A 138598-nucleotide genomic window follows, 5' to 3' on the forward strand; every position below is an offset into this window, starting at 1 on the left:
TCAATAACCACTAGCTTGATTAACACATATGTATTGCAGCCACAGTATTTCCCAGTTACAAATGGGAATAAAAACAACATCCGCGAGGGATTGAACCAACGACATTTAACTGATGTTGCCAATGGAGCGCGTTACAGAGAGCGCGAGGTCCCGCCTTTACAGTCACACGCTGATGATAATACAGATGTTTAAATAAACAGGCATATCTGTGGACTTGTGGTCTTTCTACATTGGGACTCATAGTCTAGTCCTAGGCTATTGTAGGCACTGGCGTATCTTTTAGTGGAATGAGAGGCATTCTGTAGTCGCGTGAAAGGACCTTTCAAGTCAATCTGATCTGTATTGTCCTGTGAAAAAAAGCGTTCTTAGACACAGTGAGGAGTTTTTGGGGATAATGGGAAAATCATTTCCAACTAAATGACAGGAATTTCTTAGTCCAATCATGAGGTGTGCTATGCTTTTTTATACTGTGGCGGAAAGAGAGAGAGTATAACAGTCATTATAAATAAAGGGCCAAGGAAGTGACAGTTTATGGAAGGAACAATTTGCACATAGTTTTAGAATGTGGTCAGGAGGAGGACAATGTGCTTACACATATGAAACATTAGAAGGTAGACATTATGGAAGCACATATATTTCTTTATTTTTATTGTATTTGGGGAGAGGGGGTTAATATAGCACGTCCAATGTGGAAAAGTGCTTTCCATAGCACTTTGCAGGTGGGCGACATCTAGAGCTGTGCAGTAGCCACCCATGCCCCAGACGTCAAAGAGAACAAGAAGTTACACATGTTGGAAGTGAGGGTGAGACATTGAGGAGATATGATCCCCCTATGAAGCAGAGAAAAGGAGGAGGCGTGAACGTGCATCCATGTATGCAGGTGAGAAGGGAAGGAACATTGGTCATGCATCCCTGCATGAGGGTGAGACAGGGAGGAGATATGATCCCCGTATGAAGCCGAGAGAAGGAGGAGGCGTGAACGTGCATCCATGTATGCGGGCGAGACAGGAAGGAGCATTGGTCATGCATCCCTGCATGAGGGTGAGACAGGGAGGAGATATGATCCCCGTATGAAGCCGAGAGAAGGAGGAGGCGTGAACGTGCATCCATGTATGCGGGCGAGACAGGAAGGAGCATTGGTCATGCATCCCTGCATGAGGGTGAGACAGGGAGGAGATATGATCCCCGTATGAAGCCGAGAGAAGGAGGAGGCGTGAACGTGCATCCATGTATGCGGGCGAGACGGGAAGGAGCATTGGTCATGCATCCCTTCCCGAGGGTGAGACAGGGAGGAGATAAAATCCCCGTATGAAGCCGAGAGAACGAGGAGACATGAACGTGCATCCATGTATGCGGGCGAGAAGGGAAGGAGCATTGGTCATGCATCCCTGCATGATTGTGAGACAGGGAAGAGATAAAATCCCTGTATGAAGCCAAGAGAACGAGGCGGCATGAACATGCATCCTTGTATGCAGGTGTGACATGTAGTCATCATGAACATGCATCCCTTTATAAGGACATAACATGGAGGACGCATGAACATGAATGCCTGAATTTTATGGTGGTGGCCTTCGGGTGATTTGGCGCGTGCAATTGGTGAAGAGCACTTCTCCTGCGCAAAAAAATAAATTTACTATTAGCACCCCGGAGGGAGCCTCTGCACTTCTTATAGGGAGAAAACTCTGCAATGGAAGGGGACAGGGTCAATAACAGCTGTAAACTCTCACAAGACCATCACTGCTCTCACACTTTCCTGCTCTCAGGCTGGCGGGCCATTTTCGGCCCTGGCTGCCGCACCATTGCCAGGTTTGTGTAACTATATTATTTCTAATTGGCTCCACTTTGATGACTTTCATTTGGATTCTGACTTGATTATTGAGATCTTAAATAAGTGACTGGGGATCAGGTGTCCACTTATTCTCCTGGATAACATCACAACCAACCTTTAATTCAAACATGAGTCATGACATCACAGATGGAGTACAGCTTATGATAGAGGTGGAACAACACATTGTAACAGCCCAAGTAGCTCGCCGTGATCGTATAGTGGTTAGTACTCTGCGTTGTGGCCACAGCAACCTTGGTTGGAATCCGAGTCACGGCATTGCGGTGAGGCAATGTCACCGCAGTTGGGCAGATATTTTACAATTTCCATTAATACATTGGCAATCTCTGTGGAGGACTGAAACAATTCGATATGTCCTGTTACTGTTATGAACCTTTTGTTTCTTTAATGCTCTTTGCACACTTTTTCATCGGGTGACTGTAATGTATTTCAACCAAATCTAATTAAGAGCGCATTATGTGGTGACATTTGCAGTACATGAAACATTATAACACTGCCATTTACGTCAATAACCACTAGCTTGATTAAGACATATGTATTGCAGCGACAGTATTTCCCAGTTACAAATGGGAATAAAAACAACATCCGCGAGGGATTGAACCAACGACATTTAACTGATGTTGCCAATGGAGCGCGTTACAGAGAGCGCAAAGTCCCGCCTTTACAGTCACACGCTGATGATAATACAGATGTTTAAATAAACAGGCATATCTGTGGACTTGTGGTATTTCTACATTGGGACTCATAGTCTAGTCCTAGGCTATTGTAGGCACTGGCGTATCTTCTAGTGGAATGAGAGGCATTCTGTAGTCGCGTGAAAGGACCTTTCAAGTCAATCTGATCTGTATTGTCCTGTGAAAAAAAATGTTCTTAGTCACAGTGAGGAGTTTTTGGGGATAATGGGAAAATCATTTCCAACTAAATGACAGGAATTTCTTAGTCCAATCATGAGGTGTGCTAGGCATTTTTATACTGTGGCGGAAAGAGAGAGAGTATAACAGTCATTATAAATAAAGGGCCAAGGAAGTGACAGTTTATGGAAGGAACAATTTGCACATAGTTTTAGAATTTGGTCAGGAGGAGGACAATGTGCTTACACATATGAAACATTAGAAGGTAGACATTATGGAAGCACATATATTTCTTTATTTTTATTGTATTTGGGGAGAGGGGGTTAATATAGCACGTCCAATGTGGAAAAGTGCTTTCCATAGCACCTTGCAGGTGGGCGACATCTAGAGCTGTGCAGTAGCCACCCATGGCCCAGACGTCAAAGAGAACAAGAAGTTACACATGTTGGAAGTGAGGGTGAGGCATTGAGGAGATATGATCCCGGTATGAAGCCGAGAAAAGGAGGAGGCGTGAACGTGCATCCATGTATGCAGGCGAGAAGGGAAGGAGCATTGGTCATGCATCCCTGCATGAGGGTGAGACAGGGAGGAGATATGATCCCCGTATGAAGCCGAGAGAAGGAGGAGGCGTGAACGTGCATCCATGTATGCGGGCGAGACAGGAAGGAGCATTGGTCATGCATCCCTGCATGAGGGTGAGACAGGGAGGAGATATGATCCCCGTATGAAGCCGAGAGAAGGAGGAGGTGTGAACGTGCATCCATGTATGCAGGCGAGAAGGGAAGGAGCATTGGTCATGCATCCCCTCATGAGGGTGAGACAGGGAGGAGATATGATCCCCGTATGAAGCCGAGAGAAGGAGGAGGCGTGAACGTGCATCCATGTATGCGGGCGAGACGGGAAGGAGCATTGGTCATGCATCCCTTCCCGAGGGTGAGACAGGGAGGAGATAAAATCCCCGTATGAAGCCGAGAGAACGAGGAGACATGAACGTGCATCCATGTATGCGGGCGAGAAGGGAAGGAGCATTGGTCATGCATCCCTGCATGAGGGTGAGACAGGGAGGAGATAAAATCCCTGTATGAAGCCAAGAGAACGAGGCGGCATGAACATGCATCCTTGTATGCAGGTGTGACATGGAGTCATCATGAACATGCATCCCTTTATAAGGACATAACATGGAGGACGCATGAACATGAATGCCTGAATTTTATGGTGGTGGCCTTCGGGTGATTTGGCACGTGCAATTGGTGAAGAGCACTTCTCCTGCGCAAAAAAATAAATTTACTATTAGCACCCCGGAGGGAGCCTCTGCACTTCTTATAGGGAGAAAACTCTGCAATGGAAGGGGACAGGTTCAATAACAGCTGTAAACTCTCACAAGACCATCACTGCTCTCACACTTTCCTGCTCTCAGGCTGGCGGGCCATTATCAGCCCTGGCTGCCGCACCATTGCCAGGTTTGTGTAACTATATTATTTCTATTTGGCTCCACTTTGATGACTTTCATTTGGATTCTGACTTGATTATTGAGATCTTAAATAAGTGACTGGGGATCAGGTGTCCACTTATTCTCATGGATAACATCACAACCAACCTTTAATTCAAACATGAGTCATGACATCACAGATGGAGTACAGCTTATGATAGAGGTGGAACGTCACATTGTAGCAGCCCAAGTAGCTCGCCGTGATCGTATAGTGGTTAGTACTCTGCGTTGTGGCCGCAGCAACCTCGGTTCGAATCCGAGTCACGGCATTGCGGTGAGGCAATGTCACGGCAGTTGGGCAGATATTTTAGAATTTCCATTAATACATTGGCAATCTCTGTGGAGGACTGAAACAATTCGATATGTCCTGTTACTGTTATGAACCTTTTGTTTCTTTAATGCTCTTTGCACACTTTTTCATCGGGTGACTGTAATGTATTTCAACCAAATCTAATTAAGAGCGCATTATGTGGTGACATTTGCAGTACATGAAACATTATAACACTGCCATTTACGTCAATAACCACTAGCTTGATTAAGACATATGTATTGCAGCGACAGTATTTCCCAGTTACAAATGGGAATAAAAACAACATCCGCGAGGGATTGAACCAACGACATTTAACTGATGTTGCCAATGGAGCGCGTTACAGAGAGCGCAAAGTCCCGCCTTTACAGTCACACGCTGATGATAATACAGATGTTTAAATAAACAGGCATATCTGTGGACTTGTGGTCTTTCTACATTGGGACTCATAGTCTAGTCCTAGGCTATTGTAGGCACTGGCGTATCTTCTAGTGGAATGAGAGGCATTCTGTAGTCGCGTGAAAGGACCTTTCAAGTCAATCTGATCTGTATTGTCCTGTGAAAAAAAATGTTCTTAGACACAGTGAGGAGTTTTTGGGGATAATGGGAAAATCATTTCGAACTAAATGACAGGAATTTCTTAGTCCAATCATGAGGTGTGCTAGGCATTTTTATACTGTGGCGGAAAGAGAGAGAGTATAACAGTCATTATAAATAAAGGGCCAAGGAAGTGACAGTTTATGGAAGGAACAATTTGCACATAGTTTTAGAATTTGGTCAGGAGGAGGACAATGTGCTTACACATATGAAACATTAGAAGGTAGACATTATGGAAACACATATATTTCTTTATTTTTATTGTATTTGGGGAGAGGGGGTTAATATAGCACGTCCAATGTGGAAAAGTGCTTTCCATAGCACCTTGCAGGTGGGCGACATCTAGAGCTGTGCAGTAGCCACCCATGCCCCAGACGTCAAAGAGAACAAGAAGTTACACATGTTGGAAGTGAGGGTGAGACATTGAGGAGATATGATCCCCGTATGAAGCCGAGAAAAGGAGGAGGCGTGAACGTGCATCCATGTATGCAGGCGAGAAGGGAAGGAGCATTGGTCATGCATCCCTGCATGAGGGTGAGACAGGGAGGAGATATGATCCCCGTATGAAGCCGAGAGAAGGAGGAGGTGTGAACGAACGTGCATCCATGTATGCGGGCGAGACAGGAAGGAGCATTGGTCATGCATCCCTGCATGAGGGTGAGACAGGGAGGAGATATGATCCCCGTATGAAGCCGAGAGAAGGAGGAGGCGTGAACGTGCATCCATGTATGCAGGCGAGAAGGGAAGGAGCATTGGTCATGCATCCCCTCATGAGGGTGAGACAGGGAGGAGATATGATCCCCGTATGAAGCCGAGAGAAGGAGGAGGCGTGAACGTGCATCCATGTATGCGGGCGAGACGGGAAGGAGCATTGGTCATGCATCCCTTCCCGAGGGTGAGACAGGGAGGAGATAAAATCCCCGTATGAAGCCGAGAGAACGAGGAGACATGAACGTGCATCCATGTATGCGGGCGAGAAGGGAAGGAGCATTGGTCATGCATCCCTGCATGAGGGTGAGACAGGGAGAAGATAAAATCCCTGTATGAAGCCAAGAGAACGAGGCGGCATGAACATGCATCCTTGTATGCAGGTGTGACATGGAGTCATCATGAACATGCATCCCTTTATAAGGACATAACATGGAGGACGCATGAACATGAATGCCTGAATTTTATGGTGGTGGCCTTCAGGTGATTTGGCACGTGCAATTGGTGAAGAGCACTTCTCCTGCGCAAAAAAATAAATTTACTATTAGCACCCCGGAGGGAGCCTCTGCACTTCTTATAGGGAGAAAACTCTGCAATGGAAGGGGACAGGGTCAATAACAGCTGTAAACTCTCACAAGACCATCACTGCTCTCACACTTTCCTGCTCTCAGGCTGGCGGGCCATTATCGGCCCTGGCTGCCGCACCATTGCCAGGTTTGTGTAACTATATTATTTCTAATTGGCTCCACTTTGATGACTTTCATTTGGATTCTGACTTGATTATTGAGATCTTAAATAAGTGACTGGGGATCAGGTGCCCACTTATTCTCATGGATAACATCACAACCAACCTTTAATTCAAACATGAGTCATGACATCACAGATGGAGTACAGCTTATGATAGAGGTGGAACGTCACATTGTAGCAGCCCAAGTAGCTCGCCGTGATCGTATAGTGGTTAGTACTCTGCGTTGTGGCCGCAGCAAACTCGGTTCGAATCCGAGTCACGGCATTGCGGTGAGGCAATGTCACGGCAGTTGGGCAGATATTTTAGAATTTCCATTAATACATTGGCAATCTCTGTGGAGGACTGAAACAATTCGATATGTCCTGTTACTGTTATGAACCTTTTGTTTCTTTAATGCTCTTTGCACACTTTTTCATCGGGTGACTGTAATGTATTTCAACCAAATCTAATTAAGAGCGCATTATGTGGTGACATTTGCAGTACATGAAACATTATAACACTGCCATTTACGTCAATAACCACTAGCTTGATTAAGACATATGTATTGCAGCGACAGTATTTCCCAGTTACAAATGGGAATAAAAACAACATCCGCGAGGGATTGAACCAACGACATTTAACTGATGTTGCCAATGGAGCGCGTTACAGAGAGCGCGAGGTCCCGCCTTTACAGTCACACGCTGATGATAATACAGATGTTTAAATAAACAGGCATATCTGTGGACTTGTGGTCTTTCTACATTGGGACTCATAGTCTAGTCCTAGGCTATTGTAGGCACTGGCGTATCTTTTAGTGGAATGAGAGGCATTCTGTAGTCGCGTGAAAGGACCTTTCAAGTCAATCTGATCTGTATTGTCCTGTGAAAAAAAGCGTTCTTAGACACAGTGAGGAGTTTTTGGGGATAATGGGAAAATCATTTCCAACTAAATGACAGGAATTTCTTAGTCCAATCATGAGGTGTGCTAGGCTTTTTTATACTGTGGCGGAAAGAGAGAGAGTATAACAGTCATTATAAATAAAGGGCGAAGGAAGTGACAGTTTATGGAAGGAACAATTTGCACATAGTTTTAGAATGTGGTCAGGAGGAGGACAATGTGCTTACACATATGAAACATTAGAAGGTAGACATTATGGAAGCACATATATTTCTTTATTTTTATTGTATTTGGGGAGAGGGGGTTAATATAGCACGTCCAATGTGGAAAAGTGCTTTCCATAGCACCTTGCAGGTGGGCGACATCTAGATCTGTGCAGTAGCCACCCATGCCCCAGACGTCAAAGAGAACAAGAAGTTACACATGTTGGAAGTGAGGGTGAGACATTGAGGAGATATGATCCCCGTATGAAGCCGAGAGAAGGAGGAGGCGTGAACGTGCATCCATGTATGCAGGCGAGAAGGGAAGGAGCATTGGTCATGCATCCCTGCATGAGGGTGAGACAGGGAGGAGATATGATCCCCGTATGAAGCCGAGAGAAGGAGGAGGCGTGAACGTGCATCCATGTATGCGGGCGAGACAGGAAGGAGCATTGGTCATGCATCCCTGCATGAGGGTGAGACAGGGAGGAGATATGATCCCCGTATGAAGCCGAGAGAAGGAGGAGGCGTGAACGTGCATCCATGTATGCATGCGAGAAGGGAAGGAGCATTGGTCATGCATCCCTGCATGAGGGTGAGACAGGGAGGAGATATGATCCCCGTATGAAGCCGAGAGAAGGAGGAGGCGTGAACGTGCATCCATGTATGCGGGCGAGACAGGAAGGAGCATTGGTCATGCATCCCTGCATGAGGGTGAGACAGGGAGGAGATATGATCCCCGTATGAAGCCGAGAGAAGGAGGAGGCGTGAACGTGCATCCATGTATGCGGGCGAGACGGGAAGGAGCATTGGTCATGCATCCCTTCCTGAGGGTGAGACAGGGAGGAGATAAAATCCCCGTATGAAGCCGAGAGAACGAGGAGACATGAACGTGCATCCATGTATGCGGGCGAGAAGGGAAGGAGCATTGGTCATGCATCCCTGCATGAGGGTGAGACAGGGAGGAGATAAAATCCCTGTATGAAGCCAAGAGAACGAGGCGGCATGAACATGCATCCTTGTATGCAGGTGTGACATGGAGTCATCATGAACATGCATCCCTTTATAAGGACATAACATGGAGGACGCATGAACATGAATGCCTGAATTTTATGGTGGTGGCCTTCGGGTGATTTGGCACGTGCAATTGGTGAAGAGCACTTCTCCTGCGCAAAAAAATAAATGTACTATTAGCACCCCGGAGGGAGCCTCTGCACTTCTTATAGGGAGAAAACTCTGCAATGGAAGGGGACAGGGTCAATAACAGCTGTAAACTCTCACAAGACCATCACTGCTCTCACACTTTCCTGCTTTCAGGCTGGCGGGCCATTATCGGCCCTGGCTGCCGCACCATTGCCAGGTTTGTGTAACTGTATTATTTCTAATTGGCTCCACTTTGATGACTTTCATTTGGATTCTGACTTGATTATTGAGATCTTAAATAAGTGACTGGGGATCAGGTGTCCACTTATTCTCATGGATAACATCACAACCAACCTTTAATTCAAACATGAGTCATGACATCACAGATGGAGTACAGCTTATGATAGAGGTGGAACGTCACATTGTAGCAGCCCAAGTAGCTCGCTGTGATCGTATAGTGGTTAGTACTCTGCGTTGTGGCCGCAGCAACCTCTGTTCGAATCCGAGTCACAGCATTGCGGTGAGGCAATGTCACGGCAGTTGGGCAGATATTTTACAATTTCCATTAATACATTGGCAATCTCTGTGGAGGACTAAAACAATTCGATATGTCCTGTTACTGTTATGAACCTTTTGTTTCTTTAATGCTCTTTGCACACTTTTTCATCGGGTGACTGTAATGTATTTCAACCAAATCTAATTAAGAGCGCATTATGTGGTGACATTTGCAGTACATGAAACATTATAACACTGCCATTTACGTCAATAACCACTAGCTTGATTAAGACATATGTATTGCAGCAACAGTATTTCCCAGTTACAAATGGGAATAAAAACAACATAACCGAGGGATTGAACCAACGACATTTAACTGATGTTGCCAATAGAGCGCGTTACAGAGAGCGCGAGGTCCCGCCTTTACAGTCACAAGCTCATGATAATACAGATGTTTAAATAAACAGGCATATCTGTGGACTTGTTGTCTTTCTACATTGGGACTCATAGTCTAGTCCTAGGCTATTGTAGGCACTGGCGTATCTTTTAGTGGAATGAGAGGCATTCTGTAGTCGCGTGAAAGGACCTTTCAAGTCAATCTGATCTGTATTGTCCTGTGAAAAAAAGCGTTCTTAGACACAGTGAGGAGTTTTTGGGGATAATGGGAAAATAATTTCCAACTAAATGACAGGAATTTCTTAGTCCAATCATGAGGTGTGCTAGGCGTTTTTATACTGTGGCGGAAAGAGAGAGAGTATAACAGTCATTATAAATAAAGGGCCAAGGAAGTGACAGCTTATGGAAGGAACAATTTGCACATAGTTTTAGAATGTGGTCAGGAGGAGGACAATGTGCTTACACATATGAAACATTAGAAGGTAGACATTATGGAAGCACATATATTTCTTTATTTTTATTGTATTTGGGGAGAGGGGGTTAATATAGCACGTCCAATGTGGAAAAGTGCTTTCCATAGCACCTTGCAGGTGGGCGACATCTAGAGCTGTGCAGTAGCCACCCATGCCCCAGACGTCAAAGAGAACAAGAAGTTACACATGTTGGAAGTGAGGGTGAGACATTGAGGAGATATGATCCCCGTATGAAGCCGAGAGAAGGAGGAGGCGTGAACGTGCATCCATGTATGCAGGCGAGAAGGGAAGGAGCATTGGTCATGCATCCCTGCATGAGGGTGAGACAGGGAGGAGATATGATCCCCGTATGAAGCCGAGAGAAGGAGGAGGCGTGAACGTGCATCCATGTATGCGGGCGAGACAGGAAGGAGCCTTGGTCATGCATCCCTGCATGAGGGTGAGACAGGGAGGAGATATGATCCCCGTATGAAGCCGAGAGAAGGAGGAGGCGTGAACGTGCATCCATGTATGCGGGCGAGACGGGAAGGAGCATTGGTCATGCATCCCTTCCTGAGGGTGAGACAGGGAGGAGATAAAATCCCCGTATGAAGCCGAGAGAACGAGGAGACATGAACGTGCATCCATGTATGCGGGCGAGAAGGGAAGGAGCATTGGTCATGCATCCCTGCATGAGGGTGAGACAGGGGAGGAGATAAAATCCCTGTATGAAGCCAAGAGAACGAGGCGGCATGAACATGCATCCTTGTATGCAGGTGCGACATGGAGTCATCATGAACATGCATCCCTTTATAAGGACATAACATGGAGGACGCATGAACATGAATGCCTGAATTTTATGGTGGTGGCCTTCGGGTGATTTGGCACGTGCAATTGGTGAAGAGCACTTCTCCTGCGCAAAAAAATAAATGTACTATTAGCACCCCGGAGGGAGCCTCTGCACTTCTTATAGGGAGAAAACTCTGCAATGGAAGGGGACAGGGTCAATAACAGCTGTAAACTCTCACAAGACCATCACTGCTCTCACACTTTCCTGCTCTCAGGCTGGCGGGCCATTATCGGCCCTGGCTGCCGCACGATTGCCAGGTTTGTGTAACTATATTATTTCTAATTGGCTCCACTTTGATGACTTTCATTTGGATTCTGACTTGATTATTGAGATCTTAAATAAGTGACTGGGGATCAGGTGTCCACTTATTCTCATGGATAACATCACAACCAACCTTTAATTCAAACATGAGTCATGACATCACAGATGGAGTACAGCTTATGATAGAGGTGGACGTCACATTGTAGCAGCCCAAGTAGTTCGTTGTGATCGTATAGTGGTTAGTACTCTGCGTTGTGGCCGCAGCAACCTCGGTTCGAATCCGAGTCACGGCATTGCGGTGAGGCAATGTCACCGCAGTTGGGCAGATATTTTACAATTTCCATTAATACATTGGCAATCTCTGTGGAGGACTGAAACAATTCGATATGTCCTGTTACTGTTATGAACCTTTTGTTTCTTTAATGCTCTTTGCACACTTTTTCATCGGGTGACTGTAATGTATTTCAACCAAATCTAATTAAGAGCGCATTATGTGGTGACATTTGCAGTACATGAAACATTATAACACTGCCATTTACGTCAATAACCACTAGCTTGATTAAGACATATGTATTGCAGCGACAGTATTTCCCAGTTACAAATGGGAATAAAAACAACATCCGCGAGGGATTGAACCAACGACATTTAACTGATGTTGCCAATGGAGCGCGTTACAGAGAGCGCAAGGTCCCGCCTTTACAGTCACACGCTGATGATAATACAGATGTTTAAATAAACAGGCATATCTGTGGACTTGTGGTCTTTCTACATTGGGACTCATAGTCTAGTCCTAGGCTATTGTAGGCACTGGCGTATCTTTTAGTGGAATGAGAGGCATTCTGTAGTCGCGTGAAAGGACCTTTCAAGTCAATCTGATCTGTATTGTCCTGTGAAAAAAAGCGTTCTTAGACACAGTGAGGAGTTTTTGGGGATAATGGGAAAATCATTTACAACTAAATGACAGGAATTTCTTAGTCCAATCATGAGGTGTGCTAGGCATTTTTATACTGTGGCGGAAAGAGAGAGAGTATAACAGTCATTATAAATAAAGGGCCAAGGAAGTGACAGTTTATGGAAGGAACAATTTGCACATAGTTTTAGAATGTGGTCAGGAGGAGGACAATGTGCTTACACATATGAAACATTAGAAGGTAGACATTATGGAAGCACATATATTTCTTTATTTTTATTGTATTTGGGGAGAGGGGGTTAATATAGCACGTCCAATGTGGAAAAGTGCTTTTCATAGCACCTTGCAGGAGGGCGACATCTAGAGCTGTGCAGTAGCCACCCATGCCCCAGACGTCAAAGAGAACAAGAAGTTACACATGTTGGAAGTGAGGGCGAGACATTGAGGAGATATGATCCCCGTATGAAGCCGAGAGAAGGAGGAGGCGTGAACGTGCATCCATGTATGCAGGCGAGAAGGGAAGGAGCATTGGTCATGCATCCCTGCATGACGGTGAGACAGGGAGGAGATATGATCCCCGTATGAAGCCGAGAGAAGGAGGAGGCGTGAACGTGCATCCCTGTATGCGGGCGAGACAGGAAGGAGCATTGGTCATGCATCCCTGCATGAGGGTGAGACAGGGAGGAGATATGATCCCCGTATGAAGCCGAGAGAAGGAGGAGGCGTGAACGTGCATCCATGTATGCAGGCGAGAAGGGAAGGCGCATTGGTCATGCATCACTGCATGAGGGTGAGACAGGGAGGAGATATGATCCCCGTATGAAGCCGAGAGAAGGAGGAGGCGTGAACGTGCATCCATGTATGCGGGCGAGACGGGAAGGAGCATTGATCATGCATCCCTTCCTGAGGGTGAGACAGGGAGGAGATAAAATCCCTGTATGAAGCCGAGAGAACGAGGAGACATGAACGTGCATCCATATATGCGGGCGAGAAGTGAAGGAGCATTGGTCATGCATCCCTGCATGAGGGTGAGACAGGGAGGAGATAAAATCCCTGTATGAAGCCAAGAGAATGAGGCGGCATGAACATGCATCCTTGTATGCAGGTGTGACATGGAGTCATCATGAACATGCATCCCTTTATAAGGACATAACATGGAGGACCATGAACATGAATGCCTGAATTTTATGGTGGTGGCCTTCGGGTGATTTGGCACGTGCAATTGGTGAAGAGCACTTCTCCTGCGCAAAAAAATAAATTTACTATTAGCACCCCGGAGGGAGCCTCTGCACTTCTTATAGGGAGAAAACTCTGCAATGGAAGGGGACAGGGTCAATAACAGCTGTAAACTCTCACAAGACCATCACTGCTCTCACACTTTCCTGCTCTCAGGCTGGCGGGCCATTATCGGCCCTGGCTGCCGCACGATTGCCAGGTTTGTGTAACTATATTATTTCTAATTGGCTCCACTTTGATGACTTTCATTTGGATTCTGACTTGATTATTGAGATCTTAAATAAGTGACTGGGGATCAGGTGTCCACTTATTCTCCTGGATAACATCACAACCAACCTTTAATTCAAACATGAGTCATGACATCACAGATGGAGTACAGCTTATGATAGAGGTGGAACGACACATTGTAGCAGCCCAAGTAGCTCGCCGTGATCGTATAGTGGTTAGTACTCTGCGTTGTGGCCGCAGCAACCTCGGTTCGAATCCGAGTCACGGCATTGCGGTGAGGCAATGTCACGGCAGTTGGGCAGATATTTTAGAATTTCCATTAATACATTGGCAATCTCTGTGGAGGACTGAAACAATTCGATATGTCCTGTTACTGTTATGAACCTTTTGTTTCTTTAATGCTCTTTGCACACTTTTTCATCGGGTGACTGTAATGTATTTCAACCAAATCTAATTAAGAGCGCATTATGTGGTGACATTTGCAGTACATGAAACATTATAACACTGCCATTTACGTCAATAACCACTAGCTTGATTAAGACATATGTATTGCAGCGACAGTATTTCCCAGTTACAAATGGGAATAAAAACAACATCCGCGAGGGATTGAACCAACGACATTTAACTGATGTTGCCAATGGAGCGCGTTACAGAGAGCGCGAGGTCCCGCCTTTACAGTCACACGCTGATGATAATACAGATGTGTAAATAAACAGGCATATCTGTGGACTTGTGGTCTTTCTACATTGGGACTCATAGTCTAGTCCTAGGCTATTGTAGGCACTGGCGTATCTTTTAGTGGAATGAGAGGCATTCTGTAGTCGCGTGAAAGGACCTTTCAAGTCAATCTGATCTGTATTGTCCTGTGAAAAAAAGCGTTCTTAGACACAGTGAGGAGTTTTTGGGGATAATGGGAAAATCATTTCCAACTAAATGACAGGAATTTCTTAGTCCAATCATGAGGTGTGCTAGGCTTTTTTATACTGTGGCGGAAAGAGAGAGAGTATAACAGTCATTATAAATAAAGGGCCAAGGAAGTGACAGTTTATGGAAGGAACAATTTGCACATAGTTTTAGAATGTGGTCAGGAGGAGGACAATGTGCTTACACATATGAAACATTAGAAGGTAGACATTATGGAAGCACATATATTTCTTTATTTTTATTGTATTTGGGGAGAGGGGGTTAATATAGCACGTCCAATGTGGAAAAGTGCTTTCCATAGCACCTTGCAGGTGGGCGACATCTAGAGCTGTGCAGTAGCCACCCATGCCCCAGACGTCAAAGAGAACAAGAAGTTACACATGTTGGAAGTGAGGGTGAGACATTGAGGAGATATGATCCCCGTATGAAGCCGAGAAAAGGAGGAGGCGTGAACGTGCATCCATGTATGCAGGCGAGAAGGGAAGGAGCATTGGTCATGCATCCCTGCATGAGGGTGAGACAGGGAGGAGATATGATCCCCATATGAAGCCGAGAGAAGGAGGAGGCGTGAACGTGCATCCATGTATGCAGGCGAGAAGGGAAGGAGCATTGGTCATGCATCCCTGCATGAGGGTGAGACAGGGAGGAGATATGATCCCCGTATGAAGCCGAGAGAAGGAGGAGGCGTGAACGTGCATCCATGTATGCGGGCGAGACGGGAAGGAGCATTGATCATGCATCCCTTCCTGAGGGTGAGACAGGGAGGAGATAAAATCCCTGTATGAAGCCGAGAGAACGAGGAGACATGAACGTGCATCCATGTATGCGGGCGAGAAGGGAAGGAGCATTGGTCATGCATCCCTGCATGAGGGTGAGACAGGGAGGAGATAAAATCCCTGTATGAAGCCAAGAGAATGAGGCGGCATGAACATGCATCCTTGTATGCAGGTGTGACATGGAGTCATCATGAACATGCATCCCTTTATAAGGACATAACATGGAGGACGCATGAACATGAATGCCTGAATTTTATGGTGGTGGCCTTCGGGTGATTTGGCACGTGCAATTGGTGAAGAGCACTTCTCCTGCGCAAAAAAATAAATTTACTATTAGCACCCCGGAGGGAGCCTCTGCACTTCTTATAGGGAGAAAACTCTGCAATGGAAGGGGACAGGGTCAATAACAGCTGTAAACTCTCACAAGACCATCACTGCTCTCACACTTTCCTGCTCTCAGGCTGGCGGGCCATTATCGGCCCTGGCTGCCGCACCATTGCCAGGTTTGTGTAACTATATTATTTCTAATTGGCTCCACTTTGATGACTTTCATTTGGATTCTGACTTGATTATTGAGATCTTAAATAAGTGACTGGGGATCAGGTGTCCACTTATTCTCCTGGATAACATCACAACCAACCTTTAATTCAAACATGAGTCATGACATCACAGATGGAGTACAGCTTATGATAGAGGTGGAACGACACATTGCAGCAGCCCAAGTAGCTCGCCGTGATCGTATAGTGGTTAGTACTCTGCGTTGTGGCCGCAGCAACCTCGGTTCGAATCCGAGTCACGGCATTGCGGTGAGGCAATGTCACGGCAGTTGGGCAGATATTTTAGAATTTCCATTAATACATTGGCAATCTCTGTGGAGGACTGAAAATATTCGATATGTCCTGTTACTGTTATGAACCTTTTGTTTCTTTAATGCTCTTTGCACACTTTTTCATCGGGTGACTGTAATGTATTTCAACCAAATCTAATTAAGAGCGCATTATGTGGTGACATTTGCAGTACATGAAACATTATAACACTGCCATTTACGTCAATAACCACTAGCTTGATTAAGACATATGTATTGCAGCGACAGTATTTCCCAGTTACAAATGGGAATAAAAACAACATCCGCGAGGGATTGAACCAACGACATTTAACTGATGTTGCCAATGGAGCGCGTTACAGAGAGCGCGAGGTCCCGCCTTTACAGTCACACGCTGATGATAATACAGATGTTTAAATAAACAGGCATATCTGTGGACTTGTGGTCTTTCTACATTGGGACTCATAGTCTAGTCCTAGGCTATTGTAGGCACTGGCGTATCTTTTAGTGGAATGATAGGCATTCTGTAGTCGCGTGAAAGGACCTTTCAAGTCAATCTGATCTGTATTGTCCTGTGAAAAAAAGCGTTCTTAGACACAGTGAGGAGTTTTTGGGGATAATGGGAAAATCATTTCCAACTAAATGACAGGAATTTCTTAGTCCAATCATGAGGTGTGCTAGGCTTTTTTATACTGTGGCGGAAAGAGAGAGAGTATAACAGTCATTATAAATAAAGGGCCAAGGAAGTGACAGTTTATGGAAGGAACAATTTGCACATAGTTTTAGAATGTGGTCAGGAGGAGGACAATGTGCTTACACATATGAAACATTAGAAGGTAGACATTATGGAAGCACATATATTTCTTTATTTTTATTGTATTTGGGGAGAGGGGGTTAATATAGCACGTCCAATGTGGAAAAGTGCTTTTCATAGCACCTTGCAGGTGGGCGACATCTAGAGCTGTGCAGTAGCCACCCATGCTCCAGACGTCAAAGAGAACAAGAAGTTACACATGTTGGAAGTGAGGGTGAGACATTGAGGAGATATGATCCCCGTATGAAGCCGAGAGAAGGAGGAGGCGTGAACGTGCATCCATGTATGCAGGCGAGAAGGGAAGGAGCATTGGTCATGCATCCCTGCATGAGGGTGAGACAGGGAGGAGATATGATCCCCGTATGAAGCCGAGAGAAGGAGGAGGCGTGAACGTGCATCCATGTATGCGGGCGAGACAGGAAGGAGCATTGGTCATGCATCCCTGCATGAGGGTGAGACAGGGAGGAGATATGATCCCCGTATGAAGCCGAGAGAAGGAGGAGGCGTGAACGTGCATCCATGTATGCAGGCGAGAAGTGAAGGAGCATTGGTCATGCATCCCTGCATGAGGGTGAGACAGGGAGGAGATATGATCCCCGTATGAAGCCGAGAGAAGGAGGAGGCGTGAACGTGCATCCATGTATGCGGGCGAGACGGGAAGGAGCATTGATCATGCATCCCTTCCTGAGGGTGAGACAGGGAGGAGATAAAATCCCTGTATGAAGCCGAGAGAACGAGGAGACTGAACGTGCATCCATGTATGCGGGCGAGAAGGGAAGGAGCATTGGTCATGCATCCCTGCATGAGGGTGAGACAGGGAGGAGATAAAATCCCTGTATGAAGCCAAGAGAACGAGGCGGCATGAACATGCATCCTTGTATGCAGGTGTGACATGGAGTCATCATGAACATGCATCCCTTTATAAGGACATAACATGGAGGACGCATGAACATGAATGCCTGAATTTTATGGTGGTGGCCTTCGGGTGATTTGGCACGTGCAATTGGTGAAGAGCACTTCTCCTGCGCAAAAAAATAAATTTACTATTAGCACCCCGGAGGGAGCCTCTGCACTTCTTATAGGGAGAAAACTCTGCAATGGAAGGGGACAGGGTCAATAACAGCTGTAAACTCTCACAAGACCATCACTGCTCTCACACTTTCCTGCTCTCAGGCTGGCGGGCCATTATCGGCCCTGGCTGCCGCACCATTGCCAGGTTTGTGTAACTATATTATTTCTAATTTGCTCCACTTTGATGACTTTCATTTGGATTCTGACTTGATTATTGAGATCTTAAATAAGTGACTGGGGATCAGGTGTCCACTTATTCTCATGGATAACATCACAACCAACCTTTAATTCAAACATGAGTCATGACATCACAGATGGAGTACAGCTTATGATAGAGGTGGAACGACACATTGTAGCAGCCCAAGTAGCTCGCCGTGATCGTATAGTGGTTAGTACTCTGCGTTGTGGCCGCAGCAACCTCGGTTCGAATCCGAGTCACGGCATTGCGGTGAGGCAATGTCACGGCAGTTGGGCAGATATTTTAGAATTTCCATTAATACATTGGCAATCTCTGTGGAGGACTGAAACAATTCGATATGTCCTGTTACTGTTATGAACCTTTTGTTTCTTTAATGCTCTTTGCACACTTTTTCATCGGGTGACTGTAATGTATTTCAACCAAATCTAATTAAGAGCGCATTATGTGGTGACATTTGCAGTACATGAAACATTATAACACTGCCATTTACGTCAATAACCACTAGCTTGATTAAGACATATATATTGCAGCGACAGTATTTCCCAGTTACAAATGGGAATAAAAACAACATCCGCGAGGGATTGAACCAACGACATTTAACTGATGTTGCCAATGGAGCGCGTTACAGAGAGCGCGAGGTCCCGCCTTTACAGTCACACGCTGATGATAATACAGATGTTTAAATAAACAGGCATATCTGTGGACTTGTGGTCTTTCTACATTGGGACTCATAGTCTAGTCCTAGGCTATTGTAGGCACTGGCGTATCTTTTTGTGGAATGATAGGCATTCTGTAGTCGCGTGAAAGGACCTTTCAAGTCAATCTGATCTGTATTGTCCTGTGAAAAAAAGCGTTCTTAGACACAGTGAGGAGTTTTTGGGGATAATGGGAAAATCATTTCCAACTAAATGACAGGAATTTCTTAGTCCAATCATGAGGTGTGCTAGGCTTTTTTATACTGTGGCGGAAAGAGAGAGAGTATAACAGTCATTATAAATAAAGGGCCAAGGAAGTGACAGTTTATGGAAGGAACAATTTGCACATAGTTTTAGAATGTGGTCAGGAGGAGGACAATGTGCTTACACATATGAAACATTAGAAGGTAGACATTATGGAAGCACATATATTTCTTTATTTTTATTGTATTTGGGGAGAGGGGGTTAATATAGCACGTCCAATGTGGAAAAGTGCTTTCCATAGCACCTTGCAGGTGGGCGACATCTAGAGCTGTGCAGTAGCCACCCATGCCCCAGACGTCAAAGAGAACAAGAAGTTACACATGTTGGAAGTGAGGGTGAGACATTGAGGAGATATGATCCCCGTATGAACCCGAGAGAAGGAGGAGGCGTGAACGTGCATCCATGTATGCAGGCGAGAAGGGAAGGAGCATTGGTCATGCATCCCTGCATGAGGGTGAGACAATGAGGAGATATGATCCCCGTATGAAGCCGAGAGAAGGAGGAGGCGTGAACGTGCATCCATGTATGCGGGCGAGACAGGAAGGAGCATTGGTCATGCATCCCTGCATGAGGGTGAGACAGGGAGGAGATATGATCCCCGTATGAATCCGAGAGAAGGAGGAGGCGTGAACGTGCATCCATGTATGCAGGCGAGAAGGGAAGGAGCATTGGTCATGCATCCCTGCATGAGGGTGAGACAGGGAGGAGATATGATCCCCGTATGAAGCCGAGAGAAGGAGGAGGCGTGAACGTGCATCCATGTATGCGGGCGAGACAGGAAGGAGCATTGGTCATGCATCCCTGCATGAGGGTGAGACAGGGAGGAGATATGATCCCCGTATGAAGCCGAGAGAAGGAGGAGGCGTGAACGTGCATCCATGTATGCGGGCGAGACGGGAAGGAGCATTGGTCATGCATCCCTTCCTGAGGGTGAGACAGGGAGGAGATAAAATCCCTGTATGAAGCCGAGAGAACGAGGCGGCATGAACATGCATCCTTGTATGCAGGTGTGACATGGAGTCATCATGAACATGCATCCCTTTATAAGGACATAACATGGAGGACACATGAACATGAATGCCTGAATTTTATGGTGGTGGCCTTTGGGTGATTTGGCACGTGCAATTGGTGAAGAGCACTTCTCCTGCGCAAAAAAATAAATGTAGTATTAGCACCCCGGAGGGAGCCTCTGCACTTCTTATAGGGAGAAAACTCTGCAATGGAAGGGGACAGGGTCAATAACAGCTGTAAACGCTCACAAGACCATCACTGCTCTCACACTTTCCTGCTCTCAGGCTGGCGGGCCATTATCGGCCCTGGCTGCCGCACCATTGTCAGGTTTGTGTAACTATATTATTTCTAATTGGCTCCACTTTGATGACTTTCATTTGGATTCTGACTTGATTATTGAGATCTTAAATAAGTGACTGGGGATCAGGTGTCCACTTATTCCCATGGATAACATCACAACCAACCTTTAATTCAAACATGAGTCATGACATCACAGATGGAGTACAGCTTATGATAGAGGTGGAACGTCACATTGTAGCAGCCCAAGTAGCTCACCGTGATCGTATAGTGGTTAGTACTCTGCCGAGTCACGGCATTGCGGTGAGGCAATGTCACGGAAGTTGGGCAGATATTTTAGAATTTCCATTAATACATTGGCAATCTCTGTGGAGGACTGAAACAATTCGATATGTCCTGTTACTGTTATGAACCTTTTGTTTCTTTAATGCTCTTTGCACACTTTTTTATCGGGTGAATGTAATGTATTTCAACCAAATCTAATTAAGAGCGCATTATGTGGTGACATTTGCAGTACATGAAACATTATAACACTGCCATTTACGTCAATAACCACTAGCTTGATTAAGACATATGTATTGCAGCGACAGTATTTCCCAGTTACAAATGGGAATAAAAACAACATCCGCGAGGGATTGAACCAGCGACATTTAACTGATGTTGCCAATGGAGCGCGTTACAGAGAGCGCGAGGTCCCGCCTTTACAGTCACACGCTGATGATAATACAGATGTTTAAATAAACAGGCATATCTGTGGACTTGTGGTCTTTCTACATTGGGACTCACAGTCTAGTCCTAGGCAATTGTAGGCACTGGCGTATCTTTTAGTGGAATGAGAGGCATTCTGTAGTCGCGTGAAAGGACCTTTCAAGTCAATCTGATCTGTATTGTCCTGTGAAAAAAAGCGTTCTTAGACACAGTGAGGAGTTTTTGGGGATAATGGGAAAATAATTTCCAACTAAATGACAGGAATTTCTTAGTCCAATCATGAGGTGTGCTAGGCTTTTTTATACTGTGGCGGAAAGAGAGAGAGTATAACAGTCATTATAAATAAAGGGCCAAGGAAGTGACAGTTTATGGAAGGAACAATTTGCACATAGTTTTAGAATGTGGTCAGGAGGAGGACAATGTGCTTACACATATGAAACATTAGAAGGTAGACATTATGGAAGCACATATATTTCTTTATTTTTATTGTATTTGGGGAGAGGGGGTTAATATAGCACGTCCAATGTGGAAAAGTGCTTTCCATAGCACCTTGCAGGTGGGCGACATCTAGAGCTGTGCAGTAGCCACCCATGCCCCAGACGTCAAAGAGAACAAGAAGTTACACATGTTGGAAGTGAGGGTGAGACATTGAGGAGATATGATCCCCGTATGAAGCCGAGAAAAGGAGGAGGCGTGAACGTGCATCCATGTATGCAGGCGAGAAGGGAAGGAGCATTGGTCATGCATCCCTGCATGAGGGTGAGACAGGGAGGAGATATGATCCCCGTATGAAGCCGAGAGAAGGAGGAGGCGTGAACGTGCATTCATGTATGCAGGCGAGAAGGGAAGGAGCATTGGTCATGCATCCCTGCATGAGGGTGAGACAGGGAGGAGATATGATCCCCGTATGAAGCCGAGAGAAGGAGGAGGCGTGAACGTGCATCCATGTATGCGGGCGAGACGGGAAGGAGCATTGATCATGCATCCCTTCCTGAGGGTGAGACAGGGAGGAGATAAAATCCCTGTATGAAGCCGAGAGAACGAGGAGACATGAACGTGCATCCATGTATGCGGGCGAGAAGGGAAGGAGCATTGGTCATGCATCCCTGCATGAGGGTGAGACAGGGAGGAGATAAAATCCCTGTATGAAGCCAAGAGAATGAGGCGGCATGAACATGCATCCTTGTATGCAGGTGTGACATGGAGTCATCATGAACATGCATCCCTTTATAAGGACATAACATGGAGGACGCATGAACATGAATGCCTGAATTTTATGGTGGTGGCCTTCGGGTGATTTGGCACGTGCAATTGGTGAAGAGCACTTCTCCTGCGCAAAAAAATAAATTTACTATTAGCACCCCGGAGGGAGCCTCTGCACTTCTTATAGGGAGAAAACTCTGCAATGGAAGGGGACAGGGTCAATAACAGCTGTAAACTCTCACAAGACCATCACTGCTCTCACACTTTCCTGCTCTCAGGCTGGCGGGCCATTATCGGCCCTGGCTGCCGCACGATTGCCAGGTTTGTGTAACTATATTATTTCTAATTGGCTCCACTTTGATGACTTTCATTTGGATTCTGACTTGATTATTGAGATCTTAAATAAGTGACTGGGGATCAGGTGTCCACTTATTCTCCTGGATAACATCACAACCAACCTTTAATTCAAACATGAGTCATGACATCACAGATGGAGTACAGCTTATGATAGAGGTGGAACGACACATTGTAGCAGCCCAAGTAGCTCGCCGTGATCGTATAGTGGTTAGTACTCTGCGTTGTGGCCGCAGCAACCTCGGTTCGAATCCGAGTCACCGCATTGCGGTGAGGCAATGTCACGGCAGTTGGGCAGATATTTTAGAATTTCCATTAATACATTGGCAATCTCTGTGGAGGACTGAAACAATTCGATATGTCCTGTTACTGTTATGAACCTTTTGTTTCTTTAATGCTCTTTGCACACTTTTTCATCGGGTGACTGTAATGTATTTCAACCAAATCTAATTAAGAGCGCATTATGTGGTGACATTTGCAGTACATGAAACAATATAACACTGCCATTTACGTCAATAACCACTAGCTTGATTAAGACATATGTATTGCAGCGACAGTATTTCCCAGTTACAAATGGGAATAAAAACAACATCCGCGAGGGATTGAACCAACGACATTTAACTGATGTTGCCAATGGAGCGCGTTACAGAGAGCGCGAGGTCCCGCCTTTACAGTCACACGCTGATGATAATACAGATGTTTAAATAAACAGGCATATCTGTGGACTTGTGGTCTTTCTACATTGGGACTCATAGTCTAGTCCTAGGCTATTGTAGGCACTGGCGTATCTTTTAGTGGAATGAGAGGCATTCTGTAGTCGCGTGAAAGGACCTTTCAAGTCAATCTGATCTGTATTGTCCTGTGAAAAAGAGCGTTCTTAGACACAGTGAGGAGTTTTTGGGGATAATGGGAAAATCATTTCCAACTAAATGACAGGAATTTCTTAGTCCAATCATGAGGTGTGCTAGGCTTTTTTATACTGTGGCGGAAAGAGAGAGAGTATAACAGTCATTATAAATAAAGGGCCAAGGAAGTGACAGTTTATGGAAGGAACAATTTGCACATAGTTTTAGAATGTGGTCAGGAGGAGGACAATGTGCTTACACATATGAAACATTAGAAGGTAGACATTATGGAAGCACATATATTTCTTTATTTTTATTGTATTTGGGGAGAGGGGGTTAATATAGCACGTCCAATGTGGAAAAGTGCTTTCCATAGCACCTTGCAGGTGGGCGACATCTAGAGCTGTGCAGTAGCCACCCATGCCCCAGACGTCAAAGAGAACAAGAAGTTACACATGTTGGAAGTGAGGGTGAGACATTGAGGAGATATGATCCCCGTATGAAGCCGAGAAAAGGAGGAGGCGTGAACGTGCATCCATGTATGCAGGCGAGAAGGGAAGGAGCATTGGTCATGCATCCCTGCATGAGGGTGAGACAGGTAGGAGATATGATCCCCGTATGAAGCCGAGAGAAGGAGGAGGCGTGAACGTGCATCCATGTATGCAGGCGAGAAGGGAAGGAGCATTGGTCATGCATCCCTGCATGAGGGTGAGACAGGGAGGAGATATGATCCCCGTATGAAGCCGAGAGAAGGAGGAGGCGTGAACGTGCATCCATGTATGCGGGCGAGACGGGAAGGAGCATTGATCATGCATCCCTTCCTGAGGGTGAGACAGGGAGGAGATAAAATCCCCGTATGAAGCCGAGAGAAGGAGGAGGCGTGAACGTGCATCCATGTATGCGGGCGAGACGGGAAGGAGCATTGATCATGCATCCCTTCCTGAGGGTGAGACAGGGAGGAGATAAAATCCCTGTATGAAGCCGAGAGAACGAGGAGACTGAACGTGCATCCATGTATGCGGGCGAGAAGGGAAGGAGCATTGGTCATGCATCCCTGCATGAGGGTGAGACAGGGAGGAGATAAAATCCCTGTATGAAGCCAAGAGAACGAGGCGGCATGAACATGCATCCTTGTATGCAGGTGTGACATGGAGTCATCATGAACATGCATCCCTTTATAAGGACATAACATGGAGGACGCATGAACATGAATGCCTGAATTTTATGGTGGTGGCCTTCGGGTGATTTGGCACGTGCAATTGGTGAAGAGCACTTCTCCTGCGCAAAAAAATAAATTTACTATTAGCACCCCGGAGGGAGCCTCTGCACTTCTTATAGGGAGAAAACTCTGCAATGGAAGGGGACAGGGTCAATAACAGCTGTAAACTCTCACAAGACCATCACTGCTCTCACACTTTCCTGCTCTCAGGCTGGCGGGCCATTATCGGCCCTGGCTGCCGCACCATTGCCAGGTTTGTGTAACTATATTATTTCTAATTTGCTCCACTTTGATGACTTTCATTTGGATTCTGACTTGATTATTGAGATCTTAAATAAGTGACTGGGGATCAGGTGTCCACTTATTCTCATGGATAACATCACAACCAACCTTTAATTCAAACATGAGTCATGACATCACAGATGGAGTACAGCTTATGATAGAGGTGGAACGACACATTGTAGCAGCCCAAGTAGCTCGCCGTGATCGTATAGTGGTTAGTACTCTGCGTTGTGGCCGCAGCAACCTCGGTTCGAATCCGAGTCACGGCATTGCGGTGAGGCAATGTCACGGCAGTTGGGCAGATATTTTAGAATTTCCATTAATACATTGGCAATCTCTGTGGAGGACTGAAACAATTCGATATGTCCTGTTACTGTTATGAACCTTTTGTTTCTTTAATGCTCTTTGCACACTTTTTCATCGGGTGACTGTAATGTATTTCAACCAAATCTAATTAAGAGCGCATTATGTGGTGACATTTGCAGTACATGAAACATTATAACACTGCCATTTACGTCAATAACCACTAGCTTGATTAAGACATATATATTGCAGCGACAGTATTTCCCAGTTACAAATGGGAATAAAAACAACATCCGCGAGGGATTGAACCAACGACATTTAACTGATGTTGCCAATGGAGCGCGTTACAGAGAGCGCGAGGTCCCGCCTTTACAGTCACACGCTGATGATAATACAGATGTTTAAATAAACAGGCATATCTGTGGACTTGTGGTCTTTCTACATTGGGACTCATAGTCTAGTCCTAGGCTATTGTAGGCACTGGCGTATCTTTTTGTGGAATGATAGGCATTCTGTAGTCGCGTGAAAGGACCTTTCAAGTCAATCTGATCTGTATTGTCCTGTGAAAAAAAGCGTTCTTAGACACAGTGAGGAGTTTTTGGGGATAATGGGAAAATCATTTCCAACTAAATGACAGGAATTTCTTAGTCCAATCATGAGGTGTGCTAGGCTTTTTTATACTGTGGCGGAAAGAGAGAGAGTATAACAGTCATTATAAATAAAGGGCCAAGGAAGTGACAGTTTATGGAAGGAACAATTTGCACATAGTTTTAGAATGTGGTCAGGAGGAGGACAATGTGCTTACACATATGAAACATTAGAAGGTAGACATTATGGAAGCACATATATTTCTTTATTTTTATTGTATTTGGGGAGAGGGGGTTAATATAGCACGTCCAATGTGGAAAAGTGCTTTCCATAGCACCTTGCAGGTGGGCGACATCTAGAGCTGTGCAGTAGCCACCCATGCCCCAGACGTCAAAGAGAACAAGAAGTTACACATGTTGGAAGTGAGGGTGAGACATTGAGGAGATATGATCCCCGTATGAACCCGAGAGAAGGAGGAGGCGTGAACGTGCATCCATGTATGCAGGCGAGAAGGGAAGGAGCATTGGTCATGCATCCCTGCATGAGGGTGAGACAATGAGGAGATATGATCCCCGTATGAAGCCGAGAGAAGGAGGAGGCGTGAACGTGCATCCATGTATGCGGGCGAGACAGGAAGGAGCATTGGTCATGCATCCCTGCATGAGGGTGAGACAGGGAGGAGATATGATCCCCGTATGAATCCGAGAGAAGGAGGAGGCGTGAACGTGCATCCATGTATGCAGGCGAGAAGGGAAGGAGCATTGGTCATGCATCCCTGCATGAGGGTGAGACAGGGAGGAGATATGATCCCCGTATGAAGCCGAGAGAAGGAGGAGGCGTGAACGTGCATCCATGTATGCGGGCGAGACAGGAAGGAGCATTGGTCATGCATCCCTGCATGAGGGTGAGACAGGGAGGAGATATGATCCCCGTATGAAGCCGAGAGAAGGAGGAGGCGTGAACGTGCATCCATGTATGCGGGCGAGACGGGAAGGAGCATTGGTCATGCATCCCTTCCTGAGGGTGAGACAGGGAGGAGATAAAATCCCTGTATGAAGCCGAGAGAACGAGGCGGCATGAACATGCATCCTTGTATGCAGGTGTGACATGGAGTCATCATGAACATGCATCCCTTTATAAGGACATAACATGGAGGACACATGAACATGAATGCCTGAATTTTATGGTGGTGGCCTTTGGGTGATTTGGCACGTGCAATTGGTGAAGAGCACTTCTCCTGCGCAAAAAAATAAATGTAGTATTAGCACCCCGGAGGGAGCCTCTGCACTTCTTATAGGGAGAAAACTCTGCAATGGAAGGGGACAGGGTCAATAACAGCTGTAAACGCTCACAAGACCATCACTGCTCTCACACTTTCCTGCTCTCAGGCTGGCGGGCCATTATCGGCCCTGGCTGCCGCACCATTGTCAGGTTTGTGTAACTATATTATTTCTAATTGGCTCCACTTTGATGACTTTCATTTGGATTCTGACTTGATTATTGAGATCTTAAATAAGTGACTGGGGATCAGGTGTCCACTTATTCCCATGGATAACATCACAACCAACCTTTAATTCAAACATGAGTCATGACATCACAGATGGAGTACAGCTTATGATAGAGGTGGAACGTCACATTGTAGCAGCCCAAGTAGCTCACCGTGATCGTATAGTGGTTAGTACTCTGCCGAGTCACGGCATTGCGGTGAGGCAATGTCACGGAAGTTGGGCAGATATTTTAGAATTTCCATTAATACATTGGCAATCTCTGTGGAGGACTGAAACAATTCGATATGTCCTGTTACTGTTATGAACCTTTTGTTTCTTTAATGCTCTTTGCACACTTTTTTATCGGGTGAATGTAATGTATTTCAACCAAATCTAATTAAGAGCGCATTATGTGGTGACATTTGCAGTACATGAAACATTATAACACTGCCATTTACGTCAATAACCACTAGCTTGATTAAGACATATGTATTGCAGCGACAGTATTTCCCAGTTACAAATGGGAATAAAAACAACATCCGCGAGGGATTGAACCAGCGACATTTAACTGATGTTGCCAATGGAGCGCGTTACAGAGAGCGCGAGGTCCCGCCTTTACAGTCACACGCTGATGATAATACAGATGTTTAAATAAACAGGCATATCTGTGGACTTGTGGTCTTTCTACATTGGGACTCACAGTCTAGTCCTAGGCAATTGTAGGCACTGGCGTATCTTTTAGTGGAATGAGAGGCATTCTGTAGTCGCGTGAAAGGACCTTTCAAGTCAATCTGATCTGTATTGTCCTGTGAAAAAAAGCGTTCTTAGACACAGTGAGGAGTTTTTGGGGATAATGGGAAAATAATTTCCAACTAAATGACAGGAATTTCTTAGTCCAATCATGAGGTGTGCTAGGCTTTTTTATACTGTGGCGGAAAGAGAGAGAGTATAACAGTCATTATAAATAAAGGGCCAAGGAAGTGACAGTTTATGGAAGGAACAATTTGCACATAGTTTTAGAATGTGGTCAGGAGGAGGACAATGTGCTTACACATATGAAACATTAGAAGGTAGACATTATGGAAGCACATATATTTCTTTATTTTTATTGTATTTGGGGAGAGGGGGTTAATATAGCACGTCCAATGTGGAAAAGTGCTTTCCATAGCACCTTGCAGGTGGGCGACATCTAGAGCTGTGCAGTAGCCACCCATGCCCCAGACGTCAAAGAGAACAAGAAGTTACACATGTTGGAAGTGAGGGTGAGACATTGAGGAGATATGATCCCCGTATGAAGCCGAGAAAAGGAGGAGGCGTGAACGTGCATCCATGTATGCAGGCGAGAAGGGAAGGAGCATTGGTCATGCATCCCTGCATGAGGGTGAGACAGGGAGGAGATATGATCCCCGTATGAAGCCGAGAGAAGGAGGAGGCGTGAACGTGCATTCATGTATGCAGGCGAGAAGGGAAGGAGCATTGGTCATGCATCCCTGCATGAGGGTGAGACAGGGAGGAGATATGATCCCCGTATGAAGCCGAGAGAAGGAGGAGGCGTGAACGTGCATCCATGTATGCGGGCGAGACGGGAAGGAGCATTGATCATGCATCCCTTCCTGAGGGTGAGACAGGGAGGAGATAAAATCCCTGTATGAAGCCGAGAGAACGAGGAGACATGAACGTGCATCCATGTATGCGGGCGAGAAGGGAAGGAGCATTGGTCATGCATCCCTGCATGAGGGTGAGACAGGGAGGAGATAAAATCCCTGTATGAAGCCAAGAGAATGAGGCGGCATGAACATGCATCCTTGTATGCAGGTGTGACATGGAGTCATCATGAACATGCATCCCTTTATAAGGACATAACATGGAGGACGCATGAACATGAATGCCTGAATTTTATGGTGGTGGCCTTCGGGTGATTTGGCACGTGCAATTGGTGAAGAGCACTTCTCCTGCGCAAAAAAATAAATTTACTATTAGCACCCCGGAGGGAGCCTCTGCACTTCTTATAGGGAGAAAACTCTGCAATGGAAGGGGACAGGGTCAATAACAGCTGTAAACTCTCACAAGACCATCACTGCTCTCACACTTTCCTGCTCTCAGGCTGGCGGGCCATTATCGGCCCTGGCTGCCGCACGATTGCCAGGTTTGTGTAACTATATTATTTCTAATTGGCTCCACTTTGATGACTTTCATTTGGATTCTGACTTGATTATTGAGATCTTAAATAAGTGACTGGGGATCAGGTGTCCACTTATTCTCCTGGATAACATCACAACCAACCTTTAATTCAAACATGAGTCATGACATCACAGATGGAGTACAGCTTATGATAGAGGTGGAACGACACATTGTAGCAGCCCAAGTAGCTCGCCGTGATCGTATAGTGGTTAGTACTCTGCGTTGTGGCCGCAGCAACCTCGGTTCGAATCCGAGTCACCGCATTGCGGTGAGGCAATGTCACGGCAGTTGGGCAGATATTTTAGAATTTCCATTAATACATTGGCAATCTCTGTGGAGGACTGAAACAATTCGATATGTCCTGTTACTGTTATGAACCTTTTGTTTCTTTAATGCTCTTTGCACACTTTTTCATCGGGTGACTGTAATGTATTTCAACCAAATCTAATTAAGAGCGCATTATGTGGTGACATTTGCAGTACATGAAACAATATAACACTGCCATTTACGTCAATAACCACTAGCTTGATTAAGACATATGTATTGCAGCGACAGTATTTCCCAGTTACAAATGGGAATAAAAACAACATCCGCGAGGGATTGAACCAACGACATTTAACTGATGTTGCCAATGGAGCGCGTTACAGAGAGCGCGAGGTCCCGCCTTTACAGTCACACGCTGATGATAATACAGATGTTTAAATAAACAGGCATATCTGTGGACTTGTGGTCTTTCTACATTGGGACTCATAGTCTAGTCCTAGGCTATTGTAGGCACTGGCGTATCTTTTAGTGGAATGAGAGGCATTCTGTAGTCGCGTGAAAGGACCTTTCAAGTCAATCTGATCTGTATTGTCCTGTGAAAAAGAGCGTTCTTAGACACAGTGAGGAGTTTTTGGGGATAATGGGAAAATCATTTCCAACTAAATGACAGGAATTTCTTAGTCCAATCATGAGGTGTGCTAGGCTTTTTTATACTGTGGCGGAAAGAGAGAGAGTATAACAGTCATTATAAATAAAGGGCCAAGGAAGTGACAGTTTATGGAAGGAACAATTTGCACATAGTTTTAGAATGTGGTCAGGAGGAGGACAATGTGCTTACACATATGAAACATTAGAAGGTAGACATTATGGAAGCACATATATTTCTTTATTTTTATTGTATTTGGGGAGAGGGGGTTAATATAGCACGTCCAATGTGGAAAAGTGCTTTCCATAGCACCTTGCAGGTGGGCGACATCTAGAGCTGTGCAGTAGCCACCCATGCCCCAGACGTCAAAGAGAACAAGAAGTTACACATGTTGGAAGTGAGGGTGAGACATTGAGGAGATATGATCCCCGTATGAAGCCGAGAAAAGGAGGAGGCGTGAACGTGCATCCATGTATGCAGGCGAGAAGGGAAGGAGCATTGGTCATGCATCCCTGCATGAGGGTGAGACAGGGAGGAGATATGATCCCCGTATGAAGCCGAGAGAAGGAGGAGGCGTGAACGTGCATCCATGTATGCAGGCGAGAAGGGAAGGAGCATTGGTCATGCATCCCTGCATGAGGGTGAGACAGGGAGGAGATATGATCCCCGTATGAAGCCGAGAGAAGGAGGAGGCGTGAACGTGCATCCATGTATGCGGGCGAGACGGGAAGGAGCATTGATCATGCATCCCTTCCTGAGGGTGAGACAGGGAGGAGATAAAATCCCTGTATGAAGCCGAGAGAACGAGGAGACATGAACGTGCATCCATGTATGCGGGCGAGAAGGGAAGGAGCATTGGTCATGCATCCCTGCATGAGGGTGAGACAGGGAGGAGATAAAATCCCTGTATGAAGCCAAGAGAATGAGGCGGCATGAACATGCATCCTTGTATGCAGGTGTGACATGGAGTCATCATGAACATGCATCCCTTTATAAGGACATAACATGGAGGACGCATGAACATGAATGCCTGAATTTTATGGTGGTGGCCTTCGGGTGATTTGGCACGTGCAATTGGTGAAGAGCACTTCTCCTGCGCAAAAAAAATAAATTTACTATTAGCACCCCGGAGGGAGCCTCTGCACTTCTTATAGGGAGAAAACTCTGCAATGGAAGGGGACAGGGTCAATAACAGCTGTAAACTCTCACAAGACCATCACTGCTCTCACACTTTCCTGCTCTCAGGCTGGCGGGCCATTATCGGCCCTGGCTGCCGCACGATTGCCAGGTTTGTGTAACTATATTATTTCTAATCGGCTCCACTTTGATGACTTTCATTTGGATTCTGACTTGATTATTGAGATCTTAAATAAGTGACTGGGGATCAGGTGTCCACTTATTCTCCTGGATAACATCACAACCAACCTTTAATTCAAACATGAGTCATGACATCACAGATGGAGTACAGCTTATGATAGAGGTGGAACGACACATTGTAGCAGCCCAAGTAGCTCGCCGTGATCGTATAGTGGTTAGTACTCTGCGTTGTGGCCGCAGCAACCTCGGTTCGAATCCGAGTCACGGCATTGCGGTGAGGCAATGTCACGGCAGTTGGGCAGATATTTTAGAATTTCCATTAATACATTGGCAATCTCTGTGGAGGACTGAAACAATTCGATATGTCCTGTTACTGTTATGAACCTTTTGTTTCTTTAATGCTCTTTGCACACTTTTTCATCGGGTGAATGTAATGTATTTCAACCAAATCTAATTAAGAGCGCATTATGTGGTGACATTTGCAGTACATGAAACATTATAACACTGCCATTTACGTCAATAACCACTAGCTTGATTAAGACATATGTATTGCAGCGACAGTATTTCCCAGTTACAAATGGGAATAAAAACAACATCCGCGAGGGATTGAACCAACGACATTTAACTGATGTTGCCAATGGAGCGCGTTACAGAGAGCGCAAGGTCCCGCCTTTACAGTCACACGCTGATGATAATACTGATGTTTAAATAAACAGGCATATCTGTGGACTTGTGGTCTTTCTACATTGGGACTCATAGTCTAGTCCTAGGCTATTGTAGGCACTGGCGTATCTTTTAGTGGAATGAGAGGCATTCTGTAGTCGCGTGAAAGGACCTTTCAAGTCAATCTGATCTGTATTGTCCTGTGAAAAAAAGCGTTCTTAGACACAGTGAGGAGTTTTTGGGGATAATGGGAAAATCATTTCCAACTAAATGACAGGAATTTCTTAGTCCAATCATGAGGTGTGCTAGGCTTTTTTATACTGTGGCGGAAAGAGAGAGAGTATAACAGTCATTATAAATAAAGGGCCAAGGAAGTGACAGTTTATGGAAGGAACAATTTGCACATAGTTTTAGAATGTGGTCAGGAGGAGGACAATGTGCTTACACATATGAAACATTAGAAGGTAGACATTATGGAAGCACATATATTTCTTTATTTTTATTGTATTTGGGGAGAGGGGGTTAATATAGCACGTCCAATGTGGAAAAGTGCTTTCCATAGCACCTTGCAGGTGGGCGACATCTAGAGCTGTGCAGTAGCCACCCATGCCCCAGACGTCAAAGAGAACAAGAAGTTACACATGTTGGAAGTGAGGGTGAGACATTGAGGAGATATGATCCCCGTATGAAGCCGAGAGAAGGAGGAGGCGTGAACGTGCATCCATGTATGCAGGCGAGAAGGGAAGGAGCATTGGTCATGCATCCCTGCATGAGGGTGAGACAGGGAGGAGATATGATCCCCGTATGAAGCCGAGAGAAGGAGGAGGCGTGAACGTGCATCCATGTATGCGGGCGAGACAGGAAGGAGCATTGGTCATGCATCCCTGCATGAGGGTGAGACAGGGAGGAGATATGATCCCCGTATGAAGCCGAGAGAAGGAGGAGGCGTGAACGTGCATCCATGTATGCAGGCGAGAAGGGAAGGAGCATTGGTCATGCATCCCTGCATGAGGGTGAGACAGGGAGGAGATATGATCCCCGTATGAAGCCGAGAGAAGGAGGAGGCGTGAACGTGCATCCATGTATGCGGGCGAGACAGGAAGGAGCCTTGGTCATGCATCCCTGCATGAGGGTGAGACAGGGAGGAGATATGATCCCCGTATGAAGCCGAGAGAAGGAGGAGGCGTGAACGTGCATCCATGTATGCGGGCGAGACGGGAAGGAGCATTGGTCATGCATCCCTTCCTGAGGGTGAGACAGGGAGGAGATAAAATCCCCGTATGAAGCCGAGAGAACGAGGAGACATGAACGTGCATCCATGTATGCGGGCGAGAAGGGAAGGAGCATTGGTCATGCATCCCTGCATGAGGGTGAGACAGGGGAGGAGATAAAATCCCTGTATGAAGCCAAGAGAACGAGGCGGCATGAACATGCATCCTTGTATGCAGGTGCGACATGGAGTCATCATGAACATGCATCCCTTTATAAGGACATAACATGGAGGACGCATGAACATGAATGCCTGAATTTTATGGTGGTGGCCTTCGGGTGATTTGGCACGTGCAATTGGTGAAGAGCACTTCTCCTGCGCAAAAAAATAAATTTACTATTAGCACCCCGGAGGGAGCCTCTGCACTTCTTATAGGGAGAAAACTCTGCAATGGAAGGGGACAGGGTCAATAACAGCTGTAAACTCTCACAAGACCATCACTGCTCTCACACTTTCCTGCTCTCAGGCTGGCGGGCCATTATCGGCCCTGGCTGCCGCACCATTGCCAGGTTTGTGTAACTGTAATATTTCTAATTGGCTCCACTTTGATGACTTTCATTTGGATTCCGACTTGATTATTGAGATCTTAAATAAGTGACTGGGGATCAGGTGTCCACTTATTCTCATGGATAACATCACAACCAACCTTTAATTCAAACATGAGTCATGACATCACAGATGGAGTACAGCTTATGATAGAGGTGGAACGTCACATTGTAGCAGCCCAAGTAGCTCGCCGTGATCGTATAGTGGTTAGTACTCTGCGTTGTGGCCGCAGCAACCTCGGTTCGAATCCGAGTCACGGCATTGCGGTGAGGCAATGTCACGGCAGTTGGGCAGATATTTTAGAATTTCCATTAATACATTGGCAATCTCTGTGGAGGACTGAAACAATTCGATATGTCCTGTTACTGTTATGAACCTTTTGTTTCTTTAATGCTCTTTGCACACTTTTTCATCGGGTGACTGTAATGTATTTCAACCAAATCTAATTAAGAGCGCATTATGTGGTGACATTTGCAGTACATGAAACATTATAACACTGCCATTTACGTCAATAACCACTAGCTTGATTAAGACATATGTATTGCAGCGACAGTATTTCCCAGTTACAAATGGGAATAAAAACAACATCCGCGAGGGATTGAACCAACGACATTTAACTGATGTTGCCAATGGAGCGCGTTACAGAGAGCGCGAGGTCCCGCCTTTACAGTCACACGCTGATGATAATACAGATGTTTAAATAAACAGGCATATCTGTGGACTTGTGGTCTTTCTACATTGGGACTCATAGTCTAGTCCTAGGCTATTGTAGGCACTGGCGTATCTTTTAGTGGAATGAGAGGCATTCTGTAGTCGCGTGAAAGGACCTTTCAAGTCAATCTGATCTGTATTGTCCTGTGAAAAAAAGCGTTCTTAGACACAGTGAGGAGTTTTTGGGGATAATGGGAAAATCATTTCCAACTAAATGACAGGAATTTCTTAGTCCAATCATGAGGTGTGCTAGGCTTTTTTATACTGTGGCGGAAAGAGAGAGAGTATAATAGTCATTATAAATAAAGGGCGAAGGAAGTGACAGTTTATGGAAGGAACAATTTGCACATAGTTTTAGAATGTGGTCAGGAGGAGGACAATGTGCTTACACATATGAAACATTAGAAGGTAGACATTATGGAAGCACATATATTTCTTTATTTTTATTGTATTTGGGGAGAGGGGGTTAATATAGCACGTCCAATGTGGAAAAGTGCTTTCCATAGCACCTTGCAGGTGGGCGACATCTAGATCTGTGCAGTAGCCACCCATGCCCCAGACGTCAAAGAGAACAAGAAGTTACACATGTTGGAAGTGAGGGTGAGACATTGAGGAGATATGATCCCCGTATGAAGCCGAGAGAAGGAGGAGGCGTGAACGTGCATCCATGTATGCAGGCGAGAAGGGAAGGAGCATTGGTCATGCATCCCTGCATGAGGGTGAGACAGGGAGGAGATATGATCCCCGTATGAAGCCGAGAGAAGGAGGAGGCGTGAACGTGCATCCATGTATGCGGGCGAGACAGGAAGGAGCGTTGGTCATGCATCCCTGCATGAGGGTGAGACAGGGAGGAGATATGATCCCCGTATGAAGCCGAGAGAAGGAGGAGGCGTGAACGTTGCTCCATGTATGCAGGCGAGAAGGGAAGGAGCATTGGTCATGCATCCCTGCATGAGGGTGAGACAGGGAGGAGATATGATCCCCGTATGAAGCCGAGAGAAGGAGGAGGCGTGAACGTGCATCCATGTATACGGGCGAGACAGGAAGGAGCATTGGTCATGCATCCCTGCATGAGGGTGAGACAGGGAGGAGATATGATCCCCGTATGAAGCCGAGAGAAGGAGGAGGCGTGAACGTGCATCCATGTATGCGGGCGAGACGGGAAGGAGCATTGGTCATGCATCCCTTCCTGAGGGTGAGACAGGGAGGAGATAAAATCCCCGTATGAAGCCGAGAGAACGACAAGACATGAACGTGCATCCATGTATGCGGGCGAGAAGGGAAGGAGCATTGGTCATGCATCCCTGCATGAGGGTGAGACAGGGAGGAGATAAAATCCCTTTATGAAGCCAAGAGAACGAGGGTTCATGAACATGCATCCTTGTATGCAGGTGTGACATGGAGTCATCATGAACATGCATCCCTTTATAAGGACATAACATGGAGGACGCATGAACATGAATGCCTGAATTTTATGGTGGTGGCCTTCGGGTGATTTGGCACGTGCAATTGGTCAAGAGCACTTCTCCTGCGCAAAAAAATAAATGTACTATTACCACCCCGGAGGGAGCCTCTGCACTTCTTATAGGGAGAAAACTCTGCAATGGAAGGGGACAGGTTCAATAACAGCTGTAAACTCTCACAAGACCATCACTGCTCTCACACTTTCCTGCTCTCAGGCTGGCGGGCCATTATCAGCCCTGGCTGCCGCACCATTGCCAGGTTTGTGTAACTATATTATTTCTAATTGGCTCCACTTTGATGACTTTCATTTGGATTCTGACTTGATTATTGAGATCTTAAATAAGTGACTGGGGATCAGTTGTCCACTTATTCTCATGGATAACATCACAACCAACCTTTAATTCAAACATGAGTCATGACATCACAGATGGAGTACAGCTTATGATAGAGGTGGAACGTCGCATTGTAGCTGCCTAAGTAGCTCGCCGTGATCGTATAGTGGTTAGTACTCTGCGTTGTGGCCACAGCAACCTCGGTTCAAATCCGAGTCACGGCATTGCGGTGAGGCAATGTCACGGCAGTTGGGCAGATATTTTAGAATTTCCATTAATACATTGGCAATCTCTGTGGAGGACTGAAACAATTCGATATGTCCTGTTACTGTTATGAACCTTTTGTTTCTTTAATGCTCTTTGCACACTTTTTCATCGGGTGACTGTAATGTATTTCAACCAAATCTAATTAAGAGCGCATTATGTGGTGACATTTGCAGTACATGAAACATTATAACACTGCCATTTACGTCAATAACCACTAGCTTGATTAAGACATATGTATTGCAGCGACAGTATTTCCCAGTTACAAATGGGAATAAAAACAACATCCGCGAGGGATTGAACCAACGACATTTAACTGATGTTGCCAATGGAGCGCGTTACAGAGAGCGCAAAGTCCCGCCTTTACAGTCACACGCTGATGATAATACAGATGTTTAAATAAACAGGCATATCTGTGGACTTGTGGTCTTTCTACATTGGGACTCATAGTCTAGTCCTAGGCTATTGTAGGCACTGGCGTATCTTTTAGTGGAATGAGAGGCATTCTGTAGTCGCGTGAAAGGACCTTTCAAGTCAATCTGATCTGTATTGTCCTGTGAAAAAAAATGTTCTTAGACACAGTGAGGAGTTTTTGGGGATAATGGGAAAATCATTTCCAACTAAATGACAGGAATTTCTTAGTCCAATCATGAGGTGTGCTAGGCATTTTTATACTGTGGCGGAAAGAGAGAGAGTATAACAGTCATTATAAATAAAGGGCCAAGGAAGTGACAGTTTATGGAAGGAACAATTTGCACATAGTTTTAGAATTTGGTCAGGAGGAGGACAATGTGCTTACACATATGAAACATTAGAAGGTAGACATTATGGAAGCACATATATTTCTTTATTTTTATTGTATTTGGGGAGAGGGGGTTAATATAGCACGTCCAATGTGGAAAAGTGCTTTCCATAGCACCTTGCAGGTGGGCGACATCTAGAGCTGTGCAGTAGCCACCCATGCCCCAGACGTCAAAGAGAACAAGAAGTTACACATGTTGGAAGTGAGGGTGAGACATTGAGGAGATATGATCCCCGTATGAAGCCGAGAAAAGGAGGAGGCGTGAACGTGCATCCATGTATGCAGGCGAGAAGGGAAGGAGCATTGGTCATGCATCCCTGCATGAGGGTGAGACAGGGAGGAGATATGATCCCCGTATGAAGCCGAGAGAAGGAGGAGGCGTGAACGTGCATCCATGTATGCGGGCGAGACAGGAAGGAGCATTGGTCATGCATCCCTGCATGAGGGTGAGACAGGGAGGAGATATGATCCCCGTATGAAGCCGAGAGAAGGAGGAGGCGTGAACGTGCATCCATGTATGCAGGCGAGAAGGGAAGGAGCATTGGTCATGCATCCCCTCATGAGGGTGAGACAGGGAGGAGATATGATCCCCGTATGAAGCCGAGAGAAGGAGGAGGCGTGAACGTGCATCCATGTATGCGGGCGAGACGGGAAGGAGCATTGGTCATGCATCCCTTCCCGAGGGTGAGACAGGGAGGAGATAAAATCCCCGTATGAAGCCGAGAGAACGAGGAGACATGAACGTGCATCCATGTATGCGGGCGAGAAGGGAAGGAGCATTGGTCATGCATCCCTGCATGAGGGTGAGACAGGGAGGAGATAAAATCCCTGTATGAAGCCAAGAGAACGAGGCGGCATGAACATGCATCCTTGTATGCAGGTGTGACATGGAGTCATCATGAACATGCATCCCTTTATAAGGACATAACATGGAGGACGCATGAACATGAATGCCTGAATTTTATGGTGGTGGCCTTCGGGTGATTTGGCACGTGCAATTGGTGAAGAGCACTTCTCCTGCGCAAAAAAATAAATTTACTATTAGCACCCCGGAGGGAGCCTCTGCACTTCTTATAGGGAGAAAACTCTGCAATGGAAGGGGACAGGTTCAATAACAGCTGTAAACTCTCACAAGACCATCACTGCTCTCACACTTTCCTGCTCTCAGGCTGGCGGGCCATTATCAGCCCTTGCTGCCGCACCATTGCCAGGTTTGTGTAACTATATTATTTCTAATTGGCTCCACTTTGATGACTTTCATTTGGATTCTGACTTGATTATTGAGATCTTAAATAAGTGACTGGGGATCAGGTGTCCACTTATTCTCATGGATAACATCACAACCAACCTTTAATTCAAACATGAGTCATGACATCACAGATGGAGTACAGCTTATGATAGAGGTGGAACGTCACATTGTAGCAGCCCAAGTAGCTCGCCGTGATCGTATAGTGGTTAGTACTCTGCGTTGTGGCCGCAGCAACCTCGGTTCGAATCCGAGTCACGGCATTGCGGTGAGGCAATGTCACGGCAGTTGGGCAGATATTTTAGAATTTCCATTAATACATTGGCAATCTCTGTGGAGGACTGAAACAATTCGATATGTCCTGTTACTGTTATGAACCTTTTGTTTCTTTAATGCTCTTTGCACACTTTTTCATCGGGTGACTGTAATGTATTTCAACCAAATCTAATTAAGAGCGCATTATGTGGTGACATTTGCAGTACATGAAACATTATAACACTGCCATTTACGTCAATAACCACTAGCTTGATTAAGACATATGTATTGCAGCGACAGTATTTCCCAGTTACAAATGGGAATAAAAACAACATCCGCGAGGGATTGAACCAACGACATTTAACTGATGTTGCCAATGGAGCGCGTTACAGAGAGCGCAAAGTCCCGCCTTTACAGTCACACGCTGATGATAATACAGATGTTTAAATAAACAGGCATATCTGTGGACTTGTGGTCTTTCTACATTGGGACTCATAGTCTAGTCCTAGGCTATTGTAGGCACTGGCGTATCTTCTAGTGGAATGAGAGGCATTCTGTAGTCGCGTGAAAGGACCTTTCAAGTCAATCTGATCTGTATTGTCCTGTGAAAAAAAATGTTCTTAGACACAGTGAGGAGTTTTTGGGGATAATGGGAAAATCATTTCCAACTAAATGACAGGAATTTCTTAGTCCAATCATGAGGTGTGCTAGGCTTTTTTATACTGTGGCGGAAAGAGAGAGAGTATAACAGTCATTATAAATAAAGGGCCAAGGAAGTGACAGTTTATGGAAGGAACAATTTGCACATAGTTTTAGAATGTGGTCAGGAGGAGGACAATGTGCTTACACATATGAAACATTAGAAGGTAGACATTATGGAAGCACATATATTTCTTTATTTTTATTGTATTTGGGGAGAGGGGGTTAATATAGCACGTCCAATGTGGAAAAGTGCTTTCCATAGCACCTTGCAGGTGGGCGACATCTAGATCTGTGCAGTAGCCACCCATGCCCCAGACGTCAAAGAGAACAAGAAGTTACACATGTTGGAAGTGAGGGTGAGACATTGAGGAGATATGATCCCCGTATGAAGCCGAGAGAAGGAGGAGGCGTGAACGTGCATCCATGTATGCAGGCGAGAAGGGAAGGAGCATTGGTCATGCATCCCTGCATGAGGGTGAGACAGGGAGGAGATATGATCCCCGTATGAAGCCGAGAGAAGGAGGAGGCGTGAACGTGCATCCATGTATGCGGGCGAGACAGGAAGGAGCGTTGGTCATGCATCCCTGCATGAGGGTGAGACAGGGAGGAGATATGATCCCCGTATGAAGCCGAGAGAAGGAGGAGGCGTGAACGTTGCTCCATGTATGCAGGCGAGAAGGGAAGGAGCATTGGTCATGCATCCCTGCATGAGGGTGAGACAGGGAGGAGATATGATCCCCGTATGAAGCCGAGAGAAGGAGGAGGCGTGAACGTGCATCCATGTATGCGGGCGAGACGGGAAGGAGCATTGGTCATGCATCCCTTCCTGAGGGTGAGACAGGGAGGAGATAAAATCCCCGTATGAAGCCGAGAGAACAACAAGACATGAACGTGCATCCATGTATGCGGGCGAGAAGGGAAGGAGCATTGGTCATGCATCCCTGCATGAGGGTGAGACAGGGAGGAGATAAAATCCCTTTATGAAGCCAAGAGAACGAGGCGGCATGAACATGCATCCTTGTATGCAGGTGTGACATGGAGTCATCATGAACATGCATCCCTTTATAAGGACATAACATGGAGGACGCATGAACATGAATGCCTGAATTTTATGGTGGTGGCCTTCGGGTGATTTGGCACGTGCAATTGGTCAAGAGCACTTCTCCTGCGCAAAAAAATAAATGTACTATTAGCACCCCGGAGGGAGCCTCTGCACTTCTTATAGGGAGAAAACTCTGCAATGGAAGGGGACAGGTTCAATAACAGCTGTAAACTCTCACAAGACCATCACTGCTCTCACACTTTCCTGCTCTCAGGCTGGCGGGCCATTATCAGCCCTGGCTGCCGCACCATTGCCAGGTTTGTGTAACTATATTATTTCTAATTGGCTCCACTTTGATGACTTTCATTTGGATTCTGACTTGATTAGTGAGATCTTAAATAAGTGACTGGGGATCAGGTGTCCACTTATTCTCATGGATAACATCACAACCAACCTTTAATTCAAACATGAGTCATGACATCACAGATGGAGTACAGCTTATGATAGAGGTGGAACGTCACATTGTAGCAGCCCAAGTAGCTCGCCGTGATCGTATAGTGGTTAGTACTCTGCGTTGTGGCCGCAGCAACCTCGGTTCGAATCCGAGTCACGGCATTGCGGTGAGGCAATGTCACGTCACGGCAGTTGGGCAGATATTTTAGAATTTCCATTAATACATTGGCAATCTCTGTGGAGGACTGAAACAATTCGATATGTCCTGTTACTGTTATGAACCTTTTGTTTCTTTAATGCTCTTTGCACACTTTTTCATCGGGTGACTGTAATGTATTTCAACCAAATCTAATTAAGAGCGCATTATGTGGTGACATTTGCAGTACATGAAACATTATAACACTGCTATTTACGTCAATAACCACTAGCTTGATTAAGACATATGTATTGCAGCGACAGTATTTCCCAGTTACAAATGGGAATAAAAACAACATCCGCGAGGGATTGAACCAACGACATTTAACTGATGTTGCCAATGGAGCGCGTTACAGAGAGCGCAAAGTCCCGCCTTTACAGTCACACGCTGATGATAATACAGATGTTTAAATAAACAGGCATATCTGTGGACTTGTGGTCTTTCTACATTGGGACTCACAGTCTAGTCCTAGGCTATTGTAGGCACTGGCGTATCCTTTAGTGGAATGAGAGGCATTCTGTAGTCGCGTGAAAGGACCTTTCAAGTCAATCTGATCTGTATCGTCCTGTGAAAAAAAGCGTTCTTAGACACAGTGAGGAGTTTTTGGGGATAATGGGAAAATCATTTCCAACTAAATGACAGGAATTTCTTAGTCCAATCATGAGGTGTGCTAGGCATTTTTATACTGTGGCGGAAAGAGAGAGAGTATAACAGTCATTATAAATAAAGGGCCAAGGAAGTGACAGTTTATGGAAGGAACAATTTGCACATAGTTTTAGAATGTGGTCAGGAGGAGGACAATGTGCTTACACATATGAAACATTAGAAGGTAGACATTATGGAAGCACATATATTTCTTTATTTTTATTGTATTTGGGGAGAGGGGGTTAATATAGCACGTCCAATGTGGAAAAGTGCTTTCCATAGCACCTTGCAGGTGGGCGACATCTAGAGCTGTGCAGTAGCCACCCATGCCCCAGACGTCAAAGAGAACAAGAAGTTACACATGTTGGAAGTGAGGGTGAGACATTGAGGAGATATGATCCCAGTATGAAGCCGAGAAAAGGAGGAGGCGTGAACGTGCATCCATGTATGCAGGCGAGAAGGGAACTCGCGTTGGTCATGCATCCCTGCATGAGGGTGAGACAGGGAGGAGATATGATCCCCGTATGAAGCCGAGAGAAGGAGGAGGCGTGAACGTGCATCCATGTATGCGGGCGAGACAGGAAGGAGCATTGGTCATGCATCCCTGCATGAGGGTGAGACAGGGAGGAGATATGATCCCCGTATGAAGCCGAGAGAAGGAGGAGGCGTGAACGTGCATCCATGTATGCGGGCGAGACAGGAAGGAGCATTGGTCATGCATCCCTGCATGAGGGTGAGACAGGGAGGAGATATGATCCCCGTATGAAGCCGAGAGGAGGAGGAGGCGTGAACGTGCATCCATGTATGCGGGCGAGACGGGAAGGAGCATTGGTCATGCATCCCTTCCCGAGGGTGAGACAGGGAGGATATAAAATCCCTGTATGAAGCCGAGAGAACGAGGAGACATGAACGTGCATCCATGTATGCGGGCGAGAAGGGAAGGAGCATTGGTCATGCATCCCTGCATGAGGGTGAGACAGGGAGGAGATAAAATCCCTGTATGAAGCCAAGAGAACGAGGCGGCATGAACATGCATCCTTGTATGCAGGTGTGACATGTAGTCATCATGAACATGCATCCCTTTATAAGGACATAACATGGAGGACGCATGAACATGAATGCCTGAAATTTATGGTGGTGGCCTTCGGGTGATTTGGCACGTGCAATTGGTGAAGAGCACTTCTCCTGCGCAAAAAAATAAATTTACTATTAGCACCCCGGAGGGAGCCTCTGCACTTCTTATAGGGAGAAAACTCTGCAATGGAAGGGGACAGGGTCAATAACAGCTGTAAACTCTCACAAGACCATCACTGCTCTCACACTTTCCTGCTCTCAGGCTGGCGGGCCATTATCGGCCCTGGCTGCCGCACCATTGCCAGGTTTGTGTAACTATATTATTTCTAATTGGCTCCACTTTGATGACTTTCATTTGGATTCTGACTTGATTATTGAGATCTTAAATAAGTGACTGGGGATCAGGTGTCCACTTATTCTCATGGATAACATCACAACCAACCTTTAATTCAAACATGAGTCATGACATCACAGATGGAGTACAGCTTATGATAGAGGTGGAACGTCACATTGTAGCAGCCCAAGTAGCTCGCCGTGATCGTATAGTGGTTAGTACTCTGCGTTGTGGCCGCAGCAAACTCGGTTCGAATCCGAGTCACGGCATTGCGGTGAGGCAATGTCACGGCAGTTGGGCAGATATTTTAGAATTTCCATTAATACATTGGCAATCTCTGTGGAGGACTGAAACAATTCGATATGTCCTGCTACTGTTATGAACCTTTTGTTTCTTTAATGCTCTTTGCACACTTTTTCATCGGGTGACTGTAATGTATTTCAACCAAATCTAATTAAGAGCGCATTATGTGGTGACATTTGCAGTACATGAAACATTATAACACTGCCATTTACGTCAATAACCACTAGCTTGATTAAGACATATGTAATGCAGCGACAGTATTTCCCAGTTACAAATGGGAATAAAAACAACATCCGCGAGGGATTGAACCAACGACATTTAACTGATGTTGCCAATGGAGCGCGTTACAGAGAGCGCAAAGTCCCGCCTTTACAGTCACACGCTGATGATAATACAGATGTTTAAATAAACAGGCATATCTGTGGACTTGTGGTCTTTCTACATTGGGACTCATAGTCTAGTCCTAGGCTATTGTAGGCACTGGCGTATCTTTTAGTGGAATGAGAGGCATTCTGTAGTCGCGTGAAAGGACCTTTCAAGTCAATCTGATCTGTATTGTCCTGTGAAAAAAAGCGTTCTTAGACACAGTGAGGAGTTTTTGGGGATAATGGGAAAATCATTTCCAACTAAATGACAGGAATTTCTTAGTCCAATCATGAGGTGTGCTAGGCATTTTTATACTGTGGCGGAAAGAGAGAGAGTATAACAGTCATTATAAATAAAGGGCCAAGGAAGTGACAGTTTATGGAAGGAACAATTTGCACATAGTTTTAGAATGTGGTCAGGAGGAGGACAATGTGCTTACACATATGAAACATTAGAAGGTAGACATTATGGAAGCACATATATTTCTTTATTTTTATTGTATTTGGGGAGAGGGGGTTAATATAGCACGTCCAATGTGGAAAAGCGCTTTCCATAGCACCTTGCAGGTGGGCGACATCTAGAGCTGTGCAGTAGCCACCCATGCCCCAGACGTCAAAGAGAACAAGAAGTTAGACATGTTGGAAGTGAGGGTGAGACATTGAGGAGATATGATCCCAGTATGAAGCCGAGAAAAGGAGGAGGCGTGAACGTGCATCCATGTATGCAGGCGAGAAGGGAAGGAGCATTGGTCATGCATCCCTGCATGAGGGTGAGACAGGGAGGAGATATGATCCCCGTATGAAGCCGAGAGAAGGAGGAGGCGTGAACGTGCATCCATGTATGCGGGCGAGACAGGAAGGAGCATTGGTCATGCATCCCTGCATGAGGGTGAGACAGGGAGGAGATATGATCCCCGTATGAAGCCGAGAGAAGGAGGAGGCGTGAATGTGCATCCATGTATGCAGGCGAGAAGGGAAGGAGCATTGGTCATGCATCCCCTCATGAGGGTGAGACAGGGAGGAGATATGATCCCCGTATGAAGCCGAGAGAAGGAGGAGGCGTGAACGTGCATCCATGTATGCGGGCGAGACGGGAAGGAGCATTGGTCATGCATCCCTTCCCGAGGGTGAGACAGGGAGGAGATAAAATCCCCGTATGAAGCCGAGAGAACGAGGAGACATGAACGTGCATCCATGTATGCGGGTGAGAAGGGAAGGGGCATTGGTCATGCATCCCTGCATGAGGGTGAGACAGGGAGAAGATAAAATCCCTGTATGAAGCCAAGAGAACGAGGCGGCATGAACATGCATCCTTGTATGCAGGTGTGACATGGAGTCATCATGAACATGCATCCCTTTATAAGGACATAACATAGAGGACGCATGAACATGAATGCCTGAATTTTATGGTGGTGGCCTTCGGGTGATTTGGCACGTGCAATTGGTGAAGAGCACTTCTCCTGCGCAAAAAAATAAATTTACTATTAGCACCCCGGAGGGAGCCTCTGCACTTCTTATAGGGAGAAAACTCTGCAATGGAAGGGGACAGGGTCAATAACAGCTGTAAACTCTCACAAGACCATCACTGCTCTCACACTTTCCTGCTCTCAGGCTGGCGGGCCATTATCGGCCCTGGCTGCCGCACCATTGCCAGGTTTGTGTAACTATATTATTTCTAATTGGCTCCACTTTGATGACTTTCATTTGGATTCTGACTTGATTATTGAGATCTTAAATAAGTGACTGGGATCAGGTGTCCACTTATTCTCATGGATAACATCACAACCAACCTTTAATTAAAACATGAGTCATGACATCACAGATGGAGTACAGCTTATGATAGAGGTGGAACGTCACATTGTAGCAGCCCAAGTAGCTCGCCGTGATCGTATAGTGGTTAGTACTCTGCGTTGTGGCCGCAGCAACCTCGGTTCGAATCCGAGTCACGGCATTGCGGTGAGGCAATGTCACGTCACGGCAGTTGGGCAGATATTTTAGAATTTCCATTAATACATTGGCAATCTCTGTGGAGGACTGAAACAATTCGATATGTCCTGTTACTGTTATGAACCTTTTGTTTCTTTAATGCTCTTTGCACACTTTTTCATCGGGTGACTGTAATGTATTTCAACCAAATCTAATTAAGAGCGCATTATGTGGTGACATTTGCAGTACATGAAACATTATAACACTGCCATTTACGTCAATAACCACTAGCTTGATTAAGACATATGTATTGCAGCGACAGTATTTCCCAGTTACAAATGGGAATAAAAACAACATCTGCGAGGGATTGAACCAACGACATTTAACTGATGTTGCCAATGGAGCGCGTTACAGAGAGCGCGAGGTCCCGCCTTTACAGTCACACGCTGATGATAATACAGATGTTTAAATAAACAGGCATATCTGTGGACTTGTGGTCTTTCTACATTGGGACTCATAGTCTAGTCCTAGTCTATTGTAGGCACTGGCGTATCTTTTAGTGGAATGAGAGGCATTCTGTAGTCGCGTGAAAGGACCTTTCAAGTCAATCTGATCTGTATTGTCCTGTGAAAAAAAGCGTTCTTAGACACAGTGAGGAGTTTTTGGGGATAATGGGAAAATCATTTCCAACTAAATGACAGGAATTTCTTAGTCCAATCACGAGGTGTGCCAGGTTTTTTTATACTGTGGCGGAAAGAGAGAGAGTATAACAGTCATTATAAATAAAGGGCCAAGGAAGTGACAGTTTATGGAAGGAACAATTTGCACATAGTTTTAGAATGTGGTCAGGAGGAGGACAATGTGCTTACACATATGAAACATTAGAAGGTAGACATTATGGAAGCACATATATTTCTTTATTTTTATTGTATTTGGGGAGAGGGGGTTAATATAGCACGTCCAATGTGGAAAAGTGCTTTCCATAGCACCTTGCAGGTGGGCGACATCTAGATCTGTGCAGTAGCCACCCATGCCCCAGACGTCAAAGAGAACAAGAAGTTACACATGTTGGAAGTGAGGGTGAGACATTGAGGAGATATGATCCCCGTATGAAGCCGAGAGAAGGAGGAGGCGTGAACGTGCATCCATGTATGCAGGCGAGAAGGGAAGGAGCATTGGTCATGCATCCCTGCATGAGGGTGAGACAGGGAGGAGATATGATCCCCGTATGAAGCCGAGAGAAGGAGGAGGCGTGAAATTGCATCCATGTATGCGGGCGAGACAGGAAGGAGCATTGGTCATGCATCCCTGCATGAGGGTGAGACAGGGAGGAGATATGATCCCCGTATGAAGCCGAGAGAAGGAGGAGGCGTGAACGTGCATCCATGTATGCAGGCGAGAAGGGAAGGAGCATTGGTCATGCATCCCTGCATGAGGGTGAGACAGGGAGGAGATATGATCCCCGTATGAAGCCGAGAGAAGGAGGAGGCGTGAACGTGCATCCATGTATGCGGGCGAGACAGGAAGGAGCATTGGTCATGCATCCCTGCATGAGGGTGAGACAGGGAGGAGATATGATCCCCGTATGAAGCCGAGAGAAGGAGGAGGCGTGAACGTGCATCCATGTATGCGGGCGAGACGGGAAGGAGCATTGGTCATGCATCCCTTCCCGAGGGTGAGACAGGGAGGAGATAAAATCCCCGTATGAAGCCGAGAGAACGAGAAGACATGAACGTGCATCCATGTATGCGGGCGAGAAGGGAAGGAGCATTGGTCATGCATCCCTGCATGAGGGTGAGACAGGGAGGAGATAAAATCCCTGTATGAAGCCAAGAGAACGAGGCGGCATGAACATGCATCCTTGTATGCAGGTGTGACATGGAGTCATCATGAACATGCATCCCTTTATAAGGACATAACATGGAGGACGCATGAACATGAATGCCTGAATTTTATGGTGGTGGCCTTCGGGTGATTTGGCACGTGCAATTGGTGAAGAGCACTTCTCCTGCGCAAAAAAATAAATTTACTATTAGCACCCCGGAGGGAGCCTCTGCACTTCTTATAGGGAGAAAACTCTGCAATGGAAGGGGACAGGGTCAATAACAGCTGTAAACTCTCACAAGACCATCACTGCTCTCACACTTTCCTGCTCTCAGGCTGGCGGGCCATTATCGGCCCTGGCTGCCGCACCATTGCCAGGTTTGTGTAACTATATTATTTCTAATTGGCTCCACTTTGATGACTTTCATTTGGATTCTGACTTGATTATTGAGATCTTAAATAAGTGACTGGGGATCAGGTGTCCACTTATTCTCATGGATAACATCACAACCAACCTTTAATTCAAACATGAGTCATGACATCACAGATGGAGTACAGCTTATGATAGAGGTGGAACGTCACATCGTAGCAGCCCAAGTAGCTCGCCGTGATCGTATAGTGGTTAGTACTCTGCGTTGTGGCCGCAGCAACCTCGGTTCGAATCCGAGTCACGGCATTGCGGTGAGGCAATGTCACGTCACGGCAGTTGGGCAGATATTTTAGAATTTCCATTAATACATTGGCAATCTCTGTGGAGGACTGAAACAATTCGATATGTCCTGTTACTGTTATGAACCTTTTGTTTCTTTAATGCTCTTTGCACACTTTTTCATCGGGTGACTGTAATGTATTTCAACCAAATCTAATTAAGAGCGCATTATGTGGTGACATTTGCAGTACATGAAACATTATAACACTGCCATTTACGTCAATAACCACTAGCTTGATTAAGACATATGTATTGCAGCGACAGTATTTCCCAGTTACAAATGGGAATAAAAACAACATCTGCGAGGGATTGAACCAACGACATTTAACTGATGTTGCCAATGGAGCGCGTTACAGAGAGCGCAAGGTCCCGCCTTTACAGTCACACGCTGATGATAATACAGATGTTTAAATAAACAGGCATATCTGTGGACTTGTGGTCTTTCTACATTGGGACTCATAGTCTAGTCCTAGTCTATTGTAGGCACTGGCGTATCTTTTAGTGGAATGAGAGGCATTCTGTAGTCGCGTGAAAGGACCTTTCAAGTCAATCTGATCTGTATTGTCCTGTGAAAAAAAGCGTTCTTAGACACAGTGAGGAGTTTTTGGGGATAATGGGAAAATCATTTCCAACTAAATGACAGGAATTTCTTAGTCCAATCACGAGGTGTGCCAGGTTTTTTTATACTGTGGCGGAAAGAGAGAGAGTATAACAGTCATTATAAATAAAGGGCCAAGGAAGTGACAGTTTATGGAAGGAACAATTTGCACATAGTTTTAGAATGTGGTCAGGAGGAGGACAATGTGCTTACACATATGAAACATTAGAAGGTAGACATTATGGAAGCACATATATTTCTTTATTTTTATTGTATTTGGGGAGAGGGGGTTAATATAGCACGTCCAATGTGGAAAAGTGCTTTCCATAGCACCTTGCAGGTGGGCGACATCTAGATCTGTGCAGTAGCCACCCATGCCCCAGACGTCAAAGAGAACAAGAAGTTACACATGTTGGAAGTGAGGGTGAGACATTGAGGAGATATGATCCCCGTATGAAGCCGAGAGAAGGAGGAGGCGTGAACGTGCATCCATGTATGCAGGCGAGAAGGGAAGGAGCATTGGTCATGCATCCCTGCATGAGGGTGAGACAGGGAGGAGATATGATCCCCGTATGAAGCCGAGAGAAGGAGGAGGCGTGAAATTGCATCCATGTATGCGGGCGAGACAGGAAGGAGCATTGGTCATGCATCCCTGCATGAGGGTGAGACAGGGAGGAGATATGATCCCCGTATGAAGCCGAGAGAAGGAGGAGGCGTGAACGTGCATCCATGTATGCAGGCGAGAAGGGAAGGAGCATTGGTCATGCATCCCTGCATGAGGGTGAGACAGGGAGGAGATATGATCCCCGTATGAAGCCGAGAGAAGGAGGAGGCGTGAACGTGCATCCATGTATGCGGGCGAGACAGGAAGGAGCATTGGTCATGCATCCCTGCATGAGGGTGAGACAGGGAGGAGATATGATCCCCGTATGAAGCCGAGAGAAGGAGGAGGCGTGAACGTGCATCCATGTATGCGGGCGAGACGGGAAGGAGCATTGGTCATGCATCCCTTCCCGAGGGTGAGACAGGGAGGAGATAAAATCCCCGTATGAAGCCGAGAGAACGAGAAGACATGAACGTGCATCCATGTATGCGGGCGAGAAGGGAAGGAGCATTGGTCATGCATCCCTGCATGAGGGTGAGACAGGGAGGAGATAAAATCCCTGTATGAAGCCAAGAGAACGAGGCGGCATGAACATGCATCCTTGTATGCAGGTGTGACATGGAGTCATCATGAACATGCATCCCTTTATAAGGACATAACATGGAGGACGCATGAACATGAATGCCTGAATTTTATGGTGGTGGCCTTCGGGTGATTTGGCACGTGCAATTGGTGAAGAGCACTTCTCCTGCGCAAAAAAATAAATTTACTATTAGCACCCCGGAGGGAGCCTCTGCACTTCTTATAGGGAGAAAACTCTGCAATGGAAGGGGACAGGGTCAATAACAGCTGTAAACTCTCACAAGACCATCACTTCTCTCACACTTTCCTGCTCTCAGGCTGGCGGGCCATTATCGGCCCTGGCTGCCGCACCATTGCCAGGTTTGTGTAACTATATTATTTCTAATTGGCTCCACTTTGATGACTTTCATTTGGATTCTGACTTGATTATTGAGATCTTAAATAAGTGACTGGGGATCAGGTGTCCACTTATTCTCATGGATAACATCACAACCAACCTTTAATTCAAACATGAGTCATGACATCACAGATGGAGTACAGCTTATGATAGAGGTGGAACGTAACATTGTAGCAGCCCAAGTAGCTCGCCGTGATCGTATAGTGATTAGTAATCTGCGTTGTGGCCGCAGCAAACTCGGTTCGAATCCGAGTCACGGCATTGCGGTGAGGCAATGTCACGTCACGGCAGTTGGTCATATATTTTAGAATTTCCATTAATACATTGGCAATCTCTGTGGAGGACTGAAACAATTCGATATGTCCTTACTGTTATGAACCTTTTGTTTCTTTAATGCTCTTTGCACACTTTTTCATCGGGTGACTGTAATGTATTTCAACCAAATCTAATTAAGAGCGCATTATGTGGTGACATTTGCAGTACATGAAACATTATAACACTGCCATTTACGTCAATAACCACTAGCTTGATTAAGACATATGTATTGCAGCGACAGTATTTCCCAGTTACAAATGGGAATAAAAACAACATCCGCGAGGGATTGAACCAACGACATTTAACTGATATTGCCAATGGAGCGCGTTACAGAGAGCGCGAGGTCCCCCCTTTACAGTCACACGCTGATGATAATACAGATGTTTAAATAAACAGGCATATCTGTGGACTTGTGGTCTTTCTACATTGGGACTCATAGTCTAGTCCTAGGCTATTGTAGGCACTGGCGTATCTTTTAGTGGAATGAGAGGCATTCTGTAGTCGCGTGAAAGGACCTTTCAAGTCAATCTGATCTGTATTGTCCTGTGAAAAAAAGCGTTCTTAGACACAGTGAGGAGTTTTTGGGGATAATGGGAAAATCATTTCCAACTAAATGACAGGAATTTCTTAGTCCAATCATGAGGTGTGCTAGGCTTTTTTATACTGTGGCGGAAAGAGAGAGAGTATAACAGTCATTATAAATAAAGGGCCAAGGAAGTGACAGTTTATGGAAGGAACAATTTGCACATAGTTTTAGAATGTGGTCAGGAGGAGGACAATGTGCTTACACATATGAAACATTAGAAGGTAGACATTATGGAAGCACATATATTTCTTTATTTTTATTGTATTTGGGGAGAGGGGGTTAATATAGCACGTCCAATGTGGAAAAGTGCTTTCCATAGCACCTTGCAGGTGGGCGACATCTAGAACTGTGCAGTAGCCACCCATACCCCAGACGTCAAAGAGAACAAGAAGTTACACATGTTGGAAGTGAGGGTGAGACATTGAGGAGATATGATCCCCGTATGAAGCCGAGAGAAGGAGGAGGCGTGAACGTGCATCCATGTATGCAGGCGAGAAGGGAAGGAGCATTGGTCATGCATCCCTGCATGAGGGTGAGACAGGGAGGAGATATGATCCCCGTATGAAGCCGAGAGAAGGAGGAGGCGTGAACGTGCATCCATGTATGCGGGCGAGACAGGAAGGAGCATTGGTCATGCATCCCTGCATGAGGGTGAGACAGGGAGGAGATATGATCCCCGTATGAAGCCGAGAAAAGGAGGAGGCGTGAACGTGCATCCATGTATGCAGGCGAGAAGGGAAGGAGCATTGGTCATGCATCCCTGCATGAGGGTGAGACAGGGAGGAGATATGATCCCCGTATGAAGCCGAGAGAAGGAGGAGGCGTGAACGTGCATCCATGTATGCGGGCGAGACAGGAAGGAGCATTGGTCATGCATCCCTGCATGAGGGTGAGACAGGGAGGAGATATGATCCCCGTATGAAGCAGAGAGAAGGAGGAGGCGTGAACGTGCATCCATGTATGCGGGCGAGACAGGAAGGAGCATTGGTCATGCATCCCTGCATGAGGGTGAGACAGGGAGGAGATATGATCCCCGTATGAAGCCGAGAGGAGGAGGAGGCGTGAACGTGCATCCATGTATGCGGGCGAGACGGGAAGGAGCATTGGTCATGCATCCCTTCCCGAGGGTGAGACAGGGAGGATATAAAATCCCCGTATGAAGCCGAGAGAACGAGGAGACATGAACGTGCATCCATGTATGCGGGCGAGAAGGGAAGGAGCATTGGTCATGCATCCCTGCATGAGGGTGAGACAGGGAGGAGATAAAATCCCTGTATGAAGCCAAGAGAACGAGGCGGCATGAACATGCATCCTTGTATGCAGGTGTGACATGTAGTCATCATGAACATGCATCCCTTTATAAGGACATAACATGGAGGACGCATGAACATGAATGCCTGAAATTTATGGTGGTGGCCTTCGGGTGATTTGGCACGTGCAATTGGTGAAGAGCACTTCTCCTGCGCAAAAAAATAAATTTACTATTAGCACCCCAGAGGGAGCCTCTGCACTTCTTATAGGGAGAAAACTCTGCAATGGAAGGGGACAGGGTTAATAACAGCTGTAAACTCTCACAAGACCATCACTGCTCTCACACTTTCCTGCTCTCAGGCTGGCGGGCCATTATCGGCCCTGGCTGCCGCACCATTGCCAGGTTTGTGTAACTATATTATTTCTAATTGGCTCCACTTTGATGACTTTCATTTGGATTCTGACTTGATTATTGAGATCTTAAATAAGTGACTGGGGATCAGGTGTCCACTTATTCTCATGGATAACATCACAACCAACCTTTAATTCAAACATGAGTCATGACAACACAGATGGAGTACAGCTTATGATAGAGGTGGAACGTCACATTGTAGCAGCCCAAGTAGCTCGCCGTGATCGTATAGTGGTTAGTACTCTGCGTTGTGGCCGCAGCAAACTCGGTTCGAATCCGAGTCACGGCATTGCGGTGAGGCAATGTCACGGCAGTTGGGCAGATATTTTAGAATTTCCATTAATACATTGGCAATCTCTGTGGAGGACTGAAACAATTCGATATGTCCTGCTACTGTTATGAACCTTTTGTTTCTTTAATGCTCTTTGCACACTTTTTCATCGGGTGACTGTAATGTATTTCAACCAAATCTAATTAAGAGCGCATTATGTGGTGACATTTGCAGTACATGAAACATTATAACACTGCCATTTACGTCAATAACCACTAGCTTGATTAAGACATATGTAATGCAGCGACAGTATTTCCCAGTTACAAATGGGAATAAAAACAACATCCGCGAGGGATTGAACCAACGACATTTAACTGATGTTGCCAATGGAGCGCGTTACAGAGAGCGCAAAGTCCCGCCTTTACAGTCACACGCTGATGATAATACAGATGTTTAAATAAACAGGCATATCTGTGGACTTGTGGTCTTTCTACATTGGGACTCATAGTCTAGTCCTAGGCTATTGTAGGCACTGGCGTATCTTTTAGTGGAATGAGAGGCATTCTGTAGTCGCGTGAAAGGACCTTTCAAGTCAATCTGATCTGTATTGTCCTGTGAAAAAAAGCGTTCTTAGACACAGTGAGGAGTTTTTGGGGATAATGGGAAAATCATTTCCAACTAAATGACAGGAATTTCTTAGTCCAATCATGAGGTGTGCTAGGCATTTTTATACTGTGGCGGAAAGAGAGAGAGTATAACAGTCATTATAAATAAAGGGCCAAGGAAGTGACAGTTTATGGAAGGAACAATTTGCACATAGTTTTAGAATGTGGTCAGGAGGAGGACAATGTGCTTACACATATGAAACATTAGAAGGTAGACATTATGGAAGCACATATATTTCTTTATTTTTATTGTATTTGGGGAGAGGGGGTTAATATAGCACGTCCAATGTGGAAAAGTGCTTTCCATAGCACCTTGCAGGTGGGCGACATCTAGAGCTGTGCAGTAGCCACCCATGCCCCAGACGTCAAAGAGAACAAGAAGTTACACATGTTGGAAGTGAGGGTGAGACATTGAGGAGATATGATCCCAGTATGAAGCCGAGAAAAGGAGGAGGCGTGAACGTGCATCCATGTATGCAGGCGAGAAGGGAAGGAGCATTGGTCATGCATCCCTGCATGAGGGTGAGACAGGGAGGAGATATGATCCCCGTATGAAGCCAAGAGAAGGAGGAGGCGTGAACGTGCATCCATGTATGCGGGCGAGACAGGAAGGAGCATTGGTCATGCATCCCTGCATGAGGGTGAGACAGGGAGGAGATATGATCCCCGTATGAAGCCGAGAGAAGGAGGAGGCGTGAATGTGCATCCATGTATGCAGGCGAGAAGGGAAGGAGCATTGGTCATGCATCCCCTCATGAGGGTGAGACAGGGAGGAGATATGATCCCCGTATGAAGCCGAGAGAAGGAGGAGGCGTGAACGTGCATCCATGTATGCGGGCGAGACGGGAAGGAGCATTGGTCATGCATCCCTTCCCGAGGGTGAGACAGGGAGGAGATAAAATCCCCGTATGAAGCCGAGAGAACGAGGAGACATGAACGTGCATCCATGTATGCGGGTGAGAAGGGAAGGAGCATTGGTCATGCATCCCTGCATGAGGGTGAGACAGGGAGAAGATAAAATCCCTGTATGAAGCCAAGAGAACGAGGCGGCATGAACATGCATCCTTGTATGCAGGTGTGACATGGAGTCAACATGAACATGCATCCCTTTATAAGGACATAACATGGAGGACGCATGAACATGAATGCCTGAATTTTATGGTGGTGGCCTTCGGGTGATTTGGCACGTGCAATTGGTGAAGAGCACTTCTCCTGCGCAAAAAAATAAATGTACTATTAGCACCCCGGAGGGAGCCTCTGCACTTCTTATAGGGAGAAAACTCTGCAATGGAAGGGGACAGGGTCAATAACAGCTGTAAACTCTCACAAGACCATCACTGCTCTCACACTTTCCTGCTCTCAGGCTGGCGGGCCATTATCGGCCCTGGCTGCCGCACCATTGCCAGGTTTGTGTAACTATATTATTTCTAATTGGCTCCACTTTGATGACTTTCATTTGGATTCTGACTTGATTATTGAGATCTTAAATAAGTGACTGGGGATCAGGTGTCCACTTATTCTCATGGATAACATCACAACCAACCTTTAATTCAAACATGAGTCATGACATCACAGATGGAGTACAGCTTATGATAGAGGTGGAACGTCACATTGTAGCAGCCCAAGTAGCTCGCCGTGATCGTATAGTGGTTAGTACTCTGCGTTGTGGCCGCAGCAACCTCGGTTCGAATCCGAGTCACGGCATTGCGGTGAGGCAATGTCACGTCACGGCAGTTGGGCAGATATTTTAGAATTTCCATTAATACATTGGCAATCTCTGTGGAGGACTGAAACAATTCGATATGTCCTGTTACTGTTATGAACCTTTTGTTTCTTTAATGCTCTTTGCACACTTTTTCATCGGGTGACTGTAATGTATTTCAACCAAATCTAATTAAGAGCGCATTATGTGGTGACATTTGCAGTACATGAAACATTATAACACTGCCATTTACGTCAATAACCACTAGCTTGATTAAGACATATGTATTGCAGCGACAGTATTTCCCAGTTACAAATGGGAATAAAAACAACATCTGCGAGGGATTGAACCAACGACATTTAACTGATGTTGCCAATGGAGCGCGTTACAGAGAGCGCGAGGTCCCGCCTTTACAGTCACACGCTGATGATAATACAGATGTTTAAATAAACAGGCATATCTGTGGACTTGTGGTCTTTCTACATTGGGACTCATAGTCTAGTCCTAGTCTATTGTAGGCACTGGCGTATCTTTTAGTGGAATGAGAGGCATTCTGTAGTCGCGTGAAAGGACCTTTCAAGTCAATCTGATCTGTATTGTCCTGTGAAAAAAAGCGTTCTTAGACACAGTGAGGAGTTTTTGGGGATAATGGGAAAATCATTTCCAACTAAATGACAGGAATTTCTTAGTCCAATCACGAGGTGTGCCAGGTTTTTTTATACTGTGGCGGAAAGAGAGAGAGTATAACAGTCATTATAAATAAAGGGCCAAGGAAGTGACAGTTTATGGAAGGAACAATTTGCACATAGTTTTAGAATGTGGTCAGGAGGAGGACAATGTGCTTACACATATGAAACATTAGAAGGTAGACATTATGGAAGCACATATATTTCTTTATTTTTATTGTATTTGGGGAGAGGGGGTTAATATAGCACGTCCAATGTGGAAAAGTGCTTTCCATAGCACCTTGCAGGTGGGCGACATCTAGATCTGTGCAGTAGCCACCCATGCCCCAGACGTCAAAGAGAACAAGAAGTTACACATGTTGGAAGTGAGGGTGAGACATTGAGGAGATATGATCCCCGTATGAAGCCGAGAGAAGGAGGAGGCGTGAACGTGCATCCATGTATGCAGGTGAGAAGGGAAGGAGCATTGGTCATGCATCCCTGCATGAGGGTGAGACAGGGAGGAGATATGATCCCCGTATGAAGTCGAGAGAAGGAGGAGGCGTGAAATTGCATCCATGTATGCGGGCGAGACAGGAAGGAGCATTGGTCATGCATCCCTGCATGAGGGTGAGACAGGGAGGAGATATGATCCCCGTATGAAGCCGAGAGAAGGAGGAGGCGTGAACGTGCATCCATGTATGCAGGCGAGAAGGGAAGGAGCATTGGTCATGCATCTCTGCATGAGGGTGAGACAGGGAGGAGATATGATCCCCGTATGAAGCCGAGAGAAGGAGGAGGCGTGAACGTGCATCCATGTATGCGGGCGAGACAGGAAGGAGCATTGGTCATGCATCCCTGCATGAGGGTGAGACAGGGAGGAGTTATGATCCCCGTATGAAGCCGAGAGAAGGAGGAGGCGTGAACGTGCATCCATGTATGCGGGCGAGACGGGAAGGAGCATTGGTCATGCATCCCTTCCCGAGGGTGAGACAGGGAGGAGATAAAATCCCCGTATGAAGCCGAGAGAACGAGAAGACATGAACGTGCATCCATGTATGCGCGCGAGAAGGGAAGGAGCATTGGTCATGCATCCCTGCATGAGGGTGAGACAGGGAGGAGATAAAATCCCTGTATGAAGCCAAGAGAACGAGGCGGCATGAACATGCATCCTTGTATGCAGGTGTGACATGGAGTCATCATGAACATGCATCCCTTTATAAGGACATAACATGGAGGACGCATGAACATGAATGCCTGAATTTTATGGTGGTGGCCTTCGGGTGATTTGGCACGTGCAATTGGTGAAGAGCACTTCTCCTGCGCAAAAAAAAAAATGTACTATTAGCACCCCGGAGGGAGCCTCTGCACTTCTTATAGGGAGAAAACTCTGCAATGGAAGGGGACAGGGTCAATAACAGCTGTAAACTCTCACAAGACCATCACTTCTCTCACACTTTCCTGCTCTCAGGCTGGCGGGCCATTATCGGCCCTGGCTGCCGCACCATTGCCAGGTTTGTGTAACTATATTATTTCTAATTGGCTCCACTTTGATGACTTTCATTTGGATTCTGACTTGATTATTAAGATCTTAAATAAGTGACTGGGGATCAGGTGTCCACTTATTCTCATGGATAACATCACAACCAACCTTTAATTCAAACATGAGTCATGACATCACAGATGGAGTACAGCTTATGATAGAGGTGGAACGTAACATTGTAGCAGCCCAAGTAGCTCGCCGTGATCGTATAGTGATTAGTACTCTGCGTTGTGGCCGCAGCAAACTCGGTTCGAATCCGAGTCACGGCATTGCGGTGAGGCAATGTCACGTCACGGCAGTTGGTCAGATATTTTAGAATTTCCATTAATACATTGGCAATCTCTGTGGAGGACTGAAACAATTCGATATGTCCTTACTGTTATGAACCTTTTGTTTCTTTAATGCTCTTTGCACACTTTTTCATCGGGTGACTGTAATGTATTTCAACCAAATCTAATTAAGAGCGCATTATGTGGTGACATTTTCAGTACATGAAACATTATAACACTGCCATTTACGTCAATAACCACTAGCTTGATTAAGACATATGTATTGCAGCGACAGTATTTCCCAGTTACAAATGGGAATAAAAACAACATCCGCGAGGGATTCGAGGGATTGAACCAACGACATTTAATTGATATTGCCAATGGAGCGCGTTACAGAGAGCGCGAGGTCCCCCCTTTACAGTCACACGCTGATGATAATACAGATGTTTAAATAAACAGGCACATCTGTGGACTTGTGGTCTTTCTACATTGGGACTCATAGTCTAGTCCTAGGCTATTGTAGGCACTGGCGTATCTATTAGTGGAATGAGAGGCATTCTGTAGTCGCGTGAAAGGACCTTTCAAGTCAATCTGATCTGTATTGTCCTGTGAAAAAAAGCGTTCTTAGACACAGTGAGGAGTTTTTGGGGATAATGGGAAAATCATTTCCAACTAAATGACAGGAATTTCTTAGTCCAATCATGAGGTGTGCTAGGCTTTTTTATACTGTGGCGGAAAGAGAGAGAGTATAACAGTCATTATAAATAAAGGGCCAAGGAAGTGACAGTTTATGGAAGGAACAATTTGCACATAGTTTTAGAATGTGGTCAGGAGGAGGACAATGTGCTTACACATATGAAACATTAGAAGGTAGACATTATGGAAGCACATATATTTCTTTATTTTTATTGTATTTGGGGAGAGGGGGTTAATATAGCACGTCCAATGTGGAAAAGTGCTTTCCATAGCACCTTGCAGGTGGGCGACATCTAGAACTGTGCAGTAGCCACCCATGCTCCAGACGTCAAAGAGAACAAGAAGTTACACATGTTGGAAGTGAGGGTGAGACATTGAGGAGATATGATCCCCGTATGAAGCCGAGAGAAGGAGGAGGCGTGAACGTGCATCCATGTATGCAGGCGAGAAGGGAAGGAGCATTGGTCATGCATCCCTGCATGAGGGTGAGACAGGGAGGAGATATGATCCCCGTTTGTATGCGGGCGAGACAGGAAGGAGCGTTGGTCATGCATCCCTGCATGAGGGTGAGACAGGGAGGAGATATGATCCCCGTATGAAGCCGAGAGAAGGAGGAGGCGTGAACGTGCATCCATGTATGCAGGCGAGAAGGGAAGAAGCATTGGTCATGCATCCCTGCATGAGGGTGAGACAGGGAGGAGATATGATCCCCGTATGAAGCCGAGAGAAGGAGGAGGCGTGAACGTGCATCCATGTATGCGGGTAAGACAGGAAGGAGCATTGGTCATGCATCCCTGCATGAGGGTGAGACAGGGAGGAGATATGATCCCTGTATGAAGCGGAGAGAAGGAGGAGGCGTGAACGTGCATCCATGTATGCGGGCGAGACGGGAAGGAGCATTGGTCATGCATCCCTTCCTGAGGGTGAGACAGGGAGGAGATAAAATCCCCGTATGAAGCCGAGAGAACGAGAAGACATGAACGTGCATCCATGTATGCGGGCGAGAAGGGAAGGAGCATTGGTCATGCATCCCTGCATGAGGGTGAGACAGGGAGGAGATAAAATCCATTTATGAAGCCAAGAGAACGAGGCGGCATGAACATGCATCCTTGTATGCAGGTGTGACATGGAGTCATCATGAACATGCATCCCTTTATAAGGACATAACATGGAGGACGCATGAACATGAATGCCTGAATTTTATGGTGGCGGCCTTCGGGTGATTTGGCACGTGCAATTGGCAAAGAGCACTTCTCCTGTGCAAAAAAATAAATTTACTATTAGCACCCCGGAGGGAGCCTCTGCACTTCTTATAGGGAGAAAACTCTGCAATGGAAGGGGACAGGGTCAATAACAGCTGTAAACTCTCACAAGACCATCACTGCTCTCACACTTTCCTGCTCTCAGGCTGGCGGGCCATTATCGGCCCTGGCTGCCGCACCATTGCCAGGTTTGTGTAACTATATTATTTCTAATTGGCTCCACTTTGATGACTTTCATTTGGATTCTGACTTGATTATTGAGATCTTAAATAAGTGACTGGGGATCAGGTGTCCACTTATTCTCATGGATAACATCACAACCAACCTTTAATCCAAACATGAGTCATGACATCACAGATGGAGTACAGCTTATGATAGAGGTGGAACGTCACATTGTAGCAGCCCAAGTAGTTCGCTGTGATCGTATAGTGGTTAATAGCAACCTCGTTTCGAATCCGAGTCACGGCAGTTGGGCAGATATTTTACAATTTCCATTAATACATTGGCAATCTCTGTGGAGGACTGAAACAATTCGATATGTCCTGTTACTGTTATGAACCTTTTGTTTCTTTAATGCTCTTTGCACACTTTTTCATCGGGTGACTGTAATGTATTTCAACCAAATCTAATTAAGAGCGCATTATGTGGTGACATTTGCAGTACATGAAACATTATAACACTGCCATTTACGTCAATAACTACTAGCATGATTAAGACATATGTATTGCAGCGACAGTATTTCCCAGTTACAAATGGGAATAAAAACAACATCTGCGAGGGATTGAACCAACGACATTTAACTGATGTTGCCAATGGAGCGCGTTACAGAGAGCGCGAGGTCCCGCCTTTACAGTCACACGCTGATGATAATACAGATGTTTAAATAAACAGGCATATCTGTGGACTTGTGGTCTTTCTACATTGGGACTCATAGTCTAGTCCTAGGCTATTGTAGGCACTAGCGTATCTTTTAGTGGAATGAGAGGCATTCTGTAGTCACGTGAAAGGACCTTTCAAGTCAATCTGATCTGTATTGTCCTGTGAAAAAAAGCGTTCTTAGACACAGTGAGGAGTTTTTGGGGATAATGGGAAAATCATTTCCAACTAAATGACAGGAATTTCTTAGTCCAATCATGAGGTGTGCTAGGCTTTTTTATACTGTGGCGGAAAGAGAGTGAGTATAACAGTCATTATAAATAAAGGGCCAAGGAAGTGACAGTTTATGGAAGGAACAATTTGCACATAGTTTTAGAATGTGGTCAGGAGGAGGACAATGTGCTTACACATATGAAACATTAGAAGGTAGACATTATGGAAGCACATATATTTCTTTATTTTTATTGTATTTGGGGAGAGGGGGTTAATATAGCACGTCCAATGTGGAAAAGTGCTTTCCATAGCACCTTGCAGGTGGGCGACATCTAGAGCTGTGCAGTAGCCACCCATGCCCCAGACGTCAAAGAGAACAAGAAGTTACACATGTTGGAAGTGAGGGTGAGACATTGAGGAGATATGATCCCTGTATGAAGCCGAGAAAAGGAGGAGGCGTGAACGTGCATCCATGTATGCAGGCGAGAAGGGAAGGAGCATTGGTCATGCATCCCTGCATGAGGGTGAGACAGGGAGGAGATATGATCCCCGTATGAAGCCGAGAGAAGGAGGAGGCGTGAACGTGCATCCATGTATGCGGGCGAGACAGGAAGGAGCATTGGTCATGCATCCCTGCATGAGGGTGAGACAGGGAGGAGATATGATCCCCGTATGAAGCCGAGAGAAGGAGGAGGCGTGAACGTGCATCCATGTATGCAGGCGAGAAGGGAAGGAGCATTGGTCATGCTTCCCCTCATGAGGGTGAGACAGGGAGGAGATATGATACCCGTATGAAGCCGAGAGAAGGAGGAGGCGTGAACGTGCATCCATGTATGCGGGCGAGACGGGAAGGAGCATTGGTCATGCATCCCTTCCCGAGGGTGAGACAGGGAGGAGATAAAATCCCCGTATGAAGCCGAGAGAACGAGGAGACATGAACGTGCATCCATGTATGCGGGCGAGAAGGGAAGGAGCATTGGTCATGCATCCCTGCATGAGGGTGAGACAGGGAGAAGATAAAATCCCTGTATGAAGCCAAGAGAACGAGGCGGCATGAACATGCATCCTTGTATGCAGGTGTGACATGGAGTCATCATGAACATGCATCCCTTTATAAGGACATAACATGGAGGACGCATGAACATGAATGCCTGAATTTTATGGTGGTGGCCTTCGGGTGATTTGGCACGTGCAATTGGCGAAGAGCACTTCTCCTGCGCAAAAAAATAAATTTACTATTAGCACCCCGGAGGGAGCCTATGCACTTCTTATAGGGAGAAAACTCTGCAATGGAAGGGGAGAGGGTCAATAACAGCTGTAAACTCTCACAAGACCATCACTGCTCTCACACTTTCCTGCTCTCAGGCTGGCGGGCCATTATCGGCCCTGGCTGCCGCACCATTGCCAGGTTTGTGTAACTATATTATTTCTAATTGGCTCCACTTTGATGACTTTCATTTGGATTCTGACTTGATTATTGAGATCTTAAATAAGTGACTGGGGATCAGGTGTCCACTTATTCTCATGGATAACATCACAACCAACCTTTAATTCAAACATGAGTCATGACATCACAGATGGAGTACAGCTTATGATAGAGGTGGAACGTCACATTGTAGCAGCCCAAGTAGCTCGCTGTGATCATATAGTGGTTAGTACTCTGCATTGTGGCTGCAGCAACATCGGTTGGAATCCGAGTCACGGCATTGCGGTGAGGCAATGTCACAGCATTTGGGCAGATATTTTAGAATTTCCATTCATACATTGGCAATCTCTGTGGAGGACTGAAACAATTCGATATGTCCTGTTACTGTTATGAACCTTTTGTTTCTTTAATGCTCTTTGCACACTTTTTCATCGGGTGACTGTAATGTATTTCAACCAAATCTAATTAAGAGCGCATTATGTGGTGACATTTGCAGTACATGAAACATTATAACACTGCCATTTACGTCAATAACCACTAGTTTGATTAAGACATATGTATTGCAGCGACAGTATTTCCCAGTTACAAATGGGAATAAAAACAACATCCGCGAGGGATTGAACCAACGACATTTAAATGATGTTGCCAATGGAGCGCGTTACAGAGAGCGCAAAGTCCCGCCTTTACAGTCACACGCTGATGATAATACAGATGTTTAAATAAACAGGCATATCTGTGGACTTGTGGTCTTTCTACATTGGGACTCATAGTCTAGTCCTAGGCTATTGTAGGCACTTGCGTATCTTTTAGTGGAATGAGAGGCATTCTGTAGTCGCGTGAAAGGACCTTTCAAGTCAATCTGATCTGTATTGTCCTGTGAAAAAAAGCGTTCTTAGACACAGTGAGGAGTTTTTGGGGATAATGGGAAAATCATTTCCAACTAAATGACAGGAATTTCTTATTCCAATCATGAGGTGTGCTAGGCATTTTAATACTGTGGCGGAAAGAGAGAGAGTATAACAGTCATTATAAATAAAGGGCCAAGGAAGTGACAGTTTATAGAAGGAACAATTTGCACATAGTTTTAGAATGTGGTCAGGAGGAGGACAATGTGCTTACACATATGAAACATTAGAAGGTAGACATTATGGAAGCACATATATTTCTTTATTTTTATTGTATTTGGGGAGAGGGGGTTAATATAGCACGTCCAATGTGGAAAAGTGCTTTCCATAGCACCTTGCAGGTGGGCGACATCTAGAGCTGTGCAGTAGCCACCCATGCCCCAGACGTCAAAGAGAACAAGAAGTTACATATGTTGGAAGTGAGGGTGAGACATTGAGGAGATATGATCCCCGTATCAAGCCGAGAAAAGGAGGAGGCGTGAACGTGCATCCATGTATGCAGGCGAGAAGGGAAGGAGCATTGGTCATGCATCCCTGCATGAGGGTGGGACAGGGAGGAGATATGATCCCCGTATGAAGCCGAGAGAAGGAGGAGGCGTGAACGTGCATCCATGTATGCGGGCGAGACAGGAAGGAGCATTGGTCATGCATCCCTGCATGAGGGTGAGACAGGGAGGAGATATGATCCCCGTATGAAGCCGAGAGAAGGAGGAGGCGTGAACGTGCATCCATGTATGCAGGCGAGAAGGGAAGGAGCATTGGTCATGCATCCCTGCATGAGGGTGAGACAGGGAGGAGATATGATCCCTGTATGAAGCCGAGAGAAGGAGGAGGCGTGAACGTGCATCCATGTATGCGGGCGAGACGGGAAGGAGCATTGGTCATGCATCCCTTCCCGAGGGTGAGACAGGGAGGAGATAAAATCCCCGTATGAAGCCGAGAGAACGAGGAGACATGAACGTGCATCCATGTATGCGGGCGAGAAGGGAAGGAGCATTGGTCATGCATCCCTGCATGAGGGTGAGACAGGGAGAAGATAAAATCCCTGTATGAAGCCAAGAGAACGAGGCGGCATGAACATGCATCCTTGTATGCAGGTGTGACATGGAGTCATCATGAACATGCATCCCTTTATAAGGACATAACATGGAGGACGCATGAACATGAATGCCTGAATTTTATGGTGGTGGCATTCGGGTGATTTGGCACGTGCAATTGGCAAAGAGCACTTCTCCTGTGCAAAAAAATAAATTTACTATTAGCACCCCGGAGGGAGCCTCTGCACTTCTTATAGGGAGAAAACTCTGCAATGGAAGGGGACAGGGTCAATAACAGCTGTAAACTCTCACAAGACCATCACTGCTCTCACACTTTCCTGCTCTCAGGCTGCGGGCCATTATCGGCCCTGGCTGCCGCACCATTGCCAGGTTTGTGTAACTATATTATTTCTAATTGGTTCCACTTTGATGACTTTCATTTGGATTCTGACTTGATTATTGAGATCTTAAATAAGTGACTGGGGATCAGGTGTCCACTTATTCTCATGGATAACATCACAACCAACCTTTAATTCAAACATGAGTCATGACATCACAGATGGAGTACAGCTTATGATAGAGGTGGAACGTCACATTGTAGCAGCCCAAGTAGCTCGCCGTGATCGTATAGTGGTTAGTACTCTGCGTTGTGGCCGCAGCAACCTCGGTTCGATTCCAAGTCACGGCATTGCGGTGAGGCAATGTCATGGCAGTTGGGCAGATATTTTAGAATTTCCATTAATACATTGGCAATCTCTGTGGAGGACTGAAACAATTCGATATGTCCTGTTACTGTTATGAACCTTTTGTTTCTTTAATGCTCTTTGCACACTTTTTCATCGGGTGACTGTAATGTATTTCAACCAAATCTAATTAAGAGCGCATTATGTGGTGACATTTGCAGTACATGAAACATTATAACACTGCCATTTACGTCAATAACCACTAGCTTGATTAAGACATATGTATTGCAGCGACAGTATTTCCCAGTTACAAATGGGAATAAAAACAACATCCGTGAGGGATTGAACCAACGACATTTAACTGATGTTGCCAATTGAGCGCGTTACAGAGAGCGTGAGGTCCCGCCTTTACAGTCACACGCTGATGATAATACAGATGTTTAAATAAACAGGCATATCTGTGGACTTGTGGTCTTTCTACATTGGGACTCATAGTCTAGTCCTAGGATATTGTAGGCACTGGCGTATCTTTTAGTGGAATGAGAGGCATTCTGTAGTCGCGTGAAAGGACCTTTCAAGTCAATCTGATCTGTATTGTCCTGTGAAAAAAAGCGTTCTTAGACACAGTGAGGAGTTTTTGGGGATAATGGGAAAATCATTTCCAACTAAATGACAGGAATTTCTTAGTCCAATCATGAGGTGTGCTAGGCTTTTTTATACTGTGGCGGAAAGAGAGAGAGTATAACAGTCATTATAAATAAAGGGCCAAGGAAGTGACAGTTTATGGAAGGAACAATTTGCACATAGTTTTAGAATGTGGTCAGGAGGAGGACAATGTGCTTACACATATGAAACATTAGAAGGTAGACATTATGGAAGCACATATATTTCTTTATTTTTATTGTATTTGGGGAGAGGGGGTTAATATAGCACGTCCAATGTGGAAAAGTGCTTTCCATAGCAACTTGCAGGTGGGCGACATCTAGATCTGTGCAGTAGCCACCCATGCCCCAGACGTCAAAGAGAACAAGAAGTTACACATGTTGGAAGTGAGGGTGAGACATTGAGGAGATATGATCCCCGTATGAAGCCGAGAGAAGGAGGAGGCGTGAACGTGCATCCATGTATGCAGGCGAGAAGGGAAGGAGCATTGGTCATGCATCCCTGCATGAGGGTGAGACAGGGAGGAGATATGATCCCCGTATGAAGCCGAGAGAAGGAGGAGGCTTGAACGTGCATCCATGTATGCGGGCGAGACAGGAAGGAGCGTTGGTCATGCATCCCTGCATAAGGGTGAGACAGGGAGGAGATATGATCCCCGTATAAAGCCGAGAGAAGGAGGAGGCGTGAACGTGCATCCATGTATGCAGGCGAGAAGGGAAGGAGCATTGGTCATGCATCCCTGCATGAGGGTGAGACAGGGAGGAGATATGATCCCCGTATGAAGCCGAGAGAAGGAGGAGGCGTGAACGTGCATCCATGTATGCGGGCGAGACAGGAAGGAGCATTGGTCATGCATCCCTGCATGTGGGTGAGACAGGGAGGAGATATGATCCCCGTATGAAGCCGAGAGAAGGAGGAGGCGTGAACATGCATCCATGTATGCAGGCGAGAAGGGAAGGAGCATTGGTCATGCATCCCTTCCTGAGGGTGAGACAGGGAGGAGATAAAATCCCCGTATGAAGCCGAGAGAACGAGAAGACATGAACGTGCATCCATGTATGCGGGCGAGAAGGGAAGGAGCATTGGTCATGCATCCCTGCATGAGGGTGAGACAGGGAGGAGATAAAATCCCTTTATGAAGCCAAGAGAACGAGGCGGCATGAACATGCATCCTTGTATGCAGGTGTGACATGGAGTCATCATGAACATGCATCCCTTTATAAGGACATAACATGGAGGACGCATGAACATGAATGCCTGAATTTTATGGTGGTGGCCTTCGGGTGATTTGGCACGTGCAATTGGTGAAGAGCACTTCTCCTGCGCAAAAAAATAAATGTACTATTAGCACCCCGGAGGGAGCCTCTGCACTTCTTATAGGGAGAAAACTCTGCAATGGAAGGGGAAAGGTTCAATAACAGCTGTAAACTCTCACAAGACCATCACTGCTCTCACACTTTCCTGCTCTCAGGCTGGCGGGCCATTATCGGCCCTGGCTGCCGCACCATTGCCAGGTTTGTGTAACTATATTATTTCTAATTGGCTCCACTTTGATGACTTTCATTTGGATTCTGACTTGATTATTGAGATCTTAAATAAGTGACTGGGGATCAGGTGTCCACTTATTCTCATGGATAACATCACAACCAACCTTTAATTCAAACATGAGTCATGACATCACAGATGGAGTACAGCTTATGATAGAGGTGGAACATCACATTGTAGCTGCCCAAGTAGCTCGCCGTGATCGTATAGTGGTTAGTACTCTGTGTTGTGGCCGCAGCAACCTCGGTTCGGATCCGAGTCACGGCATTGCGGTGAGGCAATGTCACGGCAGTTGGGCAGATATTTTAGAATTTCCATTAATACATTGGCAATCTCTGTGGAGGACTGAAACAATTCGATATGTCCTGTTACCTTGATGAACCTTTTGTTTCTTTAATGCTCTTTGCACACTTTTTCATCGGGTGACTGTAATGTATTTCAACCAAATCTAATTAAGAGCGCATTATGTGGTGACATTTGCAGTACATGAAACATTATAACACTGCCATTTACGTCAATAACCACTAGCTTGATTAAGACATATGTATTGCAGCGACAGTATTTCCCAGTTACAAATGGGAATAAAAACAACATCCGCGAGGGATTGAACCAACGACATTTAACTGATGTTGCCAATGGAGCGCGTTGCAGAGAGCGCGAGGTCCCGCCTTTACAGTCACACGCTGATGATAATACAGATGTTTAAATAAACAGGCATATCTGTGGACTTGTCGTCTTTCTACATTGGGACTCATAGTCTAGTCCTAGGCTATTGTAGGCACTGGCGTATCTTTTAGTGGAATGAGAGGCATTCTGTAGTCGCGTGAAAGGACCTTTCAAGTCAATCTGATCTGTATTGTCCTGTGAAAAAAAGCGTTCTTAGACACAGTGAGGAGTTTTTGGGGATAATGGGAAAATCATTTCCAACTAAATGACAGGAATTTCTTAGTCCAATCATGAGGTGTGCTAGGCTTTTTTATACTGTGGCGGAAAGAGAGAGAGTATAACAGTCATTATAAATAAAGGGCCAAGGAAGTGACAGTTTATGGAAGGAACAATTTGCACATAGTTTTAGAATGTGGTCAGGAGGAGGACAATGTGCTTACACATATGAAACATTAGAAGGTAGACATTATGGAAGCACATATATTTCTTTATTTTTATTGTATTTGGGGAGAGGGGGTTAATATAGCACGTCCAATGTGGAAAAGTGCTTTCCATAGCACCTTGCAGGTGGGTGACATCTAGAGCTGTGCAGTAGCCACCCATGCCCCAGATGTCAAAGAGAACAAGAAATAACACATGTTGGAAGTGAGGGTGAGACATTGAGGAGATATGATCCCCGTATGAAGCCGAGAAAAGGAGGAGGCGTGAACGTGCATCCATGTATGCAGGCGAGAAGGGAAGGAGCATTGGTCATGCATCCCTGCATGAGGGCGAGACAGGGAGGAGATATGATCCCCGTATGAAGCCCAGAGAAGGAGGAGGCTTGAACGTGCATCCATGTATGCGGGCGAGACAGGAAGGAGCATTGGTCATGCATCCCTGCATGAGGGTGAGACAGGGAGGAGATATGATCCCCGTATGAAGCCGAGAGAAGGAGGAGGCGTGAACGTGCATCCATGTATGCGGGCGAGACAGGAAGGAGCATTGGTCATGCATCCCTGCATGAGGGTGAGACAGGGAGGAGATATGATCCCCGTATGAAGCCGAGAGAAGGAGGAGGCGTGAACGTGCATCCATGTATGCGGGCGAGACGGGAAGGAGCATTGGTCATGCATCCCTTCCCGAGGGTGAGACAGGGAGGAGATAAAATCCCTGTATGAAGCCGAGAGAACGAGGAGACATGAACGTGCATCCATGTATGCGGGCGAGAAGGGAAGGAGCATTGGTCATGCATCCCTGTATGAGGGTGAGACAGGGAGGAGATAAAATCCCTGTATGAAGCCAAGAGAACGAGGCGGCATGAACATGCATCCTTGTATGCAGGTGTGACATGGAGTCATCATGAACATGCATCCCTTTATAAGGACATAACATGGAGGACGCATGAACATGAATGCCTGAATTTTATGGTGGTGGCCTTCGGGTGATTTGGCACGTGCAATTGGTGAAGAGCACTTCTCCTGCGCAAAAAAATAAATTTACTATTAGCACCCCGGAGGGAGCCTCTGCACTTCTTATAGGGAGAAAACTCTGCAATGGAAGGGGACAGGGTCAATAACAGCTGTAAACTCTCACAAGACCATCACTGCTCTCACACTTTCCTGCTCTCAGGCTGGCGGGCCATTATCGGCCCTGGCTGCCGCACCATTGCCAGGTTTGTGTAACTATATTATTTCTAATTGGCTCCACTTTGATGACTTTCCTTTGGATTCTGACTTGATTATTGAGATCTTAAATAAGTGACTGGGGATCAGGTGTCCACTTATTCTCATGGATAACATCACAACCAACCTTTAATTCAAACATGAGTCATGACATCACAGATGGAGTACAGCTTATGATAGAGGTGGAACGTCACATTGTAGCAGCCCAAGTAGCTCGCCGTGATCGTATAGTGGTTAGTGCTCTGTGTTGTGGCCGCAGCAACCTCGGTTCGAATCCGAGTCACGGCATTGTGGTGAGGCAATGTCACGTCACGGCAGTTGGGCAGATATTTTAGAATTTCCATTAATACATTGGCAATCTCTGTGGAGGACTGAAACAATTCGATGTCCTGTTACTGTTATGAACCTTTTGTTTCTTTAATGCTCTTTGCACACTTTTTCATCGGGTGACTGTAATGTATTTCAACCAAATCTAATCAAGAGCGCATTATGTGGTGACATTTGCAGTACATGAAACATTATAACACTGCCATTTACGTCAATAACCACTAGCTTGATTAAGACATATGTATTGCAGCGACAGTATTTCCCAGTTACAAATGGGAATAAAAACAACATCCGCGAGGGATTGAACCAACGACATTTAACTGATGTTGCCAATGGAGCGCGTTGCAGAGAGCGCGAGGTCCCGCCTTTAGAGTCACACGCTGATGATAATACAGATGTTTAAATAAACAGGCATATCTGTGGACTTGTGGTCTTTCTACATTGGGACTCATAGTCTAGTCCTAGGCTATTGTAGGCACTGGCGTATCTTTTAGTGGAATGAGAGGCATTCTGTAGTCGCGTGAAAGGACCTTTCAAGTCAATCTGATCTGTATTGTCCTGTGAAAAAAAGCGTTCTTAGACACAGTGAGGAGTTTTTGGGGATAATGGGAAAATCATTTCCAACTAAATGACAGGAATTTCTTAGTCCAATCATGAGGTGTGCTAGGCATTTTTATACTGTGGCGGAAAGAGAGAGAGTATAACAGTCATTATAAATAAAGGGCCAAGGAAGTGACAGTTTATGGAAGGAACAATTTGCACATAGTTTTAGAATGTGGTCAGGAGGAGGACAATGTGCTGACACATATGAAACATTAGAAGGTAGACATTATGGAAGCACATATATTTCTTTATTTTTATTGTATTTGGGGAGAGGGGGTTAATATAGCACGTCCAATGTGGAAAAGTGCTTTCCATAGCACCTTGCAGGTGGGCGACATCTAGAGCTGTGCAGTAGCCACCCATGCCCCAGACGTCAAAGAGAACAAGAAGTTACACATGTTGGAAGTGAGGGTGAGACATTGAGGAGATATGATCCCCGTATGAAGCCGAGAAAAGGAGGAGGCGTGAACGTGCATCCATGTATGCAGGCGAGAAGGGAAGGAGCATTGGTCATGCATCCCTGCATGAGGGTGAGACAGGGAGGAGATATGATCCCCGTATGAAGCCGAGAGAATGAGGAGGCGTGAACGTGCATCCATGTATGCGGGCGAGACAGGAAGGAGCATTGGTCATGCATCCCTGCATGAGGGTGAGACAGGGAGGAGATATGATCCCCGTATGAAGCCGAGAGAAGGAGGAGGCGTGAACGTGCATCCATTTATGCGGGTAAGACAGGAAGGAGCATTGGTCATGCATCCCTGCATGAGGGTGAGACAGGGAGGAGATATGATCCCCGTATGAAGCCGAGAGAAGGAGGAGGCGTGAACGTGCATCCATGTATGCGGGCGAGACGGGAAGGAGCATTGGTCATGCATCCCTTCCTGAGGGTGAGACAGGGAGGAGATAAAATCCCCGTATGAAGCCGAGAGAACGAGAAGACATGAACGTGCATCCATGTATGCGGGCGAGAAGGGAAGGAGCATTGGTCATGCATCCCTGCATGAGGGTGAGACAGGGAGGAGATAAAATCCCTTTATGAAGCCAAGAGAACGAGGAGGCATGAACATGCATCCTTGTATGCAGGTGTGACATGGAGTCATCATGAACATGCATCCCTTTATAAGGACATAACATGGAGGACGCATGAACATGAATGCCTGAATTTTATGGTGGTGGCCTTCGGGTGATTTGGCACGTGCAATTGGCAAAGAGCACTTCTCCTGTGCAAAAAAATAAATTTACTATTAGCACCCCGGAGGGAGCCTCTGCACTTCTTATAGGGAGAAAACTCTGCAATGGAAGGGGACAGGGTCAATAACAGCTGTAAACTCTCACAAGACCATCACTGCTCTCACACTTTCCTGCTCTCAGGCTGGCGGGCCATTATCGGCCCTGGCTGCCGCACCATTGCCAGGTTTGTGTAACTATATTATTTCTAATTGGCTCCACTTTGATGACTTTCATTTGGATTCTGACTTGATTATTGAGATCTTAAATAAGTGACTGGGGATCAGGTGTCCACTTATTCTCATGGATAACATCACAACCAACCTTTAATTCAAACATGAGTCATGACATCACAGATGGAGTACAGCTTATGATAGACGTGGAACGTCACATTGTAGCAGCCCAAGTAGCTCGCTGTGATTGTATAGTGGTTAGTACTCTGCATTGTGGCCGCAGCAACCTCGTTTCGAATCGGAGTCACGGCAGTTGGGCAGATATTTTACAATTTCCATTCATACATTGGCAATCTCTGTGGAGGACTGAAACAATTCGATATGTCCTGTTACTGTTATGAACCTTTTGTTTCTTTAATGCTCTTTGCACACTTTTTCATCGGGTGACTGTAATGTATTTCAACCAAATCTAATTAAGAGCGCATTATGTGGTGACATTTGCAGTACATGAAACATTATAACACTGCCATTTACGTCAATAACCACTAGCTTGATTAAGACATATGTATTGCAGCGACAGTATTTCCCAGTTACAAATGGGAATAAAAACAACATCCGCGAGGGATTGAACCAACGACATTTAACTGATGTTGCCAATGGAGCGCGTTACAGAGAGCGCGAGGTCCCGCCTTTACAGTCACACGCTGATGATAATACAGATGTTTAAATAAACAGGCATATCTGTGGACTTGTGGTCTTTCTACATTGGGACTCATAGTCTAGTCCTAGGCTATTGTAGGCACTGGCGTATCTTTTAGTGGAATGAGAGGCATTCTGTAGTCGCGTGAAAGGACCTTTCAAGTCAATCTGATCTGTATTGTCCTGTGAAAAAAAGCGTTCTTAGACACAGTGAGGAGTTTTTGGGGATAATGGGAAAATCATTTCCAACTAAATGACAGGAATTTCTTAGTCCAATCATGAGGTGTGCTAGGCTTTTTTATACTGTGGCGGAAAGAGAGAGAGTATAACAGTCATTATAAATAAAGGGCCAAGGAAGTGACAGTTTATGGAAGGAACAATTTGCACATAGTTTTAGAATGTGGTCAGGAGGAGGACAATGTGCTTACACATATGAAACATTAGAAGGTAGACATTATGGAAGCACATATATTTCTTTATTTTTATTGTATTTGGGGAGAGGGGGTTAATATAGCACGTCCAATGTGGAAAAGTGCTTTCCATAGCACCTTGCAGGTGGGCGACATCTAGATCTGTGCAGTAGCCACCCATGCCCCAGACGTCAAAGAGAACAAGAAGTTACACATGTTGGAAGTGAGGGTGAGACATTGAGGAGATATGATCCCCGTATGAAGCCGAGAGAAGGAGGAGGCGTGAACGTGCATCCATGTATGCAGGCGAGAAGGGAAGGAGCATTGGTCATGCATCCCTGCATGAGGGTGAGACAGGGAGGAGATATGATCCCCGTATGAAGCCGAGAGAAGGAGGAGGCGTGAACGTGCATCCATGTATGCGGGCGAGACAGGAAGGAGCGTTGGTCATGCATCCCTGCATGAGGGTGAGACAGGGAGGAGATATGATCCCCGTATGAAGCCGAGAGACGGAGGAGGCGTGAACGTGCATCCATGTATGCAGGCGAGAAGGGAAGGAGCATTGGTCATGCATCCCTGCATGAGGGTGAGACAGGGAGGAGATATGATCCCCGTATGAAGCCGAGAGAAGGAGGAGGCGTGAACGTGCATCCATGTATGCGGGCGAGACAGGAATGAGCATTGGTCATGCATCCCTGCATGAGGGTGAGACAGGGAGGAGATATAATCCCCGTATGAAGCCGAGAGAAGGAGGAGGCGTGAACGTGCATCCATGTATGCGGGCGAGACGGGAAGGAGCATTGGTCATGCATCCCTTCCTGAGGGTGAGACAGGGAGGAGATAAAATCCCTGTATGAAGCCGAGAGAAAGAGAAGACATGAACGTGCATCCATGTATGCGGGTGAGAAGGGAAGGAGCATTGGTCATGCATCCCTGCATGAGGGTGAGACAGGGAGGAGATAAAATCCCTTTATGAAGCCAAGAGAACGAGGCGGCATGAACATGCATCCTTGTATGCAGGTGTGACATGGAGTCATCATGAACATGCATCCCTTTATAAGGACATAACATGAAGGACGCATGAACATGAATGCCTGAATTTTATGGTGGTGGCCTTCGGGTGATTTGGCACGTGCAATTGGCAAAGAGCACTTCTCCTGTGCAAAAAAATAAATTTACTATTAGCACCCCGGAGGGAGCCTCTGCACTTCTTATAGGGAGAAAACTCTGCAATGGAAGGGGACAGGGTCAATAACAGCTGTAAACTCTCACAAGACCATCACTGCTCTCACACTTTCCTGCTCTCAGGCTGGCGGGCCATTATCGGCCCTGGCTGCCGCACCATTGCCAGGTTTGTGTAACTATATTATTTCTCATTGGCTCCACTTTGATGACTTTCATTTGGATTCTGACTTGATTATTGAGATCTTAAATAAGTGACTGGGGATCAGGTGTCCACTTATTCTCATGGATAACATCACAACCAACCTTTAATTCAAACATGAGTCATGACATCACAGATGGAGTACAGCTTATGATAGAGGTGGAACGTCACATTGTAGCAGCCCAAGTAGCTTGCCGTGATCGTATAGTGGTTAGTAGCAACCTCGTTTCGAATCCGAGTCACGGCAGTTGGGTAGATATTTTACAATTTCCATTAATACATTGGCAATCTCTGTGGAGGACTGAAACAATTCGATATGTCCTGTTACTGTTATGAACCTTTTGTTTCTTTAATGCTCTTTGCACACTTTTTCATCGGGTGACTGTAATGTATTTCAACCAAATCTAATTAAGAGCGCATTATGTGGTGACATTTGCAGTACATGAAACATTATAACACTGCCATTTACGTCAATAACCACTAGCTTGATTAAGACATATGTATTGCAGCGACAGTATTTCCCAGTTACAAATGGGAATAAAAACAACATCCGCGAGGGATTGAACCAACAACATTTAACTGATGTTGCCAATGGAGCGCGTTACAGAGAGCGCGAGGTCCCGCCTTTACAGTCACACGCTGATGATAATACAGATGTTTAAATAAACAGGCATATCTGTGGACTTGTGGTCTTTCTACATTGGGACTCATAGTCTAGTCCTAGGCTATTGTAGGCACTGGCGTATCTTTTAGTGGAATGAGAGGCATTCTGTAATCGCGTGAAAGGACCTTTCAAGTCAATCTGATCTGTATTGTCCTGTGAAAAAAAGCGTTCTTAGACACAGTGAGGAGATTTTGGGGATAATGGGAAAATCATTTCCAACTAAATGACAGGAATTTCTTAGTCCAATCATGAGGTGTGCTAGGCTTTTTTATACTGTGGCGGAAAGAGAGAGAGTATAACAGTCATTATAAATAAAGGGCCAAGGAAGTGACAGTTTATGGAAGGAACAATTTGCACATAGTTTTAGAATGTGGTCAGGAGGAGGACAATGTGCTTACACATATGAAACATTAGAAGGTAGACATTATGGAAGCACATATATTTCTTTATTTTTATTGTATTTGGGGTGAGGGGGTTAATATAGCACGTCCAATGTGGAAAAGTGCTTTCCATAGCAACTTGCAGGTGGGCGACATCTAGATCTGTGCAGTAGCCACCCATGCCCCAGATGTCAAAGAGAACAAGAAGTTACACATGTTGGAAGTGAGGGTGAGACATTGAGGAGATATGATCCCCGTATGAAGCCGAGAGAAGGAGGAGGCGTGAACGTGCATCCATGTATGCAGGCGAGAAGGGAAGGAGCATTGGTCATGCATCAATGCATGAGGATGAGACAGGGAGGAGATATGATCCCCGTATGAAGCCGAGAGAAGGAGGAGGCTTGAACGTGCATCCATGTATGCGGGCGAGACAGGAAGGAGCGTTAGTCATGCATCCCTGCATGAGGGTGAGACAGGGAGGAGATATGATCCCCGTATAAAGCTGAGAGAAGGAGGAGGCGTGAACGTGCATCCATGTATGCAGGCGAGAAGGGAAGGAGCATTGGTCATGCATCCCTGCATGAGGGTGAGACAGGGAGGAGATATGATCCCCGTATGAAGCCGAGAGAAGGAGGAGGCGTGAACGTGCATCCATGTATGCGGGCGAGACAGGAAGGAGCATTGGTCATGCATCCCTGCATGAGGGTGAGACAGGGAGGAGATATGATCCCCGTATGAAGCCGAGAGAAGGAGGATGCGTGAACGTGCATCCATGTATGCGGGCGAGACGGGAAGGAGCATTGGTCATGCATCCCTTCCTGAGGGTGAGAAAGGGAGGAGATAAAATCCCCGTATGAAGCCGAGAGAACGAGAAGACATGAACGTGCATCCATGTATGCGGGCGAGAAGGGAAGGAGCATTGGTCATGCATCCCTGCATGAGGGTGAGACAGGGAGGAGATAAAATCCCTTTATGAAGCCAAGAGAACGAGGCGGCATGAACATTCATCCTTGTATGCAGGTGTGACATGGAGTCATCATGAACATGCATCCCTTTATAAGGACATAACATGGAGGACGCATGAACATGAATGCCTGAATTTTATGGTGGTGGCCTTCGGGTGATTTGGCACGTGCAATTGGTGACGAGCACTTCTCCTGCGCAAAAAAATAAATGTACTATTAGCACCCCGGAGTGAGCCTCTGCACTTCTTATAGGGAGAAAACTCTGCAATGGAAGGGGACAGGTTCAATAACAGCTGTAAACTCTCACAAGACCATCACTGCTCTCACACTTTCCTGCTCTCAGGCTGGCGGGCCATTATCAGCCCTGGCTGCCGCACCATTGCCAGTTTTGTGTAACTATATTATTTCTAATTGGCTCCACTTTGATGACTTTCATTTGGATTCTGACTTGATTATTGAGATCTTAAATAAGTGACTGGGGATCAGGTGTCCACTTATTCTCATGGATAACATCACAACCAACCTTTAATTCAAACATGAGTCATGACATCACAGATGGAGTACAGCTTATGATAGAGGTGGAACGTCACATTGTAGCAGCCCAAGTAGCTCGCCGTGATCGTATAGTGGTTAGTACTCTGTGTTGTGGCCGCAGCAACCTCGGTTCGAATCCGGCAGTTGGGCAGATATTTTAGAATTTCCATTAATACATTGGCAATCTCTGTGGAGGACTGAAACAATTCGATATGTCCTGTTACTGTTATGAACCTTTTGTTTCTTTAATGCTCTTTGCACACTTTTTCATCGGGTGACTGTAATGTATTTCAACCAAATGTAATTAAGAGCACATTATGTGGTGACATTTGCAGTACATGAAACATTATAACACTGCCATTTACGTCAATAACCACTAGCTTGATTAAGATATATGTATTGCAGCGACAGTATTTCCCAGTTACAAATGGGAATAAAAACAACATCCGCGAGGGATTGAACCAACGACATTTAACTGATGTTGCCAATGGAGCGCGTTACAGAGAGCGCGAGGTCCCGCCTTTACAGTCACACGCTGATGATAATACAGATGTTTAAATAAACAGGCATATCTGTGGACTTGTGGTCTTTCTACATTGGCACTCATAGTCTAGTCCTAGGCTATTGTAGGCACTGGCGTATCTTTTAGTGGAATGAGAGGCATTCTGTAGTCGCGTGAAAGGACCTTTCAAGTCAATCTGATCTGTATTGTCCTGTGAAAAAAAGCGTTCTTAGACACAGTGAGGAGTTTTTGGGGATAATGGGAAAATCATTTCCAACTAAATGACAGGAATTTCTTAGTCCAATCATGAGGTGTGCTAGGCTTTTTTATACTGTGGCGGAAAGAGAGAGAGTATAACAGTCATTATAAATAAAAGGCCAAGGAAGTGACAGTTTATGGAAGGAACAATTTGCACATAGTTTTAGAATGTGGTCAGGAGGAGGACAATGTGCTTACACATATGAAACATTAGAAGGTAGAAATTATGGAAGCACATATATTTCTTTATTTTTATTGTATTTGGGGAGAGGGGGTTAATATAGCACGTCCAATGTGGAAAAGTGCTTTCCATAGCACCTTGCAGGTGGGCGACATCTAGAGCTGTGCAGTAGCCACCCATGCCCCAGACGTCAAAGAGAACAAGAAGTTACACATGTTGGAAGTGAGGGTGAGACATTGAGTAGATATGATCCCCGTATGAAGCCGAGAAAAGGAGGAGGCGTGAACGTGCATCCATGTATGCAGGCGAGAAGGGAAGGAGCATTGGTCATGCATCCCTGCATGAGGGTGAGACAGGGAGGAGATATGATCCCCGTATGAAGCCCAGAGAAGGAGGAGGCGTGAACGTGCATCCATGTATGCGGGCGAGACAGGAAGGAGCATTGGTCATGCATCCCTGCATGAGGGTGAGACAGGGAGGAGATATGATCCCCGTATGAAGCCGAGAGAAGGAGGAGGCGTGAACGTGCATCCATGTATGCGGGCGAGACAGGAAGGAGCATTGGTCATGCATCCCTGCATGAGGGTGAGACAGGGAGGAGATATGATCCCCGTATGAAGCCGAGAGAAGGAGGAGGCATGAACGTGCATCCATGTATGCGGGCGAGACGGGAAGGAGCATTGGTCATGCATCCCTTCCCGAGGGTGAGACAGGGAGGAGATAAAATCCCTGTATGAAGCCGAGAGAACGAGGAGACATGAACGTGCATCCATGTATGCGGGCGAGAAGGGAAGGAGCATTGGTCATGCATCCCTGCATGAGGGTGAGACAGGGAGGAGATATGATCCCCGTATGAAGCCAAGAGAACGAGGCGGCATGAACATGCATCCTTGTATGCAGGTGTGACATGGAGTCATCATGAACATGCATACCTTTATAAGGACATAACATGGAGGACGCATGAACATGAATGCCTGAATTTTATGGTGGTGGCCTTCGGGTGATTTGGCACTTGCAATTGGTGAAGAGCACTTCTCCTGCGCAAAAAAATAAATTTACTATTAGCACCCCGGAGGGAGCCTCTGCACTTCTTATAGGGAGAAAACTCTGCAATGGAAGGGGACAGGGTCAATAACAGCTGTAAACTCTCACAAGACCATCACTGCTCTCACACTTTCCTGCTCTCAGGCTGGCGGGCCATTATCGGCCCTGGCTGCCGCACCATTGCCAGGTTTGTGTAACTATATTATTTCTAATTGGCTCCACTTTGATGACTTTCATTTGGATTCTGACTTGATTATTGAGATCTTAAATAAGTGACTGGGGATCAGGTGTCCACTTATTCTCATGGATAACATCACAACCAACCTTTAATTCAAACATGAGTCATGACATCACAGATGGAGTACAGCTTATGATAGAGGTGGAACGTCACATTGTAGCAGCCCAAGTAGCTCGCCGTGATCGTATAGTGGTTAGTACTCTGTGTTGTGGCCGCAGCAACCTCGGTTCGAATCCGAGACACGGCATTGCGGTGAGGCAATGTCACGTCACGGCAGTTGGGCAGATATTTTAGAATTTCCATTAATACATTGGCAATCTCTGTGGAGGACTGAAACAATTCGATGTCCTGTTACTGTTATGAACCTTTTGTTTCTTTAATGCTCTTTGCACACTTTTTCATCGGGTGACTGTAATGTATTTCAACCAAATCTAATTAAGAGCGCATTATGTGGTGACATTTGCAGTACATGAAACATTATAACACTGCCATTTACGTCAATAACCACTAGCTTGATTAAGACATATGTATTGCAGCGACAGTATTTCCCAGTTACAAATGGGAATAAAAACAACATCCGCGAGGGATTGAACCAACGACATTTAACTGATGTTGCCAATGGAGCGCGTTACAGAGAGAGCGAGGTCCCGCCTTTACAGTCACACGCTGATGATAATACAGATGTTTAAATAAACAGGCATATCTGTGGACTTGTGGTCTTTCTACATTGGGACTCATAGTCTAGTCCTAGGCTATTGTAGGCACTGGCGTATCTTTTAGTGGAATGAGAGGCATTCTGTAGTCGCGTGAAAGGACCTTTCAAGTCAATCTGATCTGTATTGTCGTGTGAAAAAAAGCGTTCTTAGACACAGTGAGGAGTTTTTGGGGATAATGGGAAAATCATTTCCAACTAAATGACAGGAATTTCTTAGTCCAATCATGAGGTGTGCTAGGCTTTTTTATACTGTGGCGGAAAGAGAGAGAGTATAACAGTCATTATAAATAAAGGGCCAAGGAAGTGACAGTTTATGGAAGGAACAATTTGCACATAGTTTTAGAATGTGGTCAGAAGAAGGACAATGTGCTTACACATATGAAACATTAGAAGGTAGACATTATGGAAGCACATATATTTCTTTATTTTTATTGTATTTGGGGAGAGGGGGTTAATATAGCACGTACAATGTGGAAAAGTGCTTTCCATAGCACCTTGCAGGTGGGCGACATCTAGAGCTGTGCAGTAGCCACCCATGCCCCAGACGTCAAAGAGAACAAAAAGTTACACATGTTGGAAGTGAGGGTGAGACATTGAGGAGATATGATCCCCGTATGAAGCCGAGAAAAGGAGGAGGCGTGAACGTGCATCCATGTATGCAGGCGAGAAGGGAAGGAGCATTGGTCATGCATCCCTGCATGAGGGTGAGACAGGGAGGAGATATGATCCCCGTATGAAGCCGAGAGAAGGAGGAGGCGTGAACGTGCATCCATGTATGCAGGCGAGAAGGGAAGGAGCATTGGTCATGCATCCCTGCATGATGGTGAGACAGGGAGGAGATATGATCCCCGTATGAAGCCGAGAGAAGGAGGAGGCGTGAACGTGCATCCATGTATGCGGGCGAGACAGGAAGGAGCATTGGTCATTCATCCCTGCATGAGGGTGAGACAGGGAGGAGATATGATCCCCGTATGAAGCCGAGAGAAGGAGGAGGCGTGAACGTGCATCCATGTATGCGGGAGTGACAGGAAGGAGCATTGGTCATTCATCCATGCATGAGGGTGAGACAGGGAGGAGATATGATCCCCGTATGAAGCCGAGAGAAGGAGGAGGCGTGAACGTGCATCCATGTATGCGGGCGAGACAGGAAGGAGCATTGGTCATGCATCCCTGCATGAGGGTGAGACAGGGAGGAGATATGATCCCCGTATGAAGCCGAGAGAAGGAGGAGGCGTGAACGTGCATCCATGTATGCGGGCGAGACGGGAAGGAGCATTGGTCATGCATCCCTTCCCGAGGGAGAGACAGGGAGGAGATAAAATCCCCATATGAAGCCGAGAGATCGAGGAGACATGAACGTGCATCCATGTATGCGGGCGAGAAGGGAAGGAGCATTGGTCATGCATCCCTGCATGAGGGTGAGACAGGGAGGAGATAAAATCCCTGTATGAAGCCAAGAGAACGAGGCGGCATGAACATGCATCCCTTTATAAGGACATAACATTGAGGACGCATGAACATGAATGCCTGAATTTTATGGTGGTGGCCTTCGGGTGATTTGGCACGTGCAATTGGTGAAGAGCACTTCTCCTGCGCAAAAAAATAAATTTACTATTAGCACCCCGGAGGGAGCCTCTGCACTTCTTATAGGGAGAAAACTCTGCAATGGAAGGGGACAGGGTCAATAACAGCTGTAAACTCTCACAGGACCATCACTGCTCTCACACTTTCCTGCTCTCAGGCTGGCGGGCCATTATCGGCCCTGGCTGCCGCACCATTGCCAGGTTTGTGTAACTATATTATTTCTAATTGGCTCCACTTTGATGACTTTCATTTGGATTCTGACTTGATTATTGAGATCTTAAATAAGTGACTGGGGATCAGGTGTCCACTTATTCTCATGGATAACATCACAACCAACCTTTAATTCAAACATGAGTCATGACATCACAGATGGAGTACAGCTTATGATAGAGGTGGAACATCACATTGTAGCAGCCCAAGTAGCTCGCCATGATCTTATAGTGGTTAGTACTTTGCATTGTGGCCGCAGCAACCTCGGTTCGAATCTGAGTCACGGCATTGCGGTGAGGCAATGTCACGGCAGTTGGGCAGATATTTTAGAATTTCCATTAATACATTGGCAATCTCTGTGGAGGACTGAAACAATTCGATGTCCTGTTACTGTTATGAACCTTTTGTTTCTTTAATGCTCTTTGCACACTTTTTCATCGGGTGACTGTAATGTATTTCAACCAAATCTAATTAAGAGCGCATTATGTGGTGACATTTGCAGTACATGAAACATTATAACACTGCCATTTACGTCAATAACCACTAGCTTGATTAAGACATATGTATTGCAGCGACAGTATTCCCAGTTACAAATGGGAATAAAAACAACATCCGCGAGGGATTGAACCAACGACATTTAACTGATGTTGCCAATGGAGCGCGTTACAGAGAGAGCGAGGTCCCGCCTTTACAGTTACACGCTGATGATAATACAGATGTTTAAATAAACAGGCATATCTGTGGACTTGTGGTCTTTCTACATTGGGACTCATAGTCTAGTCCTAGGCTATTGTAGGCACTGGCGTATCTTTTAGTGGAATGAGAGGCATTCTGTAGTCGCGTGAAAGGACCTTTCAAGTCAATCTGATCTGTATTGTCCTGTGAAAAAAAGCGTTCTTAGACACAGTGAGGAGTTTTTGGGGATAATGGGAAAATCATTTCCAACTAAATGACAGGAATTTCTTAGTCCAATCATGAGGTGTGCTAGGCTTTTTTATACTGTGGCGGAAAGAGAGAGAGTATAACAGTCATTATAAATAAAGGGCCAAGGAAGTGACAGTTTATGGAAGGAACAATTTGCACATAGTTTTAGAATGTGGTCAGAAGAAGGACAATGTGCTTACACATATGAAACATTAGAAGGTAGACATTATGGAAGCACATATATTTCTTTATTTTTATTGTATTTGGGGAGAGGGGGTTAATATAGCACGTACAATGTGGAAAAGTGCTTTCCATAGCACCTTGCAGGTGGGCGACATCTAGAGCTGTGCAGTAGCCACCCATGCCCCAGACGTCAAAGAGAACAAAAAGTTACACATGTTGGAAGTGAGGGTGAGACATTGAGGAGATATGATCCCCGTATGAAGCCGAGAAAAGGAGGAGGCGTGAACGTGCATCCATGTATGCAGGCGAGAAGGGAAGGAGCATTGGTCATGCATCCCTGCATGAGGGTGAGACAGGGAGGAGATATGATCCCCGTATGAAGCCGAGAGAAGGAGGAGGCGTGAACGTGCATCCATGTATGCAGGCGAGAAGGGAAGGAGCATTGGTCATGCATCCCTGCATGAGGGTGAGACAGGGAGGAGATATGATCCCCGTATGAAGCCGAGAGAAGGAGGAGGCGTGAACGTGCATCCATGTATGCGGGCGAGACAGGAAGGAGCATTGGTCATTCATCCCTGCATGAGGGTGAGACAGGGAGGAGATATGATCCCCGTATGAAGCCGAGAGAAGGAGGAGGCGTGAACGTGCATCCATGTATGCGGGCGAGACAGGAAGGAGCATTGGTCATTCATCCCTGCATGAGGGTGAGACAGGGAGGAGATATGATCCCCGTATGAAGCCGAGAGAAGGAGGAGGCGTGAACGTGCATCCATGTATGCGGGCGAGACAGGAAGGAGCATTGGTCATGCATCCCTGCATGAGGGTGAGACAGGGAGGAGATATGATCCCCGTATGAAGCCGAGAGAAGGAGGAGGCGTGAACTTGCATCCATGTATGCGGGCGAGACAGGAAGGATTATTGGTCATGCATCCCTGCATGAGGGTGAGACAGGGAGGAGATATGATCCCCGTATGAAGCCGAGAGAAGGAGGAGGCGTGAACGTGCATCCATGTATGCGGGCGAGATGGGAAGGAGCATTGGTCATGCATCCCTTCCTGAGGGTGAGACAGGGAGGAGATAAAATCCCTGTATGAAGCCGAGAGAACGAGAGGACATGAACGTGCATCATTGTATGCGGGCGAGAAGGGAAGGAGCATTGGTCTTGCATCCCTGCATGAGGGTGAGACAGGGAGGAGATAAAATTCCTGTATGAAGCCAAGAGAACGAGGCGGCATGAACATGCATCCTTGTATGCAGGTGTGACATGGAGTCATCATGAACATGCATCCCTTTATAAGGACATAACATTGAGGACGCATGAACATGAATGCCTGAATTTTATGGTGGTGGCCTTCGGGTGATTTGGCACGTGCAATTGGTGAAGAGCACTTCTCCTGCGCAAAAAAATAAATTTACTATTAGCACCCCAGAGGGAGCCTCTGCACTTCTTATAGGGAGAAAACTCTGCAATGGAAGGGGACAGGGTCAATAACAGCTGTAAACTCTCACAAGACCATCACTGCTCTCACACTTTCCTGCTCTCAGGCTGGCGGGCCATTATCGGCCCTGGCTGCCGCACCATTGCCAGGTTTGTGTAACTATATTATTTCTAATTGGCTCCACTTTGATGACTTTCATTTGGATTCTGACTTGATTATTGAGATCTTAAATAAGTGACTGGGGATCAGGTGTCCACTTATTCTCATGGATAACATCACAACCAACCTTTAATTCAAACATGAGTCATGACATCACAGATGGATTACAGCTTATGATAGAGGTGGAACGTCACATTGTAGTAGCCCAAGTAGCTCGCCGTGATCGTATAGTGGTTAGTACTCTGCGTTGTGGCCGCAGCAACCTCGGTTCGAATCCGAGTCACGGCATTGCGGTGAGGCAATGTCACGGCAGTTGGGCAGATATTTTAGAATTTCCATTAATACATTGGCAATCTCTGTGGAGGACTGAAACAATTCGATATGTCCTGTTACTGTTATGAACCTTTTGTTTCTTTAATGCTCTTTGCACACTTTTTCATCGGGTGACTGTAATGTATTTCAACCAAATCTAATTAAGAGCGCATTATGTGGTGACATTTGCAGTACATGAAACATTATAACACTGCCATTTACGTCAATAACCACTAGCTTGATTAAGACATATGTATTGCAGCGACAGTATTTCCCAGTTACAAATGGGAATAAAAACAACATCCGCGAGGGATTGAACCAGCGACATTTAACTGATGTTGCCAATGGAGCGCGTTACAGAGAGCGCGAGGTCCCGCCTTTACAGTCACACGCTGATGATAATACAGATGTTTAAATAAACAGGCATATCTGTGGACTTGTGGTCTTTCTACATTGGGACTCATAGTCTAGTCCTAGGCTATTGTAGGCACTGGAGTATCTTTTAGTGGAATGAGAGGCATTCTGTAGTCGCGTGAAAGGACCTTTCAAGTCAATCTGATCTGTATTGTCCTGTGAAAAAAAGCGTTCTTAGACACAGTGAGGAGTTTTTGGGGATAATGGGAAAATCATTTCCAACTAAATGACAGGAATTTCTTAGTCCAATCATGAGGTGTGCTAGGCTTTTTTATACTGTGGCGGAAAGAGAGAGAGTATAACAGTCATTATAAATAAAGGGCCAAGGAAGTGACAGTTTATGGAAGGAACAATTTGCACATAGTTTTAGAATGTGGTCAGGAGGAGGACAATGTGCTTACACATATGAAACATTAGAAGGTAGACATTATGGAAGCACATATATTTCTTTATTTTTAGTGTATTTGGGGAGAGGGGGTTAATATAGCACGTCCAATGTGGAAAAGTGCTTTCCATAGCACCTTGCAGGTGGGCGACATCTAGAGCTGTGCAGTAGCCACCCATGCCCCAGACGTCAAAGAGAACAAGAAGTTACACATGTTGGAAGTGAGGGTGAGACATTGAGGAGATATGATCCCCGTATGAAGCCGAGAGAAGGAGGAGGCGTGAACGTGCATCCATGTATGCGGGCGAGACAGGAAGGAGCATTGGTCATGCATCCCTGCATGAGGGTGAGACAGGGAGGAGATATGATCCCCGTATGAAGCCGAGAGAAGGAGGAGGCGTGAACGTGCAGCCATGTATGCGGGCGAGACAGGAAGGAGCATTGGTCATGCATCCCTGCATGAGGGTGAGACAGGGAGGAGATATGATCCCCGTATGAAGCCGAGAGAAGGAGGAGGCGTGAACGTGCATCCATGTATGCAGGCGAGAAGGGAAGGAGCATTGGTCATGCATGCCTGCATGAGGGTGAGACAGGAAGGAGCATTGGTCATGCATCCCTGCATGAGGGTGAGACAGGGAGGAGATATGATCCCCGTATGAAGCCGAGAGAAGGAGGAGGCGTGAACGTGCATCCATGTATGCGGGCGAGACGGGAAGGAGCATTGGTCATGCATCCCTTCCTGAGGGTGAGACAGGGAGGAGATAAAATCCCTGTATGAAGCCGAGAGAACGAGGAGACATGAACGTGCATCCATGTATGCGGGCGAGAAGGGAAGGAGCATTGGTCATGCATCCCTGCATGAGGGTGAGACAGGGAGGAGATAAAATCCCTGTATGAAGCCAAGAGAACGAGGCGGCATGAACATACATCCTTGTATGCAGGTGTGACATGGAGTCATCATGAACATGCATCCCTTTATAAGGACATAACATGGAGGACGCATGAACATGAATGCCTGAATTTTATGGTGGTGGCCTTCGGGTGATTTGGCACGTGCAATTGGTGAAGAGCACTTCTCCTGCGCAAAAAAAGAAATGTACTATTAGCACCCCGGAGGGAGCCTCTGCACTTCTTATAGGGAGAAAACTCTGCAATGGAAGGGGACAGGGTCAATAACAGCTGTAAACTCTCACAAGACCATCACTGCTCTCACACTTTCCTGCTCTCAGGCTGGCGGGCCATTATCGGCCCTGGCTGCCGCACCATTGCCAGGTTTGTGTAACTATATTATTTCTAATTGGCTCCACTTTGATGACTTTCATTTGGATTCTGACTTGATTATTGAGATCTTAAATAAGTGACTGGGGATCAGGTGTCCACTTATTCTCATGGATAACATCACAACCAACCTTTAATTCAAACATGAGTCATGAAATCACAGATGGATTACAGCTTATGATAGAGGTGGAACGTCACATTGTAGTAGCCCAAGTAGCTCGCCGTGATCGTATAGTGGTTAGTACTCTGCGTTGTGGCCGCAGCAACCTCGGTTCGAATCCGAGTCACGGCATTGCGGTGAGGCAATGTCACGGCAGTTGGGCAGATATTTTAGAATTTCCATTAATACATTGGCAATCTCTGTGGAGGACTGAAACAATTCGATATGTCCTGTTACTGTTATGAACCTTTTGTTTCTTTAATGCTCTTTGCACACTTTTTCATCGGGTGACTGTAATGTATTTCAACCAAATCTAATTAAGAGCGCATTATGTGGTGACATTTGCAGGACATGAAACATTATAACACTGCCATTTACGTCAATAACCACTAGCTTGATTAAGACATATGTATTGCAGCGACAGTATTTCCCAGTTACAAATGGGAATAAAAACAACATCCGCGAGGGATTGAACCAGCGACATTTAACTGATGTTGCCAATGGAGCGCGTTACAGAGAGCGCGAGGTCCCGCCTTTACAGTCACACGCTGATGATAATACAGATGTTTAAATAAACAGGCATATCTGTGGACTTGTGGTCTTTCTACATTGGGACTCATAGTCTAGTCCTAGGCTATTGTAGGCACTGGAGTATCTTTTAGTGGAATGAGAGGCATTCTGTAGTCGCGTGAAAGGACCTTTCAAGTCAATCTGATCTGTATTGTCCTGTGAAAAAAAGCGTTCTTAGACACAGTGAGGAGTTTTTGGGGATAATGGGAAAATCATTTCCAACTAAATGACAGGAATTTCTTAGTCCAATCATGAAGTGTGCTAGGCTTTTTTATACTGTGGCGGAAAGAGAGAGAGTATAACAGTCATTATAAATAAAGGGCCAAGGAAGTGACAGTTTATGGAAGGAACAATTTGCACATAGTTTTAGAATGTGGTCAGGAGGAGGACAATGTGCTTACACATATGAAACATTAGAAGGTAGACATTATGGAAGCACATATATTTCTTTATTTTTAGTGTATTTGGGGAGAGGGGGTTAATATAGCACGTCCAATGTGGAAAAGTGCTTTCCATAGCACCTTGCAGGTGGGCGACATCTAGAGCTGTGCAGTAGCCACCCATGCCCCAGACGTCAAAGAGAACAAGAAGTTACACATGTTGGAAGTGAGGGTGAGACATTGAGGAGATATGATCCCCGTATGAAGCCGAGAGAAGGAGGAGGCGTGAACGTGCATCCATGTATGCGGGCGAGACAGGAAGGAGCATTGGTCATGCATCCCTGCATGAGGGTGAGACAGGGAGGAGATATGATCCCCGTATGAAGCCGAGAGAAGGAGGAGGCGTGAACGTGCAGCCATGTATGCGGGCGAGACAGGAAGGAGCATTGGTCATGCATCCCTGCATGAGGGTGAGACAGGGAGGAGATATGATCCCCGTATGAAGCCGAGAGAAGGAGGAGGCGTGAACGTGCATCCATGTATGCAGGCGAGAAGGGAAGGAGCATTGGTCATGCATGCCTGCATGAGGGTGAGACAGGAAGGAGCATTGGTCATGCATCCCTGCATGAGGGTGAGACAGGGAGGAGATATGATCCCCGTATGAAGCCGAGAGAAGGAGGAGGCGTGAACGTGCATCCATGTATGCGGGCGAGACGGGAAGGAGCATTGGTCATGCATCCCTTCCTGAGGGTGAGACAGGGAGGAGATAAAATCCCTGTATGAAGCCGAGAGAACGAGGAGACATGAACGTGCATCCATGTATGCGGGCGAGAAGGGAAGGAGCATTGGTCATGCATCCCTGCATGAGGGTGAGACAGGGAGGAGATAAAATCCCTGTATGAAGCCAAGAGAACGAGGCGGCATGAACATACATCCTTGTATGCAGGTGTGACATGGAGTCATCATGAACATGCATCCCTTTATAAGGACATAACATGGAGGACGCATGAACATGAATGCCTGAATTTTATGGTGGTGGCCTTCGGGTGATTTGGCACGTGCAATTGGTGAAGAGCACTTCTCCTGCGCAAAAAAAGAAATGTACTATTAGCACCCCGGAGGGAGCCTCTGCACTTCTTATAGGGAGAAAACTCTGCAATGGAAGGGGACAGGGTCAATAACAGCTGTAAACTCTCACAAGACCATCACTGCTCTCACACTTTCCTGCTCTCAGGCTGGCGGGCCATTATCGGCCCTGGCTGCCGCACCATTGCCAGGTTTGTGTAACTATATTATTTCTAATTGGCTCCACTTTGATGACTTTCATTTGGATTCTGACTTGATTATTGAGATCTTAAATAAGTGACTGGGGATCAGGTGTCCACTTATTCTCATGGATAACATCACAACCAACCTTTAATTCAAACATGAGTCATGACATCACAGATGGATTACAGCTTATGATAGAGGTGGAACGTCACATTGTAGTAGCCCAAGTAGCTCGCCGTGATCGTATAGTGGTTAGTACTCTGCGTTGTGGCCGCAGCAACCTCGGTTCGAATCCGAGTCACGGCATTGCGGTGAGGCAATGTCACGGCAGTTGGGCAGATATTTTAGAATTTCCATTAATACATTGGCAATCTCTGTGGAGGACTGAAACAATTCGATATGTCCTGTTACTGTTATGAACCTTTTGTTTCTTTAATGCTCTTTGCACACTTTTTCATCGGGTGACTGTAATGTATTTCAACCAAATCTAATTAAGAGCGCATTATGTGGTGACATTTGCAGTACATGAAACATTATAACACTGCCATTTACGTCAATAACCACTAGCTTGATTAAGACATATGTATTGCAGCGACAGTATTTCCCAGTTACAAATGGGAATAAAAACAACATCCGCGAGGGATTGAACCAGCGACATTTAACTGATGTTGCCAATGGAGCGCGTTACAGAGAGCGCGAGGTCCCGCCTTTACAGTCACACGCTGATGATAATACAGATGTTTAAATAAACAGGCATATCTGTGGACTTGTGGTCTTTCTACATTGGGACTCATAGTCTAGTCCTAGGCTATTGTAGGCACTGGAGTATCTTTTAGTGGAATGAGAGGCATTCTGTAGTCGCGTGAAAGGACCTTTCAAGTCAATCTGATCTGTATTGTCCTGTGAAAAAAAGCGTTCTTAGACACAGTGAGGAGTTTTTGGGGATAATGGGAAAATCATTTCCAACTAAATGACAGGAATTTCTTAGTCCAATCATGAAGTGTGCTAGGCTTTTTTATACTGTGGCGGAAAGAGAGAGAGTATAACAGTCATTATAAATAAAGGGCCAAGGAAGTGACAGTTTATGGAAGGAACAATTTGCACATAGTTTTAGAATGTGGTCAGGAGGAGGACAATGTGCTTACACATATGAAACATTAGAAGGTAGACATTATGGAAGCACATATATTTCTTTATTTTTAGTGTATTTGGGGAGAGGGGGTTAATATAGCACGTCCAATGTGGAAAAGTGCTTTCCATAGCACCTTGCAGGTGGGCGACATCTAGAGCTGTGCAGTAGCCACCCATGCCCCAGACGTCAAAGAGAACAAGAAGTTACACATGTTGGAAGTGAGGGTGAGACATTGAGGAGATATGATCCCCGTATGAAGCCGAGAGAAGGAGGAGGCGTGAACGTGCATCCATGTATGCGGGCGAGACAGGAAGGAGCATTGGTCATGCATCCCTGCATGAGGGTGAGACAGGGAGGAGATATGATCCCCGTATGAAGCCGAGAGAAGGAGGAGGCGTGAACGTGCAGCCATGTATGCGGGCGAGACAGGAAGGAGCATTGGTCATGCATCCCTGCATGAGGGTGAGACAGGGAGGAGATATGATCCCCGTATGAAGCCGAGAGAAGGAGGAGGCGTGAACGTGCATCCATGTATGCAGGCGAGAAGGGAAGGAGCATTGGTCATGCATGCCTGCATGAGGGTGAGACAGGAAGGAGCATTGGTCATGCATCCCTGCATGAGGGTGAGACAGGGAGGAGATATGATCCCCGTATGAAGCCGAGAGAAGGAGGAGGCGTGAACGTGCATCCATGTATGCGGGCGAGACGGGAAGGAGCATTGGTCATGCATCCCTTCCTGAGGGTGAGACAGGGAGGAGATAAAATCCCTGTATGAAGCCGAGAGAACGAGGAGACATGAACGTGCATCCATGTATGCGGGCGAGAATGGAAGGAGCATTGGTCATGCATCCCTGCATGAGGGTGAGACAGGGAGGAGATAAAATCCCTGTATGAAGCCAAGAGAACGAGGCGGCATGAACATACATCCTTGTATGCAGGTGTGGCATGGAGTCATCATGAACATGCATCCCTTTATAAGGACATAACATGGAGGACGCATGAACATGAATGCCTGAATTTTATGGTGGTGGCCTTCGGGTGATTTGGCACGTGCAATTGGTGAAGAGCACTTCTCCTGCGCAAAAAAAGAAATGTACTATTAGCACCCCGGAGGGAGCCTCTGCACTTCTTATAGGGAGAAAACTCTGCAATGGAAGGGGACAGGGTCAATAACAGCTGTAAACTCTCACAAGACCATCACTGCTCTCACACTTTCCTGCTCTCAGGCTGGCGGGCCATTATCGGCCCTGGCTGCCGCACCATTGCCAGGTTTGTGTAACTATATTATTTCTAATTGGCTCCACTTTGATGACTTTCATTTGGATTCTGACTTGATTATTGAGATCTTAAATAAGTGACTGGGGATCAGGTGTCCACTTATTCTCATGGATAACATCACAACCAACCTTTAATTCAAACATGAGTCATGACATCACAGATGGATTACAGCTTATGATAGAGGTGGAACGTCACATTGTAGTAGCCCAAGTAGCTCGCCGTGATCGTATAGTGGTTAGTACTCTGCGTTGTGGCCGCAGCAACCTCGGTTCGAATCCGAGTCACGGCATTGCGGTGAGGCAATGTCACGGCAGTTGGGCAGATATTTTAGAATTTCCATTAATACATTGGCAATCTCTGTGGAGGACTGAAACAATTCGATATGTCCTGTTACTGTTATGAACCTTTTGTTTCTTTAATGCTCTTTGCACACTTTTTCATCGGGTGACTGTAATGTATTTCAACCAAATCTAATTAAGAGCGCATTATGTGGTGACATTTGCAGTACATGAAACATTATAACACTGCCATTTACGTCAATAACCACTAGCTTGATTAAGACATATGTATTGCAGCGACGGGGGCGTGGCCGACCGCCATGTGAGAAAGCCGCGCTTCGTAGCAGCTCCGTTGATGCGCTCATCATTTTGCCCACAACCTGCATCCACCTTAAATGAAACTACACCTGCGACCCGAAGATCGCTTCGGTACAGTCGGCTGACCTTCCGACGGTGTTTTGGGGCCGGTGCGTGGCCTCACCGAGGAGAAACGCCGTGGTGTAGGAGGAAAGCGCACGACTCAAAATGGCGACCGCTTGCTGACCGCGGAAGAGACGAGCGCCGGATCGCGCCCAACACAGAGCGGAAAAGGAGGCTCGCCTCGGACTCCGGCTACCAGGGGGAATTGGCCCAGTCGACCGACGGCCGGAGACTGCATCTGCCCCGTGCGCCTCCCCTGCGGTAGAGGCGCACAACGAAGGGCTCAGACCCGGTAACAGCGCTACGAGGTACGGAGTGGGAACAGGGCTGGGGGGACATTCGGCTCGTCGACCGAACCTGCTGCATCATCCCTGAGAGAGGTTGCACTCTACCACCGGCCCTATTGGAGGCCGGGGCGCTCCGGAAGCAAGGGTTTGCCGAGATCATAATCCTCGCCCCCCAGCACCCCAACCCGCCGGCGCCCCCCATTCCAAGCCCGCCCGCACAAGAGATGTCCGCAAAAGGCCCCAGGAACAAGCACAAGCAGACAACCATGGAGGCGTTCGCAGCCACTGGCGCCCTCAAACCAGATGCCGCCTCGACGACCTCGGAGGTAGGACCCTCTGAACCCACGAACTCGCAACTACTGGAAGCCATTACGGCGCTCCAAAAAACCATGGAGGGCAAGATAGATGCCATGGCCATCGACTTAAACCTACTCAGACAAGATGTGCGCTCCATTGCGGGCAGAACGGAGGCATTGGAGTCCCAGGTTAAAGAAAATACTGACGCCAAAACTCGCCTCTTAAGAGAGGTAGATGCCCTAGCCCAGAAAGTCAAGAACCTCGAAGACAGGGCGGACGAGGCGGAAGGACGGGCACGCCGCAATAACATAAGAATTATCGGATTGCCGGAGGGGACGGAAGGGAACGACCCCACGAACTTTGTCGAAAATCTGCTGCTGCAAGAGGTCGGTGCCGGCAAATTGTCTCAGGGGTTCACCATCGAGAGGGCGCACAGATCCCTCACTAAGCGCCCACCACCGGGGAACCCGCCAAGGCCGATAATAGCTAAAGTCCTCAATTACAAAGACAGAGAGACTATCCTGGCCCACTCACGGAATGGGGGCCACATTGAGTCTGGCTCCGCCAAAATCGCAATCTACCCGGACTATACCCTCCAAGTCCAAAGGAGCAGAGCCCAATTCGCCCACATCAAGGCCAGATTGAAAAATGCGGGCTTGCGATACATGCTACTATACCCGGCCAGACTTAAGATCATCCATAACAATCGAACGCACCTCTTCGAATCACCGACAGATATAAATGAATGGATGGACAGGGAGCAGATCCCTGACATAGAAGGAAGGCAACGGAAAACAAGAGAAAACGGCACCCCCAAGGAAGCCTAATGAAACCACTTTATCGGGACGTATGCGAAGTAATCTCACCTTGCAGATTGTGGCACCATCGAGTGTCTTGGAGCTGACCGAATGGCACCGCTTGGTATCGGACACTACCAAGGGGATTGGCCCGCACCCCCGAATCTCTTTGGGTATCTAACCCGCCCGTAGGGCACCAGAGGACCGTAGGTCTAATGGAGCAGAAACGGGGATGTCAGGATGGGGGGAACCCCGTTAGACTAGTTCTGTTATTGGCTAACGCCAAGTTCACTGTTTGCAGGGTCGGGAAATTGCCCGTTAGCATCCCGTCCCAGTTAGTTAATGGGAAAGTCCGGAACCACCTTGACCACCACACATCACCACTTCAAACTAGTATTGTTAAGTGCCACCGCCAGAGCAGGCCACTGAACCATACACTGATAGGCCGGGGGGCGACACCACAGGGCAGCCCACCCACGTCCTCACACTCACGCTACACCCATGACTAACGTTGTTAAAGTCATGTCATGGAACGTTAGGGGCCTGAACAGCTACATCAAACAACACAGGGTCCACACCTTCCTCAAACGCCACAAGATAGGAATCGCCCTATTGCAGGAAACCCACCTGAATGCACAGAAACTTGCGGCACTGGCTAAGAGATGGAGAGGAACCCTGATAGGCACCACGTACTCTAACTATGCACGGGGAGTCCTGATATGGATTGCCCCCACCATTCCCGTCAACCTCGCATGCACCCACATCGATAACGAAGGTAGGATGGCCTTGCTCAGAGGCACCATAGACGGCAGAGAATTCTGCCTAGTAAACACCTATGCCCCCAACCATGATGCGACGGTCTTCTTCCGCTCCTTATACACCCGGCTTAGCCCGGACAGAGACGGCACGCTCATATGGGGTGGCGATCATAACTGCACCCTTGACCCGCGTATGGACAGATCGGATAACAAACATACCCGCCCCTCCCCTCCCGCTAAAATACTGAAAGCCCTCTTACATCAATACGCCCTGCTAGACCTCTGGAGGACTCAGCACCCGGAAGAAAGAGGCTACTCCTTTTACTCACCCCCTCACGCGGTCTACACTAGAATCGACAGCCTACTGGTGAGCGAGGAACACTTAGACACATTTGTAGACACGCAATACCTCGCTAGAGTGCTGTCTGATCACTCCCCCATAGTAACCTCCTGGACATTAACGGCACCGCGACCCCCCATACCCACATGGAGACTCAGAGGCGAAGCACTGTTAGACAAGGCTTTCCAAGAACAGATTAGGCAATGCACGGCGAACTATTGGCTGACAAATAAGGACAGTGTCCAACATGTCAGCACGGCATGGGAAGCTTACAAAGTAGTGATTAGGGGGGAGGCGATAGCCACTATAGGGGGGGCCCAAAAGTCTATCACAGCTAAGTTGGCTATTGCTGAAAACGAGCTGCAGCAACTAGAATCTTTGGCCTCCTCAGACCCAGCCCACGTACATAGCATAATCGAACTAAAGAAGGCCTGTCTACAACATTGGGAGGCCCTCGGGAAACTCAGCTACACGAAATACATCGAAAGAAACCACGCCCTCGGTGACAAACCGGGCAAGCTACTAGCGTGGCTCTGCAAGCGGGAAACCCCTAGAATACCTATCTGCCACATGCGCGATGATGAAGGCGTAGACACGTACTCACAAGCAACCATAAACCATATATTCACGAAGTACTATCAGGCCCTCTACACCGACCCCTCACAGCCAACAGACACTGAAATAGGGGATGTATTGGACATCATTGATTTACCACACCTCGAGGAACACGCGGCTGAATCCCTGGAAGGGCCAATAACCCCCGACGAGGTCGCAGTGATCATTAGAACGCTCCCCGCAGGGAAAACCCCAGGTCCGGATGGGCTCCCGGGCGAGTTCTATAAGGCCTACGAAGCCGAACTAGCCCCACTACTTGCCCAAGTCTTCAACGAGGCATACGACACAGGCCGACTACCCAGCACCATGAGAGAGGCAACCATCATACCCCTCTTGAAACCTGATAAAGATGGCGCAGAGTGCGGCTCGTACAGGCCGCTATCCCTACTGAACACAGATAGCAAGATTCTCGCAGCAATCCTGGCCATGAGGTTACGCAGAGTCATCCCGTCCCTGATCCACCAAGACCAGACAGCATATGTGCCCGGTAGAACCATTACGGAAAACCTACGCAGACTGCACCATGTTATCCACAGCACTGAAGGCAGACGGACACAATGTGCAGTAGCATCCCTTGACGCCTCTAAAGCATTTGACTCAGTGCGCTGGAGATGGCTCCTGGCCACCATGTCTAAGATGGGAATAGGGCTCAGCTACATAAAATGGGTCACACTCCTTTACACCAATCCAGAGGCCAGAGTACGCACCAACAGCACCTTCTCACACAAATGGGAGCTTTCTCGAGGAACTAGGCAGGGATGCCCCCTATCACCCATGCTGTATATTATAGCTATAGAACCCGTGGCAGCATATGTGAGACAGGAATACGGGGATGGAGGCATACTAGTAGATGGGGTGAACCATGTGATTTCCATGTACGCCGACGATATGCTCCTCTATCTAACAAACCCCACACACATACTGCCCTACATACTGGAAACCTTAGATAGATTTCACAGATACACGGGGATCCAGATCAACCGGGACAAATCATGCCTATTCCCCCTCGCCGCCTTGAGCGGGAAAATGGCCGGTCAGCTCCCCGATCTTGCCCTAAACTGGGAACCCTCCTCCTTCAAATACCTGGGCATCAGAGTGCACAGAGACCCCAAGACTGAGCACGTACTGAACACAGTGAGGGCAAAGGAAGGCCTGGCAAGGTCAATGGAGTTCTGGAGCAGGCTGCCGCTATCGGTAGCGGGCAGGGTGGGCCTGCTGAAAATGGTGGCGCTTCCCAGACTGCTGTATTTCTTCACCAACGTACCACACAACATACCACGACAATTTTTCAACGAACTACACAGACTGTGCAGAACATTCTTGTGGCAGGATGGCAGGCGTAGGGTCGCCCTCGAAACGATGCAGAGACCGTATGACAAGGGGGGCCTCAGAGTGCCCAACTTCGAACTGTATTACCTGGCCGGACAATTGAAGCACGTGATACAATGGATGGCCGACGAGGCCACTACGGACACTCGCTTGCTACAGCCGCAAGTCCCGCAATTGCTCCTCAGGGACCTGCTATGGTCTGAACCCAAGTCTAAACAACCTCACTCATACCTGATTCTCTTGGGCGTCCAAATCTGGCGGAGGGCCTGCAAGGCTGCACTGATCCCTGACCCCTACTCTCCTCAGATCCCTATAGCCGCCATCATGGCCAACAGACCGGGAAGCCATAGGATAATAAGAGACACTTGGGAACCTTGCGGCGTAGCTACCCTGGGCGACCTGGCGGATGATCAGGGAATCTTAACCTTCGCGGAGTTACAAAAAGTCTCTGGTATCCACACGGGACAGTTCTTACTCCACAATGCAGTGATTAGGAAACTGGTGACCCGCTGGCCACCAACGGATCCGTTAAATACTGGTCACGAACACATTGAGGACCTGCTCGGGGCGGCCGAGGGTGGCCATGAGACCTCAAGAATATATGACACACTGCTAGACAGCGTCACCCAACGAAACCTCCAGTGTAAGGCGGCGTGGGAACAGGAACTAGGATCACAATTCGAAGACAATGAATGGGGGGCCATAATGGGATACCACAGGAAAGTATCCAGGAACGCCAGGTTCCAACTCATCCAATTCTACATTACGAATAGAGCGTATCTCACACCAGACGTCATCTCCAGATTTAGTGGAGCTGTGACCACTGGGTGCCCCAAATGCAACGAAGCCCACGCGGCGATGATACATATGTTTTGGGGATGCCCCGCCATTCAGTCTTTCTGGGCCCAGGTCAAAGCCAAGGTGGCCGAGGCGAACATCACCCTAGAAGTTCATACGCCAAAAGCATGCATCCTCGGCATATACCCCAGAAGCAAGAAGAACAGACCACTCAATAAACTAAAAGACCTAATGTATATACTGGCGAAGAGACGCATTGCAATGAATTGGAAGCGCCCGCGGGCCCCCTGCTTGTTGACTTGGTGGCAAGACCTCCGCAAATGGACGAACGCAGAGACAGCGGTCTGGGAGATGGCGCAGTGCCAACAAAGGCAGGACACCTCAGACGACCTACTACAATGGGTGGAGCTAACGGTTACGCTGTTCAGCCCCAACATGGGAAGCTCCTCTGGCGATGACACAGATGACCCACAACAATCACGTGGATGAACTGGTGGTGTAACACGTTTGGGCCCGGACAAGTTGGGATAGGGAGGGGGGAGGGTGGGATGGGTGTGATTGCACTTTGTTTTTTGTGTATGTTCACGTTGATGACACAATGAAAATAATAAAACAGATTTAAAAAAAAAAAAAAAAAAAATGTTGGAAGTGAGGGTGAGACATTGAGGAGATATGATCCCCGTATGAAGCCGAGAGAAGGAGGAGGCGTGAACGTGCATCCATGTATGCGGGCGAGACAGGAAGGAGCGTTGGTCATGCATCCCTGCATGAGGGTGAGACAGGGAGGAGATATGATCCCCGTATGAAGCCGAGAGAAGGAGGAGGCGTGAACGTGCATTCATGTATGCAGGCGAGAAGGGAAGGAGCATTGGTCATGCATCCCTGCATGAGGGTGAGACAGGGAGGAGATATGATCCCCGTATGAAGCGGAGAGAAGGAGGAGGCGTGAACGTGCATCCATGTATGCGGGCGAGACAGGAAGGAGCATTGGTCATGCATCCCTGCATGAGGGTGAGACAGGGAGGAGATATGATCCCCGTATGAAGCCGAGAGAAGGAGGAGGCGTGAACGTGCATCCATGTATGCGGGCGAGACGGGAAGGAGCATTGGTCATGCATCCCTTCCTGAGGGTGAGACAGGGAGGAGATAAAATCCCCGTATGAAGCCGAGAGAACGAGGAGACATGAACGTGCATCCATGTATGCGGGCGAGAAGGGAAGGAGCATTGGTCATGCATCCCTGCATGAGGGTGAGGCAGGGAGGAGATAAAATCCCTGTATGAAGCCAAGAGAACGAGGCGGCATGAACATGCATCCTTGTATGCAGGTGTGACATGGAGTCATCATGAACATGCATCCCTTTATAAGGACATAACATGGAGGACGCATGAACATGAATGCCTGAATTTTATGGTGGTGGCCTTCGGGTGATTTGGCACGTGCAATTGGTGAAGAGCACTTCTCCTGCGCAAAAAAATAAATTTACTATTAGCACCCCGGAGGGAGCCTCTGCACTTCTTATAGGGAGAAAACTCTGCAATGGAAGGGGACAGGGTCAATAACAGCTGTAAACTCTCACAAGACCATCACTGCTCTCACACTTTCCTGCTCTCAGGCTGGCGGGCCATTATCAGCCCTGGCTGCCGCACCATTGCCAGGTTTGTGTAACTATATTATTTCTAATTGGCTCCACTTTGATGACTTTCATTTGGATTCTGACTTGATTATTGAGATCTTAAATAAGTGACTGGGGATCAGGTGTCCACTTATTCTCATGGATAACATCACAACCAACCTTTAATTCAAACATGAGTCATGACATCACAGATGGAGTACAGCTTATGATAGAGGTGGAACGTCACATTGTAGCAGCCCAAGTAGCGTTGTGGCAGCAGCAACCTCGGTTCGAATCCGAGTCACGACATTGCGGTGAGGCAATGTCACGGCAGTTGGGCAGATATTTTAGAATTTCCATTAATACATTGGCAATCTCTGTGGAGGACTGAAACAATTCGATATGTCCTGTTACTGTTATGAACCTTTTGTTTCTTTAATGCTCTTTGCACACTTTTTCATCGGGTGACTGTAATGTATTTCAACCAAATCTAATTAAGAGCGCATTATGTGGTGACATTTGCAGTACATGAAACATTATAACACTGCCATTTACGTCAATAACCACTAGCTTGATTAAGACATATGTATTGCAGCGACAGTATTTCCCAGTTACAAATGGGAATAAAAACAACATCCGCGAGGGATTGAACCAACGACATTTAACTGATGTTGCCAATGGAGCGCGCTACAGAGAGCGCGAAGTCCCACCTTTACAGTCACACGCTGATGATAATACAGATGTTTAAATACACAGGCATATCTGTGGACTTGTGGTCTTTCTACATTGGGACTCATAGTCTAGTCCTAGGCTATTGTAGGCACTGGCGTATCTTTTAGTGGAATGAGAGGCATTCTGTAGTCGCATGAAAGGACCTTTCAAGTCAATCTGATCTGTATTGTCCTGTGAAAAAAAGCGTTCTTAGACACAGTGAGGAGTTTTTGGGGATAATGGGAAAATCATTTCCAACTAAATGACAGGAATTTCTTAGTCCAATCATGAGGTGTGCTAGGCTTTTTTATACTGTGGCGGAAAGAGAGAGAGTATAACAGTCATTATAAATAAAGGGCCAAGGAAGTGACAGTTTATGGAAGGAACAATTTGCACATAGTTTTAGAATGTGGTCAGGAGGAGGACAATGTGCTTACACATATGAAACATTAGAAGGTAGACATTATGGAAGCACATATATTTCTTTATTTTTATTGTATTTGGGGAGAGGGGGTTAATATAGCACGTCCAATGTGGAAAAGTGCTTTCCATAGCACCTTGCAGGTGGGCGACATCTAGAGCTGTGCAGTAGCCACCCATGCCCCAGACGTCAAAGAGAACAAGAAGTTACACATGTTGGAAGTGAGGGTGAGACATTGAGGAGATATGATCCCCGTATGAAGCCGAGAGAAGGAGGAGGCGTGAACGTGCATCCATGTATGCAGGCGAGAAGGGAAGGAGCATTGGTCATGCATCCCTGCATGAGGGTGAGACAGGGAGGAGATATGATCCCCGTATGAAGCCGAGAGAAGGAGGAGGCGTGAACGTGCATCCATGTATGCGGGCGAGACAGGAAGGAGCGTTGTTCATGCATCCCTGCATGAGGGTGAGACAGGGAGGAGATATGATCCCCGTATGGAGCCGAGAGAAGGAGGAGTCGTGAACGTGCATCCATGTATTTAGGCGAGAAGGGAAGGAGCATTGGTCATGCATCCCTGCATGAGGGTGAGACAGCGAGGAGATATGATCCCCGTATGAAGCCGAGAGAAGGAGGAGGCGTGAACGTGCATCCATGTATGCGGGCGAGACAGGAAGGAGCATTGGTCATGCATCCCTGCATGAGGGTGAGACAGGGAGGAGATATGATCCCCGTATGAAGCCGAGAGAAGGAGGAGGCGTGAACGTGCATCCATGTATGCGGGCGAGACGGGAAGGAGCATTGGTCATGCATCCCTTCCTGAGGGTGAGACAGGGAGGAGATAAAATCCCCGTATGAAGCCGAGAGAACGAGGAGACATGAACGTGCATCCATGTATGCGGGCGAGAAGGGAAGGAGCATTGGTCATGCATACCTGCATGAGGGTGAGACAGGGAGGAGATAAAATCCCTGTATGAAGCCAAGAGAACGAGGCGGCATGAACATGCATCCTTGTATGCAGGTGTGACATGGAGTCATCATGAACATGCATCCCTTTATAAGGACATAACATGGAGGATGCATGAACATGAATGCCTGAATTTTATGGTGGTGGCCTTCGGGTGATTTGGCACGTGCAATTGGTGAAGAGCACTTCTCCTGCGCAAAAAAATAAATTTACTATTAGCACCCCGGAGGGAGCCTCTGCACTTCTTATAGGGAGAAAACTCTGCAATGGAAGGGGACAGGGTCAATAACAGCTGTAAACTCTCACAAGACCATCACTGCTCTCACACTTTCCTGCTCTCAGGCTGGCGGGCCATTATCGGCCCTGGCTGCCGCACCATTGCCAGGTTTGTGTAACTATATTATTTCTAATTGGCTCCACTTTGATGACTTTCATTTGGATTCTGACTTGATTATTGAGATCTTAAATAAGTGACTGGGGATCAGGTGTCCTCTTATTCTCATGGATAACATCACAACCAACCTTTAATTCAAACATGAGTCATGACATCACAGATGGAGTACAGCTTATGATAGAGGTGGAACGTCACATTGTAGCAGCCCAAGTAGCTCGCCGTGATCGTATAGTGGTTAGTACTCTGCGTTGTGGCCGCAGCAACCTCGGTTCGAATCCGAGTCACGGCATTGCGGTGAGGCAATGTCACTGCAGTTGGGCAGATATTTTAGAATTTCCATTAATACATTGGCAATCTCTGTGGAGGACTGAAACAATTCGATATGTCCTGTTACTGTTATGAACCTTTTGTTTCTTTAATGCTCTTTGCACACTTTTTCATCGGGTGACTGTAATGTATTTCAACCAAATCTAATTAAGAGCGCATTATATGGTGACATTTGCAGTACATGAAACATTATAACACTGCCATTTACGTCAATAACCACTAGCTTGATTAAGACATATGTATTGCAGCGACAGTATTTCCCAGTTACAAATGGGAATAAAAACAACATCCGCGAGGGATTGAACCAACGACATTTAACTGATGTTGCCAATGGAGCGCGTTACAGAGAGCGCGAGGTCCCGCCTTTACAGTCACACGCTGATGATAATACAGATGTTTAAATAAACAGGCATATCTGTGGACTTGTGGTCTTTCTACATTGGGACTCATAGTCTAGTCCTAGGCTATTGTAGGCACTGGCGTATCTTTTAGTGGAATGAGAGGCATTCTGTAGTCGCGTGAAAGGACCTTTCAAGTCAATCTGATCTGTATTGTCCTGTGAAAAAAAGCGTTCTTAGACACAGTGAGGAGTTTTTGGGGATAATGGGAAAATCATTTCCAACTAAATGACAGGAATTTCTTAGTCCAATCATGAGGTGTGCTAGGCTTTTTTATACTGTGGCGGAAAGAGAGAGAGTATAACAGTCATTATAAATAAAGGGCCAAGGAAGTGACAGTTTATGGAAGGAACAATTTGCACATAGTTTTAGAATGTGGTCAGGAGGAGGACAATGTGCTTACACATATGAAACATTAGAAGGTAGACATTATGGAAGCACATATATTTCTTTATTTTTATTGTATTTGGGGTGAGGGGGTTAATATAGCACGTCCAATGTGGAAAAGTGCTTTCCATAGCAACTTGCAGGTGGGCGACATCTAGATCTGTGCAGTAGCCACCCATGCCCCAGATGTCAAAGAGAACAAGAAGTTACACATGTTGGAAGTGAGGGTGAGACATTGAGGAGATATGATCCCCGTATGAAGCCGAGAGAAGGAGGAGGCGTGAATGTGCATCCATGTATGCAGGCGAGAAGGGAAGGAGCATTGGTCATGCATCCCTGCATGAGGATGAGACAGGGAGGAGATATGATCCCCGTATGAAGCCGAGAGAAGGAGGAGGCTTGAACGTGCATCCATGTATGCGGGCGAGACAGGAAGGAGCGTTAGTCATGCATCCCTGCATGAGGGTGAGACAGGGAGGAGATATGATCCCCGTATAAAGCCGAGAGAAGGAGGAGGCGTGAACGTGCATCCATGTATGCAGGCGAGAAGGGAAGGAGCATTGGTCATGCATCCCTGCATGAGGGTGAGACAGGGAGGAGATATGATCCCCGTATGAAGCCGAGAGAAGGAGGAGGTGTGAACGTGCATCCATGTATGCGGGCGAGACAGGAAGGAGCATTGGTCATGCATCCCTGCATGAGGGTGAGACAGGGAGGAGATATGATCCCCGTATGAAGCCGAGAGAAGGAGGATGCGTGAACGTGCATCCATGTATGTGGGCGAGACGGGAAGGAGCATTGGTCATGCATCCCTTCCTGATGGTGAGACAGGGAGGAGATAAAATCCCCGTATGAAGCCGAGAGAACGAGAAGACATGAACGTGCATCCATGTATGCGGGCGAGAAGGGAAGGAGCATTGGTCATGCATCCCTGCATGAGGGTGAGACAGGGAGGAGATAAAATCCCTTTATGAAGCCAAGAGAACGAGGCGGCATGAACATGCATCCTTGTATGCAGGTGTGACATGGAGTCATCATGAACATGCATCCCTTTATAAGGACATAACATGGAGGACGCATGAACATGAATGCCTGAATTTTATGGTGGTGGCCTTCGGGTGATTTGGCACGTGCAATTGGTGAAGAGCACTTCTCCTGCGCAAAAAAATAAATGTACTATTAGCACCCCGGAGGGAGCCTCTGCACTTCTTATAGGGAGAAAACTCTGCAATGGAAGGGGACAGGTTCAATAACAGCTGTAAACTCTCACAAGACCATCACTGCTCTCACACTTTCCTGCTCTCAGGCTGGCGGGCCATTATCAGCCCTGGCTGCCGCACCATTGCCAGTTTTGTGTAACTATATTATTTCTAATTGGCTCCACTTTGATGACTTTCATTTGGATTCTGACTTGATTATTGAGATCTTAAATAAGTGACTGGGGATCAGGTGTCCACTTATTCTCATGGATAACATCACAACCAACCTTTAATTCAAACATGAGTCATGACATCACAGATGGAGTACAGCTTATGATAGAGGTGGAACGTCACATTGTAGCAGCCCAAGTAGCTCGCCTTGATCATATAGTGGTTAGTACTCTGTGTTGTGGCCGCAGCAACCTCGGTTCGAATCCGGCAGTTGGGCAGATATTTTAGAATTTCCATTAATACATTGGCAATCTCTGTGGAGGACTGAAACAATTCGATATGTCCTGTTACTGTTATGAACCTTTTGTTTCTTTAATGCTCTTTGCACACTTTTTCATCGGGTGACTAATGTATTTCAACCAAATGTAATTAAGAGCACATTATGTGGTGACATTTGCAGTACATGAAACATTATAACACTGCCATTTACGTCAATAACCACTAGCTTGATTAAGATATATGTATTGCAGCGACAGTATTTCCCAGTTACAAATGGGAATAAAAACAACATCCGCGAGGGATTGAACCAACGACATTTAACTGATGTTGCCAATGGAGCGCGTTACAGAGAGCGAAGGTCCCGCCTTTACAGTCACACGCTGATGATAATACAGATGTTTAAATAAACAGGCATATCTGTGGACTTGTGGTCTTTCTACATTGGGACTCATAGTCTAGTCCTAGGCTATTGTAGGCACTGGCGTATCTTTTAGTGGAATGAGAGGCATTCTGTAGTCGCGTGAAAGGACCTTTCAAGTCAATCTGATCTGTATTGTCCTGTGAAAAAAAGCGTTCTTAGACACAGTGAGGAGTTTTTGGGGATAATGGGAAAATCATTTCCAACTAAATGACAGGAATTTCTTAGTCCAATCATGAGGTGTGCTAGGCTTTTTTATACTGTGGCGGAAAGAGAGAGAGTATAACAGTCATTATAAATAAAAGGCCAAGGAAGTGACAGTTTATGGAAGGAACAATTTGCACATAGTTTTAGAATGTGGTCAGGAGGAGGACAATGTGCTTACACATATGAAACATTAGAAGGTAGAAATTATGGAAGCACATATATTTCTTTATTTTTATTGTATTTGGGGAGAGGGGGTTAATATAGCACGTCCAATGTGGAAAAGTGCTTTCCATAGCACCTTGCAGGTGGGCGACATCTAGAGCTGTGCAGTAGCCACCCATGCCCCAGACGTCAAAGAGAACAAGAAGTTACACATGTTGGAAGTGAGGGTGAGACATTGAGGAGATATGATCCCCGTATGAAGCCGAGAAAAGGAGGAGGCGTGAACGTGCATCCATGTATGCAGGCGAGAAGGGAAGGAGCATTGGTCATGCATCCCTGCATGAGGGTGAGACAGGGAGGAGATATGATCCCCGTATGAAGCCCAGAGAAGGAGGAGGCGTGAACGTGCATCCATGTATGCGGGCGAGACAGGAAGGAGCATTGGTCATGCATCCCTGCATGAGGGTGAGACAGGGAGGAGATATGATCCCCGTATGAAGCCGAGAGAAGGAGGAGGCATGAACGTGCATCCATGTATGCGGGCGAGACGGGAAGGAGCATTGGTCATGCATCCCTTCCCGAGGGTGAGACAGGGAGGAGATAAAATCCCTGTATGAAGCCGAGAGAACGAGGAGACATGAACGTGCATCCATGTATGCGGGCGAGAAGGGAAGGAGCATTGGTCATGCATCCCTGCATGAGGGTGAGACAGGGAGGAGATATGATCCCCGTATGAAGCCAAGAGAACGAGGCGGCATGAACATGCATCCTTGTATGCAGGTGTGACATGGAGTCATCATGAACATGCATACCTTTATAAGGACATAACATGGAGGACGCATGAACATGAATGCCTGAATTATATGGTGGTGGCCTTCGGGTGATTTGGCACTTGCAATTGGTGAAGAGCACTTCTCCTGCGCAAAAAACAAAAAAATAAATTTACTATTAGCACCCCGGAGGGAGCCTCTGCACTTCTTATAGGGAGAAAACTCTGCAATGGAAGGGGACAGGGTCAATAACAGCTGTAAACTCTCACAAGACCATCACTGCTCTCACACTTTCCTGCTCTCAGGCTGGCGGGCCATTATCGGCCCTGGCTGCCGCACCATTGCCAGGTTTGTGTAACTATATTATTTCTAATTGGCTCCACTTTGATGACTTTCATTTGGATTCTGACTTGATTATTGAGATCTTAAATAAGTGACTGGGGATCAGGTGTCCACTTATTCTCATGGATAACATCACAACCAACCTTTAATTCAAACATGAGTCATGACATCACAGATGGAGTACAGCTTATGATAGAGGTGGAACGTCACATTGTAGCAGCCCAAGTAGCTCGCTGTGATCGTATAGTGGTTAGTACTCTGTGTTGTGGCCGCAGCAACCTCGGTTCGAATCCGAGACACGGCATTGCGGTGAGGCAATGTCACGTCACGGCAGTTGGGCAGATATTTTAGAATTTCCATTAATACATTGGCAATCTCTGTGGAGGACTGAAACAATTCGATGTCCTGTTACAGTTATGAACCTTTTGTTTCTTTAATGCTCTCTGCACACTTTTTCATGGGTGACTGTAATGTATTTCAACCAAATCTAATTAAGAGTGCATTATGTGGTGACATTTGCAGTACATGAAACATTATAACACTGCCATTTACGTCAATAACCACTAGCTTGATTAAGACATATGTATTGCAGCGACAGTATTTCCCAGTTACAAATGGGAATAAAAACAACATCCGCGAGGGATTGAACCAACGACATTTAACTGATGTTGCCAATGGAGCGCGTTACAGAGAGCGCAAGGTCCCGCCTTTACAGTCACACGCTGATGATAATACAGATGTTTAAATAAACAGGCATATCTGTGGACTTGTGGTCTTTCTACATTGGGACTCATAGTCTAGTCCTAGGCTATTGTAGGCACTGGCGTATCTTTGAGTGGAATGAGAGGCGTTCTGTAGTCGCGTGAAAGGACCTTTCAAGTCAATCTGATCTGTATTGTCCTGTGAAAAAAAGCGTTCTTAGACACAGTGAGGAGTTTTTGGGGATAATGGGAAAATCATTTCCAACTAAATGACAGGAATTTCTTAGTCCAATCATGAGGTGTGCTAGGCTTTTTTATACTGTGGCGGAAAGAGAGAGAGTATAACAGTCATTATAAATAAAGGGCCAAGGAAGTGACAGTTTATGGAAGGAACAATTTGCACATAGTTTTAGAATGTGGTCAGAAGAAGGACAATGTGCTTACACATATGAAACATTAGAAGGTAGACATTATGGAAGCACATATATTTCTTTATTTTTATTGTATTTGGGGAGAGGGGGTTAATATAGCACGTACAATGTGGAAAAGTGCTTTCCATAGCACCTTGCAGGTGGGCGACATCTAGAGCTGTGCAGTAGCCACCCATGCCCCAGACGTCAAAGAGAACAAAAAGTTACACATGTTGGAAGTGAGGGTGAGACATTGAGGAGATATGATCCCCGTATGAAGCCGAGAAAAGGAGGAGGCGTGAACGTGCATCCATGTATGCAGGCGAGAAGGGAAGGAGCATTGGTCATGCATCCCTGCATGAGGGTGAGACAGGGAGGAGATATGATCCCCGTATGAAGCCGAGAGAAGGAGGAGGCGTGAACGTGCATCCATGTATGCAGGCGAGAAGGGAAGGAGCATTGGTCATGCATCCCTGCATGAGGGTGAGACAGGGAGGAGATATGATCCCCGTATGAAGCCGAGAGAAGGAGGAGGCGTGAACGTGCATCCATGTATGCGGGCGAGACAGGAAGGAGCATTGGTCATTCATCCCTGCATGAGGGTGAGACAGGGAGGAGATATGATCCCCGTATGAAGCCGAGAGAAGGAGGAGGCGTGAACGTGCATCCATGTATGCGGGCGAGACAGGAAGGAGCATTGGTCATTCATCCCTGCATGAGGGTGAGACAGGGAGGAGATATGATCCCCGTATGAAGCCGAGAGAAGGAGGAGGCGTGAACGTGCATCCATGTATGCGGGCGAGACAGGAAGGAGCATTGGTCATGCATCCCTGCATGAGGGTGAGACAGGGAGGAGATATGATCCCCGTATGAAGCCGAGAGAAGGAGGAGGCGTGAACGTGCATCCATGTATGCGGGCGAGACGGGAAGGAGCATTGGTCATGCATCCCTTCCCGAGGGAGAGACAGGGAGGAGATAAAATCCCCATATGAAGCCGAGAGATCGAGGAGACATGAACGTGCATCCATGTATGCGGGCGAGAAGGGAAGGAGCATTGGTCATGCATCCCTGCATGAGGGTGAGACAGGGAGGAGATAAAATCCCTGTATGAAGCCAAGAGAACGAGGCGGCATGAACATGCATCCCTTTATAAGGACATAACATTGAGGACGCATGAACATGAATGCCTGAATTTTATGGTGGTGGCCTTCGGGTGATTTGGCACGTGCAATTGGTGAAGAGCACTTCTCCTGCGCAAAAAAATAAATTTACTATTAGCACCCCGGAGGGAGCCTCTGCACTTCTTATAGGGAGAAAACTCTGCAATGGAAGGGGACAGGGTCAATAACAGCTGTAAACTCTCACAAGACCATCACTGCTCTCACACTTTCCTGCTCTCAGGCTGGCGGGCCATTATCGGCCCTGGCTGCCGCACCATTGCCAGGTTTGTGTAACTATATTATTTCTAATTGGCTCCACTTTGATGACTTTCATTTGGATTCTGACTTGATTATTGAGATCTTAAATAAGTGACTGGGGATCAGGTGTCCACTTATTCTCCTGGATAACATCACAACCAACCTTTAATTCAAACATGAGTCATGACATCACAGATGGAGTACAGCTTATGATAGAGGTGGAACGTCACATCGTAGCAGCCCAAGTAGCTCGCCGTGATCGTATAGTGGTTAGTACTTTGCATTGTGGCCGCAGCAACCTCGGTTCGAATCTGAGTCACGGCATTGCGGTGAGGCAATGTCACGGCAGTTGGGCAGATATTTTAGAATTTCCATTAATACATTGGCAATCTCTGTGGAGGACTGAAACAATTCGATATGTCCTGTTACTGTTATGAACCTTTTGTCTCTTTAATGCTCTTTGCACACTTTTTCATCGGGTGACTGTAATGTATTTCAACCAAATCTAATTAAGAGCGCATTATGTGGTGACATTTGCAGTACATGAAACATTATAACACTGCCATTTACTTCAATAACCACTAGCTTGATTAAGACATATGTATTGCAGCGACAGTATTTCCCAGTTACAAATGGGAATAAAAACAACATCCGCGAGGGATTGAGCCAACGACATTTAACTGATGTTGCCAATGGAGCGCGTTACAGAGAGCGCGAAGTCCCGCCTTTACAGTCACACGCTGATGATAATACAGATGTTTAAATAAACAGGCATATCTGTGGACTTGTGGTCTTTCTACATTGGGACTCATAGTCTAGTCCTAGGCTATTGTAGGCACTGGCGTATCTTTTAGTGGAATGAGAGGCATTCTGTAGTCGCGTGAAAGGACCTTTCAAGTCAATCTGATCTGTATTGTCCTGTGAAAAAAAGCGTTCTTAGACACAGTGAGGAGTTTTTGGGGATAATGGGAAAATCATTTCCAACTAAATGACAGGAATTTCTTAGTCCAATCATGAGGTGTGCTAGGCTTTTTTATACTGTGGCGGAAAGAGAGAGAGTATAACAGTCATTATAAATAAAGGGCCAAGGAAGTGACAGTTAATGGAAGGAACAATTTGCACATAGTTTTAGAATGTGGTCAGGAGGAGGACAATGTGCTTACACATATGAAACATTAGAAGGTAGACATTATGGAAGCACATATATTTCTTTATTTTTATTGTATTTGGGGAGAGGGGGTTAATATAGCACGTACAATGTGGAAAAGTGCTTTCCATAGCACCTTGCAGGTGGGCGACATCTAGAGCTGTGCAGTAGCCACCCATGCCCCAGACGTCAAAGAGAACAAGAAGTTACACATGTTGGAAGTGAGGGTGAGACATTGAGGAGATATGATCCCCGTATGAAGCCGAGAGAAGGAGGAGGCGTGAACGTGCATCCATGTATGCGGGCGAGACAGGAAGGAGCGTTGGTCATGCATCCCTGCATGAGGGTGAGACAGGGAGGAGATATGATCCCCGTATGAAGCCGAGAGAAGGAGGAGGCGTGAACGTGCATTCATGTATGCAGGCGAGAAGGGAAGGAGCATTGGTCATGCATCCCTGCATGAGGGTGAGACAGGGAGGAGATATGATCCCCGTATGAAGCGGAGAGAAGGAGGAGGCGTGAACGTGCATCCATGTATGCGGGCGAGACAGGAAGGAGCATTGGTCATGCATCCCTGCATGAGGGTGAGACAGGGAGGAGATATGATCCCCGTATGAAGCCGAGAGAAGGAGGAGGCGTGAACGTGCATCCATGTATGCGGGCGAGACGGGAAGGAGCATTGGTCATGCATCCCTTCCTGAGGGTGAGACAGGGAGGAGATAAAATCCCCGTATGAAGCCGAGAGAACGAGGAGACATGAACGTGCATCCATGTATGCGGGCGAGAAGGGAAGGAGCATTGGTCATGCATCCCTGCATGAGGGTGAGACAGGGAGGAGATAAAATCCCTGTATGAAGCCAAGAGAACGAGGCGGCATGAACATGCATCCTTGTATGCAGGTGTGACATGGAGTCATCATGAACATGCATCCCTTTATAAGGACATAACATGGAGGACGCATGAACATGAATGCCTGAATTTTATGGTGGTGGCCTTCGGGTGATTTGGCACGTGCAATTGGTGAAGAGCACTTCTCCTGCGCAAAAAAATAAATTTACTATTAGCACCCCGGAGGGAGCCTCTGCACTTCTTATAGGGAGAAAACTCTGCAATGGAAGGGGACAGGGTCAATAACAGCTGTAAACTCTCACAAGACCATCACTGCTCTCACACTTTCCTGCTCTCAGGCTGGCGGGCCATTATCGGCCCTGGCTGCCGCACCATTGCCAGGTTTGTGTAACTATATTATTTCTAATTGGCTCCACTTTGATGACTTTCATTTGGATTCTGACTTGATTATTGAGATCTTAAATAAGTGACTGGGGATCAGGTGTCCACTTATTCTCATGGATAACATCACAACCAACCTTTAATTCAAACATGAGTCATGACATCACAGATGGAGTACAGCTTATGATAGAGGTGGAACGTCACATTGTAGCAGCCCAAGTAGCTCGCCGTGATCGTATAGTGGTTAGTACTCTGCGTTGTGGCCGCAGCAACCTTGGTTCGAATCCGAGTCACGACATTGCGGTGAGGCAATGTCACGGCAGTTGGGCAGATATTTTAGAATTTCCATTAATACATTGGCAATCTCTGTGGAGGACTGAAACAATTCGATATGTCCTGTTACTGTTATGAACCTTTTGTTTCTTTAATGCTCTTTGCACACTTTTTCATCGGCTGACTGTAATGTATTTCAACCAAATCTAATTAAGAGCGCATTATGTGGTGACATTTGCAGTACATGAAACATTATAACACTGCCATTTACGTCAATAACCACTAGCTTGATTAAGACATATGTATTGCAGCGACAGTATTTCCCAGTTACAAATGGGAATAAAAACAACATCCGCGAGGGATTGAACCAACGACATTTAACTGATGTTGCCAATGGAGCGCGTTACAGAGAGAGCGAGGTCCCGCCTTTACAGTCACACGCTGATGATAATACAGATGTTTAAATAAACAGGCATATCTGTGGACTTGTGGTCTTTCTACATTGGGACTCATAGTCTAGTCCTAGGCTATTGTAGGCACTGGCGTATCTTTTAGTGGAATGAGAGGCATTCTGTAGTCGCGTGAAAGGACCTTTCAAGTCAATCTGATCTGTATTGTCCTGTGAAAAAAAGCGTTCTTAGACACAGTGAGGAGTTTTTGGGGATAATGGGAAAATCATTTCCAACTAAATGACAGGAATTTCTTAGTCCAATCATGAGGTGTGCTAGGCTTTTTTATACTGTGGCGGAAAGAGAGAGAGTATAACAGTCATTATAAATAAAGGGCCAAGGAAGTGACAGTTTATGGAAGGAACAATTTGCACATAGTTTTAGAATGTGGTCAGGAGGAGGACAATGTGCTTACACATATGAAACATTAGAAGGTAGACATTATGGAAGCACATATATTTCTTTATTTTTATTGTATTTGGGGAGAGGGGGTTAATATAGCACGTCCAATGTGGAAAAGTGCTTTCCATAGCACCTTGCAGGTGGGCGACATCTAGAGCTGTGCAGTAGCCACCCATGCCCCAGACGTCAAAGAGAACAAGAAGTTACACATGTTGGAAGTGAGGGTGAGACATTGAGGAGATATGATCCCCGTATGAAGCCGAGAGAAGGAGGAGGCGTGAACGTGCATCCATGTATGCAGGCGAGAAGGGAAGGAGCATTGGTCATGCATCCCTGCATGAGGGTGAGACAGGGAGGAGATATGATCCCCGTATGAAGCCGAGAGAAGGAGGAGGCGTGAACGTGCATCCATGTATGCGGGCGAGACAGGAAGGAGCGTTGGTCATGCATCCCTGCATGAGGGTGAGACAGGGAGGAGATATGATCCCCGTATGAAGCCGAGAGAAGGAGAAGGCGTGAACGTGCATCCATGTATGCAGGCGAGAAGGGAAGGAGCATTGGTCATGCATCCCTGCATGAGGGTGAGACAGGGAGGAGATATGATCCCCGTATGAAGCCGAGAGAAGGAGGAGGCGTGAACGTGCATCCATGTATGCGGGCGAGACAGGAAGGATTATTGGTCATGCATCCCTGCATGAGGGTGAGACAGGGAGGAGATATGATCCCCGTATGAAGCCGAGAGAAGGAGGAGGCGTGAACGTGCATCCATGTATGCGGGCGAGACGGGAAGTAGCATTGGTCATGCATCCCTTCCTGAGGGTGAGACAGGGAGGAGATAAAATCCCTGTATGAAGCCGAGAGAACGAGAAGACATGAACGTGCATCATTGTATGCGGGCGAGAAGGGAAGGAGCATTGGTCTTGCATCCCTGCATGAGGGTGAGACAGGGAGGAGATAAAATCCCTGTATGAAGCCAAGAGAACGAGGCGGCATGAACATGCATCCTTGTATGCAGGTGTGACATGGAGTCATCATGAACATGCATCCCTTTATAAGGACATAACATGGAGGACGCATGAACATGATTGCCTGAATTTTATGGTGGTGGCCTTCGGGTGATTTGGCACGTGCAATTGGCGAAGAGCACTTCTCCTGTGCAAAAAAATAAATTTACTATTAGCACCCCGGAGGGAGCCTCTGCACTTCTTATAGGGAGAAAACTCTGCAATGGAAGGGGACAGGGTCAATAACAGCTGTAAACTCTCACAAGACCATCACTGCTCTCACACTTTCCTGCTCTCAGGCTGGCGGGCCATTATCGGCCCTGGCTGCCGCACCATTGCCAGGTTTGTGTAACTATATTATTTCTAATTGGCTCCACTTTGATGACTTTCATTTGGATTCTGACTTGATTATTGAGATCTTAAATAAGTGACTGGGGATCAGGTGTCCACTTTTTCTCATGGATAACATCACAACCAACCTTTAATTCAAACATGAGTCATGACATCACAGATGGAGTACAGCTTATGATAGAGGTGGAACGTCACATTGTAGCAGCCCAAGTAGCTCGCCGTGATCGTATAGTGGTTAGTACTCTGCGTTGTGGCCACAGCAACCTCGGTTCGAATCCGAGTCACAGGATTGCGGTGAGGCAATGTCACGGCAGTTGGGCAGATATTTTAGAATTTCCATTAATACATTGGCAATCTCTGTGGAGGACTGAAACAATTCGATATGTCCTGTTACAGTTATGAACCTTTTGTTTCTTTAATGCTCTCTGCACACTTTTTCATGGGTGACTGTAATGTATTTCAACCAAATCTAATTAAGAGTGCATTATGTGGTGACATTTGCAGTACATGAAACATTATAACACTGCCATTTACGTCAATAACCACTAGCTTGATTAAGACATATGTATTGCAGCGACAGTATTTCCCAGTTACAAATGGGAATAAAAACAACATCCGCGAGGGATTGAACCAACGACATTTAACTGATGTTGCCAAAGGAGCGCGTTACAGAGAGCGCAAGGTCCCGCCTTTACAGTCACACGCTGATGATAATACAGATGTTTAAATAAACAGGCATATCTGTGGACTTGTGGTCTTTCTACATTGGGACTCATAGTCTAGTCCTAGGCTATTGTAGGCACTGGCGTATCTTTGAGTGGAATGAGAGGCGTTCTGTAGTCGCGTGAAAGGACCTTTCAAGTCAATCTGATCTGTATTGTCCTGTGAAAAAAAGCGTTCTTAGACACAGTGAGGAGTTTTTGGGGATAATGGGAAAATCATTTCCAACTAAATGACAGGAATTTCTTAGTCCAATCATGAGGTGTGCTAGGCTTTTTTATACTTTGGCGGAAAGAGAGAGAGTATAACAGTCATTATAAATAAAGGGCCAAGGAAGTGACAGTTTATGGAAGGAACAATTTGCACATAGTTTTAGAATGTGGTCAGGAGGAGGACAATGTGCTTACACATATGAAACATTAGAAGGTAGACATTATGGAAGCACATATATTTCTTTATTTTTATTGTATTTGGGGAGAGGGGGTTAATATAGCACGTCCAATGTGGAAAAGTGCTTTCCATAGCACCTTGCAGGTGGGCGACATCTAGAGCTGTGCAGTAGCCACCCATGCCCCAGACGTCAAAGAGAACAAGAAGTTACACATGTTGGAAGTGAGGGTAAGACATTGAGGAGATATGATCCCCGTATGAAGCCGAGAGAAGGAGGAGGCGTGAACGTGAATCCATGTATGCAGGCGAGAAGGGAAGGAGCATTGGTCATGCATCCCTGCATGAGGGTGAGACAGGGAGGAGATATGATCCCCGTATGAAGCCGAGAGAAGGAGGAGGCGTGAACGTGCATCCATGTATGCGGGCGAGACAGGAAGGAGCGTTGGTCATGCATCCCTGCATGAGGGTGAGACAGGGAGGAGATATGATCGCGTATGAAGCCGAGAGAAGGAGGAGGCGTGAATGTGCATCCATGTATGCAGGCGAGAAGGGAAGGAGCATTGGTCATGCATCCCTGCATGAGGGTGAGACAGGGAGGAGATATGATCCCCGTATGAAGCCGAGAGAAGGAGGAGGCGTGAACGTGCATCCATGTATGCGGGCGAGACGGGAAGGAGCATTGGTCATGCATCCCTTCCTGAGGGTGAGACAGGGAGGAGATAAAATCCCCGTATGAAGCCGAGAGAACGAGAAGACATGAACGTGCATCATTGTATGCGGGCGAGAAGGGATTGAGCATTGGTCATGCATCCCTGCATGAGGGTGAGACAGGGAGGAGATAAAATCCCTGTATGAAGCCAAGAGAACGAGGCGGCATGAACATGCATCCTTGTATGCAGGTGTGACATGGAGTCATCATGAACATGCATCCCTTTATAAGGACATAACATGGAGGACGCATGAACATGAATGCCTGAATTTTATGGTGGTGGCCTTCGGGTGATTTGGCACGTGCAATTGGTGAAGAGCACTTCTCCTGCGCAAAAAAATAAATGTACTATTAGCACCCCGGAGGGAGCCTCTGCACTTCTTATAGGGAGAAAACTCTGCAATGGAAGGGGACAGGGTCAATAACAGCTGTAAACTCTCACAAGACCATCACTGCTCTCACACTTTCCTGCTCTCAGGCTGGCGGGCCATTATCGGCCCTGGCTGCCGCACTATTGCCAGGTTTGTGTAACTATATTATTTCTAATTGGCTCCACTTTGATGACTTTCATTTGGATTCTGACTTGATTATTGAGATCTTAAATAAGTGACTGGGGATCAGGTGTCCACTTATTCTCATGGATAACATCACAGCCAACCTTTAATTCAAACATGAGTCATGACATCACAGATGGAGTACAGCTTATGATAGAGGTGGAACGTCACACTGTAGCAGCCCAAGTAGCTCGCCGTGATCGCATAGTGGTTAGTACTCTGCGTTGTGGCCGCAGCATCCTCGGTTCGAATCCGAGTCATGGCATTGCGGTGAGGCAATGTCACGGCAGTTGGGCAGATATTTTAGAATTTCCATTAATACATTGGCAATCTCTGTGGAGGACTGAAACAATTCGATATGTCCTGTTACTGTTATGAACCTTTTGTTTCTTTAATGCTCTTTGCACACTTTTTCATCGGGTGACTGTAATGTATTTCAACCAAATCTAATTAAGAGCACATTATGTGGTGACATTTGCAGTACATGAAACATTATAACACTGCCATTTACGTCAATAACCACTAGCTTGATTAAGACATATGTATTGCAGCGACAGTATTTCCCAGTTACAAATGGGAATAAAAACAACATCCGCGAGGGATTGAACCAACGACATTTAACTGATGTTGCCAATGGAGCGCGTTACAGAGAGCGCGAAGTCCCACCTTTACAGTCACACGCTGATGATAATACAGATGTTTAAATACACAGGCATATCTGTGGACTTGTGGTCTTTCTACATTGGGACTCATAGTCTAGTCCTAGGCTATTGTAGGCACTGGCGTATCTTTTAGTGGAATGAGAGGCATTCTGTAGTCGCATGAAAGGACCTTTCAAGTCAATCTGATCTGTATTGTCCTGTGAAAAAAAGCGTTCTTAGACACAGTGAGGAGTTTTTGGGGATAATGGGAAAATCATTTCCAACTAAATGACAGGAATTTCTTAGTCCAATCATGAGGTGTGCTAGGCTTTTTTATACTGTGGCGGAAAGAGAGAGAGTATAACAGTCATTATAAATAAAGGGCCAAGGAAGTGACAGTTTATGGAAGGAACAATTTGCACATAGTTTTAGAATGTGGTCAGGAGGAGGACAATGTGCTTACACATATGAAACATTAGAAGGTAGACATTATGGAAGCACATATATTTCTTTATTTCTATTGTATTTGGGGAGAGGGGGTTAATATAGCACGTCCAATGTGGAAAAGTGCTTTCCATAGCACCTTGCAGGTGGGCGACATCTAGAGCTGTGCAGTAGCCACCCATGCCCCAGACGTCAAAGAGAACAAGAAGTTACACATGTTGGAAGTGAGGGTGAGACATTGAGGAGATATGATCCCCGTATGAAGCCGAGAGAAGGAGGAGGCGTGAACGTGCATCCATGTATGCAGGCGAGAAGGGAAGGAGCATTGGTCATGCATCCCTGCATGAGGGTGAGACAGGGAGGAGATATGATCCCCGTATGAAGCCGAGAGAAGGAGGAGGCGTGAATGTGCATCCATGTATGCAGGCGAGAAGGGAAGGAGCATTGGTCATGCATCCCCTCATGAGGGTGAGACAGGGAGGAGATATGATCCCCGTATGAAGCCGAGAGAAGGAGGAGGCGTGAACGTGCATCCATGTATGCGGGCGAGACGGGAAGGAGCATTGGTCATGCATCCCTTCCCGAGGGTGAGACAGGGAGGAGATAAAATCCCCGTATGAAGCCGAGAGAACGAGGAGACATGAACGTGCATCCATGTATGCGGGTGAGAAGGGAAGGGGCATTGGTCATGCATCCCTGCATGAGGGTGAGACAGGGAGAAGATAAAATCCCTGTATGAAGCCAAGAGAACGAGGCGGCATGAACATGCATCCTTGTATGCAGGTGTGACATGGAGTCATCATGAACATGCATCCCTTTATAAGGACATAACATGGAGGACGCATGAACATGAATGCCTGAATTTTATGGTGGTGGCCTTCGGGTGATTTGGCACGTGCAATTGGTGAAGAGCACTTCTCCTGCGCAAAAAAATAAATGTACTATTAGCACCCCGGAGGGAGCCTCTGCACTTCTTATAGGGAGAAAACTCTTCAATGGAAGGGGACAGGGTCAATAACAGCTGTAAACTCTCACAAGACCATCACTGCTCTCACACTTTCCTGCTCTAAGGCTGGCGGGCCATTATCGGCCCTGGCTGCCGCACCATTGCCAGGTTTGTGTAACTATATTATTTCTAATTGGCTCCACTTTGATGACTTTCATTTGGATTCTGACTTGATTATTGAGATCTTAAATAAGTGACTGGGGATCAGGTGTCCTCTTATTCTCATGGATAACATCACAACCAACCTTTAATTCAAACATGAGTCATGACATCACAGATGGAGTACAGCTTATGATAGAGGTGGAACATCACATTGTAGCAGCCCAAGTAGCTCGCCGTGATCGTATAGTGGTTAGTACTCTGCATTGTGGCCGCAGCAAACTCGGTTGGAATCCGAGTCACGGCATTGCGGTGAGGCAATGTCACTGCAGTTGGGCAGATATTTTAGAATTTCCATTAATACATTGGCAATCTCTGTGGAGGACTGAAACAATTCGATATGTCCTGTTACTGTTATGAACCTTTTGTTTCTTTAATGCTCTTTGCACACTTTTTCATCGGGTGACTGTAATGTATTTCAACCAAATCTAATTAAGAGCGCATTATATGGTGACATTTGCAGTACATGAAACATTATAACACTGCCATTTACGTCAATAACCACTAGCTTTATTAAGACATATGTATTGCAGCGACAGTATTTCCCAGTTACAAATGGGAATAAAAACAACATCCGCGAGGGATTGAACCAACGACATTTAACTGATGTTGCCAATGGAGCGCGTTACAGAGAGCGCGAGGTCCCGCCTTTACAGTCACACGCTGATGATAATACAGATGTTTAAATAAACAGGCATATCTGTGGACTTGTGGTCTTTCTACATTGGGACTCATAGTCTAGTCCTAGGCTATTGTAGGCACTGGCGTATCTTTTAGTGGAATGAGAGGCGTTCTGTAGTCGCGTGAAAGGACCTTTCAAGTCAATCTGATCTGTATTGTCCTGTGAAAAAAAGCGTTCTTAGACACAGTGAGGAGTTTTTGGGGATAATGGGAAAATCATTTCCAACTAAATGACAGGAATTTCTTAGTCCAATCATGAGGTGTGCTAGGCTTTTTTATACTGTGGCGGAAAGAGAGAGAGTATAACAGTCATTATAAATAAAGGGCCAAGGAAGTGACAGTTTATGGAAGGAACAATTTGCACATAGTTTTAGAATGTGGTCAGAAGGAGGACAATGTGCTTACACATATGAAACATTAGAAGGTAGACATTATGGAAGCACATATATTTCTTTATTTTTATTGTATTTGGGGAGAGGGGGTTAATATAGCACGTCCAATGTGGAAAAGTGCTTTCCATAGCACCTTGCAGGTGGGCGACATCTAGAGCTGTGCAGTAGCCACCCATGCCCCAGACGTCAAAGAGAACAAGAAGTTACACATGTTGGAAGTGAGGGTGAGACATTGAGGAGATATGATCCCCGTATGAAGCCGAGAGAAGGAGGAGGCGTGAACGTGCATCCATGTATGCAGGCGAGAAGGGAAGGAGCATTGGTCATGCATCCCTGCATGAGGGTGAGACAGGGAGGAGATATGATCCCCGTATGAAGCCGAGAGAAGGAGGAGGCGTGAACGTGCATCCATGTATGCGGGCGAGACAGGAAGGAGCGTTGGTCATGCATCCCTGCATGAGGGTGAGACAGGGAGGAGATATGATCCCCGTATGAAGCCGAGAGAAGGAGGAGGCGTGAACGTGCATCCATGTATGCAGGCGAGAAGGGAAGGAGCATTGGTCATGCATCCCTGCATGAGGGTGAGACAGGGAGGAGATATGATCCCCGTATCAAGCCGAGAGAAGGAGGAGGCGTGAACGTGCATCCATGTATGCGGGCGAGACAGGAAGGATTATTGGTCATGCATCCCTGCATGAGGGTGAGACAGGGAGGAGATATGATCCCCGTATGAAGCCGAGAGAAGGAGGAGGCGTGAACGTGCATCCATGTATGCGGGCGAGACGGGAAGAAGCATTGGTCATGCATCCCTTCCTGAGGGTGAGACAGGGAGGAGATAAAATCCCTGTATGAAGCCGAGAGAACGAGAAGACATGAACGTGCATCATTGTATGCGGGCGAGAAGGGAAGGAGCATTGGTCTTGCATCCCTGCATGAGGGTGAGACAGGGAGGAGATAAAATCCCTGTATGAAGCCAAGAGAACGAGGCGGCATGAACATGCATCCTTGTATGCAGGTGTGACATGGAGTCATCATGAACATGCATCCCTTTATAAGGACATAACATGGAGGACGCATGAACATGATTGCCTGAATTTTATGGTGGTGGCCTTCGGGTGATTTGGCACGTGCAATTGGCGAAGAGCACTTCTCCTGTGCAAAAAAATAAATTTACTATTAGCACCCCGGAGGGAGCCTCTGCACTTCTTATAGGGAGAAAACTCTGCAATGGAAGGGGACAGGGTCAATAACAGCTGTAAACTCTCACAAGACCATCACTGCTCTCACACTTTCCTGCTCTCAGGCTGGCGGGCCATTATCGGCCCTGGCTGCCGCACCATTGCCAGGTTTGTGTAACTATATTATTTCTAATTGGCTCCACTTTGATGACTTTCATTTGGATTCTGACTTGATTATTGAGATCTTAAATAAGTGACTGGGGATCAGGTGTCCACTTATTCTCATGGATAACATCACAACCAACCTTTAATTCAAACATGAGTCATGACATCACAGATGGAGTACAGCTTATGATAGAGGTGGAACGTCACATTGTAGCAGCCCAAGTAGCTCGCCGTGATCGTATAGTGGTTAGTACTCTGTGTTGTGGCCACAGCAACCTCGGTTCGAATCCGAGTCACAGGATTGCGGTGAGGCAATGTCACGGCAGTTGGGCAGATATTTTAGAATTTCCATTAATACATTGGCAATCTCTGTGGAGGACTGAAACAATTCGATATGTCCTGTTACAGTTATGAACCTTTTGTTTCTTTAATGCTCTTTGCACACTTTTTCATCGGGTGACTGTAATGTATTTCAACCAAATCTAATTAAGAGCGCATTATGTGGTGACATTTGCAGTACATGAAACATTATAACACTGCCATTTACGTCAATAACCACTAGCTTGATTAAGACATATGTATTGCAGCGACAGTATTTCCCAGTTACAAATGGGAATAAAAACAACATCCGCGAGGGATTGAACCAACGACATTTAACTGATGTTGCCAATGGAGCGCGTTACAGAGAGCGCGAGGTCCCGCCTTTACAGTCACACGCTGATGATAATACAGATGTTTAAATAAACAGGCATATCTGTGGACTTGTGGTCTTTCTACATTGGGACTCATAGTCTAGTCCTAGGCTATTGTAGGCACTGGCGTATCTTTGAGTGGAATGAGAGGCGTTCTGTAGTCGCGTGAAAGGACCTTTCAAGTCAATCTGATCTGTATTGTCCTGTGAAAAAAAGCGTTCTTAGACACAGTGAGGAGTTTTTGGGGATAATGGGAAAATCATTTCCAACTAAATGACAGGAATTTCTTAGTCCAATCATGAGGTGTGCTAGGCTTTTTTATACTGTGGCGGAAAGAGAGAGAGTATAACAGTCATTATAAATAAAGGGCCAAGGAAGTGACAGTTTATGGAAGGAACAATTTGCACATAGTTTTAGAATGTGGTCAGGAGGAGGACAATGTGCTTACACATATGAAACATTAGAAGGTAGACATTATGGAAGCACATATATTTCTTTATTTTTATTGTATTTGGGGAGAGGGGGTTAATATAGCACGTCCAATGTGGAAAAGTGCTTTCCATAGCACCTTGCAGGTGGGCGACATCTAGAGCTGTGCAGTAGCCACCCATGCCCCAGACGTCAAAGAGAACAAGAAGTTACACATGTTGGAAGTGAGGGTGAGACATTGAGGAGATATGATCCCCGTATGAAGCCGAGAGAAGGAGGAGGCGTGAACGTGCATCCATGTATGCAGGCGAGAAGGGAAGGAGCATTGGTCATGCATCCCTGCATGAGGGTGAGACAGGGAGGAGATATGATCCCCGTATGAAGCCGAGAGAAGGAGGAGGCGTGAACGTGCATCCATGTATGCGGGCGAGACAGGAAGGAGCGTTGTTCATGCATCCCTGCATGAGGGTGAGACAGGGAGGAGATATGATCCCCGTATGGAGCCGAGAGAAGGAGGAGGCGTGAACGTGCATCCATGTATGCAGGCGAGAAGGGAAGGAGCATTGGTCATGCATCCCTGCATGAGGATGAGACAGCGAGGAGATATGATCCCCGTATGAAGCCGAGAGAAGGAGGAGGCGTGAACGTGCATCCATGTATGCGGGCGAGACAGGAAGGAGCATTGGTCATGCATCCCTGCATGAGGGTGAGACAGGGAGGAGATATGATCCCCGTATGAAGCCGAGAGAAGGAGGAGGCGTGAACGTGCATCCCTGTATGCGGGCGAGACGGGAAGGAGCATTGGTCATGCATCCCTTCCTGAGGGTGAGACAGGGAGGAGATAAAATCCCCGTATGAAGCTGAGAGAACGAGGAGACATGAACGTGCATCCATGTATGCGGGCGAGAAGGGAAGGAGCATTGGTCATGCATACCTGCATGAGGGTGAGACAGGGAGGAGATAAAATCCCTGTATGAAGCCAAGAGAACGAGGCGGCATGAACATGCATCCTTGTATGCAGGTGTGACATGGAGTCATCATGAACATGCATCCCTTTATAAGGACATAACATGGAGGACGCATGAACATGAATGCCTGAATTTTATGGTGGTGGCCTTCGGGTGATTTGGCACGTGCAATTGGTGAAGAGCACTTCTCCTGCGCAAAAAAATAAATGTACTATTAGCACCCCGGAGGGAGCCTCTGCACTTCTTATAGGGAGAAAACTCTTCAATGGAAGGGGACAGGGTCAATAACAGCTGTAAACTCTCACAAGACCATCACTGCTCTCACACTTTCCTGCTCTCAGGCTGGCGGGCCATTATCGGCCCTGGCTGCCGCACCATTGCCAGGTTTGTGTAACTATATTATTTCTAATTGGCTCCACTTTGATGACTTTCATTTGGATTCTGACTTGATTATTGAGATCTTAAATAAGTGACTGGGGATCAGGTGTCCTCTTATTCTCATGGATAACATCACAACCAACCTTTAATTCAAACATGAGTCATGACATCACAGATGGAGTACAGCTTATGATAGAGGTGGAACGTCACATTGTAGCAGCCCAAGTAGCTCGCCGTGATCGTATAGTGGTTAGTACTCTGCGTTGTGGCCGCAGCAACCTCTGTTCGAATCCGATTCACGGCATTGCGGTGAGGCAATGTCACGGCAGTTGGGCAGATATTTTAGAATTTCCATTAATACATTGGCAATCTCTGTGGAGGACTGAAACAATTCGATATGTCATGTTACTGTTATGAACCTTTTGTTTCTTTAATGCTCTTTGCACACTTTTTCATCGGGTGACTGTAATGTATTTCAACCAAATCTAATTAAGAGCGCATTATATGGTGACATTTGCAGTACATGAAACATTATAACACTGCCATTTACGTCAATAACCACTAGCTTTATTAAGACATATGTATTGCAGCGACAGTATTTCCCAGTTACAAATGGGAATAAAAACAACATCCGCGAGGGATTGAACCAACGACATTTAACTGATGTTGCCAATGGAGCGCGTTACAGAGAGAGCGAGGTCCCGCCTTTACAGTCACACGCTGATGATAATACAGATGTTTAAATAAACAGGCATATCTGTGGACTTGTGGTCTTTCTACATTGGGACTCATAGTCTAGTCCTAGGCTATTGTAGGCACTGGCGTATCTTTTAGTGGAATGAGAGGCATTCTGTAGTCGCGTGAAAGGACCTTTCAAGTCAATCTGATCTGTATTGTCCTGTGAAAAAAAGCGTTCTTAGACACAGTGAGGAGTTTTTGGGGATAATGGGAAAATCATTTCCAACTAAATGACAGGAATTTCTTAGTCCAATCATGAGGTGTGCTAGGCTTTTTTATACTGTGGCGGAAAGAGAGAGAGTATAACAGTCATTATAAATAAAGGGCCAAGGAAGTGACAGTTTATGGAAGGAACAATTTGCACATAGTTTTAGAATGTGGTCAGGAGGAGGACAATGTGCTTACACATATGAAACATTAGAAGGTAGACATTATGGAAGCACATATATTTCTTTATTTTTATTGTATTTGGGGAGAGGGGGTTAATATAGCACGTCCAATGTGGAAAAGTGCTTTCCATAGCACCTTGCAGGTGGGCGACATCTAGAGCTGTGCAGTAGCCACCCATGCCCCAGACGTCAAAGAGAACAAGAAGTTACACATGTTGGAAGTGAGGGTGAGACATTGAGGAGATATGATCCCCGTATGAAGCCGAGAGAAGGAGGAGGCGTGAACGTGCATCCATGTATGCAGGCGAGAAGGGAAGGAGCATTGGTCATGCATCCCTGCATGAGGGTGAGACAGGGAGGAGATATGATCCCCGTATGAAGCCGAGAGAAGGAGGAGGCATGAACGTGCATCCATGTATGCGGGCGAGAAGGGAAGGAGCATTGGTCATGCATCCCTGCATGAGGGTGAGACAGGGAGGAGATATGATCCCCGTATGAAGCCGAGAGAAGGAGGAGGCGTGAACATGCATCCATGTATGCGGGCGAGACAGGAAGGAGCATTGGTCATGCATCCCTGCATGAGGGTGAGACAGGGAGGAGATATGATCCCCGTATGAAGCCGAGAGAAGGAGGAGGCGTGAACGTGCATCCATGTATGCGGGCGAGACAGGAAGGAGCATTGGTCATGCATCCCTGCATGAGGGTGAGACAGGGAGGAGATATGATCCCCGTATGAAGCCGAGAGAAGGAGGAGGCGTGAACGTGCATCCATCTATGCAGGCGAGAAGGGAAGGAGCATTGGTCATGCATCCCTGCATGAGGGTGAGACAGGGAGGAGATATGATCCCTGTATGAAGCCGAGAGAAGGAGGAGGCGTGAACGTGCATCCATGTATGCGGGCAAGACGGGAAGGAGCATTGGTCATGCATCCCTTCCTGAGGGTGAGACAGGGAGGAGATAAAATCCCCGTATGAAGCCGAGAGAACGAGGAGACATGAACGTGCATCCATGTATGCGGGCGAGAAGGGAAGGAGCATTGGTCATGCATACCTGCATGAGGGTGAGACAGGGACGAGATAAAATCCCTGTATGAAGCCAAGAGAACGAGGCGGCATGAACATGCATCCTTGTATGCAGGTGTGACATGGAGTCATCATGAACATGCATCCCTTTATAAGGACATAACATGGAGGACGCATGAACATGAATGCCTGAATTTTATGGTGGTGGCCTTCGGGTGATTTGGCACGTGCAATTGGTGAAGAGCACTTCTCCTGCGCAAAAAAATAAATGTACTATTAGCACCCCGGAGGGAGCCTCTGCACTTCTTATAGGGAGAAAACTCTTCAATGGAAGGGGACAGGGTCAATAACAGCTGTAAACTCTCACAAGACCATCACTGCTCTCACACTTTCCTGCTCTCAGGCTGGCGGGCCATTATCGGCCCTGGCTGCCGCACCATTGCCAGGTTTGTGTAACTATATTATTTCTAATTGGCTCCACTTTGATGACTTTCATTTGGATTCTGACTTGATTATTGAGATCTTAAATAAGTGACTGGGGATCAGGTGTCCTCTTATTCTCATGGATAACATCACAACCAACCTTTAATTCAAACATGAGTCATGACATCACAGATGGAGTACAGTTTATGATAGAGGTGGAACGTCACATTGAAGCAGCCCAAGTAGCTCACCGTGATCGTATAGTGGTTAGTACTCTGCGTTGTGGCCGCAGCAACCTCTGTTCGAAACAGAGTCACGGCATTGCGGTGAGGCAATGTCACTGCAGTTGGGCAGATATTTTAGAATTTCCATTAATACATTGGCAATCTCTGTGGAGGACTGAAACAATTCGATATGTCCTGTTACTGTTATGAACCTTTTGTTTCTTTAATGCTCTTTGCACACTTTTTCATCGGGTGACTGTAATGTATTTCAACCAAATCTAATTAAGAGCGCATTATATGGTGACATTTGCAGTACATGAAACATTATAACACTGCCATTTACGTCAATAACCACTAGCTTTATTAAGACATATGTATTGCAGCGACAGTATTTCCCAGTTACAAATGGGGATAAAAACAACATCCGCGAGGGATTGAACCAACGACATTTAACTGATGTTGCCAATGGAGCGCGTTACAGAGAGCGTGAGGTCCCGCCTTTACAGTCACACACTGATGATAATACAGATGTTTAAATAAACAGGCATATCTGTGGACTTGTGGTCTTTCTACATTGGGACTCATAGTCTAGTCCTAGGCTATTGTAGGCACTGGCGTATCTTTTAGTGGAATGAGAGGCATTCTGTAGTCGCGTGAAAGGACCTTTCAAGTCAATCTGATCTGTATTGTCCTGTGAAAAAAAGCGTTCTTAGACACAGTGAGGAGTTTTTGGGGATAATGGGAAAATCATTTCCAACTAAATGACAGGAATTTCTTAGTCCAATCATGAGGTGTGCTAGGCTTTTTTATACTGTGGCGGAAAGAGAGAGAGTATAACAGTCATTATAAATAAAGGGCCAAGGAAGTGACAGTTTATGGAAGGAACAATTTGCACATAGTTTTAGAATGTGGTCAGGAGGAGGACAATGTGCTTACACATATGAAACATTAGAAGGTAGACATTATGGAAGCACATATATTTCTTTATTTTTATTGTATTTGGGGAGAGGGGGTTAATATAGCACGTCCAATGTGGAAAAGTGCTTTCCATAGCACCTTGCAGGTGGGCGACATCTAGAGCTGTGCAGTAGCCACCCATGCCCCAGACGTCAAAGAGAACAAGAAGTTACACATGTTGGAAGTGAGGGTGAGACATTGAGGAGATATGATCCCCGTATGAAGCCGAGAGAAGGAGGAGGCGTGAACGTGCATCCATGTATGCAGGCGAGAAGGGAAGGAGCATTGGTCATGCATCCCTGCATGAGGGTGAGACAGGGAGGAGATATGATCCCCGTATGAAGCCAAGAGAAGGAGGAGGCATGAACGTGCATCCATGTATGCGGGCGAGAAGGGAAGGAGCATTGGTCATGCATCCCTGCATGAGGGTGAGACAGGGAGGAGATATGATCCCCGTATGAAGCCGAGAGAAGGAGGAGGCGTGAACATGCATCCATGTATGCGGGCGAGACAGGAAGGAGCATTGGTCATGCATCCCTGCATGAGGGTGAGACAGGGAGGAGATATGATCCCCGTATGAAGCCGAGAGAAGGAGGAGGCGTGAACGTGCATCCATGTATGCGGGCGAGACAGGAAGGAGCATTGGTCATGCATCCCTGCATGAGGGTGAGACAGGGAGGAGATATGATCCCCGTATGAAGCCGAGAGAAGGAGGAGGCGTGAACGTGCATCCATGTATGCAGGCGAGAAGGGAAGGAGCATTGGTCATGCATCCCTGCATGAGGGTGAGACAGGGAGGAGATATGATCCCTGTATGAAGCCGAGAGAAGGAGGAGGCGTGAACGTGCATCCATGTATGCGGGCAAGACGGGAAGGAGCATTGGTCATGCATCCCTTCCTGAGGGTGAGACAGGGAGGAGATAAAATCCCCGTATGAAGCCGAGAGAACGAGGAGACATGAACGTGCATCCATGTATGCAGGCGAGAAGGGAAGGAGCATTGGTCATGCATCCCTGCATGAGGGTGAGACAGGGAGGAGATAAAATCCCTGTATGAAGCCAAGAGAACGAGGCGGCATGAACATGCATCCTTGTATGCAGTTGTGACATGGAGTCATCATGAACATGCATCCCTTTATAAGGACATAACATGGAGGACGCATGAACATGAATGCCTGAATTTTATGGTGGTGGCCTTCGGGTGATTTGGCACGTGCAATTGGTGAAGAGCACTTCTCCTGCGCAAAAAAATAAATTTACTATTAGCACCCCGGAGGGAGCCTCTGCACTTCTTATAGGGAGAAAACTCTGCAATGGAAGGGGACAGGGTCAATAACAGCTGTAAACTCTCACAAGACCATCACTGCTCTCACACTTTCCTGCTCTCAGGCTGGCGGGCCATTATCGGCCCTGGCTGCCGCACCATTGCCAGGTTTGTGTAACTATATTATTTCTAATTGGCTCCACTTTGATGACTTTCATTTGGATTCTGACTTGATTATTGAGATCTTAAATAAGTGACTGGGGATCAGGTGTCCACTTATTCTCATGGATAACATCACAACCAACCTTTAATTCAAACATGAGTCATGACATCACAGATGGAGTACAGCTTATGATAGAGGTGGAACGTCACATTGTAGCAGCCCAAGTAGCTCGCCGTGATAGTATAGTGGTTAGTACTCTGCGTTGTGGCCACAGCAACCTCGGTTCGAATCCGAGTCACAGGATTGCGGTGAGGCAATGTCACGGCAGTTGGGCAGATATTTTAGAATTTCCATTAATACATTGGCAATCTCTGTGGAGGACTGAAACAATTCGATATGTCCTGTTACAGTTATGAACCTTTTGTTTCTTTAATGCTCTCTGCACACTTTTTCATGGGTGACTGTAATGTATTTCAACCAAATCTAATTAAGAGCGCATTATGTGGTGACATTTGCAGTACATGAAACATTATAACACTGCCATTTACGTCAATAACCACTAGCTTGATTAAGACATATGTATTGCAGCGACAGTATTTCCCAGTTACAAATGGGAATAAAAACAACATCCGCGAGGGATTGAACCAACGACATTTAACTGATGTTGCCAATGGAGCGCGTTACAGAGAGCGCAAGGTCCCGCCTTTACAGTCACACGCTGATGATAATACAGATGTTTAAATAAACAGGCATATCTGTGGACTTGTGGTCTTTCTACATTGGGACTCATAGTCTAGTCCTAGGCTATTGTAGGCACTGGCGTATCTTTGAGTGGAATGAGAGGCGTTCTGTAGTCGCGTGAAAGGACCTTTCAAGTCAATCTGATCTGTATTGTCCTGTGAAAAAAAGCGTTCTTAGACACAGTGAGGAGTTTTTGGGGATAATGGGAAAATCATTTCCAACTAAATGACAGGAATTTCTTAGTCCAATCATGAGGTGTGCTAGACTTTTTTATACTTTGGCGGAAAGAGAGAGAGTATAACAGTCATTATAAATAAAGGGCCAAGGAAGTGACAGTTTATGGAAGGAACAATTTGCACATAGTTTTAGAATGTGGTCAGGAGGAGGACAATGTGCTTACACATATGAAACATTAGAAGGTAGACATTATGGAAGCACATATATTTCTTTATTTTTATTGTATTTGGGGAGAGGGGGTTAATATAGCACGTCCAATGTGGAAAAGTGCTTTCCATAGCACCTTGCAGGTGGGCGACATCTAGAGCTGTGCAGTAGCCACCCATGCCCCAGACGTCAAAGAGAACAAGAAGTTACACATGTTGGAAGTGAGGGTGAGACATTGAGGAGATATGATCCCCGTATGAAGCCGAGAGAAGGAGGAGGCGTGAACGTGAATCCATGTATGCAGGCGAGAAGGGAAGGAGCATTGGTCATGCATCCCTGCATGAGGGTGAGACAGGGAGGAGATATGATCCCCGTATGAAGCCGAGAGAAGGAGGAGGCGTGAACGTGCATCCATGTAGTCGGGCGAGACAGGAAGGAGCGTTGGTCATGCATCCCTGCATGAGGGTGAGACAGGGAGGAGATATGATCGCGTATGAAGCCGAGAGAAGGAGGAGGCGTGAATGTGCATCCATGTATGCAGGCGAGAAGGGAAGGAGCATTGGTCATGCATCCTTGCATGAGGGTGAGACAGGGAGGAGATATGATCCCCGTATGAAGCCGAGAGAAGGAGGAGGCGTGAACGTGCATCCATGTATGCGGGCGAGACGGGAAGGAGCATTGGTCATGCATCCCTTCCTGAGGGTGAGACAGGGAGGAGATAAAATCCCCGTATGAAGCCGAGAGAACGAGAAGACATGAACGTGCATCATTGTATGCGGGCGAGAAGGGAAGGAGCATTGGTCATGCATCCCTGCATGAGGGTGAGACAGGGAGGAGATAAAATCCCTGTATGAAGCCAAGAGAACGAGGCGGCATGAACATGCATCCTTGTATGCAGGTGTGACATGGAGTCATCATGAACATGCATCCCTTTATAAGGACATAACATGGAGGACGCATGAACATGAATGCCTGAATTTTATGGTGGTGGCCTTCGGGTGATTTGGCACGTGCAATTGGTGAAGAGCACTTCTCCTGCGCAAAAAAATAAATGTACTATTAGCACCCCGGAGGGAGCCTCTGCACTTCTTATAGGGAGACAACTCTGCAATGGAAGGGGACAGGGTCAATAACAGCTGTAAACTCTCACAAGACCATCACTGCTCTCACACTTTCCTGCTCTCAGGCTGGCGGGCCATTATCGACCCTGGCTGCCGCACCATTGCCAGGTTTGTGTAACTATATTATTTCTAATTGGCTCCACTTTGATGACTTTCATTTGGATTCTGACTTGATTATTGAGATCTTAAATAAGTGACTGGGGATCAGGTGTCCACTTATTCTCATGGATAACATCACAACCAACCTTTAATTCAAACATGAGTCATGACATCACAGATGGAGTACAGCTTATGATAGAGGTGGAACGTCACATTGTAGCAGCCCAAGTAGCTCGCCGTGATCGTATAGTGGTTAGGACTCTGCGTTGTGGCCATAGCAACCTCGGTTCGAGTCCGAGTCACAGGATTGCGGTGAGGCAATGTCACGGCAGTTGGGCAGATATTTTAGAATTTCCATTAATACATTGGCAATCTCTGTGGAGGACTGAAACAATTCGATATGTCCTGTTACTGTTATGAACCTTTTGTTTCTTTAATGCTCTCTGCACACTTTTTCATGGGTGACTGTAATGTATTTCAACCAAATCTAATTAAGAGCGCATTATGTGGTGACATTTGCAGTACATGAAACATTATAACACTGCCATTTACGTCAATAACTACTAGCTTGATTAAGACATATGTATTGCAGCGACAGTATTTCCCAGTTACAAATGGGAATAAAAACAACATCCGCGAGGGATTGAACCAACGACATTTAACTGATGTTGCCAATGGAGCGTGTTACAGAGAGCGCAAGGTCCCGCCTTTACAGTCACACGCTGATGATAATACAGATGTTTAAATAAACAGGCATATCTGTGGACTTGTGGTCTTTCTACATTGGGACTCATAGTCTAGTCCTAGGCTATTGTAGGCACTGGCGTATCTTTGAGTGGAATGAGAGGCGTTCTGTAGTCGCGTGAAAGGACCTTTCAAGTCAATCTGATCTGTATTGTCCTGTGAAAAAAAGCGTTCTTAGACACAGTGAGGAGTTTTTGGGGATAATGGGAAAATCATTTCCAACTAAATGACAGGAATTTCTTAGTCCAATCATGAGGTGTGCTAGGCTTTTTTATACTTTGGCGGAAAGAGAGAGAGTATAACAGTCATTATAAATAAAGGGCCAAGGAAGTGACAGTTTATGGAAGGAACAATTTGCACATAGTTTTAGAATGTGGTCAGGAGGAGGACAATGTGCTTACACATATGAAACATTAGAAGGTAGACATTATGGAAGCACATATATTTCTTTATTTTTATTGTATTTGGGGAGAGGGGGTTAATATAGCACGTCCAATGTGGAAAAGTGCTTTCCATAGCACCTTGCAGGTGGGCGACATCTAGAGCTGTGCAGTAGCCACCCATGCCCCAGACGTCAAAGAGAACAAGAAGTTACACATGTTGGAAGTGAGGGTGAGACATTGAGGAGATATGATCCCCGTATGAAGCCGAGAGAAGGAGGAGGCGTGAACGTGCATCCATGTATGCAGGCGAGAAGGGAAGGAGCATTGGTCATGCATCCCTGCATGAGGGTGAGACAGGGAGGAGATATGATCCCCGTATGAAGCCGAGAGAAGGAGGAGGCGTGAACGTGCATCCATGTATGCGGGCGAGACAGGAAGGAGCGTTGGTCATGCATCCCTGCATGAGGGTGAGACAGGGAGGAGATATGATCCCCGTATGAAGCCGAGAGAAGGAGGAGGCGTGAATGTGCATCCATGTATGCAGGCGAGAAGGGAAGGAGCATTGTTCATGCATCCCTGCATGAGGGTGAGACAGGGAGGAGATATGATCCCCGTATGAAGCCGAGAGAAGGAGGAGGCGTGAACGTGCATCCATGTATGCGGGCGAGACAGGAAGGAGCGTTGGTCATGCATCCGTGTATGAGGGTGAGACAGGGAGGAGATATGATCCCGTATGAAGCCGAGAGAAGGAGGAGGCGTGAACGTGCATCCATGTATGCGGGCGAGACAGGAAGGAGCATTGGTCATGCATCCCTGCATGAGGGTGAGACAGGGAGGAGATATGATCCCCGTATGAAGCCGAGAGAAGGAGGAGGCGTGAACGTGCATCCATGTATGCGGGCGAGACGGGAAGGAGCATTGGTCATGCATTCCTTCCTGAGGGTGAGACAGGGAGGAGATAAAATCCCCGTATGAAGCCGAGAGAACGAGAAGACATGAACGTGCATCATTGTATGCGGGCGAGAAGGGAAGGAGCATTGGTCATGCATCCCTGCATGAGGGTGAGACAGGGAGGAGATAAAATCCCTGTATGAAGCCAAGAGAACGAGGCGGCATGAACATGCATCCTTGTATGCAGGTGTGACATGGAGTCATCATGAACATGCATCCCTTTATAAGGACATAACATGGAGGACGCATGAACATGAATGCCTGAATTTTATGGTGGTGGCCTTCGGGTGATTTGGCACGTGCAATTGGCGAAGAGCACTTCTCCTGAGCAAAAAAATAAATGTACTATTAGCACCCCGGAGGGAGCCTCTGCACTTCTTATAGGGAGAAAACTCTGCAATGGAAGGGGACAGGGTCAATAACAGCTGTAAACTCTCACAAGACCATCACTGCTCTCACACTTTCCTGCTCTCAGGCTGGCGGGCCATTATCGGCCCTGGCTGCCGCACCATTGCCAGGTTTGTGTAACTATATTATTTCTAATTGGCTCCACTTTGATGACTTTCATTTGGATTCTGACTTGATTATTGAGATCTTAAATAAGTGACTGGGGATCAGGTGTCCACTTATTCTCATGGATAACATCACAACCAACCTTTAATTCAAACATGAGTCATGACATCACAGATGGAGTACAGATTATGATAGAGGTGGAACGTCACATTGTAGCAGCCCAAGTAGCTCACCGTGATCGTATAGTGGTTAGTACTCTGCGTTGTGGCCACAGCAACCTTGGTTCGAATCCGCGTCACGGGACTGCGGTGAGGCAATGTCACTGCAGTTGGCCAGATATTTTAGAATTTCCATTAATACATTGGCAATCTCTGTGGAGGACTGAAACAATTCGATATGTCCTGTTACTATTATGAACCTTTTGTTTCTTTAATGCTCTTTGCACACTTTTTCATGGGTGACTGTAATGTATTTCAACCAAATCTAATTAAGAGCGCATTATGTGGCGACATTTGCAGTACATGAAACATTATAACACTGCCATTTACGTCAATAACCACTAGCTTGATTAAGACATATGTATTGCAGCGACAGTATTTCCCAGTTACAAATGGGAATAAAAACAACATCCGCGATGGATTGAACCAACGACATTTAACTGATGTTGCCAATGGAGCGCGTTACAGAGAGCGCAAGGTCCCGCCTTTACAGTCACACGCTGATGATAATACAGATGTTTAAATAAACAGGCATATCTGTGGACTTGTGGTCTTTCTACATTGGGACTCATAGTCTAGTCCTAGGCTATTGTAGGCACTGGCGTATCTTTGAGTGGAATGAGAGGCGTTCTGTAGTCGCGTGAAAGGACCTTTCAAGTCAATCTGATCTGTATTGCCCTGTGAAAAAAAGCGTTCTTAGACACAGTGAGGAGTTTTTGGGGATAATGGGAAAATAATTTCCAACTAAATGACAGGAATTTCTTAGTCCAATCATGAAGTGTGCTAGGCTTTTTTATACTGTGGCGGAAAGAGAGAGAGTATAACAGTCATTATAAATAAAGGGCCAAGGAAGTGACAGTTTATGGAAGGAACAATTTGCACATAGTTTTAGAATGTGGTCAGGAGGAGGACAATGTGCTTACACATATGAAACATTAGAAGGTAGACATTATGGAAGCACATATATTTCTTTATGTTTAGTGTATTTGGGGAGAGGGGGTTAATATAGCACGTCCAATGTGGAAAAGTGCTTTCCATAGCACCTTGCAGGTGGGCGACATCTAGAGCTGTGCAGTAGCCACCCATGCCCCAGACGTCAAAGAGAACAAGAAGTTACACATGTTGGAAGTGAGGGTGAGACATTGAGGAGATATGATCCCCGTATGAAGCCGAGAGAAGGAGGAGGCGTGAACGTGCATCCATGTATGCGGGCGAGACAGGAAGGAGCATTGGTCATGCATCCCTGCATGAGGGTGAGACAGGGAGGAGATATGATCCCCGTATGAAGCCGAGAGAAGGAGGAGGCGTGAACGTGCAGCCATGTATGCGGGCGAGACAGGAAGGAGCATTGGTCATGCATCCCTGCATGAGGGTGAGACAGGGAGGAGATATGATCCCCGTATGAAGCCGAGAGAAGGAGGAGGCGTGAACGTGCATCCATGTATGCAGGCGAGAAGGGAAGGAGCATTGGTCATGCATGCCTGCATGAGGGTGAGACAGGGAGGAGATATGATCCCTGTATGAAGCCGAGAGAAGGAGGAGGCGTGAACGTGCATCCATGTATGCGGGCGAGACAGGAAGGAGCATTGGTCATGCATCCCTGCATGAGGGTGAGACAGGGAGGAGATATGATCCCCGTATGAAGCCGAGAGAAGGAGGAGGCGTGAACGTGCATCCATGTATGCGGGCGAGACGGGAAGGAGCATTGGTCATGCATGCCTGCATGAGGGTGAGACAGGGAGGAGATATGATCCCTGTATGAAGCCGAGAGAAGGAGGAGGCGTGAACGTGCATCCATGTATGCAGGCGAGAAGGGAAGGAGCATTGGTCATGCATCCCTGCATGAGGGTGAGACAGGGAGGAGATAAAATCCCTGTATGAAGCCAAGAGAACGAGGCGGCATGAACATACATCCTTGTATGCAGGTGTGACATGGAGTCATCATGAACATGCATCCCTTTATAAGGACATAACATGGAGGACGCATGAACATGAATGCCTGAATTTTATGGTGGTGGCCTTCGGGTGATTTGGCACGTGCAATTGGTGAAGAGCACTTCTCCTGCGCAAAAAAAGAAATGTACTATTAGCACCCCGGAGGGAGCCTCTGCACTTCTTATAGGGAGAAAACTCTGCAATGGAAGGGGACAGGGTCAATAACAGCTGTAAACTCTCACAAGACCATCACTGCTCTCACACTTTCCTGCTCTCAGGCTGGCGGGCCATTATCGGCCCTGGCTGCCGCACCATTGCCAGGTTTGTGTAACTATATTATTTCTAATTGGCTCCACTTTGATGACTTTCATTTGGATTCTGACTTGATTATTGAGATCTTAAATAAGTGACTGGGGATCAGGTGTCCACTTATTCTCATGGATAACATCACAACCAAACTTTAATTCAAACATGAGTCATGACATCACAGATGGATTACATCTTATGATAGAGGTGGAACGTCACATTGTAGTAGCCCAAGTAGCTCGCCGTGATCGTATAGTGGTTAGTACTCTGCGTTGTGGCCGCAGCAACCTCGGTTCGAATCCGAGTCACGGCATTGCGGTGAGGCAATGTCACGGCAGTTGGGCAGATATTTTAGAATTTCCATTAATACATTGGCAATCTCTGTGGAGGACTGAAACAATTCGATATGTCCTGTTACTGTTATGAACCTTTTGTTTCTTTAATGCTCTCTGCACACTTTTTCATCGGGTGACTGTAATGTATTTCAACCAAATCTAATTAAGAGCGCATTATGTGGTGACATTTGCAGTACATGAAACATTATAACACTGCCATTTACGTCAATAACCACTAGCTTGATTAAGACATATGTATTGCAGCGACAGTATTTCCCAGTTACAAATGGGAATAAAAACAACATCCGCGAGGGATTGAACCAGCGACATTTAACTGATGTTGCCAATGGAGCGCGTTACAGAGAGCGCGAGGTCCCGCCTTTACAGTCACACGCTGATGATAATACAGATGTTTAAATAAACAGGCATATCTGTGGACTTGTGGTCTTTCTACATTGGGACTCATAGTCTAGTCCTAGGCTATTGTAGGCACTGGAGTATCTTTTAGTGGAATGGGAGGCATTCTGTAGTCGCGTGAAAGGACCTTTCAAGTCAATCTGATCTGTATTGTCCTGTGAAAAAAAGCGTTCTTAGACACAGTGAGGAGTTTTTGGGGATAATGGGAAAATCATTTCCAACTAAATGACAGGAATTTCTTAGTCCAATCATGAAGTGTGCTAGGCTTTTTTATACTGTGGCGGAAAGAGAGAGAGTATAACAGTCATTATAAATAAAGGGCCAAGGAAGTGACAGTTTATGGAAGGAACAATTTGCACACGGTTTTAGAATGTGGTCAGGAGGAGGACAATGTGCTTACACATATGAAACATTAGAAGGTAGACATTATGGAAGCACATATATTTCTTTATTTTTAGTGTATTTGGGGAGAGGGGGTTAATATAGCACGTCCAATGTGGAAAAGTGCTTTCCATAGCACCTTGCAGGTGGGCGACATCTAGAGCTGTGCAGTAGCCACCCATGCCCCAGACGTCAAAGAGAACAAGAAGTTACACATGTTGGAAGTGAGGGTGAGACATTGAGGAGATATGATCCCCGTATGAAGCCGAGAGAAGGAGGAGGCGTGAACGTGCATCCATGTATGCGGGCGAGACAGGAAGGAGCATTGGTCATGCATCCCTGCATGAGGGTGAGACAGGGAGGAGATATGATCCCCGTATGAAGCCGAGAGAAGGAGGAGGCGTGAACGTGCAGCCATGTATGCGGGCGAGACAGGAAGGAGCATTGGTCATGCATCCCTGCATGAGGGTGAGACAGGGAGGAGATATGATCCCCGTATGAAGCCGAGAGAAGGAGGAGGCGTGAACGTGCATCCATGTATGCAGGCGAGAAGGGAAGGAGCATTGGTCATGCATGCCTGCATGAGGGTGAGACAGGAAGGAGCATTGGTCATGCATCCCTGCATGAGGGTGAGACAGGGAGGAGATATGATCCCCGTATGAAGCCGAGAGAAGGAGGAGGCGTGAACGTGCATCCATGTATGCGGGCGAGACGGGAAGGAGCATTGGTCATGCATCCCTTCCTGAGGGTGAGACAGGGAGGAGATAAAATCCCTGTATGAAGCCGAGAGAACGAGGAGACATGAACGTGCATCCATGTATGCGGGCGAGAAGGGAAGGAGCATTGGTCA

The 138598-nt window shown here is 46.4% G+C and overlaps 20 non-coding genes across 20 annotated transcripts; all 20 read left to right on the plus strand.

The window, feature by feature from the left end:
* Positions 1–4383: 4383 nt before the first annotated feature.
* Positions 4384–4455, plus strand: TRNAH-GUG (transfer RNA histidin (anticodon GUG)). Its single transcript has one exon. It is a non-coding gene; the product is annotated as a tRNA-His (tRNA).
* Positions 4456–13790: 9335 nt separating this feature from the next.
* TRNAH-GUG (transfer RNA histidin (anticodon GUG)) lies at positions 13791–13862 on the plus strand. Its single transcript has one exon. It is a non-coding gene; the product is annotated as a tRNA-His (tRNA).
* Positions 13863–16022: 2160 nt separating this feature from the next.
* On the plus strand, positions 16023–16094 carry TRNAH-GUG (transfer RNA histidin (anticodon GUG)). The gene has a single exon. It is a non-coding gene; the product is annotated as a tRNA-His (tRNA).
* Positions 16095–18372: 2278 nt separating this feature from the next.
* TRNAH-GUG (transfer RNA histidin (anticodon GUG)) lies at positions 18373–18444 on the plus strand. Its single transcript has one exon. It is a non-coding gene; the product is annotated as a tRNA-His (tRNA).
* A 6831-nt stretch (positions 18445–25275) lies between these two features.
* TRNAH-GUG (transfer RNA histidin (anticodon GUG)) lies at positions 25276–25347 on the plus strand. Its single transcript has one exon. It is a non-coding gene; the product is annotated as a tRNA-His (tRNA).
* A 6714-nt stretch (positions 25348–32061) lies between these two features.
* On the plus strand, positions 32062–32133 carry TRNAH-GUG (transfer RNA histidin (anticodon GUG)). Its single transcript has one exon. It is a non-coding gene; the product is annotated as a tRNA-His (tRNA).
* Positions 32134–34532: 2399 nt separating this feature from the next.
* TRNAH-GUG (transfer RNA histidin (anticodon GUG)) lies at positions 34533–34604 on the plus strand. The gene has a single exon. It is a non-coding gene; the product is annotated as a tRNA-His (tRNA).
* Positions 34605–39353: 4749 nt separating this feature from the next.
* On the plus strand, positions 39354–39425 carry TRNAH-GUG (transfer RNA histidin (anticodon GUG)). The gene has a single exon. It is a non-coding gene; the product is annotated as a tRNA-His (tRNA).
* A 2279-nt stretch (positions 39426–41704) lies between these two features.
* TRNAH-GUG (transfer RNA histidin (anticodon GUG)) lies at positions 41705–41776 on the plus strand. Its single transcript has one exon. It is a non-coding gene; the product is annotated as a tRNA-His (tRNA).
* A 4634-nt stretch (positions 41777–46410) lies between these two features.
* Positions 46411–46482, plus strand: TRNAH-GUG (transfer RNA histidin (anticodon GUG)). The gene has a single exon. It is a non-coding gene; the product is annotated as a tRNA-His (tRNA).
* Positions 46483–48885: 2403 nt separating this feature from the next.
* On the plus strand, positions 48886–48957 carry TRNAH-GUG (transfer RNA histidin (anticodon GUG)). Its single transcript has one exon. It is a non-coding gene; the product is annotated as a tRNA-His (tRNA).
* Positions 48958–56303: 7346 nt separating this feature from the next.
* TRNAH-GUG (transfer RNA histidin (anticodon GUG)) lies at positions 56304–56375 on the plus strand. Its single transcript has one exon. It is a non-coding gene; the product is annotated as a tRNA-His (tRNA).
* A 14327-nt stretch (positions 56376–70702) lies between these two features.
* Positions 70703–70774, plus strand: TRNAH-GUG (transfer RNA histidin (anticodon GUG)). Its single transcript has one exon. It is a non-coding gene; the product is annotated as a tRNA-His (tRNA).
* Positions 70775–85505: 14731 nt separating this feature from the next.
* Positions 85506–85577, plus strand: TRNAH-GUG (transfer RNA histidin (anticodon GUG)). The gene has a single exon. It is a non-coding gene; the product is annotated as a tRNA-His (tRNA).
* Positions 85578–87898: 2321 nt separating this feature from the next.
* On the plus strand, positions 87899–87970 carry TRNAH-GUG (transfer RNA histidin (anticodon GUG)). Its single transcript has one exon. It is a non-coding gene; the product is annotated as a tRNA-His (tRNA).
* Positions 87971–90291: 2321 nt separating this feature from the next.
* TRNAH-GUG (transfer RNA histidin (anticodon GUG)) lies at positions 90292–90363 on the plus strand. The gene has a single exon. It is a non-coding gene; the product is annotated as a tRNA-His (tRNA).
* Positions 90364–92684: 2321 nt separating this feature from the next.
* On the plus strand, positions 92685–92756 carry TRNAH-GUG (transfer RNA histidin (anticodon GUG)). The gene has a single exon. It is a non-coding gene; the product is annotated as a tRNA-His (tRNA).
* Positions 92757–102707: 9951 nt separating this feature from the next.
* Positions 102708–102779, plus strand: TRNAH-GUG (transfer RNA histidin (anticodon GUG)). Its single transcript has one exon. It is a non-coding gene; the product is annotated as a tRNA-His (tRNA).
* A 9503-nt stretch (positions 102780–112282) lies between these two features.
* TRNAH-GUG (transfer RNA histidin (anticodon GUG)) lies at positions 112283–112354 on the plus strand. The gene has a single exon. It is a non-coding gene; the product is annotated as a tRNA-His (tRNA).
* A 24502-nt stretch (positions 112355–136856) lies between these two features.
* TRNAH-GUG (transfer RNA histidin (anticodon GUG)) lies at positions 136857–136928 on the plus strand. Its single transcript has one exon. It is a non-coding gene; the product is annotated as a tRNA-His (tRNA).
* Positions 136929–138598: the final 1670 nt, after the last annotated feature.

The sequence above is a fragment of the Ambystoma mexicanum genome (assembly GCF_040938575.1).
Source record: "Ambystoma mexicanum isolate Mex_15411 chromosome 12 unlocalized genomic scaffold, UKY_AmexF1_1 Mex_chr12_unloc.1, whole genome shotgun sequence".
Lineage (NCBI taxonomy): Eukaryota > Metazoa > Chordata > Amphibia > Caudata > Ambystomatidae > Ambystoma > Ambystoma mexicanum.